Source organism: Homo sapiens, chromosome 8, assembly GCF_000001405.40.
Source record: "Homo sapiens chromosome 8, GRCh38.p14 Primary Assembly".
In the NCBI taxonomy this organism is placed as follows: Eukaryota; Metazoa; Chordata; class Mammalia; order Primates; family Hominidae; genus Homo; species Homo sapiens.
Genome location: NC_000008.11, coordinates 57,448,181 through 57,592,359, shown reverse-complemented (window position 1 = coordinate 57,592,359; position 144,179 = coordinate 57,448,181). Strand labels below are relative to the sequence as shown.

Here is a 144,179-nt window from a genome sequence, read left to right as displayed (position 1 = left end):
AATCTTGCTTGCCCATGGAAAAACATATTAGTTCACATATTTAGGAGCGGACACTAGCTATTTCACCCTTGGCTCATGAGGAGAGATTTCATTTTAATCCTCTTAAGTAAATGAGCTCTGATAAACAGATATGCTTTGTAAGATGTGTGCAGAAACCTTAAATTGAATGATCACTTTACATGAAAATTCATAAAGTGCTACAAACTGGAACCAGTATTTCATCTAACTCAATGTCATCATCAAAGTGTCTGCCAATGAATAAACTCTTATATAAGAGACGTGTGTGTATGGCCAACTTTATCTCTGGTAAGCGGGAGAGTTAAACTCAGCATCCATTCAAAAACCATGTTGTACATCTCTGTCATTCTTTCACAACAATTAGTAAAAGAAAGAAATGACCAGTCCAGGCAAAGAACCCAAAATATGTGTTATATTCCAGTGGAGAGAAACTTATTCTAAAATTCAGGGATTCTCATGGTGCTGTACTTTGTAAATAGTGAGAAAAAGACAGTACATCATGATTAATCCAATGCAGAACAGTAAGGGGTGTTTATGAATCAACACCCCAATCACTGCCCAGAAATTACATTATGGTGGGAGAAAAAAGTGAAATTCAATCATGATATCATAGCAGTGTCAGTGTGTGGGACAGCCTCATCAGCTCCTTCTGGCATTTCACCATCTTCAACTCAGGAAAGGTCACTGTCTCCCATGAGAGATCAGGCCAAGGGCCCCTTTCCGTCATCTGCTGTTCATTTGGCAGCTGCTGGGTGTGTCTTCTGAGGACCCATCACGAGGTCTCTGAATTATGAGGTGTGCTTATATTTGGCTCTGAAGCTTGCTGCTGGACAAGCTGATTTAATTCCTTCAGTGTCTTTCTCTGGCACAGAAAGAAATAAAAAAGACATAATTATATTCATTTAAGAAGTTCCTTTTTTTTAAATGTAGGCACAACACTAGTGGTTACTTCTCAGAGAAGTGGAGAAATAGAAATAGAAATGACTTACTTGTGTATTTGTGCTTGTTTGTAAATCATACAATTTTAATGAAAACATATACAATAAAGCTGCTTGTGTCGTCAGTGCATGGTTTGTGGCTAGAAAGTGGAGACCTCCCGGGCTCTGTCTTGGAAACCTTCAGCATCTCACTCTAACTGGAGAAAACCTACCCACGTGGTTCCTATAAAGCATGCTCTGAATGGAAATTTCCTCTGGGGTTTCTTAAACTAGCTCAGTCCATGACTTGCCAGACTCTCCCCTTTAAATCTTCCAACTTGAGCTGTGGCTGATTTGGGGTGGAAATACAGATGAAAACAGATTATACTTGGGGTGACCTTTTGTCAAGATCTCAAGGCAAGCTGAGTTCAGAAACTCACACACCCTTTTCACATTAAGAAAATTAACTTGGCAGAGGTATACGAGGCATCTCACAAATCCAGGAAGACAGAATTGGCGTTTTCAATGAATCACAGTCTGTGAATCAGCAGTCGACTGTGGCTACCTGTCAGCTCCAAATAGCAGAATTCTAATTTTGTAGCAGCTGGAGGTGCAATTTCAAAGTTCTCTTCTAATTACAGAATGCCCAGAGCTCTCAGGACGGAGTCACCTTTGGTGTCACACACTTAGGACATTTGTAGTTCAAGTTAAAACAGGGCCAGTGGTCAATAGCCCTTCAGAACCCTCAAAGCAAAGCAAACAATGCTGTGCTGCATTTATGCAGTTATAGATGAAGACACACACTGCATAAACCAAAAATTGCTAGACTGCAGTGTAAATGCACTAAAATATATGTTGGTCCTGATCAAAGCCACTGTCGATTAATTGGATATACCAATATTTCCCAGCCTACAAAACCAGTGGCAATCTTGCTTTACCTGGTGGAGATGATGGAGAGAAGTGGACACTGTATCATAGCAGAAAGAACATCTCCTTGACTTAACCACTGCACAGCTTTTGCCGTGTGCTCTGTAGTATGGCTCTCAGGGTAATGTGATTGTTTTCTGTCGCTTACTTCTATCACACTTTGGGTACCTCAAGAGGGGTTACTGACCTAATAACTGTTATAATAGTAGTATTTATTGAGTACAAGTATGTAACAAATGTATTTCATTTGACCCTCAATGTATTACCCTATTTTGCAATTGAAGCAATGGAGACTTAGAGAGGTTAAGTGACTTGCTCAAAGTAACATGGATCAGGTTATTAAACTTTAGCTTGCATCAGAGACCCCGGAAGGGCTTATTAAAATTCAGATCGCTGGGCCCCACCTCCAGAGTTTTAATTCAGAGATCTGGGCTGGGGCCTGAGAATTTGCATTTTTAACAAGTTCCCCTATAAGGCTGATCCTGGACCGGGATCACAGTTTGAGAACCCCTGGCCTAGATGACTAGGGGCAGACATGGTCCCCTGTCCTGAATCTGGGTGACTCTGAGGCCCATGCTTGTTCCAGAGCCCCAGACTCACCCATGGTCTCCATCTCTCTTCCAGAGCCTGAGCCCCCATTACATGAGAGGATTTCAAGAAATGTGAATTGACCTTCTGCCCCCACCTGTCTCCCAACCTGCAACATCCCCTGTTCTTTTTCTAATTTACTCCTTCAAGTGTCAAGTTTCAAATGTCACTTCCTCAGAAAGGCCTTTAATAAAATAATGTATAAGCGAGCATTCACTCAAGTTTATCTGTTAAATGTAAGTCTTCCTCTTCAAACCCCAAGGCCCATGAGTCTCTCATCTTTCCTGTTCTTCTCAGAACAGAATCATGTCCCAGCATGTAGCACAGTACTTGGCACTTAGGAGGTACTCAGAAACTATTAATCAGTAAGTTGAATGAGAGAAACTTCGAGAGATCTGGTCCTAGTTTTAGTATCTATGAGTTGTGTGGAATTGAGTCAATGCCTTGCTGTTCCCAAATCCTAAATCTCTCATTTAAAACATAGATAGCATTGTATGAGGATGTTTTTAAATAAGCTCATGAAGCGAAAGTGATGCTTTAGAAATGATCTCAGCTCCAAAACCGCTGGGAGCTTACAGTTGACACTCAGTAGTTGCTGGTTGAATTGAATTCGATTTGGCTCATTTAGGTAGAGTGATTTTACTCTATCCAAGATTCTTAACTTTAACAGGTATTCATTTGGGGACATCAAACATCTCTGTTGTTGGTTATGTCTTAGGGAGCTTAGAAGTGGTTCCACCATGTTCTGATTTCCTTTTTATCGCCAAGAATAAAACAATGCCAGTCACCTTTAAATGTGTTAGTATTACATGTCACGTGCCTTAAAGAATGATCTGACAGGTCTTCATTTGCCAACTGAATTCCTTCTCATTAAGCTTTGTTGTGGGTTAAAATGTGGCATTAGAGTGTCTTTCTAAGGCTTCCCATACCTATTAGCAATATGTGTAAGCAAGTAGCCTATTTATAAAAATCATCTTCTGAAAAATCTACACAAATACAGCAAGCAGAAGCAGGCAGAGAACAGAAAGATTCATTAAAATACAGTGGAGCTCTCTTTTTAACAGGAAAGGAACTCTTTCCTATTTTTAGTTTACAAACACTCCCCCCTCTAAATAGCTAGCATATGTCAAATTACATACGTGTCAAAGTACACAATTACCAACAATTCATTTTAAGTTCCTCCATATTTATAACCTATGCCATTGCTCATGTTATATTTTACCTACACGGAAGGACACAGTTGAAAGGAGAGAAACTTGGGATTCTCCCTTGGCAGAGTTTAAGCAACCCTCAATCTTAATGTCCTCCACTAAACAACTAGCTCAAATGGTGGAAACTCCATTTCTGTAAACATTTTTCCTAATGTGGTGATGGTGTTTACACAACTCAGGGCAGAATCTTTCAACTTTGCCTTTTCAGGGCAAACCCGTGCTTGAACAACAGCAGGTGGACTCTGGATAGCACACACCTCAATGCTGCCAAAGGGGAAAGAAGGTTTGTGTTTCCTGTTTGAGAATGTGGCCTTAGAGATGATGCTGGTGGAAAAGTCCTTTTTCTGGCTTTTCTTTTCCCTTAGAAGCCAAACCTCACAGGTGTGATGACAGGGCAAAGAAACAAATAGGCTAAGGCTAATGTGAATCCAGGCACCTGTCCAATACTTTGGCCCTGGAGAAAGAGAAATATTGAGAGATATACTCACAGACTAGGCATGGTATGCTCTTTTCTTGTGTCTGATTTACAAAGTCAGCTGTCAGGAGACTGAGCAGAGAGTGATTTATTGTAAGCCGTGATGACTGTCATATCTCTTTGTATTAGAACATGGGTAACTCCTAAACAATAAGTTGTTGTTGTTGGTTCTCAATCCAAGAAGAAATGTAGCTAATGTATTTGAAGAAAGACCATCTTGCAAGAGCAGTGTTCAAAAATCCATTTCAATCCATAAAGATAACAAGGTATTGAATTTCTAAATCACTCATGGCTGAGTAGCTTTAGCTAACTTTGCAGATGTTGTGAAAGAGCTCTCCAAGCATCTGGGAACTGAACTGTGCCTTCCATTTTCTGGAGGAATACAGGGAAACCAGGCAGGTTAATGCCTTTCCTGACGTCCCAGAGGAGGTCAGTGCCCGAGCCATGATTTACAGCTTGACTTCCTAATTTAGGGGAAATTCTTACAAAATCAGGCCATTCTTATGATATGGAAACCTTGGAGAACTTCAGGAACAGGTGTCCTGCAAGGCAACGAAGAGAGCTTGAAGTTAATACCAGGCTCATTAGTGATATTCTCAGTAAAGAAGGACGCTGAGCTTAGCTTTTCCCTGTTGCTGATGCAGAAAAAGAGTGGAAATGCAAACAGTGCCTGCCAACTGTTTCTTGCTGACTCAGGAAGTTCTTAGTTCAACCACTTTCAGTTGCCTTCTTTCAGATCCTTTGTGTTTTGAAACAAGACCTTCAGTGACACTGCTTACACCCCGGAGCAATTTGAGTGCTATCAAATATTCCATCTACAGAGAATGAAGGATGGGGCATCCACACTTGCCCTTCAGTCCCTTTGTCAATATTTGTGCCTCCCACTGCCGGAGGCTGCAATTCCATAGAAGGGGGCCATGGAATCTATTGGCAAGCACACTTTGGCCAGAGAATGCCAGTGCACAGGCCCCATTTGGAGCTGGTGAGGGGAGCAACATGCTGCTGTGGGGGGTCACAGACCAAAGTGGGGAGCCAGGCCTCAGGCTCTTGCCAGGTGGCCATGCACAGAGAGGCCTGTCTTTGTTGTCTGAGTCCCTAGTTCAGTGTGCCCTCCTTTCTGTTGTCCTTACTAACCTCTTCTCTCCTATTTTCTCTTCCTCATACGCCTTCCTCTCTTCACATTCCCTTTCTACTTCCCCTTCCACCCTGCCTTTAAGGCCACATTTTCCTGGTGGTCCTTTTCCAAGCTAACCTCATCCTGGCTCCCATATGAGCATGCTGCTGGGTGCTTCAGGATATCTCCATGTACTTTTCTCCTACATGGTGCTCTCGAGCAGAAACTTGCCTGTAAGATTGAAAATAAATATGAACACACAGGCTATGGAGAGAAAAAAGCTTTGAATATGTTTTTAAGTAACCTTAGTCAAATACGATTTATCAGATTTTATTTGGCAAGGAACAATTCACGAATCAGATAGCACTCAGAACTGGGAGAGGTTTGGAGAGCTCTGCCAAGCAGCATGAGCAGTGACCTTTTATAGGCTGCACACAGAAACAAAATAGAGAAATCACCTGGTTGGCTATAGCTGGACATTTGCCTTATTTGTGCATGGTGGGATGAATTTGCTGCCTGTGACTGGCGAAATCTGGCTATTTGTTACAAAAAATATACCACTAAGTTAGGTTTCTGTTAGCTTATGTACTAAGTTAGGTTGTAGTTTGTTAAGTAGGAACTCAAAGTATGAAGATAGTCTCAGGCTAATGGCCTCCTGCTTGTTTTTCTTTAAAAAATATAACATATATCTATGTGTTATCAGTGTTCATCTCTGGATATTCATTCTCCCTTTTATATAATTTTCTATTATATTCAATTAAAAATTTTAAAAAAGCAATGCACTCAGCCATTTCCTTGAAAAATCACAAGGTCAGGAGATCAAGACCATCCTGGCTAACACGGTGAAACCCTGTCTACTAAAAATACAAGAAAATTAGCTAGGCGTGGTGGCGGGCGCCTGTAGTCCCAGCTACTTGGGAGGCTGAGGCAGGAGAATGGCATGAACCTGGGAGGCAGAGCTTCCAGTGATCTGAGATCGTGCCACTGCACTCCATCCTGGGTGACAGAACGAGACTCCATCTAAAAAAAAAAAAAAAAAACCTACAGAAAGTAAACACCTAGCTCTTCCTGAAATTATTTTTACCAAAGTTTTTTGTTTCTTCAGCAAAAAAAGTAACATTTTATTTGAAGGCTATTTTCCATGTAAGGATTTTGCTAAAATGCAGTCTCCATCATTCCAATTATTTCTTGATAAATACTAAAAAGAAATATGTATATTGGGTAAATTTCAATTAAACCTAGTATTTAGTTTAGTAAATACTAAATGTGCCTGAGACATACCTGTTTTTTTAAAATAGAGACACTTCATACGGTATTATGTAGAGATTTGAGATACATACTCGGTGTGTTATTTTCCCCTGCCTTTTACTGCAAAAAATTTGAAAAATACAGAAAAAAATAGAAGTCTATGAAAATGACCATATACTAGCTACCCAGAAAATTCTAACTTATATTTTTCTTTATGACATATCTGTAAATTTATATATACCTCTATTTATCCGTCAATCCATCTTTTTTTTAAAAAAAAAAAGTACTATTTTTGAGCTCAAATAGCCCTTTCAGAGAGAAATGAAGCCTTAAGTAGCTAGCAAAATGCTTTGGTCAATATGCATACCAAGCAGGATAAGTTGGCTAGAAAACATTACTTGAATCTTTATTTATTTTATTTTATTTTTTTTTAGATGGAGTCTTGCTCTGTTGCTCAGGCTGGAGTGCAGTGGCACAATCTCGGCTCACTGCAACTTCCGCCTCCTGGGTTCACGTGATTTTCCTGCCACACCCTCCTGAGTAGCTGGGATTACAGGTGTCCGCCACCACATCCGGCTAATTTTTGTATTTTTAGTAGAGACAGGGGTTTCACCATGTTGGCCAGGATGGTCTCGATCTCCTGACCTCGTGATCCACCCACCTCGGCCTACCAAAGTGTTGGGATTACAGGCGTGAGCCACTGCGCCCAGCCTACTTGAACATCTTAATTCTATCTTTCCACTATTGAATTTGATTTTAACTGCCCAGTTTTTAATATCTCTTTTTCTCTTTGCCATAATGTGTTTTGTTTGTCCTATTCATCTTGTAATAAACACTTTCCTTTCTTTGAACAAAAAGAAATGATTTATGAAAATATATAATTTGTATAAATTATATTTTCACTTTGCTTTCTCTGATGAAAAATAAGTGGTTTCTGACAAAATACAGTTTTAATAAATATTAATAGACAATATTTTATATGTAATTTAAGAAGAAAAGTATCTTTTTATTAAAACATAGTCATTGCTATCTCCTCAGTACACATCAAGCATTTGCAATCTTTTTTTTGTGTACCAGAACCCTTTGTAAAATTGTACGCTTGAATTCTATGTAAGAACATGAGAATTTTAGGCCCAGCTTTTCCTCTGGTCTCTAGCTAACCCGTTCTCCATTCATTCATTCATTCATTCTTCTTCTTCTTTATTTATTTTATTTATTTTATTTTTTGAGATGGAGTTTCACCCTTGTTGCCCAGGCTGGAGTGCAATGGTGTGATCTTGGCTCACTGCAACCTCCACCTCCAGGATTCAAGCGATTCTCCTGCCTCAGCCTCCCAAGTAGCTAAGATTACAGGCATCTGCCACCACACCTGGCTAATTTTTCTATTTTTAGTAGAGACGGGGTTTCACCATGTTGGTCAGGCTGGTCTCAAACTCCTGACCTCAGGTGATCCACCCACCTTGGCCTCCCAAAGTGCTAGGATTACAGGTGTGAGCCACCAGCATTCTTCTTAAAAGTGGTTTGTATTATATCATTTTCAGCTTAAAACTCTCATCAGCATCCTCTCATAGCAATTAGAATAAAATCCTAATCCCTTATCATATCCATAGGTCCTCTGAGATCAGACCATGTTTTCTGCAGCCCGGCCTTGGTACTAGTCCTTTGCTCACTACACTTCACCTCACACTCTCCCTTGGTTTCAACAAACCAAATTTCAAAGACTCAAGTTTCAAAACTCAAATCTTGGTTCAGCCACAGGATTTTGCACACGTTGTTTGCACTGTCTGAACAATTATGTGCTTGACTTCTTCATGTCATTTACTTAAATGTTAACTCCTAGGAGAGGATTTTTCTCATCATCTCACCCAAAGCATTTCTCTATGCCTTTTCTTACCTTCATAATATATCCTTTGTGATAACTTGCATCTATTTTAATTATCTCTTTACTTATTTTTGTAAGTTTCCCCTGTGAAAAGGCAAAGCTTTTATTTGTTTTGTTTATTACAGTAATCCCCACCTTTAGAAGGATGTTTGGCACATACTGGCACACAGGGAATATTTGTTGAATAAATAACTTGGAATAGTCATTAACTTTTAGATTTGAGTTGTGCAGCTACTTTAAAACACTTGGTATATGTGTGTTGTTTTCCCAGACATCTCCAAATGCTAGTTTTCATTCAAGTGGCATGTTTTATAAAGCTCACATAGATCATCCTTGAAAATGCAGATTCCTTGAAATTTCGAGACAGCAGGATTAAGGAGGGATTCTTGAGTCTGAATTTTTAGCAAACTTCCCAAGTAATTCTTATGTGCAGGCAGTTTGTTGACTACAACCTGTTACAAATTCTTACTATGCGATTTTGAAAAATAAATAATAAGTGATCAATTGCTAGCACCACTTCTGGAAGAAAAGTCAGCACTTTGGACACCTTGAGATCTAACTGTGCCTACCAAGTAATTTTTGCCCTGAATGTAGAAAATGGAAGGAGCTACACAGAAAGTGTGCTTTCATGTTATCTACCTTGCGCATGATGACTCAACTCACTCTGAGTCCTCAGTGAAGTAAGATGAGTTGGAATCTTTATATTTTATCCCTTTCAATTCAGAAATAATACTGCTAGTAAAAAGAGAAAAACTCACTCCTGCAAGAACTAGTGTTATGTAATGATAAGTGTAGTCGGTTGTATTACATAAGAGTTTTTTTTTTATTATCCACACAGTCAAAAGGATGTAATGATCCACATTCTCCAAAAACTGTTCTCATGCACTAGAAATAATTTAAAGGTTCTAGTATCTGCATTATGAATACAATTGCTTGATTTTGTATGCAGATGAGTTTAACATAATAATACTCAATAAAATATATTATGTATTTTATACACACATAATACATAATAAATGTATGTTGGGTTGTACTAAAATCTGTTTCTACCCCCAGAACACTTATGATACCAAATGTGTGGGAATTTTGGGGTTTGGAGTGCAGTGGCGTGATCTCGGCTCACTAAAACCTCCACCTCCCGGGTTCAAGCCATTCTTGTGCCTCAGTCTTCTGAGTAGCTGGGATTACAAGCACCCACCACCATGCCCAGCTAATTTTTCTATTTTTTGTAGAGGCAGGGTTTCGCCATGTTGGCCAGGCTGGTCTCGAACTCCTGGCCTCAAGTGATCCACCCGCTTTGGCCTTTCAGAGTGCTGGAATTACTGGTGTGAGCCACCACACCCAGCACAGTGGGGTTTTTTTGCCCCCCTCACACCAACAACCAATTCTCTAACTGTCTGGACACCAACTGGTGTTCTACAATTTAATTCAATTCTGACACCACCTGGAGTTAGCATCAGAACCCAGAAAGCGAGAGCTGAGTCCCACAAGGCTGCCCCCACTTCAGATGCCAAGTGCAAGTCCCAGACCAAGATCAGATCAGCTGGACTGTTCGACCAGCTGTAAACTCAGGCGGTTCCCACAATTCCCTCCTCAGTTTTAATAATTAGCTATGATGGCTCACAGAACTCAGGGAAACACTTTACTTACATATATTAGCATATTGGAAAGGATGTTATGAAGGATACTGATGAACAGCTGGATGAAGAGTTTCACACAGTGAGTTCTGGGGTGTCTGTCTTGTGGTTAGGGTGCATCACCCTCTTGGCATGGTGGCAGCATTACCTGCCCGGAAACTCTCTGGACGTCATCATTAAGGGGTTTTATGGAGATTTCATCACATATGCATGGTTTATTATTAACTCAATCTCCATCCTCTCTCCCCTACCTAGAGTTTCGGGAGAGTGGGGCTGGAAGTTCTAGGTTTCTAACCAAGGTTTGGTCTTTCTAGTAACCAGCTTTCATTCTAAAGCTATCCAGAAGCCCACCAAGAGTCACTTCATTAAAACAAAGGATGCTCCTATCACCCAGGAAATTCCAAGGGATTTATGAGCTCTGTGTACGATTCCCCTGTCACCCCCATTGCTTAGGAAATTACAGGGTCTCTTTGTCAGGAAATGGGGACAAAGATTAAATAAATATTTATTATTATGCCACAGGTTGCCAGCAGACCATTCTAGATCCCAAAGCGAAGCAATATTGGATTAAGAATTAACAATTAGGCCAGGCATGGTGGCTCACACCTGTAATCCCAGCACTTTGGGAGGCCGAGGTGGGTGGATCACGAGGTTAGGAGTTTGAGACCAGTCTGGCCAACATAGTGAAACCCCGTCTCTACTAAAAATACAAAAAATTAGCTGGGTGTGGTGGTGTGTTCCTGTAATCCCAGCTACTTGGAAGGCTGAGGCAGGAGAATCATGTGAACCAGGGAGGCGGAGGTTGCAGTGGCACCATTGCACCCCAGCCCGGGCAACAGTGTGAGACTCCGTCCCAAAAAAAAAAAAAAAAAAAAAAAGAACCATTAACTCTAGACAAATCCTTAGAGCTAATTCTTGTCAGTCTAATTCTCTCATTTTACAGATGAGGAACTGAGACTAAGGATCATGTCGTGATTTTCCAAGGAAATGCCACAGAGAACTGGCCACATGCCTATAAGGAGGGAAGCACGGGCTTCAATACCCAAAGCCAGGTGCAGTCGATACGCGCTGATGCTGAGGCTTCAGGGTTTAAAGGGAGACTTCACATTGTAATTTGTCAAGCTGAGCTCTGGGCTGGCAAGTTGGCATTTCAATTTAACCCAAGGCCTTCTTGTTTCTCAAGCCTTAATATTGCTAGACTTTTTTTTTTTTTCAATGCTGTATAAATTGTTTTCTTTGGCTCTATCTCAAACCCAGTAGTTGAAAAAAAACATTTTCCCACTCATTTAATTAGAAAGGTCCAGAACATGTACCCAAAGAGATTGGATTTCACCTTAGGTTAAAATCTCACTGAATGCTGCTTGCCTTTTTAAACACGTGAGTAACTTAGCTCTTTATTAAACAGAAATAATTATACCAACTCCTTTCTTCTACTTCCCCATCCCACTCCCTTCCGCCTGACCTTAAAAGAATTTTACGTATAATAACCCAAGAAGATCTGTGTTTAAAGGAAAGCAACAAAACAAAACTTCACAAATTAAGCAGTGTGACAGTGGTGAGAATGTATAATAATTGCAGCAATATTATGGGTATTATCATTCTGACTTACTAAGTAACCAAGCGCTTACTTGGTGTGCTGGGAACATCCACCATGTCCCCCACACATGAGCTCATCCGATGACAGTTTGAGTCATAAAGTGTGGTTTTATTTTCTAGCCTGTTTGAGGATGTGAATATGTAATTCCAGTGCAAACACTCTCAACCTTGTACCTGTTTATTTTAGGAAATAGCATGGCAGGCTACAACTCAGAGTTAATTGCAACAAACAAATGACAGATTGTTCAAAAGTAGGATACATGCCAGAAATACAGATGACTAGGTCTTATGTGTCTCTATGTTAGATTTTCTATAGCCTTTGATTTTGCTTTCACCCTTTAACGATTTCTTTCACACATCACCAGATGCTGCTCTTACAGCTTCTAGTGAGAAGACAAAGTATATTTCAGCAGTGGAGGCTGTGAAGTTAGACACATCTGGGTTTCAATCTTGGCTTCATCAAGCCTCGGTTTTCACCCCTAGCAAGTTATTTAATTTTTCTAAATCTCAATTTCCTAATCCGTAAAACAATATTATGCATCTTATAAATTGCTATTAGGATTAAGTAAAATAAAGTATGGAAAGGACCTATCTTTGAACCTTGCAAGGAATAATCCTCAACAAAATTATAATATTTTGAAACTCTCTGAGGCAGTGACTTCTCTTGTTGTAACAACATCTGACGTCAAAGAACAAGTGGGTTTGTAATTACATCAATTCTCCTCTTTGGTCAATCAAAGTACTCAGTCATCAAAGCATTTATATTTCCATTAGGTGAAATCCACTGAGAAATGACTTTACAAGTCAGATTATCACCAACTGTAGAAATTTCTAAAATAATAAGCAACACTTGTGGCTTCAAAGAACTTATTTGACAAATAGCTAAGTTTTATCCTTTTATTGAAAATAGGCTTACCAAGCATTTTGGTGTTACAGGACATTTTATGGTTTCAAAATGGGCATTATATTTGGGATTTTTCTAGGTCATTGAGCAGTAAAAATTATCCATGATTTTCTGAAGACAACAGTCAAAATTTGGCTCACTCTGGGTGCTCTTTTCCAGACATCTTGGCAAACCTGAACTTTCTCTAGAGATTCTGGTTGGAGGGAAACATGAAAATGGCATTACTTCTATTGTAAAGGGCAATTGCTCTCCAGGCTTTTTTTGTGTGTAATGGAGACACAGTCAATATGAATAAGGGAAAATTGGTAAGGCAAACTTGGTGGTTCATTGCCAGTGGTATTCTGGAATGACAGTCTTAGGTTTGAATTTGTTTGTGAAAGTAGAGGAAGAGCACGTTGTTGAAGAAGGAAAGTGAAAGATACTTGGTTCAGAAAGCAAAACCTTAGCCTTAGGTGGCTTGCAGGTGGCCTGGGCTAGAAATGTGTGTAAACAAACTCAAAGAGGTTCTTGGATGCCTGTCCCAGAGGCTGGCCCTGCTTCACTCCCACCCGCCCTTCTTCTCTCAGGTCAGGTACCATCCCTTGGAGGCTTTTCCAGAATACCCGCCCCACTCCTCATAGCTGTGTGTTTGGTTGCTCTCATTACTTGTTATTACACTCCATTACTGTTGCACTTAATTGCATTTACTGTAGTAACTCGTTGACCTGTTGGCCTCTCTGCCAAGATTGTAAGGCAATGAAGAGTAAGAACAAGTACTCGGCATATTTCATGTTCAATAGAGGTAGAAGGGAGCGAGCTGAGGGCAAGGACAGGAGACAGGGAAGGAATAGAGGAAAATAAGGAAAAAGGGAGGTCTCAGGTAAGTGATGACTGATTTCCATGAAAGGCCAAATCTCCTGGTTTCCATTATATAAGGTCTCTACATGAATGAGACAGAGGCAGAGATGTGGAAAAGGAAGTGTCACACTTTCAGGTCACCTCTAATTGATCAGATGATTTCTTTCCCTCTAGTATCAAAATAAGAATTTTTTTTCAAATCAAGATATTTTTTTCAAAGAAAGCATGTATAATTTCACATTTTAAAAATGTGTTGCTATATCTACTCATTGCTAACACATAGAGGTCTGCTTGTATTTAATGAATCTTCTATTCTCCCCTGCCCCATTCAATGTATAGCTGTTCTGGTTTGTTTTTTATTTGCTATGCTCATTCAAGGAGATTAAAATACTTCAGTGTAAATACCCACTGGCTGTAAATATCCTGAAGCTTCTGTACTTGACTCAGGGAATGTCTGAAATTTATTTGTAAATGGGAGTTATGGAAGATCATATCAAGGGAGGCAAGCTACCAGAAAGGCTGCCTTCCCTCTGAAATGAGAGCTGGAGGTCCAGTCACCAGGATAGAAGCCACTGCAAGGTCCTGGGAGTGGGGTGGCACTTCTAGAAAATTTGATAAGTTTCATCACATGGGGCCGTTAGGATTTTCCCATTTTATTGCCCTTGACATATGTCACTTACAGGTGTCCCCTCCCCCCACTGCAGGACAATTGACCTGGCTCCACCTGCCTCCCATCTTACTGGCTCATATCTCACTACAGATCTCCATGCAAATGGGATACTTTCTGCCTCTGCACTAGTCAAAATTCTTGTCTGTTATTTAGAGAGACTGCACTTTCCACCTTGGACTTCTAATGCCTGCTGACATTCTGCTCTTCCTTCAAGGTGCAGATCAAATGCCCTTTCATGGAGCCTTCTGACTTGCCAGTCTGGAATTTGGCCCCATTTTCTGCAGAATGATTGTTACTCCCATTGGTTGTGTTGGCTCACAGGCCAGGCTTCTCATGAGGGAGAGCAGGTGTACCCCAAGGTGGATTTATTCAGTCTCTGCACAGGTTTAGGTTGTTTGAAAAGTCCCACAACTTGCTTGTGCTTACTCATCACACTTACCTGACTTAAATGAAAATAATGAATTTTCTCTTGTGCTCCAATAAAATGCGTTTGTATCTTCAGGGAAAGAAGTAATTTTTTTCCATTTCTTGATATTCATTGTAAAAGTACAATTGCCATAATAATATTACATAAAATTTAGAAAATAAGGAATAGAGAAATTACCCATAATACCATCACCCAAGCACAATCTTTGCTGTCTTTTCTCTTGCAATCATTCTCTAAATGTTCTTTTCCATGGTTATGTACATAGTGCACACACCATACTGGGGCCTGCATTTCTTTTTTTTTTTAACAGTATAATATGCAGTAGTTATCATTTTTGAAAAAATGAAACATATTTTTAAAATAAGACTTTTTATATGATATATTTTTACTAGTTCCTTAAAGTTGAGTGTAGTAGTATAACAATAAGATGTTTCTCCCGTTGTATCCTGGCCCGTGGAAATAAATCTGGCATGTCAGGCCATCGTAGAGTTTAGGACGAGCAGGTGCAGGGTGCCGGCTGCTGGCCGATGTATGCCTGGCTGCCCTACTTCTGGTTCTGAAAGGGCCACTGCTGCTCTCTAGGTCCCTAATCGACCTCTCCTGGAGAGTCTTCTCAATTTTTCTTTTTCAACACTAGCATCAGGAAGATCGTACTGGGATAGCTTTTTTCCTCCTATGTCTTACTCTGAAACTTTTCAAAAACACCTATCAATGTCAAAAGATTTTACAGTGAGCGCCATCACCTGATTCCTCCACTAACATCTCACTTCACGGGGTTTATCATACCTCTCTTCATGGTTTCGAGCCCTGTGATGATATTTCTCATGAAGGTGAATTTCCCCAGGGCCTCAGACTCGGTTTTCTGCCTGGACCCTTCCAGGATCCATTCCAGCAGGACTTGGGCCCTCAGGTTAGCCCGAGAGGACAATGTTGGAACTTAAAACACTTCTACTTCCTTTGATGCGTGTTGCCAAATTAGTGCTTCCAAAAAAGTGTGCATCATTTGTAATGCCACCAACAACATATGAGTGTTATATTAATTCCACTGAGTGTTATCTCTCAAGTTTGGAGAAGGAATTTAAATTGACAGCATTCTTAGATTGAACCACTGAGCCGAGATTGAGCTCTTGTTGCACTCTGACTTGTTATATAGCTCTTTGTGCACATATTTCATTTTTCTTTAAACCCTTGTGCTCCTTGAGGCAGAAGCATGTTAGCTGATAATCATTTTCTTCCACAGCCCCCAGCACAGAGCTTTGCACTTAGAAGGTGCTTCATAAATGTTTGCTGGAAAATAAAATAATAATCTGTATCTATAACTTTCGATAGGTCAGTAAATTAGCAAGGAAACAACTACTTTCAAGATGTTTAGAAGAATTAAAGCAAGGGGAAGGGCCTTATGTTGCATAGTTAGCTAAATTATATTGCCTGTGGTTTTGATTTCTTCTGAATTGAAAGGTCTACTGACAGTCCAGGTTTACTTTATGTGCACGACAAGACTAATAGGCACATTAATAATGTGCTTCACAGGTAAGTCTGGGATTCTATATATTCATGTTTATCTTGAGGGTATCAAGAAGATGACTCTGTATCTATCACAATGACTAGAACATCTTTACAGACACACTGTCACCTTGACAAAAGTGCTTTTAACAAAAATCTGGAATGAACATTTAAAAATACAGTTGTCTGGACTGGGCACGGTGGCTCATGCCTGTAATCCCAGCACTTTGGGAAGCCGAGATGGATGGATCACTTGAGGTCAGGAGTTCGAGACCAGCCTGGCCAACATGGTGAAACCCCATCTCTACTGAAAATACAAAAACTAGCCGGGCATGGTGGCACGCACTTTTATTCCCATCTACTTGGGAGGCTAAGGCAGGGGAATCGCTAGAACCTGGGAGGCAGAGGTTACAGTGAGCCGAGATTGAACCACTGCACTCCAGCTTGGGCGACAGAGTGAGACTCTGTCTCAAAATAAAATAAAATAAAATAAAATAAAATAAAATAAAACAAAATAAAACAAAATAAAAATATGGTTGTCAGTACAAAATCTTCAGGCAACTTGATTCTGGTTAGCAAGAGCAGCACACAAGGTCAGTCTAGAAAAGTTATGTACGTTCTGTGTGGTAGCCTTTGCAGTGAGATAATTGACCATTTTTCTGGTAATCAGTTCAATGTTTGGAAGACCTGTCTAAAGTCACTTCACATCTGCAGCTCAAGCGCGTTGCTTTCTCACGAAGCCCTCTATTTGTCCTTTGTCATGGTCACTGCCTGCATATTCTTTCACCAAATTGCTCCATCTCTGTTATTTTACATTGTATACACCAGTCACTTAATATGATTATCTATACTCTTCTAGATACCTGACTTTTTTTGTCCACAGTATCAGATGCTAGGCTAGACTTGGGGGACATAGCAGCAGGGTTCTGCCCTCACTGCACCTACCAGCCAACAAGAGGTTTGCCCGCCACACTGGACTAACGGTGCCACCTTATGGCCAACATGGGCCAGGCCTTGTGCTTTCGCATTACTGCTCAATTTTGCCTTCCACCTTGGCTTCCTTTTACCTGCTTTTCTTCCCTTATCACCTCAATACATTGTATCTTCCTGATTTCCTTTCCTCTTCTGTCCAGCCTCTTCCCAAACACCAAGCTGCTTGCATTGTCAATATCCTTACTTCCTTGTCTGTCCACCACATCTTCCCTGAAACTCCCACCACATCTTCCCTGAAACTCCCCAATCTTGGATTTACCTAATCATTGATTTTCTCCACTATTACCACCCTGGGCTTCTGAATGCCGCTGGAGGAGCACACGATGGCCATGACTGCAGGAACTCAGCGGGGCTCCTGGTTGAGCTCCACATTCCTTGCACGAGCTTCCCTGTGTCCCCACCAGCCACGTCCTCTGCAATTGCTACTGTCTAACTACTTTCAGAAGATGACCTTGTCCTTACTCACAGAGAAACAAGAACCCCCATTTCTCAATCTCCTGTCCTTCACATGGACAAAATCACCTATATTTGCATCTGTCCTTATCTTTTTCTTGATTCAGATTTGACTTATCTACTGTTCCTAACCTTGATGAAGTCCCTTCCAGCATGTTTTATTTTCTGTGTCCTCTCCATTTATCCTATAATGTGGTCATTTCTCTCATCATAAAGAGTTCCTTCCCTCAACCTGGACATCTCTCTGGCTACCCCTTTTTCTCTTACCTGTCACTTTCTTTTTAAAATTAAAATCATTTTTAATACTTCAAAATTTTTTCATAAAACATTTCACACATACTACAAGGTTTAAGAATAATGTAATAAGCAGTCATATTCTCAGAACTAGCCTAGAGGAACAGAAAAACACAGTGCACCTGAAGCTGTGTATTCTCCAGCCATAACTTTTCCTGTCCCCATCTGAGAATCAACGCCATCCTGAATTTTGTGCTTAAAATTTCCCTTTAGTATAAGAAGATCATGTACATGGCCTAGGGTTCCATTTCAATCTCTCAGTCTCTATTCTATAGGCCAATCAGTTTTGGGCCATCTGGACACCCTAAAGATGATCATACTTATCCATTATATCTTTGACTTTCTGCTTATTGGACTAGGGGAGTAGGAAGCAGCAAGGTTTATGGAGGCCTTAGTCAGACACATGTAGGAGATAAAGCCTACAATGACTTAGGGCTGGCTGCATTATAATATTTTGGAGATTTAGTGGTTCATGTTTACCAGAACACGTCTTTCCAAGTAAAAAGAAATATTATGTCTCACACTTCCAGCTTCAAAGAAGGAAACACAACTCCTAATAGGCTCCGTTGCATACATGCCATACCTAGGACTATTTCTCTGGACCATGCATCAAGTGCTACGAAAGGCTGCCAGCTTTACATGGGACTCACTGTAGGAGAGGTCTCTGTAATACACCTAGACTATGCAAGAGGCCCTGCTGCTTGGGCTATAGGACCTGGAAAACCGAGATGCTAGAGGTATATATGATAGGAAAAGATGGTTGTGGTGTTTATGGCAGACCCCAAAAGGAAAATAACAACATAGACCTCCTTGGCCTTGGTAACAAGGCCATGCCATTGCCATTTGCATCTGCAATTCAACTTTCAAAACACAACTACAGGCATGTCACTGGGCTCTGGTGGAGACAGAGCTTCTGATCATGGATTATCAAGTGACCATACAGCCAGAAATGTCCATCATAAGCTTGATCTGACACAAGTCGGAAAGACAGGTGAGCCACTTGTACTCCGTCATAAGGACAGAGTGCACAAGACCCCAGTGTGGTGCCGTCCCACAAAGAGATGAAAAACTATTTGGTAGCAAATAGACTACAGTGAACCCCACTCACTCTTCTTCTTAAAGGTATTCAAATATGTCATTTTTAGTAAGTTTCTTCATACATGCATGTATTTGCTGCTGAAAATTAAAATAGCACATCAAAATTTTCTTTTATTGCAATTCAAATTTTTGAAAACCATAAAACTTAGTTATCAAATTATTATGCTTTAGCCAAACTACCCAATGTTTCCTTTATAATCTTTCCCCTACAAGTTACCTTGCCTCACACTCTTTATATTGGGTATAAAGAGTTCAGCATTCCTTGCATGAGCTTCCCTGTGTCCCCACCAGCCATGTCCTCTACAATTACTACTGTCTCAATACCCTTTATGTTCTGTATATTTCATCTCACTGACTTCAGGTTTCTAAAACACATGGAAATACTTAAGATCTATTGGTGCTTCTTTGGGTCAAATAAAAAAGTACAACTAAAGTATATTTGAGTTATTCAAATACATTCAAACTACACAGATTCCTTAAAAATTACTGGTATCAAAGTAAGACGCTTCCTTACTTACAAAGAAGGAAAGAAGAAGAAAGAAAAACAAAAGCAGAACTCATCACGGGTTATCAAAATTATTGGTATACAGTTTATTCTAGCATGGAGTAGCTTTCTCAATCTGCTGCATAAAATCACCAGTAAGAAAGAAAAGTACAAGAATAAGGTTTATAGCTGAATCAGCTCTGTGTAATAATTCCCCATTCTAGCATTCCCAGAAGGATCCTGTCTACAATAAACGCAATAACTACAGCCACATTTGAATGGTTCATTTCTTGATTCATTCTGAACTCCTTTGAGCCGTGTCTCTTAGTTCTCTTTCAAGACAAACAAATCTGTTGAGTAAAAGGTATCTGAGTTTTGCCATCCTTTCGTTCCTCACAAATAAAATGTTCTTACTCCTCCCCTCCTGTAAGGCAAGCCACCTCTGATCTCCTGAAGATCTTTTCTCTTTGGTCCTGTTGCTGGGGTAGACCTTCCAGTAACTGGGAAAATAATTTGGTACTAGAGTTGAGAACCAATTTACTAAGATTCTTTATTAACGTTTCTGAGCAGATGGGATGAGAGGCCTCTGGATTCCCTGGGAATTTTCTTCAGTGGGCATCGGAGAAACCTCTGGGATCAAGGTTGAGTTAAGCTTTTATGATGGCTCCATTGATGGTCTGGTCAAAGCTCTAAGTTCCTCCAGGATATTTGGGTCCTGGAAGAAAGTGTTGCTGGACTCTCAAATGGCAACAAGGTAGCCTGAAAACAACTCTGTATCCCAGAACAAGCCTGAAAACCCAAACTGCAACAAATGGTGGTGAAAGAGCCAGCTCTACACCCATTCTTGAATGGGCAACAATTCATTTTTGACAGGATTAGGTACCTATTTTGGATATGTGTTTTCATTTCCTGTCCACAGAACCTCAGCCAGTCCCACTATCTGAGTGTCAAGTACTACAGCAGATGCTGGCAATACTAAAACTAACAGAGGATAGAGTTCTTTCTCCTGGATAGTTGTGGCAGACACTGGCTTGCTGCTTACTACTTCCATTTCATTTTCCTAGGCAGAAAGGAAGACCCCCTTTCCAGCTTTCTGGGATGTCTGGCTAGCACCTGTTGAGAGATTTGGTCAATGAAATCTGGACAGAAGGATGTCGAGGCTTGGCCATAGGTGCAGCTGTGAGGCCCTCATAGCCTCTCTTTCCTCTCTGTGGAAGTCAGGCAGCCCATATATCTAAAATGGCAGCATCATGAAGCAGAGGGAAGCTGAGTTTTTAACTCACCACTTGGACTCAAGCTGTTGTGGAGAACCATAGACCTTCACTGTGTTAAACCATTAAAATTTGGAAGTTACCTATTGCAGCCACCATCAATTATGTGAAGAGTATGATGTTCACTCTGGTAAGGGAAAGCAGATATGCAGGGAACAGTGTACTGTCATGTAACAGGTGCTGTGACAGAAATATCCACAGTGATATGGAAGCCAAAAGGTAGGAGGTGTGGGTTACTCTGTGAGTAGGAAGAGAAACATGGGAATATCTTTGCTGAGGAGGCACTGTTCATTTGAGACTTAAAAGATGAGAAGGCGGGTATTTTCCAGGTGGACAGCAGCAAGGGGGATGACATGCTGGCTGAGGAAAGGGTGCATGTGAAGACTGAAGGCCTCATTGCTGGTGTGTAAATGAAACTGAGCAGTCTGGAGACTGGAACTTAGTGGTAAGTGAGACTGGGGTGGGAGATGATGGAGACAAGGACCTGACTGTCAGATCATCTATGCCTAAAAATCTGGTAACAGTCAATGGCGAAACGGTGAAGAGTTTGAAGAGACATATGATAACATTTGAATTTTAGAAAAATCACTCATTTTTGAAGTGTAAGGTAGAGTGAAATTACTTTGGATCTAGGGAGACCAGTGTGAAAGAATGTGGAATCGTCTAGTCAGCAGGCGTTCAGAGCTTGAATGAAGTCAGTGGCAGTGGGGTGGAGAGGAGAGGAGGGAGCAGAGTCTGCAGAACATGAGGGCTGGGTAGATAGGAAAGAGTTTAGAATTATTCTTGGGCCCCAGGCATGGGTGAGTAGGTATATGGAGATTCAAATTAGAAATGTATAATGGAAAAAAAAATGACCAATTCATAATAGCCCCAAGGAATTAAAGCATATTTAGAAATAAATATACAGAACCCAAATAAAGAAAACAAATTACAAAGAGGCAAAAGAAGACTTGAACAAATAAACAGATCATACTGCTGAGTGGAAACAAACTTTATCATAAAGATAGTATTCTCCCTAAATCAATTTATAAGATTATTGCACATCTAATAGAAATACAGCAGGACAAGAAATTTTAAAACTATCCTAAATTTAATTTGTAACACAAATTAAGAAAATGTCAAAAAATGAAAAGGAGGATTTATACTCCTATATATTAAAAACCATCATAACATTATTTTAATTGAAATTCCATCATGCTGGTAAAATAGTTGGCACCAAGATTAATGCAACATGATAAAATACACCAAAATACACTCTAGTATTTAGAAAAATTGAGTGTGTAATTAAGATGATGTTTCACACAAAATAGTTCTTAAACAAATAGCTATTTGAAAACTAAATACATATAATTAATTGCTAATTTAATTTTAAATTTCAGGTGGAGTAAAATTTTTTTTATTATTATTATACTTTGTTTTAGCGTACATGTGCATAACGTGCAGGTTTGTTACATATGTATACATGTGCCATGTTGGTGTGCTGCACCCATTAACTGGTCATTTACATTAGGTGTATCTCCTAATGGTATCCCTCCCCCCTCCTGTGTCCAAGTGTTCTCATTGTTCAATTCCCACCTATGAGCGAGAACATGTGGTGTTTGGTTTTTTATCCCTGCTATAGTTTGCTGAGAATGATGGTTTCCAACTTCATCCATGGCCCTACAAAGGACATGAACTCATCCTTTTTTATGGCTGCATAGTATTCCATGGTGTATATGTGCCACAATTTCTTAATCTAGTCTATCATTGATGGACATTTGGGTTGGTTCCAAGTCTTTGCTATTGTGAATAATGCTGCAATAAACGTACATGTGCATGTGTCTTTATAGCAGCATGATTTATAATCCTTTGGGTATATACCCAGTAATGGGATGGCTGGGTCAAATGGTATTCCTAGTTCTAGATCCCAGAGGAATCTCCACACTGACTTCCACAATGGTTGAACCAGTTTACAGTCCCACCAACACTGTAAGTGTTCCTATTCCTCCACATCCTCTCCAGCACCTGTTGTTTCCTGACTTTTTAATGATCACCATTCTAACTGGTGTGAGATGGTATCTCACTGTGGTTTTGATTTGCATTTCTCTGATGGCCAGTGATGATGAGCATTTTTTCACTGTATTTTGGCTGCATAAATGTCTTCTTTTGAGAAGTGTCTGTTCATATCCTTTACCCATTTGTTTATGGGGTTGTTTGTTTTTTTCTTGTAAATTTGTTTGAGTTCTTTGTAGATTCTGGATATTAGCCCTCTGTCAGATGAGTAGATCGCAAAAATCTTCTCCAATTCTGTAGGTTGCCTGTTCACTCTGATGGTAGTTTCTTTTGCTGTGCAGAAGCTCTTTAGTTTAATTAGATCCCATTTGTCAATTTTGGCTTTTGTTGCCATTGCTTTTGGTGTTTTAGACATGAAGTCCTTGCCTGTGCCTATGTCCTGAGTGGTATTGCCTAGGTTTTCTTCTACGGTTTTTATGGTTTTAGGTCTAACATTTAAGTCTTTAATCCATCTTGAATTAATTTTTGTATAAGGTGTAAGGAAGGGATCCAACGTCAACTTTCTACATATGGCTAGCCAATTTTCCCAGCACCATTTGTTAAATAGGGACTCCTTTCCCGATTTCTTTTTTTGTCAGGTTTGTCAAAGCTCACATAGTTGTAGATGTGTGGTATTATTTCTGAGGGCTCTGTTCTGTTCCATTGGTCTATATCTCTGTTTTGGTACCAGTACCATGCTGTTTGGGTTACTGTAGCCTTGTAGTATAGTTTGAAGTCAGGTAGCGTGATGCCTCCAGGTTCGTTCTTTTGGCTTAGGATTGACTTGGCGATGCAGGCTCTTTTTTGGTTCCATATGAACTTGAAAGTAGTTTTTTCCAATTCTGTGAAGAAAGTCATTGGTAGCTTGATGGGGATGGCATTGAATCTATAAATTACCTTGGGCAGTAGGGCCATTTTCACAATATTGATTCTTCCTATCCATGAGCATGGAATGTTCTTCCATTTGTTTGTATCCTCTTTTATTTCATTGAGCAGTGGTTTGTAGTTCTCCTTGAAGAGGTCCTTCACATCCCTTGTAAGTTGGATTCCTAGATATTTTATTCTCTTTGAAGCAATTGTGAATGGGAGTTCACTCATGATTTGGCTCTCTGTTTGTCTGTTATTGGTGTATAAGAATGCTTGTGATTTTTTCACATTGATTTTGTATCCTGAGACTTTGCTGAAGTTGCTTATCAGCTTAAGGAGATTTTGGGCTGAGACAACGGGGTTTCTAGATATACAATCACGTCATCTGCAAACAGGGACAATTTGACTTCCTCTTTTCCTAATCGAATACCGTTTATTTCTTTCTCCTGTCTGATTGCCCTGGCCAGAACTTCCAACACTATGTTGAATAGGAGTGGTGAGAGAGGGCATCCCTGTCTTGTGCCAGTTTTCAAAGGGAATGCTTCCAGTTTTTTTCCATTCAGTATGATATCAGCTGTGAGTTTGTCATAGATAGCTCTTATTATTTTGAGATATGTCCCATCAATACCTAATTTATTGAGAGTTTTTAGCATGAAGGGCTGTTGAATTTTGTCAAAGTCCTTTTCTGCATCTATTGAGATAATCATGTGGTGTTTGTCTTTGGTTCTGTTTATATGCTGGATTACATTTATTGATTTGCGTATGTTGAACCAGCCTTGCATCCCAGGGGTGAAGCCCACTTGATCATGGTGGATAAGCTTTTTGATGTGCTACTGGATTTGGTTTGCCAGTATTTTATTGAGGATTTTTGCATCGATGTTCATCAGGGATATTGGTCTAAAATTCTCTTTTATTGTTGTGTCTCTGCCAGGCTTTGATATCAGGATGATACTGGCCTCATAAAATGAGTTAGGGAGGATTCTCTCTTTTTCTATTGATTGGAATAGTTTCAGAAGGAATGGTACCAGCTCCTCCTTGTACCTCTGGTAGAATTCGGCTGTGAATCCGTCTGGTCCTGGACTTTTTTTGGTTGGTAAGCTATTAATTATTGCCTCAATTTCAGAGCCTGTTATTGGTCTATTCAGAGATTCAACTTCTTCCTGGTTTAGTCTTGGGAGAATGTATGTGTCGAGGAATTTACCCATTTGAAAACCAAATACATATAATTAAATCCTAATTTAATTTTAAATTTCAGATAGAGTAAAAATTTAAAAAAAAAAAAATCATAGCCTTGAAGGTACAGTTAAGAAAGTTCTTTTGTTGAATAAGGAAAAATGCAAAATTATAAAATATTATTTACTGGATTACATTAAAATCAGTTTTTAAAATTAAAATAAAAGCCCATCAATTATATGTAAAGGAAACAACAAAAGGAGCATTTACAACACACATGTCAAGGAAATTTTAGTCTTAATATGTATAAAATCTCCCATCAATCAATAGGAAAAAATGAACACTACCAATAAGAACAATTATAAAAGAAAAAAAAAGAGAAAATTCACCAAGGAAGAAATTAAATAGCCTATGAGCATGAAAAAATTAATATCATTGGTGGAGAACACAAACTAAACAAAAAAATAAATGATGATGGATTAAGGAGGTGCTGAACATGTGGGGAAGTAGTCATTCTCATAGACTTGGGTAGAATGTAAGCTTTCTATGGGACAATTCCTTCCCTAGATGTTCCTGTCTTTCAGGCTCTGCCTTAGAGCAAGCTTCTCAGCCTGTGGGATAGCCGCCCTGCAGGCTGTAACCCTTTATAAGAAATAAAGTTTCCTTTCTAAATTTATGGATCTCATGATTTTCCAGTTGACACAGAAAATCTGCCTGAAAGCCTGAAATATTTAGTATCTGGCCCTTTATAGAAAAAGTATGTCAATCCCTGCCCTATGCAGACAAAAATACAGAAAGTCTACAAATAATATCTAAAATAAAAGGAATTATCTCTGGTATAGAAAATTTTAAATGATTTTTGTTTTTCTTTGTTATAGTTCTTGTATTATCCAAGGGAATATTTTCAAATTAATGAATTTTTAAATTAACAAATAAAAATTATATTTATTGTGTACAACTTGATGTTAAAAATTATGTATATATACGTGTGGAATAGCTAAATTGAGCTAATTAACATGCATTACCTCACATATTTATCCTTTTTTACACTATATCAGCATTAGCAATTTATTGTATGTTTATAAAAAGGAGAGACATACTTTAAAATATAAGTAATCATTTTCACTGGAGAGATAAAATTATGGTTAGTCTGCATGTCTTTTTTGACCTTTTTTCTGTATAGTTTTTATATTTTTAATACGATGACTATATGTTACTTACATAATCAGAAAATACTTTTACATGCATTTTAATCAAAGTCCTGAAATTTCTAATTTTTATTTTTCTGATTTCTTGGGGCATCTTTGTATTACATTTAACATCTTTTTACTTTTTCCTAATATGGGGCAAAACTTGCTGAAAGACTTTGACAATCAGAGTTTTTAATGTTACCTACTTTGAAGTTTAAGTCAAGTCACAAATTACAGCAGCCATCTGGTCTTAGTTATCTATAGTTTAAATCATGATATTTCAAAAGAAATAAATCCAGATATGCAAAATATACAAAAAGAAAGACCAGTTGTCAACTTTCCTTGTTTGCTGTGTTTTGCTTTTTTGGATCTGGATAAATTTACTCAAGTACTTTCAAACTCTCTGGAAAATGCCTATTCCTATATAACACACTCCTATTTTATAGATTATCAAATTTTAGAATTAGTTGAAAAGTGTCCTGTGTGATCTCACAAAGCTTTGCAATCATGATTTCAAAATTTAGTAAAAAAAAGCTCAAAACCAAAAATGCCAGCCCATCTTGAACATAGATGTGAAAGATAGCCTTCTATGAATGACTAGATAATTGATTTCAGCAATACATTAAAAGTTAGATAGTTTTGGAGATAGAACCAAACAAAACCCAAGGAACCACAGGAAGATGGAATGTCCACACCAAGGACATCTGTCCTCTCTGCAGTTACCGTCTCTGGGTGCAGAGCTCACTGTGTGGTTCTGTCTCTCAAAAGGACTGCGAACCACAGCCTGGGCCATCCCCCTCCCCTGGTTACACCCAGCTCAGCCAAATGCACTGCCATGCCCAGGCCTGGACACCTCTTTCTGAGACCTTCCCCAAACTTCAGAATTTGCATGTGTGGGTTTCATGATCAATGACTAGCTTGCGTTCCTGTTGTCTCTGGAACAGACTTCTATACGAAAGATCAAATGTCCCTTCCAGCTCATGTTCTCCCAGACAGAAACCAGCATGGATGCTTGCTCAGGAAGCAAGCTCACGTGCACCACCAGAAGGCCATCATCACAGTCGCATTTTTATCTACCTTTGCCTTGTTCCCTTGTAGTTCTTTGGTGGGGATATACCATAAGGCCTTAATTTCTAAACTATATTGATTTAGACACTACTCTTCAGAAAAAAAAAGTAAGAAACATATGCACATCTAATGTTTATATCAACTGACATGTATTTATTGGAGATCAAGGAGATCAGGTGAATGTGATTTTGGCATCAAATTTCCTCCAGTTTAAAACAGAGAGGGGTACCAGTAGATGCTGGGTTTAAAACAGAGAGAGGTACCAGTAGATGCTGGGCATGGATTTCAGCCACCATCAAGCAGTTTCTTCAGTACATCTGGCCTGGCATTTCTAATGCTACTGATATTTCTATCTCATCACTGCTATTTTCTTCTATGACCTAGTAATAGGCCAAGGACCAAAGATTCTTGGGGTCTAATTGGTCTTTAAATTGCTAGTCATTCTCTCCGGGACAGCAGGAAGAGCGCGCCCAGTTGGCAAAATCTTTAAGGAATCCTGGGAGTGAGGTGGCCAGGAGTCGTCATTCTCCAGGACTGGCATCCTGCCTTGCCGGGCTTCCTCCTGCTTCTTAGTCCCAGAATGCTGCACCCCGAAGGCCTCCCTGCTGGTTCTTGAACAAACTCTGGGGGCCTCTCAGCCCACAGATGAGGCCAGAGGGAGCAGGCCTCAAGAAAGAAACCCAGGCTCAGGCCATTTCCCCCAAACCCACATCTGAAAGTGGAGAATACATCATGAGAACCTACCTATCCCAAGCCTCTAGGCCAGTGAGAAAGTCCTGGCCTTGCTCAGTGCCCAGCCACTTTCTGCCTTTTTAAATCTTGGAGGAGCAGAGCTGTTTTCAACTCTCTGTGGCAATCTGGACTTCATCTGTTTGTCTAGAAGACAGGAGTGCTCTACATTGACAATTCTGAAGGAGACTATTTCAAAGACAAAGAAATGCAAAATACAAAGGGCTTAATTCCTTGCATACTTACATTCCCCCACTTATAAATCATCTTATGAATGCACTGAAAGCATGAGTCACAGAGGGAGAGATGCATGATCAAAGAGTTCATCCCTGCATTTCAAAATGAGGTCACCTCGAATTCTGTGTGAAGGTGAACGGGGATACTGGCAAGCTCAGTTAATAATTATTCAGATTCTAGTCATTAATCCAGTATGTCTTTGTCTTGCTGGATAGAGATAAACAGAAGAGCAAGAATTTCCAGATCAAACGAGTGTTCTCAGTAGGACTATTAATACTTTTCATTATACAAGCCATTCATTTAATGAAACTAATTTCAATTTCTTAAGCTGAAATACATACAATGCAATCTGAAGTATGACTTGTTTTTTACCTTCTGATGTAAGATGAGTTTGAAAAGCAAAATGTAGCAATTTGTTTTATGAAATCAGAGATCAAACAGGCTTTCTAAGGTTGCAGGGTGATAGAGGACTTTATCAGCAGTTCTATTTTTCTAACTCTTTCCTAGGTGTTTTGATATCCTTTTTGTCACCAGTCTGCCCTTATTTCTCAAACTTGTTTGAAATATTTGATTTTCACATGCCACTGCAGTAGCCTTCACTGGGAGAAAGGGACAGAGAGGGAGAGAAGAAAAAAAAAGAGGATGAGAAGGAAGAGGAGGCAGGGAGGAAAGGATGGGAAGGATGCCTGACATCTTTTTAAAGAGAATGACTATTCTTTTCAATGCTTCCCCTACTCTGTTAAGTGCAGGGTAATGTCAAAAAATAATAGGAATAGAAAAGATATTCTGCATTTGATCTATAAACAGATCTAACACAATCTCAGCTACCTCTAACTTACAGGTGATCTAAAAACAATATTTTAAATTGGCACCTTAGAAATACTGTGAAAAAGAAAAATTTCTTTATCTTTGGGAGTGGAAGAAATCTTGGCGTGCCCGCCTGCCCTTCCTTCCTTCCTTCCTTCCCTCCTTCCTTCCTTCCTTCCTTCCTTCCTTCCTTTTTTCTACCCTTTGTTTTCTGATTATAGTGCAATGTATTAGGAGAAAGACCTCACCTCTCTAAATATTCATTCTCCTATCAGTGAAATTGGACTGAATCCTGATTCCCCAGAACTGGGGTGGACCTGGGGTATACTCAAGACATTACTATAGGACCATGATGATTGCTTTCCCTTGTTATATCAAACATTTTTTCCATCACCTATAATCTTCTTCATATTCAATATTTTGGCCAGTCGTGGTGGCTCATGTCTGTAGTCCCAGCACTTTGGGAGGCCGAGGCAGGTAGATCACCTGAGGTCAGGAGCTTGAGAACAGCCTGGCCAACATGGTGAGACCCCACCTCTACTAAAAATACAAAAATTAGCTGGGCATGGTGGCACATGCCTGTAATCCCAGCTACTCAGGAGGCTGAGGTACAGGAATCGCTTGAACCCGGGAGGCAGAGTTGCAGTGAGCCAAGATCATGCCACTGAACTCCAGCCTGGGCCTCAGAGAGAGACTCTGTTTCAAAAAATGAATCTATATAAATAAAATATTCATCGAACTGAATCCCTGTATAAATAAGTAAATTAGAAATTATTAGTTCCTAAAATTTGATTGTCAATGTTCAAAGTACCTTCTTAAAATAAATTCTCTATAGATCCAAATAAAAATTAAGCAGTTATTTCTGGTCACTCTTTCTTTTTTTTCCCATTATTGTTTACATGAGCTTATAATGTTACAAATAATCATTATTATTCATAAATATGTCCTTTACTATCAGATCAAGTGGAAATAAGAAAAACTCTATTATATTAAACTCCTACAATTTTCTCTGAAATCTGTGAAGAAAATAAAAGAGATATGATCAATATCCAATGTCTCATAGTCTAAATATCTTCGAAGTCTAGAAATGCTATATTATGAGATGGCAACTAGAAAAAAATTACCTCTGATGTCTCTTATCAAAGTAAAATCCTTTTCAGTATAGGTTTTTTGAGAACTGATGTGTTTTAACTATTTTGAAATGCTTATTTTGCTGTTTAAAGCATATTAGTTCTTTCAAAATAGTAATGAAATATAGGAAGTGTTTACCAAACCTTTCAATTAAATACAGAGGAGCTCTCCTTTTGAAAACATTTCTTGTCAAGTTATATATTTTTACAACTAATGAATTCTTAGATTAAGATTTTCAAAAAATAGCTATGCCTCTTTTGATGAGTTTAATAACATCATGGAGCAATATCTTTCTTACTATTTAAAAAAAAAAATCTAAGATGGTAAAATAGCATGTTTTAATTTTTTTTCTTTAATGAAGGCCACAAAACTTGTAGATTATTGTTAACATTTGATTTCTAAAAGATATAGTATGTACAGTCATATTACCTATGTTTAGACTTTTAATTTAAAGAAGAGTTATTGAGGGGCTTCTTTTTTTATAACAAATCCACTGTGAGTCCATACAATGTTTCCTTGCTGTTTTCATTTAATCACAGATGCAGTGCACATCAAAATTTCCCAGTAAGTACTGACTTAGTAGATTTCCTGCCAGATACAGGTGTGTAGTCAATCTTGTGGATGAAAGCGTGTGCTAACTCAAAGAGCCAAGTAAGTGTACCTTCCAACCAAAGTGAGGGGCTTTTAATGAATTCATTCCTAGAACTGATGTCTCTGCTGCCCTCCACTGCCTGGGGGATCCCTGCCCTGTTGGAATCAATTGAATTGTCACACATCAGAGGGGAACCTATGGGGCCTAAAGGGCATCTTGGTCAGAGCTCCACCTATCAGCCTAAAATGAGACTTCTAGAGAAAACGCTTTTAACCATCCAAAAGTATACATTTAGAACGACTTTAGGGCACAGAGATGTTAAATGTTTTGATGGGTCGTGTGTACATTTTGGAAGCCCCTCCCCAATTGAACCACGGGCAGGATTAAAAATACCCTGAGCTCCTATTGTGTTTCTGGGCTCTGTGCTGAGAGACTGTGCTGCTCAAGGAAATTAAATTTTGAAAGTTTGACAGCTATAAGGCTAGCTGGAAAAATTTCAGACTGTGCTTCAATAAAGCAACAATGGGATCCATGGGATCATAGAGAAAGTCATCCTGACTACAGGAAAACTGGGGATGTACTGAGGGCCCTGGGCCTGGCCTGGGGCTGGTTCTGGAGGAGGGTGTGATGGATGAGTACCTCCAGGAACCGGCAGAGCCCCACAGATGGCACAGCATGGGGCCTGTTCAGACACTGGAGTGTGAGTCAGAGTAAGACAGAGATAAGACAGAGAAGGATGGATTGGAGCCACATTGCAGAAGCCCTTAATTTGTCATTCTGAGGAGTTTAACTTAGTGAAAAATGATAGGACACCTAGTTTACTCTGCAGAAAAGACAGAATAAAATAAGACAGAATGGAGTAAATAAAACTAATGCCTGAACCCTTTCGATGGGTCAGACTCTATGCAAGGCATCTCACATAGAGCATTTATTTTATCCTCACAAAAATCCAGTGACATAGGAACACATTTTATTGACAAGAATTCTGAGGCTCATATTCAATATCATATCTGGGGCAGAGACCGCTAGCTACATGTTCCCATATTTATCGCCAACCTTTTCTCCCTGCTCATCTCTGTGGCAGAGCCTTCAGAAACTAAAAATTCTCTGCCTCAGCCTCCCTTGCAGGCTAGAAGTGTCCCAGTGACATAATTCTAGCTGGTGAACTATCAGGGGAAGTCTGTTAGGAAGCTTTTTGAAAAGTTTAGAATTGCTTATTAAAAGACAATGAAGCCCGGGTCCCCGGCAATGCCCCCACTCTGTATTCCTACCTGCAATATGGAGGTAGTGATACCAGCTGGGAAAACCTCGGCATGCCACAGTAGCCCCTGACTGCACTGCCAGAAAGGTTGTCCCTGAGGTCATGGAGCAGAAGGAGTCACACATCAAACTAAGGTGTTGAACCTCAGAGACTTGAGTCCGTCTAAAGCCTACAGTGAGAAGCAAGGAGAAAGAGAAGGGAGGAGGGAGAAAGACTCACTGAGTCCTATGTTATGACACTTGCTCACCCAGCCCCCTCTCCACCACAGCAGGCTTCTTGCTGAACCAGTGTGTCAAGCACCAGAGCTGATGGTGAGCCACGGGTGTCCACAGGCAGACAGTGCCTGAAGCCAACACATGCTGCTCTGCTGCAGTGACGCCGTGGCCCCCCTCATCACAATATCACTCCCCAACCACCTGAAGAGCAGGCAAGCCTCACATATGCATGCCTTTGGCAGAAAACATGTGAGGCCATATGGGTGTCACCCTGGGGAGGCTGATGTAGAAGGGCATAGCTTTCAAACCACAGGTGACATCATCTGAACCTTGTGCATATTTAAGGTTTATGTGGCCTTTCTATTGCTATCTGTAGATATTAGTCTTCTTTGTTCTGTCTCAACACATAAATATCCCCTTTATCCTATATCTGATGTGTCTTATGGGTTACTAATTTATAATCTATACGTCTTATGATCTTCCTATGACTCACAAGCCATAAGTTGTATATACTTAATACAACTTATGAGTTACATCATCCATTTTCCTTTCTTGTCCTCTAGCAAAAAATTAAATATACACAAATAACACAGCACACATGCTTTAAAGATACCCCCAAAGAAGACACATTTCCATTAACCATGTAGCTAGAAGACTAAAGAGCAAATAAAAACCTGTAAGGATGGAGTGGCAAGACAGAGACTGTGTCTTCATGGAAGCACTGCAGTTGAGCCAGAGCCAGGAACTGCCCTCCCCAACACTTCTTGCAATGTGCAGAGCTTAAGCACCTATTGAGTAAACCATTATTCACTGAAATTTCTTTCATGTGTACCCAAATGCCTCCTGTCACCATTCATTCAACAAGAATTTATTGAGGACCAGTTGTATACCAGACGCTTACTTTAGGAACTAGAGATATAAGAGTAAAAGTAATCTCTGTTGCTGCGAGACTTACTTTCTAGTGAAAAGAGAAAGAATATTTCTTAAAATATTAACTTTTGAATTTCTGTACGTAGCCATGATGGGGTAACTGGTACTAAATTTGCCCTGCTCCTGTAGTCAACTAGAAAACTCAAGATTCTTGCAGAAGGCAGGCGAGGTGATAAGATATGGAGGGTGGGGAATGAAGAATTTGATTTTATATTGAGGTCAGGGAGTTTTCTAAACTGACTCAGCAGGGTTTTTGCTAAAACTGGGCCAAGTAGGCCACGAACAGAGTCCAAGGTCAGGGTTTTAAGGACTTAAAGGAGTTTCACTAAAGCTAGGTCAAGGAGAGCATCTTTGTTAACTCCCAGGGAAAGAATAACTATAGGATGACATAAGTTGAAAAATCACCAGAGCCCACACAGGGCTGGAAGATGCAGTTCCAGGCAACAAGAGAGGACTCCGTTGAATAGCCACAGCATTCAATAGAGACCCCAGGAGGGTCTTAGCAGTAAGCATCAACTAGTGCTAGACAAATCTGTTCTAAACTCACCCAAACAAAGTTAAAGTCAATTTTTAAAAATATCAAGCCATTTGGCATGTAAATAACTGCCTACGGGAACAAATTGCGACACTCATTAAAGGAAAACAATATAATCTTGACACTTAATGATTTAATATTTACAATATTCAGCAACCAATCAAATATTAGTGTATATGCAAAGATGCAGAAAAATGTGACCCATTATTATCTGAAAAAATGTGAATAGACATGGTTTAGAAATGTCCAGAAACGACAGAAGTGATTAAATTTGCAGATAGTTTAAAACAGTCGTTATAAATATGTTCAAGCATTTAAATGAAAACATGAGCACAATGAGAAAAGAAATAAAAAATATAAAAAGAATCAGATGGATCTTTTAAAGCCAAAAATTGTAGTGTCTAAATGTAAAAATTTATTAAATGGGTTGAACAAGATATTTGATAGAATGTTTAGTAAATTTATAGGCAATGAAACTTTCTTTTTCAGTAAAAACATTCTTTATTTGTAAGCAGACATTTCAAACTTTTTGATTACATACATCATGCAGAATGACTGACCTCACACATGGTTGTCTAACTGTTCATTGTGACATCTTTTTTGAGATGATTATAAATTTAAGAAGAATGACTGCAGTAGTAAAAATAATTCATGAAAATGACTCTCAATGAAGCAAAACACTACATAGCACACATGAAATACTGTTCATCCCTCCTGGATGTTTAATTCTCTCCTAATGTAAATATCTATTTTAGAAGACTATTATATACAAAAATGGCTGTTGTTTTTGTATGTGCATCTATAGGCACTCAACTGATAAAAACAAGAAATTTTCAAATAATTTTACAAGGATTGGTTATTTGCCCTGTTTTGTTAATCCAAAACAGGACAATACCCTTTGATTTAAAATGTTCATTTCTTTTAAGAAAGCATTTTCTTCAGAAGATGATTTTGACCCATGAAAAGGTTGTTTTACCCCTGGTAATCTTTTTGAAATGGGGCTGGCTGTTAAACATTATCCAAGTTCTTTTCAGTAAGTGAAAAGGAGTAGGGCTTATTTTGAGAAGAATTCTTCTAAATTATGGCACTGAGAAAACTTCTCTGCAGTGGTGGGCTCACCACTTTCATCCTGTGGTAGCTCTGGGAGCACTCCCAGTGTGAAAACCCTAGCACAGGTAAATTCACCTCTTTGAAATCAGTAATGACCCTGGAGAAAGGTGAATTCCAAATCTAGTAGCATATTCAAGTCATCTGGCAGAGAAGCAGGCATAAAAGACTTTTCTAGGTACTTGGGGTGCTGCTGTAACAAATATCTAAAAATAGAAAAGTGGCTCTGGAATTGGGCAGTAGGTAGCAGCTGGAAGAATTCTGGGGAGCATGCTAGAAAGAAGCTAAATTTAGGCAATGAAACATTTTGATCTGAAGAACAGAGAGAAAAAATCTGAACAAAGTTATATGTATCTCAATGATACGTGGACAATATCAGTCCATCAAATGTGCATATAATAGACTTCCAGAAATGGAAGGGAGCAAAAAAAAAATTTTAAAGAAATGTTGGAGGACGATTTTCCATATTTGGCTAAAAAGAGCAATCCACAAAAATAATAAACAATGTTAAATAGAGTAATTTAATAGAAAATAGAAAATTAAAGTACACCAAGGCACATCATAATCAATTTGCTTAAAATTAACTATAAAAAATAAAAAGCCAGAAAAAAGGACAATTTTGTATAGATATACAAAAATTAAAATTATCACTGACTTTTCAACAAAAGCAGTCCAATTCAGAATGTGATGAAACAGCTTTAAAACACTGAAAGATGGAGGGGTGGTGGTGGGGGGACATCCCTGTTATCCCAGGATTCCATATGCAGAGAAAACACTCTTCAAAAATATAGGTGAAGTAAATATATTTTTGACAAATAGAAACTGAAATAATTCATTGCTAGCATACTTGCTCTGCAGAAAATGTCAAAGGAAGCTCTTTTATTGAAGAAAAATAACACTAGATGGAAACTTAGATCTATACAAAGGAATAGACGTACAAGTGGTAAATGTGTGAGTAATTATTTTCTCTTCTTAAAGTTTCTTCAAAAGACGGTTGACTATTTGAAGTCAAAATAACAATATATTTTTAAGGTCTGTAATCTATGTATAAGTAGAATGTATGATAATTAAAACACAAAGGTTGCAAGGTTCTTCTGTTTTACACACAGTGGTATAATATTAATTTATAGTATACCATGGTAAGTCAAACATACATAGAGCAACCACAAAAAGAAAGTAAAACCAAAAGATATAAGAAATGTTCAATTAATCCGAAAAGAAGGTGGTATACACAATAAAGCTAGGAATTAACTCTTAATCAGTAAATTATTAGTCGCAGTGAGTAAGATATTTATTTATTTATTTAGTATCCCCGGAAATCCTGCTATAAATATTCTAAAAGAGCAGTAACACAGTGTAAGACACTTAATTGGTTCACCACATTACCTTCTTTAGGCAGATATTTCCTGGATTAAATAGTTAAGTACTTTTTAATATAGGGGCATGGAAATATGTTCACTCCAAGTATTGCTTTACATGCAGGGACAAGGAATTATGCTGCTTTTATTTTTCCCTGATTCAAATCCAACCCTCTGACAATTATATGTCCCAAACTTCCTACTACATCATGTTGTCATTTGATGGTGTTGTCATTGATTGGGTTTTTATTTTGGAATAAATTGCCTGAGAGAGAGTTTATTGACAGTAAGAAATTTATATCTGCTACTTCACTTTCAAATTACATGGATTTAGAAGCCAACCTTTATTTCCAACTTAACTGTTTCTTTGGTGTTCTGGAGAAGTGTGAGATTCACAGGTTAATCTTGTGATTAAGGTGACCCACGTGCTAAAATCACATTTCTCACTTATTTCACTTCTGTTTTAGGTACATCTAAAAAGTGTGGGACCACACTAATGACATCATGCAAAGGCAATGATGTGCACAGAATCTTAGACTCAAGTCTTGAGGATTTCTGACATTATACAACTTATCTTTATATTTCCTGTTTATAATTATCAGAGAGGAAGAATTATATTTTATTCATCTCTGTATTCATTGCATTTAGCACATACTTTTCCACTTTGGAGGAACTCAATGACTTCCATTTTAAATTTAATGTATAAAGAGGGATTAATTGGAATTTTAAATTAGGTGAACATTTTATCATCACTCAATGGTAACATTTTCCAGTCCAGCAAAAACTTCTAGTGCCAGAACTTTCCGTTAAGTACTAATACGAAGTGGCTGTTCTGACACTTAGAAGCGATAGAAGGCCTGTATTCATTAGGGATATTCACTTGACTACACACTCACTGTAACAGTCAGGAGGTGAGAATACACCTCATCATCATAAAAATGACCATACTATTTATAGCATCCATACAAATTCATAAAGTGCCATTTGCCTAGCAGTCTAGCTGTCTGGCTGGTCAATAACTTAAAAGTGTAATAACCTGGGAGAGGATGTGGCAGCAGGAAGAAACATGGAGCAAAGTTACCTGATTCCTGCGCTAATTTTTGTGTTTTAACCTGTTTTCCCTTGTGTTAAACAGTATTTTTCACTCATATCAAATCCAATTCAAAGGATACTTTCCAACCCTCCAAATTATGATGTTCACCTCTTTTCCCCGCAAGTGACTGCTAATTCAGAGAAAATTACTTGTCTTAAATTACGTCAGGTCATGTTTCCTCATTGCAGTATTTTGAGTCAGAAATTTGTTGGGTTTCAATTTACCCTGCAAAAAGCATCTGAATACACTTCACTGGTGCCAATTAGCTATTAGAACAGCTTTCTCTCTGCATTACCTGTTAACTGGATTAAAAAGAACAAAAATGCCATATATTGGCATAATTCCTTAAACCAACTTTGGTATTTTTGCTTCTGTATTAGAAGACCCTAACACAGCAGCAGACTTACACTCAAATGGCCATAAAAAGTAATGGAAACCTCTGGAAAAAATTATAATCATTAATAAATAAACACAGTCTCAGAAAAATGATGTTCTATGAATTCCACTAATAATGATCTTCTAAGGGAAGACTTCTCTGTCAGAAAGATCTGTGAAATTTAAGATTGATATGATGTCTTTACCAATGCCTGCACATGTAAAACAAAAATAGAAAACTATTTTCAGGATAAGGTTTAAGCTTAAGCATTTTGTTTTTAGCAAAGACACATTCTTACCAGAAAAAAAATCTATTCAGATAAGAAGAAAAATAGACTTCAAGATGAAATTTTTCAGTTATTTACTTGAGAACAGTATAATCTGGATGAATTATGCATTCTCTGCACTTTAATACATAATGTGTGTTCTGTTGTTTATTCCAGAGCAAGTGTTCATACTACAAGAAGTATGTCCCTAGAGTTGATGTAAAAGGTTCAGCAATGTCTCTTTCATTCTTAGAATATTATTAGAGTGCTGATTATTAACAGGAAATACTGAATTTAATTTGAACATACTATTCTTTTTAAGAGTGTTTCCCTGCCTTATGGAGAAAGCATGTTAGGAAAACAGGATTCTGTTTTCTATTTACTGTACCTTGTCCTCTTTCACTTGAAATAAGCAGAAGGAGGAGAATGGAAAGACACAGAGATCACAGAGTGCACATTTTTGAAAATAGCTCTGACTTGGTGTGGCTTATTTCAGAGCCTTCATTTCACCTGGAAAGCCTTCTTAGTATACTGCAAAAATATCAATCCTGGAAAAATCTCTAAACCTCAGGCAAAAATTTTTCCAAACTTCTGATTCACTCTGCTAATTCCTTTTATCTTTGGCCTTTGCCTATCCTTATAATTTCTAACAAAGTGAACCAATAGAAAGACAGAAGTTCGATTTCAGCATGGAAGCAGGCAGAAAATCAACAGCTACAGTAGCTGAGTGTCCAGGGACTGCTGTCTTTCAGAAAGACTTCTATTATAACATTTCCAGTTGTAGAGGAAAAGAAAAAGGTAACTATGAGGGAAAGGAGTTTCAGCCTCATAATTCTGGGATTGGGAAACTGTTTTTCTTTCACAGCTGAAATCCCCTACTCAGCAAGAAAATCCTGTGAGAGGAAAGTTTAATTCTTTAAGCCATTTGCTCCTCCTGCTCTCAATTATAGCAGCAAAAACAATATAATGGAGTTTTAAAATCCAGTTAGGTACATTTAAAATCAAAAATTAAGAAATGAATTATATTTTTGCCTTTAATATAATCCCAAAATCACTAAAATAAAAAAAACTTTTTTTTTTTTTAGTTTTCTTTATGCATTTTTCCAAAAATGCAGTTTAAAAGTTAATAAACTCAGCTACTTGGGAAGCTGTGGCAGGGGGATAACTTGAGTCCAGAAGTTCAAGCCCAACTTGGCAACACAGTGATATCCAGTCTCTATTTAAAAAAACAAAATAGTTCTAGATCCCTGAGGAATCGCCACACTGACTTCCACAATGGTTGAACTAGTTTACAGTCCCACCAACTGTGTAAAAGTGTTCCTATTTCTCCACATCCTCTCCAGCACCTGTTGTTTCCTGACTTTTTAATGATTGCCATTCTAACTGGTGTGAGATGGTATCTCATTGTGGTTTTGATTTGCATTTCTCTGATGGCCAGTGATGATGAGCATTTTACCATCCCATTACTGGGTATATACCCAAAGGACTATAAATCATGCTGCTATAAAGACACATGCACACGTATGTTTATTGTGGCATTATTCACAATAGCAAAGACTTGGAGCCAACCCAAATGTCCAACAATGATAGACTGGATTAAGGCAATGTGGCACATATACACCATGGAATACTATGCAGCCATAAAAAATGATGAGTTCATGTCCTTTGCAGGGACATGGATGAAATTGGAAATCATCATTCTCAGTAAACTATCGCAAGAACAAAAAACCAAACACCGCATATTCTCACTCATAGGTGGGAATTGAACAATGAGATCATATGGACACAGGAAGGGGAATATCACACTCTGGGGACTGTTGTGGGGTGGGGGGAGGGGGAGGGATAGCATTGGGAGATATACCTAATGCTAGATGACGAGTTAGTGGGTGCAGCGCACCAGCATGGCACATGTATACATATGTAACTAACCTGCACAATGTGCACATGTACCCTAAAACTTAAAGTATAATAAAATAAATAAATAAATAAAAAATTTAAAAAAAATAAAAAACAATTTTTAATTTCATAAACCCATAAAATTAAATCCATCATTTTTTAAAAAAAGATCCCCAGGTATTTTGGTGTGTAAATATATAATTATTTATATAAATAAAAATAGTTTTGCAATTTGTTCTTTTTCAAACTGAAATTGAAAGAAAACTTACACAAGGTAGCTCAGAAATAATTAGGGAAAGGTATTTTCATCTATGAGAGGAAATAGGAAGTGTTTTCTGTGACTTTGACACTTTAGCTATGTCCCTAAACCAAGACGGGTGAAAGCTCCAGCTAATTTTCAAGGATTTCTTCCAGTGCCCTGGCTTTATGATTCATGGCACTGAGTTTATTAAGTATTAACTGAATACAGACTAAACGTCTCATCATTGTGCTGGGTGCTGAATGGTTGCTGGCTTCAACTGTGGCTACACCATTTCCTAAATAGGTAACCATAGGAAAGTCCATTAACTTTCTTAAGCCCTAATGTCCTCCTCTGTAAAAAATAGGCTTGTTAAAATAAGTGTCTCCTTGAGAAGGTTGTCACTATAATGATGTACTGACGTCATGAAATAATGCATTCTCAGGGACATAAGAAGTGCTCACTAAACACTATTCATGAGTATGGCTTCACAAGTGTATACATACAAGTGTACTTATAGGTATTGTTAGTTAATGAATTAATGGATAGAACAAAGGAATGGAAAAAGGAGGAAACAAAATTAGCCAACTTTCTGTGAGCCCATAGAAGATTCCTCCCCACGTTGGCCACAGTTTATCTCAAGGCCTGGGCACAGGGAATAAAAGCTATCTGGTGTCAGATGCAGACAAAAGTAAGCACCTTTACATGTTCATCACAATCATAGAAATTATGAACAGTCCTTTCTTTCCAACTTTTGCAAATCTCCTCCTCTTCTGTTAGTTTTTGCTTATGCCACAGAAAACATATAAAAGAACTCATAACTCATTAACTAGCAACACCTACAAGTACACTTGTGTGTATGCACTTGTGAAGCCATACATGTCCTCAAGACATGATTAACCTAGGTACTGACAGTCTCGTTCAGTTATGAGGGTGAAGCTCAGGGTCACAGCAATGCAGATCACGTCTACACATTCTAAGGAGGCCCAGCCCCTGCTGCTGAAGAACCCATTGTTCTTTTCAACCAAGTTCCTGTGAGCTGTTTCACCGGTCTTCAAATATTTTATTATTCATTGTGGTAAGTTCCCTTACATATAAGGATCAAAGAAAAATGTCACTGCCTAACAAAAAATGGAATAATCATTTGAGAAGTTTTTTCCAAATGTATGCAGATTTGTATATGCATTTAAACTGACAACTACTAAGTACCCAGGATCTACCTGGAATTCTGGATTTGAACACAAAAGAAAACTTCCAAAATGCCATACTGCACCACCCTATAAGGGCCCGAGCCTGTTAGCAGTTTAATGATACCTGAGATCTTTAAAGAATCCATTATCAAGAAAACAATAGCATATTTCAACTCACTTTGATGATCTGCTGCTGTTTAGGTTCTATAATGTGTGTATCCAAGTGAGGGTGAGTCAGCAGCAGGAAGAAAGCTAATTAAACACTTTTCAGATTACATTATCGAAAATGAGGCTATCTGGTTGATTGTCGCAGTGGGCATTGCAGAGTGCTAAAGCTTCTCTGAAAACATAGTGCTGCCAGTGGGAAAAACATAGGATTAAAAATGCCACAGTTGACATCCAAACACCAGTTTTTCCATGTGACATCTGAGAAGAAAGTTTGTCACTTGACCTTAACATCATTTTAAAAAGAATAACCCATAGTTTTGAATAATCTATGGCATGAAAAATCAAGGTCAACTTTGAAAACGATGAGCAGCCCTTTTTCACATAAGACATTGTTTGTTGAAAGAGACTTGAACAGAACCTTCAAAACAGCAGAACGTTCCTTTTCCATGTGGATCCTGGGGTTAAAAATATTTTATGAACTCAAATTTTCAAGTTTACCCATGTCTTAGTCAAGGTCCTTAGTTGTAAGCAATAGAAATTGGCTGACTAATTAAGCAGGAAAACAAAATACCCAGGAGTTTATTAAAAGATATTGAATAGTGTACAGAATGGTTGGAAAGGCTGGAGAACATCTTTGAGGCTAAGCTAGAAAGAATATATTTAAATCCCTCAGTGCAGAACCGGCCTGTGAGGAAACTTTGCCTGCTGCAATTGCCACAATCCCATGATGTCACTTTGCACCTCTGACCTTGGAAAGCCAGTTCGCTGGCTGCAAAAGGATTCCTCAGGGCGTCACTTTCATCCCATTGTTTACCTTAAAACAGCAGTCTCTGGAAAGAACTGTGATTGGCAGATGATAACCCAGCTTACCATCTGCACAGGAGATGGGAATTATACATTTTTGGATTATACCTGGGGGGTGTGGTAAGTCTCTTTCTTCTAGAATTTTTCTAGAAATAGCCCAAAATATCCTGCTGACAGAGAATATAATCCTGTATTTTGAGCGATCATCTAATTTATTCAGCAGATCGAAACACTTTTGAGAGTGAAAAACAAGATGCTATCAAATAATTACTCCAGGAAAAGAGGTATAAACTGCATCACTTCAAGTAGAAATTATCACCTGGTTATAGTGACAAAGATTTCATGCCTGGGATACATTCTCAGTGCTGCCACAAGTTTTTTACCGTCTACCAGGTTGGCTGCACTGCTCCCAGGTACAAGGCCGCAGCTCTACAGGCATCTGCTAGAAGCTGGGCAAAAACACCAGGTGTAGGACCAGAAAGGGTCATACTGCCTCAGAGTCCTTCTGACATGATCCAGGTTCTCACTGGAGGAGAGTTGGTCCTGTGTTCCTCACCACGTTTATCTGCTAAGCTCTCCAAATTATGCACAGTGAAAGCATACTAACTTAAAATCAGTATATTTCAAGTGATCTTGCAAAGACATTGAAAACACTGCCACAGATGCCCAGATAAGTCTATTTTTTTCTGGTTTAAACTGGAAGGCTAATCCAATGGGGAACTCATGTGAAGGTGGAGGTAGAAATGTGTTTCTTTTAACCCTTCCCATTTCTAAATTAATTGGTTAGTTTCTATTGACATAAGTAAGTGGCTACAAATGGAACCGATTTTGGAGTAACTAACTGGTCAATAGGTGAGGCATTGCTGAGACCATGAATAGCAGGACTGGATGGGTGAGCGAGCAAGGTCACCATAAGAAGGGGTCAGAAAAGGCTGCAAAGTTCTCAGGTTAATGTGGATGATTTAAATGCTTAGTACAAAACCTATCTTTAAAAATTGATTTCCTGAACTTTACATACATTGATCTTATTTTCTTAGTTATTCTGCTTCAAAAATTAGTATGAAGACTTCCACAGAAACATTATTTTTTCTGTCAAATTTTACTACAGTCACATGTTGCTTAATGACAAGGATACATTCTGAGAAATGCATCATTAGACAATTTCCTTATTGTGCGAACATCATAGAGTATGCTTACATACACCTAAATGATCAGAACCTATATAACCTACTACAAACCTAGGCTATGTGGCTCCTGGGGTATAAACTTGTACAGCATGTTACTTTACTAAATACTGAGGCAATTGTAATACAATTGTTAAGTATTTGTGTATCTAAACATAGAAAAGGTAATGCTTTGCATTACTACATTGTGATGGCTACAATGTTGCTAGGCAATAGGAACTTTTCAGCTCTATTATAATTTTATGGGAACATGGTTTCATATGTAGTCCATTGTTGACTGAAATGTCTTTAGTGGCGCATGACTATTCCATTTTTATATTAAGAAACATTTATTGGTTACCTGCTCTTTCTGACAGTCATGGAGGTTAAAGTAATGAATATTACAGTGTTCTTGCTCCTGAGATGTTCTCTGTCTAATGGGACAATGGATATGTCAACAAGTGTGCTTCATGACCTTACAGGTGACTTGACTTTGAGCTGAGTATTATTCAAGCATACTCAAAATGACAAACTATTGGAGAAAAATCACATACACGTTGAACTACATAGACAAAGGATGGAAAACACTGCTACATTTAATCCTAATACCTGCAAATAAGAACTTAAAATAAAGAAATATAGAAAAACGACTAAATTTTTGGTTAGTTTTTAAAATAAAATAACTAAAAAACCCCCACCGCTTTTCTAAAACACAGATGTGGCCATTTCTGCAATAGATTTATGGTCCTTTTACGACCCATTAAAGTCACTGTATATGACTAATCACAGACCCAGAAGCCCAGGCAATGAGAGCCAAGAATTAGTCCTCCCCAGGGTCCGTTATTCTGCTCAACTGAACTGCTGTGAAAACAAGTTGCATTATCAGGGCTTTTTTTTTCAGCTGATTCTAAAAATAGTTTGAAGGCAGAAAGAAAAAGAAAGGTATTGAATGGTTAGATTTGAAAGCTTGACTGATAAAATGAAATTTTTTCTAAAAACCTTAAAATTAAGTATTATTATAGTTTCTCTTCAACTGTGAAGTATCTGACACTGCCCTAAGTGCCCACTTTTATGAAGGATAACTTTGTCCATTGACAGATGAGAAAACGAAGATCCGAAAGTATTCAGGGCTTTACCTAAGGTCACAGAATTTAGTAAAATAACTGGGCAACAGAGTAGAGACAATCAATCCTCAGATAACCCAGAGTAACTTTGAACTAAACAAAAATCAATGTTAAAATTTTTAAATAAGCACAATAATTGGCCAGTGGCCTCTAGCTTGCCTTTATGGAATAGGAGTGCCCATCCTGGTGTTTTTTGTTTTGTCTTGTTTTTGTTTTTGTTTGAGTATGGTGGTCTCAAATTTGTTTCTACACCTTGCCACACAATGATATTTAGACCTCACAGAGGATCCTCTAAAAAATAGTGATTTGTCCTAGAATATTCAAATCTTAGACAAGGTCACACAGAATCAGGCACAGCCCAGCTATACCACCTACTCATCCATTCAATAATATTTACTTAGAATTTGTGTGTCAGGTGCTGTTCCTGATAAAGGGAATGCATGACCATGTGAGTGATTTATAAGTGTAATTTTGTGACAATTCATAGATAGAAATTAACATTTAAGGAAATCAAGAAACTAAACACTGATCCTCTTCTCTTAGGACCGTAGAGATATTTAGCAAGGTATGGCAATATGCCTGCTTCTTATTTTAGGTATTGATTCACATATTCATCTAACAAATATTTACTCAACAACTGAGCCATGCCATGCATTGGCTAAACCAAGCATGCTGAGAAGTTGAAGGGCCTAAAAAATGATATGTGCAGTTCAGCTCTCACTCTTTATTTAAAGAACAAATCTTACACTTTCTGTTACATGCAAAATTAACTTTAAGATAACCATTCAAGGGTTACTTTGTGAGAATAAGAGGCAAAACAACTAGGGTGTCTACTTGGGGGGTGGAGTGGTAGAGTTGGTTACTGAGGTGAGATCAAGGAATGTATTGACTATGGATATCACAATTGTTGTTTTGCTTTGCTTGTGAAAGAAGAGGTTGAGAACTACCTTGAGATTACCTACTAATCTTTCATCAGAAATGGTCACCATGGTATTGGTATAGCAATAAAGTCAGCATTAACTACTTAATGTATAAGAGTCCTGGGTCTCTTTTCGGGGTTCAAAAGGCTGAATAGCAGCTTATCTCTGTTGTTGAAGGTCAACACAAACATGATTATGAAAGCCCCTAAACTTTCCCCAAAAGTAGAAACATATTACATTTACCAAAGCATTTAAAGCAAAGAAAAATGAGATCCTTTCCAGTCTGTTGCATACCCCTTCAAGAATAAAGGATTCTTGATGGCTTCCTTGCTATTGGACATGTGCCTCCCCTCTTGCTGCAGCTCCATCTTCAGGTCCATTTTGCTCATGCAAATGGAACACGCAAATGTGGACTAGCACCTCCTCTTTGCTGTGTAGTTTCAAGTCAATCCTCTCAGGCAGACCCTCTCACAAAATTGAGATGTGCTGACATTTAAAATGCCAGGCTGTGTTTATTGAGCAAGAGGGTTCATAAAAGTTTATTTTGTCATCACAATTTAAAAGACCAAACATCCCCTTGGCAGCATTGCTCGGATGTCTAAAGAGCCTCACAGAGAGTGTGAACTGATGAAAATTCCTGATGAAATGTTTATGGAAGCAGCAGGGCTGGTAAGGAGGCAAGTGCTCTAATCAAAATGACCACCCTGCCTGTGAAACATTCTACATTCAAGTTCCTTTCATAGGGCCAGGGCATAAAACCTGATCATAAAGTGCATAGCTAATGAAAGAAATATGCCTTTTAATAGGCACAGTTGACCCAGTAAACTGCATGGGGTTGGTTCATAATCTTTCATGGCCATTACATCTTGCATTCATTTCCTCTCTGTGGCTCTCATCGCTGCATGTTCTATGCCTTCATGATCCTGCTCAAATTCCTCTGTGAGTGGATTCCATCCCCACATAGACCTCACCTCCCTGTGAGCTTTTGGGAAAGAGTATTTGTACTTGCCCTGTGGCATCATGAACTACTCTTTATTGTGGTGTTCGCTCCCTTCAAATAGCCTTCACACTTCCTGAAAGCAGAAATCGTTGCTTAGAAAACTGTGAATTCTCTACTCTTATGTTCAATTCATATTAATTTACTGAATACAGGCAAATCATTTCTATGTTAATTGTTAAAAATTCATTAACAAATAAAATCATGAGGTGCCACCAATCCACACCTCCATGCTCATGGAACATGGCATGACCTGGGCAGGTAGGAACAAGGGTGGTGGCAGATCATGGTGACATGAAAGGGGAAAAAATGCAGGAAAGCATGGGTGGAAAACCCCAGATCCTTTGAAAACTATGGCCATTCTTATCATCAAAAGAGTTGAACACAAATAGTAAGTACTTGAATGTAACAGAGATGGGGCTGCTCACTTTATGTGAGACAACAGGACAGAGATCATTGGCTAAGAAATGGCTCTGGAGTGACTGCATTAGAAAAAGACTGAGTGTGAAAAGCTGGCACCTCACCAACATAGGACCACCAGTGTCCTCAGTGATCAAGGATGCTGGTCAAGACACAGTTCTCCTCGATGAGCTCTAATGCCAATCTTGATCTGCTAACAAGAGACACAATGGCCTTTCCTCTCCCATCATGGGCAAAGACAGACATTTTTCTGTACATTCTATGTGCAGACATCTTCTAGAATATGGGAGGCACAGAGAGTGAATAAGCCCAGGTTTTTCAAGTGGACTTCTGCAGGTGTTTTTTGGTTTTGTTTTGTTTTGTTTCAAATGCATTGTATCTTTTCGGTGAATTTTCCACAGAATTCAACCTGGCTGGGCTTTTTCTGGCCTTCTTTGGAACATGTTTGCCTCACAAACACTGCAAGTAAAGAGAAAACAATGCAGAAATAAGTTAACTATGGTAACTTAAGGTACATATTGAATACAATAAATGGATATGAATATTTACTATTCCAACTGACATTTTCTGTGAACCAGTCAGGGAATGACAAAGTGTGTTTGCATAAGATTTTGCAAGTTAATCAAATGCGTTCTTAACCAATCATAAAACATTTATTGGTACTGCTTTGTCCCTGCTTTATTTTGTGACTTTCAAGCTCTATTTCTAAGCTGTCTTCTTCCCTCCATCTGCACTGCCTCCATCTTTTATTTGGTCACAGTTTTGTGATGACCTCTGTTTCTTCTTGGCCCCCACAATTCTGTTCACACAGCACCCAGAGTGCATTTTTTAAACATACATTAAATCATGTCACTCTTTGTTAAAATCATTTCATGAATTTCCATTGCATTTAAAAAAAAATTCAAAGTCCATAGCACGGTGTACCATGTCATGTCAGTAAAATAAAACGGTAAACATTATTATTTAAGAAGTGTAGTTATTGTGGCAGTTGCGAGGATGGGTTGAGGAAGGAGGGGACCAGAGCAGGTTTTGAAATGAACTGATGAGCCCTGAGGAGGATGTGAACTGGAGCTAAAGCTATGCTGAAAGAACAAAATAGATAGGTTGCATTAGGAGTCAGAACTGGTAGACCAAGTGGGCAATGAAAATGATAAAATAGGAAAATTAGCGAATGACTTTTAGGGTTTTGATTTTAAATAATTTATTGATTGCAAAAGAAAATTCCTGAGAAGGAACACGTGGCACATAGCACAGAGGAAGAAAGAAGAGAAAAAGGAGAGTGAGAAGCATTGGAGGGACATGGAAGTTATTTATTAACAAACATTCAGGGAGCACTTGCTGTGCGCCAGGCACTTCTCCAAGGATTAACAAATGTTAACCCATTTAAAGCTCCTAACAGACTTCTAAGGCAGCTGCTATTACTACTAGCCGATTTACAGATGAGCAAAATGAAGCACAGAGATGATATGTAATTTCTCCAAGATCCTACAGCTTATAGCTGCTGGAGCGGAGATTGAGACCCGGTTGGGCTGGCTCCGGAGTTTATGTTGGAATCACTCTGTGGCATGGTCTCTCTGAGAGGTCCCCAGGTGGGAGAGGTTCAGGTTGTGCTCAAGGATAAGCAGATCCAGGTTACTACAGAGGCCTGGATAGGTGTGAGTCATGCCCAAGGTGAATGGTGCGAAAGCCCCGGAGTTCAGACTACAGTCCCCTTCCAGAGTCCTTTCTGATATACCATGCTGCTGCGTGGAATCAAAATACAAAAAAAAAAAAAAAAAGATAATATTTGTGAATGCCAGATATAATTTCAGAGTATTATAGATAATACAGGAAATATTCACAGTTGTTCGAGGAAAAAGATCAGCAATGAACTGGCAGAAAATCACTGAGATCTAGTTCTCTTCCACAGAGCACTGCAGCTTGTCCATTTAGGAAGTCGATGGATGTAGTAGCCACATGCCTCACACGATCACAGATAGGTTTTAGATTTCAGAATCAGGTACATTCAAAGTTTGCAGCCAATGGGGATCAGGATATGTGATTTTTATTTATTTATTTTTAATTGTGGCAAAATACATGAGATAAAATTTACCATCTTAACCATTTTTAAGTACATAGTTCAGTCAGTAAGTACATTCACATCGTGTACAGCCATCTCCACCCTCCAGCTCCAGAACTGGTCATCTTCCCAAACTGACTCTCTCTACCTCTTACCCCCTACCCCTCCATTACCTCTTCATCCCAAGTTTCTGGCAACCACTATTCTACTTTTCATCTCTAAAGATTGGGTGATTTTTCTATTTAATCTGGTATCTTCTCTGTGAGACTCACAGAGTGTAAGGTGCTGAACTTGAGGGTAGAACTGAACCCTTCCTAAGGAAAATAAAAATAAACTTCACTCCATAGCAAGACAAAACAAAACAGAAAACCCTTTATGGCTTCTTCCTGATGGTCTGTACCTCTCCCCCATCTACCCTTTGCCCACCCCAGTAATGGTCCTGGGGCAGAGACTATGACTAATGAGAGACTGTTCCAATATTAAACTCCCATATACTAAGGCATTGGGAAATAAAGAACTTTTTAATATGATTTCTCTATGAAAACCTTTCACTCATTTAATCCAAAGATGCCCTTATTAGTAATGGCTCTGAACTTAGAAACCTTTGAACTTCTCTAGGTATCAGGAAACTAAAGATCTTTAATTTAATAGGAGAAACCACCCCTTCTCTGTAACATTTCAGTGAGAGCAAATCTATGCTAGTCACATCAAAGAAAAGATGTGTGTTGGAGATGTGAATGTTCAAAATTTGCATACTTGATAATGAAATACGCTTAAAGAAAACAGAGAATATAGGCTTTGGAATGAGTCAGGTGTGAGTTGAAATCACAGGTCTGCCATTGAGCCATAGGGTGGAGTTGAGCAAGCAAGTTTATTCTTCTGAGCCTTAATTTTCTCATCTGAAAAATGGGAATAATAGACTGACCTCACAGGCCCAGGTAGAGAATAGATAGGATAGTGTGTAGAAATGCCTTGAAACTCAGTGGGCATTCTATAAGTGCCATTTTTCTATAAGTGCCATTTTCCCCCAGGTTGTATTTCTAGTATGACACATTTTTGCTGCAGATTTTTATTTATTTTCTGAGGTTACATAGAAATACCCCAAAATGAGATGATATCCTGTAATATAATTATTTTACAATGCTAACTGAATTAAGTCCAAAGAATCTTTTTTATTTTACTCTGAGATTTCATAAGAAAGAAACATATATATACACACATATATATGTATGTAATATTACCTCATATATAAGAACTTGCCACAAGGGAACAATGTTTGCCAAGCAACTTGTGGCAGTACACCTGCTCTAAGGACAGCATCTGTCATGTTGAAAGTGGTGACACCTCAAGAGGCAAGAAGGTCTTCAAAGCCCTGCTGGACTCTCAACACAGGCAGGTCTATGGGGCCAATGCCACATTCCAGATCCCCTATATGTTTTCCCTAATAAGCTGAAACTTCCTTTAGTATCAGAAAAGCATGTGAAAAACCCTTAACATTGTTTCAGGAAATAAATTAGAGTTTAAGGGATTATAGAGGAGACTCAAGTGTCTCTAATTTCCACCTGGTTTTAATTCCACATATTGAATTCATACCAACTCGAATTAATTTAACGAAGGTGTAAGTTCTGAACAAATATTAACCAGGCTGAGGCTCTCACATACCAAAGACACTGCTACAAACCACTCGTTTCCCATGGATTCTTGTTTCACCTGATGAACTCACCTAGGAATGGCAGACTCCTATGGTTGTTCTGGCTTAATGAGAGCAATGCAGCTCTTCTGTGGAAGAAATGCTGGCAATACAGTCAACAAGCTGCATTTTAGGAAAAATCCATATGGGGTCGAAAATGATTTAAAACAAAGAACAAGAAATAAAACACTAAAGTTATTTTAGTTTGACGTAATAATAAGTCTAATGTTTGGATGTTTTGTGGTTTTCATTTTCATGAACCAAGTCAGGCTCACAATGGCAAAAGGGCAATGAAACCAGCTCAGATGTCAGCATTAACCAAAGCCTCCCATTCCCAGGTGTGTGCAACAACCCCTGCTGGTCTGGATTCCTTTCCTGCTTCTTCACTTTCCAAGTTTCCCTTCTTTTAGTCTTAGAGATCTGACTTATTCTGCTGTTAGGAAACCATTTTTTAAAAAAATTTTGCAAAAGGGTTGCTAATGGTAGAATGATTTATCAATTTTCACAAATACAGTACCCTTTCTTCCTCAACTTGCCCCCGCCATACATCTGTAAGATGTTACGAAAGTAACAAGTAAAAAACTTTTAAAATTACCAAGTCTTTCAAATATATATGTGTGTGACAGTATGTGTGTTTGACTATATATACACACATGTGCCTATAGTACATGTATATATGCAAATATAAGTGTGTATATGTGTATACACATACATATATAATAATACACTATATATATATATATAAAATTCAATTTTGTATATATACAATCCTGGATTTCCTGGACTTTATTATTTTATGTACTTATGTTCATTAAGAAGTTAGTGTTCTCCCCATATCCCTTCTTCCTTTTTCCTCCCATGGTATCTGGGCTAAACTTACCCTACACTATCCACACACATCCCACACTTCCAGGTTTGAGGAGGAGGAAAGTTACCATGCTTTGACATTGTATTTAGTTATAATAACAGAATTCAGGCAGGCCAAAAACTGATCCCAAGAAAATTACCTTTTTTTAATCCTAGTTCTTCAGCAACCAGGTTGCTGTGTGTGATGGTGCCTTTCTGGCAATGGCACTGTTATAGTGGGTAGCTCTGCAGATGTGAGCAGGGCAGGAGAGCCCCCATCCCCCTCATTAGGAACGTCAGGATACCATCAGCTGATGGTCAAGTGGTTGTTAAGCTGTCTCGCTAAAATAATAATTGGTCACAGCTGCTGCCAGGGAAAGGCCATCTCCCAATAGATAGAAAACACCTAGAGCCAGTGGTAATCAACAGCTTCCTGATAAGATCTCAGGAGTTGGACAAGTGGGCTCAGGCATGCACACTAAAAGGCAAAATGGTGGAATTTAACTGCTCTATGAGCTTTCTCTAGGAACATTCAACTGGCAAGGGAAAAATGCCTCAAGTGAGCATGTGCACAACTTCGGTAAACATAATACACATGCAACACATGCATAATACGCATGCAACCACTCCCAAGTGCTGGCAGGCCACTGCTCATGTGGATGGCCCACCCCAAGGAAAAATCGAGGGAGGAGAGATACAAAACCCCAGAAGCATGCCAATGTATGAAAGCCCAACTCAAAGGTCAAACAGGGCACTTGAATCTCTCAAATCACCCACTTGGCCCTCTTTCAAGTGTACTTTACTTCCTTTCGTTCCTGCTCTAAAACTTTTTAATAAACTTTCACTGCTGCTCTAAAACCTGCCCCTGTCTCTCACTCTGCCTTATGTCCCTTGGACAAATTCTTTTCTTCAAGGAGGCAAGAATCAAGTTGTGCAGATCTGCTCAGATTCACCACTGCTAACAGCACCAGCTCATCTGAGTGACAACTGTGGAATGTTTTGGCTCACACTAATAAGCAAGTAAGACTGGGCTCCTGATCCCGCCATAACTTCTGGAAACAAGAATGAGAGCCACTCCTCTGTATGGAAAAGATCAGGATTGCAGTAGTTTCCAGTGCAGAATTTTTTCAAGGTTGATGATTTTCTTTTATTAAAATCTTTTTTGGAACTCATCCAATTCAACTGCATAAAGAATATCAGAGATGGCTGGTATGATTGGCTAAATGGAATATTCAGAAGGGTCTAGAGTAGAGCCCTGGGGAGGGTATTAGCATCACAACTGTCTTCGTAAAGTCTTCACAAGAACTACAAGGAGCTGGCCAAAACTCAAAGTGAATGCTCTGAATAACATCCTATTGTCTACTCTGAGGTTAAAGAGGGAACTTCATACAGAATTTGTTTATAAAAGAATATTTATTAATTTTTTTGAACTGAATGATCATTTCAAGACACTAGCACCAACTGTAAGGTAAATACGCATTTTAGGAAATTTTGTTTTTTTAATCCATCTGCCACAATCATTGGGGATATTGCATTTCTTTACTGAATTTGGATTTTTGAGAATACATAAATTTTATTTATTTTTTGTCAAAGAACTCATTTAATTTACATATTAAAAGCACAACTCATACTTAGGACCTGCAACATTTTCTTTCTGAGTGACGTTTGAAAGCAGAGATAAGCATCACTCTACACATCAATATCTTGTTATTTTCTTACCCAGTTTAAACTGAAAATGGTTAATCCACTCTTGAGGGAAACACACATTTCCTGCTGAGATCTTCCAAGTCTGATTTCCAAGGGAAATGCACACAACTCTTCTGATTCCCAGCCGATGGCCAGCGGTCCTGTTCTCTCCCAGTGTTGGCATGGTTGCCCACACTATTGTGCCTTCCCCACGTTACGGTGCCTCTCCCACCAATGTTGCTGCCTTGCCTGGCTTCACATCTTCCCAATAGCGCATAGCATTCCTGGGTGTCCTGATCTACACATAACTCCAGTGTATATGTCAGTCTATCAGTTAACAGCAGCTAAGTTAATAATTTTTTTCTTATTCTCATATTCAAGATTCTGTGATCAGATCACAGGTGACTCCTCTATCTGGACTGAGAATCAGTATTTAATCCTGATTTTATTACTTATTAACTCTGTAAACTTGCACATGCCTTAAACTCTCCAAGCCTCAGTTTTTGCATTTGTAAAATAAGCAAATTAGATTAGATTATATCTATTGTGGCACCCAGCTCTAAAATTTTATGTTTCTAATTATTTAATATCTGCAATGGGCATAGTAGCATTAACTATTATGTCATGCTCCCTCAGCTGGGTGGCCTAATTTTACCCCACACTTCTCATTAAGTCATCATCCTACAGTGTCACACTGGACTTTTCTTCCAATCATTTTCCTTTCTCTCTCAAAGGCTAATTTGACTGACTTTGCAAATCTGTCAATTTTCCTTAGTTTACTAACTTTATGGGATCCAAGTTACACTGTTAAAAGGTAAACTCAAACAAAAGACTAAACTTGCATAGCCAGAGAATTTTGAAAAACAAAAGTAATAAAGTAGATCAGCCCAAATAAATAATAGGGGGACAATTCAAAGCTATACAATTAAAGAAATTCAGAACTGATGCAGAAATATAATGTATGGGGCCAAAACAAGGCTGGAAAGAAGGCCAAGAACATATGGAAACTTATATTATAATATTGAAACTTCAAATAAGCAGGTAAACTATGGATCAACTGTCTACTCAATTAGAATGAATTAAAGTTGAAATACTTATACCTCATAGCAAGATAAATTCCAAATGGTACAAAGATGTAAATATTGTTAAAAGTCATAACCATCTTAGAGGATGTAAATATATTTTAAAATATAATACCAATAAGTATAATTTCTAAGCATTCCATGAAACTTAGAAACCATAAAAAAGTTAGACAAATTTGACTACAAAAATTTTAAAATATTTATGAGAAAACAAATTGAAAACAAAGTTAAAAAAAAAAACAAGGAAAAACAACTACATCACACATGACAAAGGCTAATTTTATTAACAAAGATCTCTTACAAATAAATGTGAGAAAACCTAACCCTCAGAAAAATGGGCAAAGATTGATCACAGGAAAAAATTATGTAGATGGCCAATAAACAGATGGGCACAGATAAGCCTGACTGATGCCTTTGGCCTCAATCAGCAACTCTATGTGTGGTGTGAGAGGGAGGAACAGGGACCCTCATTCCTAACGGCTTAAATTTTAACCTCCTGTCTTCAATTTTCAGCTGTTTGGCTTTGGACAGCCAGCTAACCAGTTCTGCGCCTTGGTTTGGAGAGAGTAATAATAGTATGTATATCCTATGATGGTTTGAGAATTAAATGAATCAATATTTGTTTGGGATTGAGTCAATATTTGTATGGGATTTATAGTATTCTAAATAACATAGAAGGTAATTTTTGGAGGACAATTTATAAATGTCAATATTATAAATATCCCTACTCTTTGGCAATTTTTCCACTTTCAGAAATTCATTCTACAGATTTACTCTGTAGAATCATACATACAAGGTTGTTGTATGTATGATTTTAAAAATAAAAATTAAGGAAAATATCAAAATGCTCATCAGTGAGGGACTGGCAAAAAATAAATTTTGGTTATGTTAAGGAAGGCTGCATAGTCTTTGAAAAGAATGAGACAGGTCTATATCTATTAAAACAATAAAATATCAGTTTATATTGTTTAGGGAAAAAGAAAGTTGCAGAATAAAAATGTGTTCTGTGTGTGTAAGAGAAAGAGAGTAGGCTATGGGGCGAATGTTTGTGTCTCCCCAAATTCATTTGTTGAAGCCCTAATCCCCAATGTGAGGATGCTTGGAGACAGAGCATTTGAGAGGTGATTAGATGATGAGGACAGAGCCCCCATCATGGGATTAATGCCCTTATAAGAAGAGATGACAGAGATGACCTCTCTGCCACATGAGGACACAGCTCTGCAAACCTGAAAGAGGGCCCTCCCTAGGAACTGAATTGACTGGCACCTTTATCTTAGTTTTCCCAGCCTTCAGAACTGTGAGGAAAAAATTGCTTTTAAGCCACTCGTAGTCCGTGATATCTTATTACAGCAGCCTGAGCTGACTAAGACGTGGTGTGTGTGTGTGTGCGTTGTGACATCAGAGAGGATCTTTACCAGCCCTGAGGGGATTTACCTCTGAGGCTGAAACTGGCAGGGAGGAAGCAGAAATGAGGGGGCTGGGGATGCAGAGAAGGTATAGCAGGCACGGAAGACTGATAGAACTAGCAAGGAAACACACATGCCACGCTGAATAGGCCCTTTCTCCTCCAGGAAGATTTCATTGACTACTATTTATTAATACTCGCAATAATTGCAAATCTTTCTATAGCGCTCACAACCTGCCTGGAATAAGTATTTCATATATATTAACTTGCTTGTCATACATCCCTATAAAGGAGATTCTTTGGTTACTCTTCTTTTACATATAAAGAAATCAAGGGAAAGAAAGATTAAGGAAGTTGCCCAAGTAACAGAGCAGGGAGGAGAAGTGCTGAGATTTCACTTGGGAGAGCTGGTGCCAGCATCTACAGGACAACCCCCACAAGATAAAGTGGCAGAGGACATGGGCCCAAATCTCACCTCAACTGAAGATTCATTTTGCAGCAGTCTGCATAACAATATACCAACCACAAGTGAAAATAAAATGATGTAAGGCTTGTGCTACTGGATTTTATTTCTTCATATTCAACACACATTGGTATTTTCCTAGGAAATTATTCTGGGAATTAAAATTTTTGGTTTCTGCCAGCCGCAGTGGCTCACACCTGTAATCCCAACACTTTGGGAGGCCGAGGCGGGCAGATCACCCGAGGTCAGGAGTTCGAGACCAGCCTGGCCAACATGGCAAAACCCTGTCTGTACTAAAAATACAAAAATCAGCCTGCCGTCGTGGTGGGCACATGTAATCCCAGCTACTCGGGAGGCTGAGGCAGGAGAATCACTTGAACCTGGGAGACGGAGGTTGCAGTGAGCCGAGATTGCACCACTGCATTCTAGCCTGGGGGATAGAATGAGACTATCTCCAAAAAAAAAAAAAAAATTATTGGTTTCATGCCCAATTTGATCCTTAGGAGAGTCTTTAATAAGCCAGAAGCCTCTTCTCCTTCTCCGGAATTGGTGTGGAGGGCCCACCAGGACTGGGTGTCTCTGTTGCTGGAGGTCCTGGGACAGTAACTTTCCATCAGACTTCTCTGCTCCAAGGCAGGCCCAGCTATCCCAGCAGGGCCAGGGCTCTGGCTCCAGAGGGCGGCGCTGCAAGAACCATGCACGACAGAGTCCCCGCATTTTCCCTGAGCCTCCCTGGGACCGCTGCTTTCAGAGCACACACCCTGACCTGGGCTGGCTTTCCTAAAGCTCATGCAGCTTCAGCCAAAAGCACTCCAACTAGAACACATCCTGAACAGTTCAGCACCTACTAGATTCTATCCGTAGTCTGGCATTTATCATTTTTTAAAGTAGTAATATCATAAATCAATCATTGACAATGACTGATAGTCCTCCTGGGTCCCAAGTTCCTACTCTTTATAGTAAATTAGAGGCTTATCGGGGCACCTTCATTTTTTTTTTTTCCAGATTCCTAATTTAATGCTGAGGCTATCATTACTTCACCTCCCTAAAGCAACCAACACTCAGAAGCAATTTAGATCCTGGGAAATCTTTATGTAGCTCAAGCAAGTCACAAAACAATGTTTTTCTAAATTTTTCGTCTTCAGTAGAAATTTCTAAACATATATTGATGAAAAAATAGGTGGTGGGAACTTTGAGGACTGATCCAAATGTCATACATTTCATATCAAGCCAGATCAGTAACAGTTGGTACCAAGATGCCAGTTTGATTGAGGACATAAGTTATATTCAGCCTATCATTTGGTTTCCAGGACTCCAGTCTCCGAGTTACTCTTATGCAGTTCAAAGAGAAAGTTGTTCAGAAGAGCTGTTATGGTGTTTAAAGAGACTCACTGTAAGGAAAGCCAGGAGATGGCTGGCCAGAATTATAAATGAAAAAAAAAAAATGGTAAATGTGACTTGGCAGGAAATGCCTGGAAAATGTGAAGTGAGGAGGGAGTGAGGAGGCAGTGTCAAAGCAAAGGCAGTATTTGTCAAAAGAAGTGAAAATTATGGCATTGCCAAGCTACTTCCAAACCAAATGGACAATGAGCAGAGAATAAAACTGGCTTCTGAGGGCTTTAAATAAATGTTCTGTTTTCACAACAGCCGCCTCTTCCAAACCATTGGCTATCTTTAGTTGGAGGATCACCTGCAGTCTTATTTGCACATCTGTATTATAATTTAGGTTTATGGTTTATATTCACAGATTCACTGCAACCTTCTATGTTTGCTATAAAAATGAACTGAAATGAGCCTGTATTTAACTATAAGAAAATGAAATTTTGAGGACATAAATAACAATAAAGAGCATATGACAGTGTCTGTATTTATAGCCAAACACTTTATTTTGGATGGGACAGGAGGAGGAGGAAAGGAAAATTTAGAAATATCAATAAAGCTTTTTCCTATGACATGTTTTTAAAATTGTAAAAAGCTATATTTATGTGCTTCTGGAGGTGTTATATAATTATATGGCTCTCCTAGCATTTTTGACCACAAAAAACCTAACTGTTGTCTGGGAGATCAGAAGGATAGAATCCACCCACCTCTGCAGTGTTAATTATCATCCAATATCACAGAGTTCTTCTTCCCCTGAAAGGTTTCCTTAGGTTCCCCACTGGCTACAAACCCAAGCCCAGCAGTTCACAGACCTCACCTAGCCCTTCATTCACTCAGCCTAGCTCTGCAGTTTTGCCTCAGCCTCTGGTCCTTCCAGCACATCCTGCTTGATCAAATCAAATCGTCTCCATCACCCGAGTGTGGCACGTGCAGATGCTGTTGTTCCCTGTGCCCACCTGGTAAATGCTCAAACAAAACATTTTCCTTCATTTTCCCATCGAGGAGTGAGCTCGCTCTTCTCCTTGCTCCCTGGGATATCCTTGCTCCCTGGGGCCTCTGTTCCTCACTCTGTTACACTCTTATGTTGTAATCATCCATGTATTTTTCCATCATCCCTATTAGACCCTGAGCTTCTCAAGTGCAGGTGCTACGTCTTATTTTGAGGATAATTCAAAATACCAGAGGGGCCCGGATGAGCTTGATTTGCTTGATTCCTAGCCGTGATCTAATGATGGTACTTTGCAGCATAGCAGAGTGATATTATCTCCACCCAATGAAAACATTCTTGATTTGACAACTTTGTCCAGTCCTCAGAGCAGGATTAGATTGAAGCCTGCTTTGAATTTGCACCACCAGAGTGATTTTTTAAAATGGTAATCCCCGTGCCAGCTGCCTGTGTATAATAACCTTCCCTGCCTTGCTAAACCTCCCCAGGAACCCCGAGCCCTTGGCTATACCTGAGGAAACTGCACCTCAGGGCAGGTCACTGAGCCATCTGACGGCTCCTGGGTGGAACACAGGGTGCCGAGGTGGGTGCTCAGTTGTGTTTGATGCCAAAACCAGAGCTCTCCCAAATGTTCTTGGAGATCGAGTCAAACTCCTCTGCTGGGTTTGTAAGGGACATTCATCACTGGCCCCAGCTTATTTCCCCAGCACAGTTTTGCATTCAGCCCTCTAAGCACCAGGTCTGGTTGGCCACCTTGAGCCAGCTTCCATTTCTGCTGTACATCAGGCTGCCCTCCTTCCCGGGACTGAGCACAGTTTTCTCCTAGACCAGAACACCCCCTCCCTGCCCGCTATCCTGAAAACCCAAAAAGTAGAGAAAACATATTGGATTTTCTCTGTCATATTGGATTTTTGTATGCATCAAGGTTGAAGATTTTCAATATTGGAAGTGTATAATTATCCAAAAAACCTTGAGTTTTTGGTGAATGTAGTTCATCAAACTGCATTATATATTAACAAAAGTGTTAGATGGATAAGTCTTCAACTTTGAAATAAGATTAAACAAGCTTTATCTCTGTGACAGAGAAATAGCATTACTTCATTTAATTCATGCAAAAAAAGTCATCATCTTGATATTTAACCAGTGACACAGCAAATATCATTGTCTGAAATATTAAGTAAGGTGATTGGATTATTTGTGGTCTCCTTATTTTATTGAATAGATTGTTAAAAGTTTTCTCAGGCAAAAAGAGCACAGAGACTTGCCAGTTAAAGGTGATGGTTATGGTACTAGTGTAGGTACCAAATGATGTTTTTGTATATGTAAGTTGTATATCTGGCCAGGTGTGGTGGCTCACCCCTGTAATCCCAGCACTTTGGGAGGCCGAGGCAGGCGGATCACAAGGTCAGGAGATCGAGACCATTCTGGCTAACACGGTGAAAACCCATCTCTATGAAAAAACACACAAAAAAATTAGCCAGGCGTGGTGGTGGCCACCTGTAGTCCCAGCTACTTGGGAGGCTGAGGCAGGAGAATGGCGTGAACCCAGGAGGCAGAGCTTGCAGTGAGCTGAGATCACGCCACTGTACTCCAGCCTGGGTGACAGAGCAAGACTCCGTCTCCAAAAAAATAATAATAATAAAACGTATATCTATCTATGCATGTAATTTTATACAAGGTAGTGATTTAAATAGTGAAAAGAATCTGACTTGTTAGTAAATACACTGCGACACTTCCTATTGAAATTCAGATGATGTAAAATTTTAGGTCATTTTGGTTTGGTGTTTTTAACTCCATAGCCAACTTCCCCCACTCAGTGTCACTATCTATTCAATGTAGAAACAAATATTATTTATAGGTAGTATTTTAAGTACAAATAGTATTTGTAGGTAGAGACAAATACTATTTAACTGATTGGGCCGGTCATCCTTATTTCTCCTGGATAAGACATGAGACATCCTTTATCCCACTGGTAATTTAAATGATCTCTCTCTTTCCACTAGGGAGCCATGGAATTCTATCCAGAGTGAAATACTGTCCTATCACTGCACGTGATTGCAGAAGGCAGAATTGATAGCGTTCACACTCATAACCAAAAATTTTCAAAGTTACATCTTCACCAAAACTTCAATTCTGGCTTTAACTTCTGACCTGCTTATATAATCTCTTGATACGATTTGTAGATTTCTTTCTAGTGGTTTGGGAAAGAGAAAGTAAATGCGTTCTTGGGTCCAGAGACAATATAACTCATTTTTTACAGGATTCTTACAAGAAGGATCTTAAAAATCTGTTATATTTGGAGATAGACCTAAACATTTAATATGACACTCTAAAATGCTTTACACTTTTTTTTCAGCATTTTCCACTTTTTTCTTCCCTTATGCAACCCTGTGAGGCAGGGCCAGGTGAATTAAGATAATTCAGCAGATTTTACAGATAATTAAGTAAGCTGGGAGAGGCTGATGCACCAGCCCCAGCTAGTGAGTGGTGGAGCTAGGAGGGAATTTAGATGTTTTGAGTCTTAGCCCTCAAACTCTGCCTGAACTGGGAGGTAGGTTGTGAGCTGCTTTATGTAGTGAATCTCTAAGCACACTAAGCTACTAGGCAGAGTCTCTAATTTCTCCTGCTAAGGTTTTCATGAGTCACATAAGTGTCAGATAACACAATTCTCCAAAGCAAGCAATACTAGATCAGTTGCCTCAATCTGCTGGGCTCAAGAGATGTTCTAAAAGGTCTCTGTCTCCTGGGACTGCTAGCCTTGGAAAAGAGGATGAGAAGCAAAGAAATGAAGAACAGAGGAGGAAAAGGCCTTGAAGACTAACTCCATCAGTCTTAGTTTTGCTGCAGCTGGCTCTAGTCGAACTAAATTATCACTGCTCACCTACCTCAAAGGAGCTAGAACAACAAATATTTAAATATTTACCAGAATCTACAAATTGCATCTATACAGGAATGCACTGTGACTAGGTGGCTTAATTTTAAAAGACCAGCAAAGCAGGCTGAGGACAATTTTGCCAACAGTACCACATCTATTGCCAGTAAAAAGGTTATAAAAATGAACAGGAAAAGTCGTATGTGTTCAATACAATATAAGCAAATTCAGGCAGCAAATTGATCCAATTATCCTGAGAACTGAAACTCAACCATCCTCCCCCGCTCCACCCCACATTCACTCAATAACTACCACCATCATTCTTACTTTGCCTCCAGACCCACCAAAGGAAAAATAAAATTACTTTTGACATAATGATCTTCGTAAGTAAAACATAAAACATTTGAAGGTCTGAATTATTTGGCACGCCTAACTTTTATTCCTATATTCTGATTTTGTTAGTCTCTCTAACATTTGTCAGAATTTTAGAGTTGACTGTATTGAGTTATAATAAAAACATTATATAAAACGTAAACCCAACACACACCCTTAGCAGCATTACCTCATTTAATTCATCTGCTTTCCTCCCTTATTGTTCTGACATGGCTGATTATGACAGACAGCTCCTTTTGGTGCATATCAGAGATGAATATGCAAAGAGGGCTGTAGCATTTACATATTTACCCATTTATGGCACATATTACCATACTTATGCTGCCAGTTAATGTCTGCAAGACAGGAATAAAAGAATTTTCAACTGTTTTACTGCCTGAAAATCACATTTGCCTCTGCAGGCTGCTACTTAAATCCTTTCAAGAGCTTCATGTTCTTATCCAGGCCCTTAAGCCCCAGGCCATGGGCTGCTGCCAACTCCCAATGCCTGAACACAAGGTCTATGACCCACTTAAGTTGAATTTCTATTCCAATCCTTTGCTTCCTCCACTCTACTTAGAGTTTGTTCAGATCCAGCAGCACCGGGCATTACCTCTCAAAACCCTGAGGGTCAATGACAGTGGGTGTCATTTATTTGTTTGGGGTTGGGGAAATAGAAGATGGAGAAGATGCTGAAAACTTAACAGTGTTGTAGTTTGAGGCATTTTAGCAAATGTCCTTAGGCAACATTAAGAAGAGGTGCGAGGTGGCTCACATCTGTAATCCAAGCATTTGGGGAGGCCCAGGTGGGTGGATCACCTGAGGTCAAGAGTTCAAGACCATCCCGTCCAACATGGTGAAACCCCATCTCTACTAAAAACACAAAAAATAAGCTGGGCATGGTGGCACATGCCTGCAATTCTAGCTACTTAGGAGGCTGAAGCAGGAGAATCACTTGAACCCGGGAGGCAGAGGTTGCAGCGAGCCGAGATTGCGCCATTGCACTCCAGCCTGGGCAACAAGACAATAAGAAGGAAACTCCATCTCAGAAAAAAAAAAGAAATTCCACCATTTGCAAATATGTATTATGATTTTGTTCCACGGTTAGGTGGGTAAGCTAGCACAGTAATGAGCACAGAGAAACTGCTCAAATATATGTAATTAAAAAGCAAGATTCAAAGATTTATAGATTCTGATTCACATACTGATCAACATCAATAACCAAACTAAGCAGAAAATTTCCAAGTCCTCCCCTCACTTATGGCCACATAGTCAAGTGAATAGTGACACATGAAAAGTCAAACCAAGTAACTGAGTAATTCAGGCCATAAGATCTTCTACTATAAGATTTGTGAACTTTGGTGCACAATTTTCAACATTATATTGCAGATATATATATATATATAATTATATATAATTATATAATATTGCAAATAGAAATATATATTTATATATAATATTGCAGATATAAATATATAAATATATTATATATATGCAATATAATATAATTATATAATATAATATAATATATATATAAAGATTTCTAAGTATTTCCAACCTTTTTATAAAAATATACAACACACACATTATTTGAGTAGCAATTCAGATTATATTTTATGAGAACACATTTACTTAAAATAGCAAAATAGGATAGTAATTACGCTTGCCTGATGTTTCTTATTAACTGCACGTGCAGTCAATATCTGTTCAGAGTCAGCTTCTAGAGATGCAAAAGGCCAAAGTAAACAAGGGCCACGGACAATGATGTGCCTTTCTTTATATCTGGAAACAGATCAGAGCAGGAGACCACAACAGAAAGCACAGTCTACTCTGCAGAGATCGTCTGGAAAAGACTCAGGCTCTCTGGGGCAGGGAGAGGCACTGCCATCAAGCCAAACAGAGCAGCAGAGGTGTACATAAGCTATTAAGGCTGACATGCTACTTTTTCCAGATATGGCCAGAAAATTGTTACAGTGTGGTGTTAGAGATGTTAATAATTCTCTCAATAACCAAGGAGAGAAGGTATATATCCCCATATGCCATATATCTATCTCATATAAATCTTATATATGGCATATATATGTCATATATGTGAGAGATTCTTGTTCTTGCCTATGTGAACCCCGAAGATTTGAGACAGGTCTCAGTTAATTTAGAAAGTTTATTTTGCCAAGGTTGAGGACCCATGCCCATGACACAACCTCAGGAGGTCTTGATGACACGTGCCTAAGGTTGTCAGAGCACAGCTTGCTTTTATATATTTTAGGGAGACATGAGACATCAATCAACATACGTAAAATGAACATTGGTTTGGTCCAAAATGGTGGGACAACTCGAAGCAAAAGCAGGACAACTTGAAGTAGGGGAGGGGGCTTCTAGGTCACAGGTAAGTGGGAGACAAATGGCTGCATTCTTTTGAGTTTCTGATCAACCTTTCCAAAGGAGGCAATCAGATGTGCATTTATTTCAGTGAGCAGAGGGATGACTTTGAATAGAATGGGAGGCAGGTTTGACCTAAGCAGTTCCCAGTTTAAATTTTCCCTTCAGCTTAGTGATTTGGGGGTCCCCAAGATTTATTTTCCTTTCACACCTATTGTATTAGTCAGCTCAGGCTTCATAACAAAATACCACAAACTGGGTGGTTTGCACAACAGAATTTATTCCTCAAAGTTCTGAAGGAACCAAGATTAGGGTGTTGGCAGGTTAGTTTCCCTTGCCTCTCTCTTTGGCTTATAGATGGGCATCTTCTCCTTGTGTTGCCTCATGGCTTTTGCCTGTGCTTGTGTCCCCCTGGTGTCTCTCTCTTCTTATAAGCACATCAGTCCTGTTGGATTAGGTCACACACTTAGGACTCCATTTAACCTAAATTGTCTCCTTAGAGGTCCTGTTCCTAAATGCAATCAAATTGTGATTTAAGGCTTCAGTGTGTGATTTTTTGCGGGGACACAAGTCAGTCCATAACACCTACTGTAGGACAAAGCTGAACTGATCTAAATTACACTCCTGAAGCTTCCTGTTTAGCATGTTTGAGTATGTTGAATTCACTTTTGAATATCTCCCTATATGAGTTTGGAGGTTGTGGCCAGCTGTGATATTATCAATACCTGGGATTTTTGAAATATTTTGTCACTTAAAAGGCACTTTTGCACATATAGGGTTTATTCAGCAGCTATTATGACCTTCACATAATAAAGAAACAGGCGGGTGGATTATCTGAGGTCAGGAGTTTAAGACCAGCCTGGCCAACATGGTGAAACCCCGTCTCTACTAAAAATACAAAAAATTAGCTGGGCATGGTGGCACACGTCCGTAATTCCAGCTACTTGGGAGGCTGAGGCAGGAAAATTGCTTGAACCTGGGAGGCAGAGGTTGCAGTGAGCCGAGATTGCACCACTGCACTCCAGCCTGGGTAACAGAGACTATGAAAAAAAAAAGAAGGAAAGAAAGAAAGAAAGAAAGAAGGGAGGGAAGGGAAGGGAGGGAAGGAGGGAGAGAGGGAGGGAGGAAGGAAGGAAGGAAGGAAGGAAGGAAGGAAGGAAGGAAGGAAGGAAGGAAGGAAGGAAGGAAGGTAGGAAGGAAGGAAGGAAGAAAGGAGAGAAAGAAAGAAAGAAAAGAAAGAAAGAAAAGAAAGAAAGAAAGGAAGGAAGGAAGGAAGGAAGGAAGGAGAGAAAGAAAGAAAGAAAAGAAAGAAAGAAAAGAAAGAAAGAAAGGAAGGAAGGAAGGAAGGAGAGAAAGAAAGAAAGAAAGAAAGAAAGAAAGAAAGAAAGAAAGAAAGAAAGAAAGAAAGAAAGAAAGAAGGAGAAAGAAAGATTGATTCAGTGAAACTGAAATGCTTGGTTCATATCTCCTAATTAGGGAGTGCCAGGCCTGGTGATTATTTAACTTAGTGCCACCTCTACATATGAAAGGTGCCTGGTTAAAGTGATGACTTTTCATCATGTGACTCAGAACAATGCCAGGCTTTTATTTTTTTTCTATCATCTAATTCAACAGGTTGGAGACTGCTTCTCCATGCATTGCTGGGCCCCTGAATTCAGGAGTGGGAACAGAGACAGGGAAGTACATTCAGGTGAGAAAGTGAAAGGCAGAGAAATGTTTCAATAATCATGCACCTACCATATGGCCATAGAGTCTGATATCCTCAGCAATGAGAGGTCCAGCAGCACCTTATTCTGAGCATCAGAAAGCACACACAGAGAACACGCAACCTTGAGCTAGCCAGCTCTCCTCTTGGGCCTCAGCCTTTGCATCTGTGAAATAGATTCCTTTCTTCTTTCCATTTGCCAGGGTCACAGTGAGGACTAAGCAATGCATAAAATCTGATACATGGGAAATGGTCTGATCTTGGCTCACTGCAACCTCTGCCTCCCGGGTTCAAGCAATTCCGCTGCCTCAGCTTCCCAAGTCGCTGGGATTACAGGCGCCTGCCGCCACGCCTGCCTAATTTTTATATTTTTAGTAGAGACGGGGTTTCACTATGCTGGCCAGGTTGGTCTCAAACTCCTGACCTCAGGTGATCCGCCCGCCTGGGCCTCCCAAAATGCTGGGATTACAGGCGTGTGCCACCGTGCCCAGCCTCCACCAGCCATTCTTTCTCTTTTCCACTTCTTCAATAAGTGTTCCCGACATGCTTCTGAAGAAAAACTACATTAAATTAATTCTGTACCCTTCAACCAAAAATAGTAAAAAATTTTAAGAATGTAAAGAACAAATCGCAATTGTGCAAAAAAAAAAAAAAAGAAAATGGGGAAATTCTCTGAAGGTAGCACCAGATATTTGTCTATTTTCCTTTGAGCTTAAAGAACTGCCTCTATTTTATCATTAGTGCATGGCTTGCTGGCTTGAATACACACAGAGAAATGTTCCCACTTTACTTATGAAGGGAGAGATGAGGAAATAGAAACATTAAGTAACTTCAAGGGGGATTGTAGACCTGTGCCAAGAGCGTAGGCCCTGGAATCAAACCATCTGGGTTCTACCCCTTGCTAGCTATGTGACCTTGGACTGTCTGTGTAGTCATTTCAATGTTCTCACCTTTAAAATAAAGATAATAATGAAAACAAATAAAAAAGCTGTTACAAGGATTAAAGAAGACATGTGCAGAGCCCATAACATATTATTGTCATTTATTTCAAAGAGCTAAGCAATAGCAGAACTGGCACTGGACCCTTTTCCCACTTTGCTGAGATGAACAATTATCATTGGTCGTATTATTGCTTGTCTATAGAAGATAAGGCCAAGAGGTTGCAAATAACTAGGGAATTTGGCCTATGAGTATGATTGCCCAGGGAGAGTTCCTTAATTTGAATGATACAGCAGTTGCATTCTTTGCAGAGTGAAGGGATGGAGGTGGTCAGATTTCCCAAGAAAGTTATAGGCATGAATCAGTCTCATCCTGGGTCTCTGTGTCTAATCCATGTGGTAAATCTCTGCTCTGTCCATAGGTTTGCTGACAGGTCAGCTCCCCTGCTCCAAAACTGCCTCTAACAAGTGCCATACTGCCCCCAAAATTCTATTATTGGAAATACAACCCTTTTAGATTCACATATATTTTAAGCATTTTTCTGAGCCCCTTTTCCAAAGATAAATATAGCCGTGAATGTTATAGCAAGACTTATTTAAAAGATCCTCAAAAAGCAACATTGTACTTCACATCTATGACACTTGCAAAACTTATTTAATAACTTATCATCACTCACATTTTCGTTCTGAATTTTTTGCTTAGCTTTTACCAAGTACCAATCTCTGGCTCTGTGTTTGAACATGACATGTCTTAATCCATATACTTTGTCCAAATCATTATTTACTCCAAAGCTCATTTCCTTTACACACAAAAAAAATTATCTCTAGGGCCAGGCAGGGTGGTTCACACCTATAATCCCAGCACTTTGGGAGGTCAAGGCAGGAGGATTGCTTGAGACCAAGAGTTTAAGACCAGTCTGGACAACATAGCAAGACTCTGTCTCTACAAATGATAATAATAATAGTAATCTCTAGTTGGCCCTGTCTCAAAGAGCCTTTCTCTGCCCTTGAATTATTGTGCATTTGAATTATCCAACACTAATTATACTATTTTACTTTCAATTTATGTGTGTGTGTGTGTGTGTGTGTGTGTGTTATCAGTTTTCCTAGCTAGATGTATTTCTCAAGGGCAGAAACAGCTGCTTTTTAGTTCCATGTGTAATGCCTAATATATTGCTCATGGTGTAAAACCTGAATGGCAGTACAAACTCAGCAGTGAAATGAATATATTCTTTTAATATTTAATATTTAAAAAACTAACATACTCTTCAGGCAGACTATACAAAAGGAAAGATGTTTATGCATTACAGTTGATATGAATACATGTTTTAGTATTTAAATTTAGATTCAATCTGTATTATTTATAAAAGTCTCCTCCCTGAACCTTAAAAAATGTTTTTGAAAAATAAATGTCCTTGTCAGTTAGCGGTCTACCTGAGGCATTACAGATAGTAGTTCAGAATTTGCTTTCAAATATGCCAGCAAAAAAGAAAAAGAAAAATTGAGGGAGGATTACTGAAGCTGTGTGCTGGGAACTTGGAGATACACTCTACTTTTCTATATGTTTGAAAATTTCCAATGTAAAAAGAGAAGAAAAAGAAAAAGAAAGAAAATCTCTGAGACAATAGTGCAACACTGTTTTAATTCACTGAGTATCTAAATGATGGTGGAGCAGGTGAACATGTTTCTACTTTTTCCAAAGCAGTAGTTGGAAGTAGACTGGCTTCACAGTACAATTGCAAAACTGGGACAAAACTGCATCCTGGGCTTTTAGCTTGGTTTATGGATTATTTTAAGAATTTCTCTCAGGACTGGTTTTATTGGCACAGAAGAGGATATTATTATATACAGGGAAAAGTCATCAGTGCAAACATCGGCAGAATCAGAACTTGAGTTGGAAAAAGCAATTTATTGTGATATATATATATATATATATATATATATATATATATATATCCAGAAAGCTCACATAGAGAACATGCAACCTTGAGCTAGACAACTCTCCCCTTGAGCCTCAGCCTTTGCGTCTGTGAAATTGATTCCTTTCTTCTTTCCATTTGCCAGGGTCACAGTGAGGACTAAGCAATGCATAAAATCTGATACATGGGAAATGGCGTGATCTTGACTCACTGCAACTTCTGCCTCCCGGGTTCAAGCAATATATATATATATTGCTCCATATATATATAATATATATATATATTGCTCCATATATATATAATATATATATATATTGCTCCATATATATATAATATATATATATATTGCTCCATATATATATAATATATATATATTGCTCCATATATATATAATATATATATATATTGCTCCATATATATATAATATATATATATATTGCTCCATATATATATAATATATATATATTGCTCCATATATATATAATATAATATATATATTGCTCCACATATATATAATATATATATATTGCTCCATATATATATAATATATATATATTGCTCCATATATATATAATATATATATATATTGCTCCATATATATATAATATATATATATTGCTCCATATATATATAATATAATATATATATTGCTCCACATATATATAATATATATATATTGCTCCATATATATATAATATATATATATTGCTCCATATATATATAATATATATATATATTGCTCCATATATATATAATATATATATATATTGCTCCATATATATATAATATATATATATATTGCTCCATATATATATAATATATATATATATTGCTCCATATATATATTATATATATATATTGCTCCATATATATATTATATATATATATTGCTCCATATATATATAATATATATATATTGCTCCATATATATATAATATATATATATTGCTCCATATATATAATATATATATTGCTCCATATATATATAATATATATATATTGCTCCATATATATATAATATATATATATTGCTCCATATATATATAATATATATATTGCTCCATATATATATAATATATATATTGCTCCATATATATATAATATATATATATATTGCTCCATATATATATATTATATATATATTGCTCCATATATATATAATATATATATATTGCTCCATATATATATAATATATATATATTGCTCCATATATATATAATATATATATATTGCTCCATATATATATAATATATATATATTGCTCCATATATATATAATATATATATATTGCTCCATATATATATATTATATATATATTGCTCCATATATATATATTATATATATATAGCTCCATATATATATAATATATATATATTGCTCCATATATATAATATATATATATTGCTCCATATATATATAATATATATATATTGCTCCATATATATATATTATATATATATTGCTCCATATATATATAATATATATATATTGCTCCATATATATATAATATATATATATTGCTCCATATATATAACATATATATATTGCTCCATATATATATAATATACATATATTGCTCCATATATATATTATATATATATATATGGAGAGAGAGAGAGAGAGACAGAGAGAGAGAGAGAGAGACTCACTCTACTGCCCAGGCAAGAGTGCAGTGTTGTGATCTCAGATCACTGCAACCTCTGCCTCCCAGGTTCAAGGGATTTTTGTGCCTCAGCCTCCCAAGTAGCTGGGATTACAGGCGTGCACCACCATACCTGGCTAATTTTTGTATTTTTAGTAGAGACGGGGTTTCACCATGTTGGCTAGGGTGGTCTCAAACTCCTGACCTCAAGTGATCCACCCACCTTGGCTTCCCAAAGTTCTAGAATTATAGGCATGAGTCACTGGGCCCAGCCTATTTTGTTTATATTTCATTTCCATTTATGTACATGAACAATATATCTTTTTTATATATAAAAACTAATTCTAATTAATGTAAAATATCTTCTTCTATCAGTATAACATAAATTCTAAATGGTTAAAAAGAACCGTAATAAATAAAATAGTGAACACTCAAAAATGTGTTGAGTGCTACTGTGTGCCACACATTCTGTAGGGGCTGTAGACACATTGAGAAAAGATCTTGCTCTCTGGGACCCTGCATTCCAGTGGGTTGGAGGCAGATTTTTAAAAATAACGATTATATGGTATTTGAGAAGTATGTTTGAGTTATGGAAAAAAAATATGAAGGTAAGGGAATTACCAGTGAAAGAGGCAGACGAGGGTGCCTTCCATTTCAAATATGGAAGTCAGGGCAAAGGCTTATAGGAGGTGGGAGATGAGCCTGAGGTGTACTTGGTTTGTGGGGAGGCTAGACATGACCTATAGTGACAGCACCTTCTATGTTTCAGGGGCAGTGTGGACACCCGAGTGGCTAGAGCTGAGTAAGAACAGAGGAGAGGCACAAGGCAGAATTCTCTTAATTTTGATGGATAAAGTCACAAAAATATATATCAATCACATCAAGCATAGAATGCTTGTTCAACATAGGTCTTTCAACAATGGAAAATGTTAATTCTAAAAATATATATCAGCTGAGTGTGGTGGTTCCTGCCCGTAATCCCAGCTACTAGGGAGGCTGAAGCTGGAGGATCCTTGAGACCAGGAGTTCCAGATCAGCCTGGGCAACATAGCAAGACCCTATCTCTTAGGAAAAATAAATTTAAAACATTAATTAATTAATTAAAAAACAGAATCCAAAGATTCTGATTTAATTAAGTTTATATATATGTAAATGTCGGTTCATTATCAACTGCAGCCAATGGGTCACTCTAGTGGGGGATGCTGATGATGGCGGAGGCTGGCATGTGCAGGGATGCCTGGGAGGAATTGCTGAACCTTCTGCTTAGTTTTGCTAGGAACTTTAGTTTTGCTCTCAAAAGTAAGTTTATTAAAAATATATATATAATCCTAGTTTTATATATTTACATATATGTAGGTATATGTATGTGTGTGTGTGTGTATATATATGTGTGTGTATATATATGTGTGTGTGTATGTATGTGTGTATATATATATATCTCATAATATCCAGGGAAAATTTTAGCACTTTGATAGTGCTAAAAATTCATGCAAGTGAAAAGGTTTTGAAGAATTCATATTATATACTTTTGTGGTAATGTTTTGGATTCTGTTTTAATTAAGTTTTTAGTCTTTTAATTGTTGTAATAATTACATATGTGAACAGAGACTGTTTGTTTAATCCTTGTTCTCTTTCTTTTTAAAACCTATTTTTTTCTTCATCTGCTAATTAGAATAACAATACCTGGCAGATATGTGTCATAGAATCTAGTGAGAATCTACACACACCGTGCTGTTGAATGGTTCTTTGACAACTAGAAAATGCAAGACTAAGGTTGTATTTTGTTAACAATAGTCACCTAATCCATTTGATGCTATATGCAAATACTATTTAAAATGTAGCTGAATATCCTTAGTAAATTACTGGCATGTTTGTACTCACAGACCTGTCTTCTCTAGGTCTGCCCTTAAAGACTGAAGATGTCATTGAATATGCACAGTCCACTTAGCATGACCACTCACCCCAGGTCGAGGTTCAAGATAATGACTCAGCCACCTTACACTTCCTCACACATACCTCATGTGCTATAAACTGCTGGCCAGGACCTCTGTAGAATGTAATCTTTAGGCTGGACAGCTGTACTTGAGAGGACTGTTGGAGGGAAGATGTGCCCTGAATTACTCAGCAACTCTAAGGTTTACCCCAAACCTATAAAACCCTGCTCATCAATGCCTAAGGGATGCTTTCAGATCATTTGTTGGGTTCCTGAATTACACGTGATTTTCAAATAACTGTTTTGACACACAAATTTTCCATTCACAAAATGATATTAAAATGTGTCGACAATTGAAATGAGACTCAATGATAAGGCTGTCTTTAGGATTTAAACGTAGCCCAGTGCTCCAAATGATCAGACAAGGCCCATTTGTTTGAACCATGTAGCGCTAGTTATATCTTTAATCATCACATCCATGCCATGAGGCACATCTCCAAGGTCACGATGTGGGCCAGAGTCACATAAGAATTGAGGTCATACAACAAAAGCTGGAGAAGATTGTCAAATCCTTGATGTATTTCTGTTATTACATGTAGCCTGGAAACAGTGAAAACTCTGTAATCATACTGCCAGGCAAGAACTGGTCCTAAGCAATGAATCTTTTCCTTCTTCATAAAATGGAGCCAGAAATCTTCTGGAAGAAGTAGGAAGGCAATCATATTTTCAATGCTGTTGAATAGAGGTTTCAGAAGGGATTCCTTCATTTCAGGAAAATGCCTTTAAAAGTGAACAACCCCGCACTCTGCATAAAATCTACCTGGTGGGGCTGGTTGGAGAGATGTTGGTCAAAGGATACAAAATTTCAGTTTAGGGGAGGAAGGAGTTCAAGAGATCTATTGTATAACATGGTGATGATAGTTTTGTTTTTGTTTTTATTTTTGAGACAGCGTATCGCTCTGTCTCCCAGGCTGGAGTGCAGCGGTGTGATCTCCACTCGCTGCAACCTCCGCTTCCTGGGCTCAAGCGATTCTCCCACCTCAGCCTCCCAAGTAGGTGGGACTACAGGCACGTATTCTTGAAAACTACTAAAAGATTAGACATGAAGTGTTCTCACCACCAAAAAATAAATATGTGAGGTAACACGTATGTTAATTAACTTGACTTTGGGAGAGCCCCTTCCTCTCCCAAAGTTTGACACTGTTAATTAGGACCAGACCGCAGAGCAGTTATGCCAAAGCTTTCGTCCTACCAGAACAGGATGCCAGCTCATGTTTTCAGAACCCCCACCTGTGGTCATTAACCATAGGAAGTCGCATGTAGCTTGTTACATGTTAAGTCATTCACAGTTGTTCACATTTTCTGGGCATTACTAGTCAGTCACACTAATCTGCCTCAGGAAAAGCATGAGTAACTTTCTCTGACCTCCTGTGGCATTTTCATTTCCTCTCTACCATGTGCAATGTCTGGTCTCATTGTGACTCCTCTCCATGTGTGACAGTGAATCTCAAGTGTGACCAAAACCCCTGCCTTCCAACACTTGACCAATCAATCATGCCTTACTGAAATGGAAAAAGTATTTCAGGTATTTCATTCCAATAATCCGCCTTTTCTATTTTTTAAACTGCTGAATAGATAGGAGAGGAATAGATATTTCCTAAAATAAGACCATACAGTTGACCCTTGAACAACATGAGTTTGAACTGTGCAGATCCACTTATACACAGATTTTCTTCAACCTCTGTCACACCTGAGACATCAATGTCAACTCTCCTCTTCCTCTTCCTCCTTAGCCTACTCTACATAAAGACCGTGAGGCTGAAGACCTTTATGATGACCCGCTTCCACCAAATGCATAGTAAACATACAGTATTTTTCCTTCCTTTTGGTTTTCCTAATAACCCTTTCTTTTCCCCAGCTTATTTTATTGTAAGGATACAGTATATAATACATACAATATACAAAATATCTGTTAAGTGGTAAGGCTTCCAGTCAACAGCAAGCTATTTAGTAGCAATGTTTTTGGAGAGTCAAAAGTTATACGTGGATTTTTGACTGCTAGAGGCAGAAGGTCAGCACACTTACAGCCCCTTCATTGTTCAAGGGTCAACTGTATCTATAATACATACATATATACACACACACACACATATACACATATATATACATATATATATATATAAACACACAGATACATGCATACACACACAGCTTAGTGTTATAGACTATTTCCTTGCTGTGGATATATAAATTTAATATATATTAAATTATATGTATAATCCCCATAACAAGGCAGTATTCTTGAATACCAGGATTATCTAAATTTCAAAACCTTCCCTTTTGCCAAGCAATGCTTAAAATTCTAAATATAGTTTTATCAGGAGTTAGGATGTATGGTTTAACCATCAGAGCAGCTTTCTCACAACTAGGCGGGAACAATGGCACTACCTTGCTATGAACCATGGAAGGCACTGTTATGGGTTGAATTGCATCCCCTCCAAATTCATATGTTGAAATTCTAACCTCCCAGTACCTCAGAATGTGACCTTATTTGAGATAGGGTCTTTACAGAGGTAATCAAATTAAAATGAGGTCATTAGGGTGGGCCCTGACTCAAAATAACTGGTGACCTTACAAGAAGGGAGTTGGAGGCACACACACCCACAAGGGGAACACAAAGACAGTGTCTACAAGCCAAAGAGCAAGGCTTAGAACAGCACCTCCCCTAAAATCCTGAGTTTGTTCAAAAACGACAAGCCCTACCAATACCTTCATTTTGAATGCCAGCCTCCAGAACTGGGAGACAATACATCTCTCTGGCTTAAGCCACCTGGTTTATAGTACGTTGTTAAGGCAGCCCTGGCAAACTAACATAGACACTTAGATTCATTCAACAAACCTGAATTAAAGAACCTATTATGCACAAAATCCAAGCTGGGCTCTGGGGTTAGAGATATAAATGTGTTTTCTACCCTCAAAGAACTTATACTTAGTGGAGAAGACACCAAGCAAACAATCTTATAAGTAATTGGGGTTATGTTTTCTTTCTGGCTACAAAGGAGAAGTATAAAAACCACTGTGATGGCATGAAGGGTTTTTTTCCCTTTCTTTTTTAAAACATCAGTCTTCTCAGAGAAAAATGTCATGCTTTTCCCACTTATATCTGCTGTGCCTTTGACCTGCACGGCACTCAGTACATCTGTGACCACGTGGGGCTCCTTAGGGCTCTGGGGCCAGGGAAAGCCCATTAAGCTGAGACTTGAAGGATGAGAATGATATCTAGATAAAGAGTGAGGAGAGTATTCTGAGAAAGGGATTATTTGTTCATACTCCTGCAGCTCTCCAAAGTTTGCCCAGGAAATTCAGCCCAAGTGCATGTGGCTAAGAATCAGAGCTGAGGTGCAAAGCCTCATCTTGCTCCTAGGCCATTGGCTTAGACCTTACTGTACACTGCATGCCAAGTTTATAGGATAGTGTCCTCAGGAGGAGATCTGAACGAGGGGAGCTGGCACACTGCACTTGTATCTTCATGAAGTAGTGCCTGGTGAGTTCAGCATCAGGGACAGGCAACTATAAAGCAGCCATTTATTAAGTGCAAATTACGTGCATGACACTCTGCTGAATGCTATTAGAAACATAAAGATAAATGAGATATTCTCTTCCCTCATTCAAAATCTGCTTGATTCTGACTAAGATGAGGATACTTCTTAGTCATTCATTTGGGGCTGATTCAACTCCTCACACTCCCAATGTGATCTTGTTTAGTGTAAGCATTACCTTGAGCTATGTGCATCATATATGATCACCCAGTGGCTATTTGAGCATCAGCTTTGGTAGTAAGACGCTCAGATGAGAAATTTCAACATAGTTGGTGGGCCTCAAACCTGGTGCAATCTCACTGAACCACATAAGCAACTGAAGTGGCTAGATGGGCCTCTATATTTTTGGTATAGTTAAGCATCCCTCATCATTCCAGGCTTGGAATTTATCTAGATGATCAGGATCACAGATAATAAGCTCTCCTTTCATAACCAAAGACATGATTTCAGCATTTAATTAGATACTACTCTAGTGGGTATTAAGTTACCAATAATAATGAATTAGAAATACATAAAATACAAAAAAATTTGTCTCTCTAGGATATGTACGCTAACAGTGATATTACAAGTAATTCAAAAATAAACCATGCAGAGGAAATATTTCTCAAGCTTCATCTAAATTAACATTTGTTTATAATGAGGAGAGAGCTTTCTCCACTTCCCCAGCTCAAAGTGAGCCCTAAGGACTTTCGATACATCCCCCGGTGATTTAATTAAAAGATAAATGGAAGCTAGGAAATAGAAAGAATAACACTTCGCTGGAAAGAAAATGCAGAAATGAGAAGGGAGGACAGTCAAGAAGCAGAGGACAGGAATATAGAGCAAAAGCTTCAGTAGAGAGGAATTAACTAATAGAAAGTAACATAAATACAGGACTGGAGAAACATCACTTAAGACCTACCCAGATGGATGACCAATGCATCTTGAAACAACTTCAAAAGATTAGGAAAAATTATTGCTTTTAAAACATCAAAATTATGTCAATCTTTTTCATCTTTAATGATGTAATATGCTTATTCAGTTTCTGTTACTTTGCTTTCTGTTTCCTTACCTGCTTTGCAGATAAAAGCCAGCCAATGCGTAAACTCTAACCTAAAGTGATTCTGTGACTTCGCATGCACATACCCACGGGCTGAGCTGGGTGTGAGGCCTCAGCATGCACTTGCTTTGAGATGGAGATATGAGGTGGAGACATGAGGTGGGGCAAGGCCCAGGATGGCAGCCCCTTCAGGGCTGGGCTCCCGCCTTTTTAGGCCATTTGCTAAGTTAAATGCCCCTCACACCTTGGGACCACCTTGATTTCTGTAATTCCTTCACCCTCCAGCAGAGATCATAGGGCTGCCCTTGAGAGTGAGGGACAATCTAAGGTGAAGCCAGACTGGGCCTTCTTGGAATGTGACAGGCCACCTTCCAGCCACACGCAAAGCTAAGGAAAATAATCAACATTTCTCCAGGTGCCAAATTAAATCCACTTTACATGTGAATGAATGAAAACATTAATGACTGTACATATTTCTCAGTTTTGTTCAGTTTATTGTAAGTGACCTTTGAGGTAACTTATGAACACTTTGAGGACATCATTATGCCCTGGAATTGTGCTTAAGTCACAAAGGGCAACATTTAGATGATGATATTTATATCTAAGTAGCTCACATTAAAATTGTACCAAGACCATGTCATAAACTTTAAATTATACGGGAGTTTGTCTATTCATTGAAATGAACTCTATGCAACTTATTAATTTTTCTGACATTATTCAACATCCCATTACTGGTACATTTATGACTATAATAATTATCAATGCAGCATTGTTCTAATTCTATAATGTTTCAACTAGATTTCACAAACTAGCCAACTCTGCTGGGAATATTCAGTATTGTAATATTGAACATAAATAATTGTAGAGTTGGGATATGCATTAAAGGAAATATGTAAAGGAAAACATCACTCGGGATTATAAATAAGTATACAAATACATAGAAAACAAACAAAATGCCTCTCTAATGTCTCACAATACAAAGTATTGCCACACTCTCAATCCATAATTCCTAAAAAAGAATTTATGCTAGAAAATAGCAAAGCAAACAAAAAATTTCCAGAATCATCTACATGATTGCCTTTAAACAAGATTAGCCTGGGAATTCCAGCATTCTTGTACCTCCTGACTGTCAGCTCCATCCCCTGGACTCTGATGCATCTGTCTGGGTTCCTCCTTCCCGAGCAGTGGCCTGGAAAACTTTCTAAGGCAGTAAGCCAAGGCAACTGTAGGGCTCATCTAATTTGCTTCCCATGTCTCAGGAATCAGTGTCCTTATCACCTGATGCAGAGTACCTTAAAAACTTATTGTTTCACATACATTTTGCTTGGTTATTTTGTTGTTTCAGGAGGAAGGGTAAATCCAGCCTCTGTTACCCTGTCTTGGCCAGAGGTGAAAGTCAGAGAAGAGATGAAAACATGTATGGAGAAAATATTTACAAGAGTATAAAGATATGTAATTTCATTTTGAAAACTGTTAATCTTTTACAGATAAAACAGGTTTTAAGGCTTTTAATCATTGTCATACTTCTAAGACCAGAGGCATCTTTTTCAGTTTTTTTCAATGTGTTTTTAGAGATGGGTCTTGCTCAGTCACCTAGGTTAGAGTGTTGTGGCTTGATCATACTTCGCTGCAGCCTAGAACCCTGGGCTCAAGCAATCCTCCCACCTTAGCCTACTGAGTAGCTGGGATCACAGGCACATACCACTACACCTTGCTGATTTTTGTATTTTTGTGGAGATAAGCTGTTGCTATGTTGCTCAAGCTGGTCTTGGATTACTGATCTGAAGTGATCCTCCCACCTTGGCCTCCCAAAGCTCTGGGATTACAGGCATGAGCCACCATGCTCAGCCAGTTTTTTTTCTTTCTTTGTGGAATGGAATGAAAGAGGAAATCAGATGCCCTGTAGAAAATCAGGACATTTGGCCTGAAAGACCAAATGATTGCTCACTATGACTGTCTACATGAAAACCCTAGTAATGAGACAGAAACATTTGAAAAATGTCAGTAATGAAATTGATGATACAGTAATGAAATTGAAAGATGCTGATCAACAAAAAATTTTATTCAATATATACTTTTTGTATTTTGCTTTAAATGAAGAATACATTTAGAAAAGCATCTAAGAAGGCCAATGCAACTCTTCTGGGAGCTCTGACATCTGCCCACAATTAAGAAGGATATGGACAATATGCCATGAGGACTGTAAAACTAAGTTTGCCTGGTTAATTTTATGACAACTTGACAGGGTCACAGGATGCCCAGATATGTGGTTAAACATTATCTCTGGGTGCATCTGTAAGGTTGCCTGTGGATGGGATTAGAGTGTGAATTGGTGAACTGAGGGAAGCAGATGGCTCTCCCTGGTGTGGGTGGGCATTCTCCAACCCATTGAGGGCCCAAATAGAAGAAAAAAGCAGACTAAGGTCGGATTTGTCCTCTGTCTGACAGCTTGAGCTGGGGCATTGGTCTTCTCTTCCCATGAAGCTCCTTATTCTCAGGTCTGAAGACCCAGAAATTTACAGAATTATAGGAATTTACAACTTTAATTTACAGTCAGCCCTTTAGCTCTCAGGCCTTTGCAATACACCACCAGCTTCCCTGTGTTTGCAGCTTGCAGATAGCAGATTGTGTCTTCTCTGCCTCTATAGTTGTGGAAATAAATACCTCATAAATCTCTCTCTCTCTCTTTCCATATATGGATGTATGTGTGTGTGTGTGTGTGTGTATTTCTACAGGTTCCATTTCTCTGGAGAAGCCTAAGTTAAAAATAAATACTAAAATGTCGATCCAAATAGTAGTCTCAAACAGGGTGAGGTCATTGAAAAAGATAAGGAGAAAAATTATTCTCAACACTTCTGCCCCTACTTTGCTATTTGGAGCAAAATGTATCAGGAAAATCTAGGCCCATCAACTTGGGGAGAGATGGAATGAAACCATAGTAGAAAAGCCTCATTCCCTCCAGAACACCAAGGGCTGCTCACAGGGGAGTCTGTTTTCTGTATTGCACCCCACGAAGTTATACAGGGCCACTTGTCATTTTTAAAGTTCTGTCTGCTCTGAAGCTGATGTGCAGGAGTGAATGGTTTTGTTAGTGAGCACATTAAGCCTTTCACTCATTCAGTAAATATTTATAGAGTGATGACTCAGTGCAACTGTGGGGTTCTCTACTCCTTATATCGAACACAGTTACTTGATGACTTTTTTTAAGAAACCTATTTCTTTGTGAAAAACAAAAATTAGCCCAGAAAAGAAGGCCTACTATTGGTGCTCATGAACTAATGAAAAGAAAAAAAAGTTAAAAACGTCTAAAAATGTGTTATGATAAGCCAGAAATTTATATTTTTGGATAAATTGAGGGAAGAATTCTAAACTGAATATTCCTCACATCTGTGGCATTAATCATCTACTTTTTATATAGATTTTTGTATCTGTTTCACTGGATATTTCTACCAGTACAAAATGTCTCCTCTGCTGAGACATCTGTAGTGAAGGCGAAATGAGTGAGGACATTTTATTCCCCAGGCTCCCTCCGAGGAAAAAATTCCTGTGTCGACCTAGAAGAAGGTCTTGGTGTGTCTCTGGAGTAGGATGGAAGAGGTAGGCCCATTCAGTTCAAAGGCCAAGACTTCAGAGGAGGGGAGAATTTCTCTTCATGAGACAAAGAAAGGCATTTTGTGGTTTTTCTCCTGAGTATGAAGATGGAGAGAAGAGAAAGAGGTAAGATAAGAGACAAAGAGTTGGCTGAGATGAATTGAGTGGCCAGTGAGGCATATCATGTTTTTATATTAATACTTAGCAATGTTAATGAGCTTCATTTCTATTATTTGGCATAAGCCATTTCTTAATTCCCACATGAAATCTTCAGGGCAGTCTACACTGCTCACAAATGGCTTATGTAAATGAATTCTTTCAGTCAAAGTTTGAGTTTCAATTTTAAAGTAGTGCAGCCCGAAGACAGTGTACACAGAAAAAACAGCTCAGGAGGCCAGGAAGGACATAAAAAGTAAACTTTTATTATTTGGAGAAATATAAAGGAAGGATTTTGTATTCCCATATGCTATGAGATTGACAGGGTTCTGAGGAAACTAATCTAGATTTCTGAATAATCAGAAAATTGCTTCAGAAAATTGCTCAGAAAATGCCAACCAGTATCAGAATTGCTTGTAAATAAATGTGATTCTAAAGAAAACTAGAACTCTGGAAAATATTTCTTTCATTTTTAACCGGATGTTCGAAAAGTGTTTATTTCCCATGAGTGCCAATAATGCCTTATACTTAAATTGTATTTTAGTTTCATTTTCTCAATAATAAAATGGGAAACAGACATGATTAAGAAATTCAAAATAGAAAAGGGTATAATAAAAAGTCACTACCTTTATTGAATCACCAAGACCTAAGCAAACACACCTAACAAATTTAAAATGTAAGCAAATGACTTTGTGGAAAAGTAATTTGTAATTTTTGAAAGATTATGGGAAAGAATCTCACAAACATTGAATCTGGAAAACAGAAGACCACAGATTGAAGTCTACCCTCCTCCAGGAAACTGTTAGAAAGTGTTAAAAGATCAATGATTTGAGAGGACATGAAGAAAACAATAATTACTAAGAATCTCTAAAAATGAACACTTTGGAAGAGGAAAGAGGATTAGCATTCTGGGACTCTTTTCTGACATTAATGTTTAAACAGAAAAATGAAAATCAGCCAAAAAAGATATATTTATTCACTTTATGTAATCATATTCTACCCTTAGATTGCAAAGGACTCAATTTTCTAATGGGAGATGAGGTCAGAGAACAAAGCTGAAATGTATACACATGGATCTCCTCCCACCTCTCCCCTTTCATGCAACTGCTCCTCAGTGTCCTGTCTGTCACTCTCACACCTGAAGTCCCAGATCTTCTGAAGCTCCTGCTGCTCTGAATGGATGACTATAATTCTTCTTGGAAAAGTCTCTCGTGGGTTTGGAAATGTTAGCTTCACAGAGAGGCCACGTATCGCTTCAGCCACTGCCTCTGTCAGAAGGGTCCTGCTGTGGACTGAGAAATCTTTTGATGCTCTTCAAGATTCTTTGTCTGCCCCAAAACAATCCACTTGGTCCTCACCTCCTGTCTTGCTTGCTACCCAGTGTGAGAGCACTTCGTCTGCCCTGAGGTCTGTCTGCCATGACTCCAGGCCTAGCCACCCACGAATGGCCAGTCTGCTGTATCCTGAAGCCCCCAGGTTGATTCCTCCCAGTCCACGACCACCTCTTGTACTCTGGCTGATTAGTTTAGGTGCTTCCCAGCATTGATCCAGGCCAGGTGTCCTGTGCTATGCCTCTTTTCACATAAACATATTGCTAGACCCATTTTGCCTAAGTCAAACACTCCCAATATCCTGGCCTTTGCCAGGAAACTGGGCTACTTAAATCCATCTACCTCCAGTCCTAATAGGAAACTATTTTATTTCCAACAAAAATAGGAAATGTAAATCATGTAGTATAATCACAGGTGGCAGTGAAAAATGGCTGTGACTTCAAGTCCCCTCTATTTTCCTGCATGGAACAAACTATATGGCAAATAATTTTCTAGAAATGCATCCCATACTCTTGAGGTTGAAAACTATTAGGCAAAATTTCAATATATGATTTGTGTTCTGTTAGAAAAAAAGGCAGATCATTTTCAGCTTCATTTTTGTGATGCTGCAGCTTAATGTAAATGCCCAAAGATCCTTTAGGATAAACACACATTTCTACTTAGAAGCCAACTGTATTTCACATTTATTTTTTTAGAAAGTGAGAAAAAAAGGAAAAACAAAGCACTCAAAATATTCATTCAGTTGACTATCTCAAATACCACCTCTACACCATTGTGTTTGAGTCAACACATTGTTCAGCATAGTAAGTTTAAATGCAGCATTCCCAAAATGGAATAAAATAAGGATGCTATTTTCATGGACTAATGTTAGGATACAGAACTATTTAACTTATCTTTTAAAAAATAATAGTATACAGGGCTGGGTGCGGTGGCTCACGCCTGTAATCCTGGCACTTTGGGAGGCTGAGATGGGTGGATTGCCTGAGCTCAGGAGTTCGAGACCAGCCTTGGCAACACGGTGGAACCCCATCTCTACTAAAATATAAAAAACTTAGCTGGGCATGGTGGCGTGTGCCTGTAATCCCAGCTACTTGGGAAGCTGAGGCAGGAGAATCATTTGAACCCGGGAGGTAGAGTTTGCAATGAGCTGAGATCACACCATTGTACTTCAGCCTGGGCGTCAAAGCAAGACTCTGTCTCAATAATAATAATAATAATAAATAATAGTATATAATACTGGAAACAAGTAAATCAGGTTTACTGTAGCTATGAATAAACACAAAACACCTATTAAATAAAATCCAAATAGGCTGTTACAGACATAGATGCCTTTTGTTCAAAACAAAAACTGAGCTTTAATTTCAAACATGTGTACACATAAAACACATGCATGTGCATGTATGTTCACACAAACATATTTAATGCCCCAATTTACTAGACTTGTGAGCTTGATTAGTAACATAGCATGACGATTCTCCCAAGTTCGCATACTTCGCTCATGAGCAGGGAGACATCATAATTGGCAGATGGAGTGAAAAGAAAGAGCCCTGATGACAGAACTGAAGAGCAAAATGTTCTACCATCTCCAGGTATCCCATCTCAGCACTTGGCTCTATTCAAATAAATATAAAAAGGTAAGCAAACTGTGTTTTTGTTTGTTTGTTTTTGAGACGGAGTCTTGCTCTTGTAGCTCAGGCTAGAGTGCAGTGGCACGATCTCGGCTCACTGCAACCTCTGCCTCCCGGATTTGAGCGATTCTCCTGCCTCAGCCTCCTGAGTAGCTGGGATTACAGGCGCCTGCCAACATGCCCGTCTAATTTTTGTGCTTTTAGTAGAGACGGGTTTTTGCCATTTAGCCCAGGCAAATTGTTTTAAAACTATGTGGCATTAGGCATTACCGCCAGCAAGGTTCTTACCTCTGGCTTCACTTTAGAATCAACTAGGATGCTTCGAAAAAATACCTGACTCAATATGATCAGTTAATTCAGACATGTTTTTAAGGTCAGCCTAGGGATCAGTATTTTTAAGTTTCCAAATGATTCTATGTAGTGATGGCTGAAAGCTACACTAAATTTATCAGGTATGTTTAATTTGCAAAGCAACAGCCAGGCTGTGCCTTCCTCATATCCTCCCACTCAATTAAGAATGTCAGAAAAATGCTTGTTTCATAAGCAATAACAAAACAAACAAAAGACCTATCCACAAGAGTTCAGCCATGTATACACATGTAATAAAATTACTTAGAGTTAAAAGTGGAGGGAGATTTAGAAACTATGTGCCCGCTCCTATAAGGTACAGATGAGAAAACTGAAGTTCTAAGCTGGAATGCCTCGGATCAGGTCCCACAACAAATGAGTGACAGAACCAGTGCCAGAAAAGAATTCCTAAGACCCAGTGCAAAGTCCCTACTGTCTTGGGACCTTTATCTTTCCAACAGATATTTACTATCTACCTGTATCATATGTCAGACTCTACCCTAGGCACCAGGGTTAGAAAAGTGAACCAACTATAGCACTTATCCTAAAGGATTTATTGGTAGTGGGGAAAACAGTTTGAAAAGAGATTTTTTTAAATTATCAGTGAAATAGTAGAGGAGATACCAAACATAAAACAGCTAACTTTAATTCATAGCTTTCTATGTTCCAGGCACTGTTCTAAGCAGCTTAGATGGATTCTCTCATTTAATCCTCACAATGATCTTTAGACCCATGTTTCTTAAGCTTTCACATGCATGAAAATCTCCTTGAGACTTGGCTAAAATGCAGGTTCTAATTCAGTAGTTCTGGCGTGAAGCCTGAGAGTCGACTTTTCTAAAAAGTTCCCAGTTGATGGTGATGCTGCTTCTTGACCTCTCCTTGAGTAGTTGGTTCAGGCACTGGTTCTCAAGCTTAGCTGCACGTTACATTCCCCTGCAGTTGGGGAGAGTGAAACACACTGGTTTCTGGACCCCATCCCAAAACAAGAAAATCCCAACCTTCAGAAGGAGAGCCCAGGCATCTGTATTCTTTAAAGTGATGATTTGCAAGGAAAGCCAGGAGTGGGAACCACTTCCTCTCACTCACCACTACCTTTCCCCATTCTATAGGTAAGAAAACTGAAGCTTCTTAAGGGTCAATAAATTGCCTGAGGTCACACAGGACTCGGAAGTGCTAGGCTTGGGATTCAAATCTAGACAATTGATTTGCTAGGCCCATGCGCTTAGCTACTGTACTAATGCTTTCCTTTTTATATTCTATGATACTAGAGCATTGGGTTTTGAAAAAGAAAATGCAGCATCATCACTTTTGACCAGTGTTGATTTGCTGTATTTTTATATTCGAGTAGCAAAACTAGTGAAGATTTTATTAGAATTGGGATTATAATAATGTATCATCTTCCTCAACCCCTGAAAAAATAAGAAAATGTTCCCATAACATGTATGTGGGTTTTCAGCCTCTCTGTGTGAGATGAGGCTGGGAGACACCTGAGGATGATGATGATTTGAGGAATAAAGGGAGGACTCGAGAAAGACCTTTTGAGCAATGTCCCCTTTTGCCTTAATCATTTTACAGAAAGCCACCGATTACTTTACTGGTCAATCATACTTTAAAACTAATTTTCTTATAAATTTACTGATTTATAGACAAATCATCATAAAAGACCACTAACGACAATTAAGTTGATCCAACTGTGAATAGCCATTACACACAGCATGTGAGACCTTCGACTTCAATAGCCTTTAAGCTTTTGTATTACAGCATCATAAAAAAAAATCAAATCACATATTTTTGTCCTAAGAAAAGCTAATATGTGTTGCTTACAGTAGTCTATTTTATCTCATGATGTGCTAAAACAGACATGTCTCTATCACAAAAGCCTAAAGAACTCTCTCTTCCAGATAAAATTTGATGTTCTTCAAGACTTTTAAAATCTGAAAGCCAAAGAATGTAAGGTTCTAATTTCAAAATGAGATAGGTCACTCCTAAAGTAAAAAAGGAAATAATTATCAATATTATAAAGACAATTTTTCTATTTTGTTAGCACCAGGGTCTTATCTATCAGCTTCCAGTGAGTACAGAATGAAAATTCAAGTGTCCTTCCCAGCCAGAATTCTTTTGAGACCTGATTTCCATGAAAGTCTAAAGCAGCTAACATTTCCAGTTGGCATAAAGAGAAACTTCTGGAATCCACAGTGGTATACCCCAAATTTAACTTGGCTCTGTGATTATCATCTGAATGATGAAATTCTGTTTTAGCTGTCAATATAATATTTTGAACCTAAAGAAAATTATACCTATATTTTTACCATCTTTCATTTATTCAGGCATGGAATGTCCAAAAATATTATTTTCACAGAGATACAATTTTCTATCTTCCCCCATGATTATTAGTTTGATGAAAACATTGTTGAAGAGCAATGGATTAAAAAATAGTGTCTTAGTTGCTCCTCCAAAATTCTTTTCTGTTCCACTTTTTAACTAGTTCAGATAAAATAAGTTGAAGACATTGATGTTTTGAGTTTTAGACAAAAATTCTTTCAGCAACAACAATGACTAAAGAAAGGGGTGATAATAGCAAATAAGCCAATTAGAGAAAGGGAAGATACACTCAAAAAAGACACACATGCATGCTGGAAATTCCTCTCCATGTGTCATCAGCTTCCTACAACCTTAGTGAATTTCTTTGACCGTCCAAAGACTATAGAAACTTCCTGTTCTGCCAGGATGGAGTAGCCCTCTTCCTCCCCTGTGCTCCCTCATACAACTAGAAAACCTAGATAACACAACAACAAGCCTTTTGAAGATGAAAAAAGAAGAAAGTAGGCTGCTTAGGGTCATCGGGACACAAATAATGACCTGGTATTGAATCTCCTGTCCTCCTTATCACCTCCCATATATCTCCAAGAGGGTGTTACAGAATTGCCAACCCAGAACTACCAGCAGCACACACAGAAAAGCACGATAAAAAGTAAAAAGCTCCAAGAAAACCTAACAACCAACAATCTTTGGCCATATGCATTGGGAAGGCCCAGCCCAGGCAACTCTGGGTGACAGCAGCCTGCCTGTCAAAACCGAGGAGGTGATTCCACCCTTTGAAACCAAGATAGAAGTGCCTTGCTCCCCAGGCCTGGGCACTCTGGGCCTATGGTGGGAGTGGCATTTCCTGTGATCTCTGAATTGTCTTCATGGCCTTTCTTCCCTTTCTTTGAAAAATAGTGCATGTTCATGGCCAAGTAGCTGTCTTGGTCCCATTCTGTAAAATCCAAGATGTTCCGTAGCTTTCTCATTTATCTCCTTTAGTTCCCATTAGCCTCCCATGCCCATCTTCTTTAGTTCAAACTGGCAGTGTTTCTGCTTGTCTAATTTCATAACCTCTTTATCAGGTAACAGTCTAGCCACACCCTTGGTGTAATCTCTTCAGAACACTTTCTCATTTTTACAATATGGGCAGACTGAGAATTTTACAGATCTTTAAGTTATGGTTCCTTTTTGTTTAACAAAGCCTTTTTCAATTCACCTCTCTCTTTTGGCATTTCACTATGAGCAGTCAAAAGGACCCAAACCACACCTTCAATACTTTGTTTAGAGATCTCCTCTGCTAAATGTTCAGTGTCATTACTTGCAAATTGTAGCTTCCACAAAACACTATAACACAATTCAGCCAAGTCCTTTGCCATTTTATAATAAGAATTCCATTTCCTCCAGTTTCCTATAACCTGTTTCTCATTTCCGTCTGAAGCATCTCCAGAATTGCTTTAACATACATATTTCTACCAACAGTCTGTTCATTATTATTTATGTATTATCTAAGATAGACGCTTTCTCTTCAGCTTTCTTCTTTTCTTTCTAAGCCCTTGCCAGAATTAACTTCAATTTCCATATTTCCACCAACTACCCTTCATGGCAATCTAGGCTTTTTTAAGCATGTACCTCAAAACTCTTCCAGCCTTTATCCATTACCCAGTTCCAAAGATTCTTCCACATTTTTAGGTATTTGGTACAGCAGCACCCAACTTCACAGAACCAAAATCTATGCTACTATGTTCAGGCTACCATAACAAAATGCTACAGATTGCATAGCTTAAACAACAGAAATTAATTATCTCACTGTTCTGGAAGCTGGATAGTCCAAGATCAAGGTTCAAATAGAATTTGGTTTCTGGTGAGTACTCTCTTCTTTGCTTGCAGACAGACACCTTTTTGCTGTTGCACATGGCCTGTCTCTGTATGCGCACAGAAGACAGTTCATGTGAGGATACAGTGAAAAGGTAGCCGTTTACAGCATACCCTGCCTGAACATTGATCTTGGACTCTCCAGCACTCAGAACAGTGAGAAAACTAATTTCTGCTTTGAGGTCATGTGGTCTGTGGTATTTTGTTATGGCAGCCCAAGCAGACTAATATACTCACCCTACTCCAGCCAAACACCAATGGAAACACACCCCTCTTCTTAGGAGTGCCTAGTGAGAAGCTGATCTTCCACACACATCCTCAATTCCACGGAAGGGGTGGTACATTCCAGTCCCCTCACTTGGTGGTATCAGTTAGGCTTAGGTGGGAGCTGATCTTCCATACCCAGGTGGTGATAATAGATGACAGCAATCTGATTTCCCAACTGGGGAAGTATCTCTGTAGGAGACCAGCAGCTCTTTTATCTCTCCCCCGGCAAAAGCCAACCATGTTCTGATTTTCCTACCAGGTTAGTGTCAGTGGGGTCCACCAGCAAGCTGAGACTCAGGAAGACTAAATCAGGTGGCTTAAGTGAGAGCTGGTCAGCACTACCTTTCCAAACTGCCCAACTTGTGTCCAGCAGGGCCTGTGGGGAGCTGGGCCTCACCCCAAACTGGCATTGCAGTAGAAGGAGGTTGTGGGGGGCAGGGCTAGTTGGCACTCTGCTGCTTTCCCCACTCCCCTCCACTGATGTCAGTGGGGCAAGGGGGGAAACTAAACTCTCACTCCACTTGTTGCAATTAGGCAATGTGTGAGCCCCGCTTTTGCTAGCGTGGTGTCAGCAGGGCCCAGCAGGAAGCTGAACATATACTCCTACTTTGCCTTTGGGCTTTAATTCAACTGCTTGCTGAAAAAGATTAAGTAGAATCCAGATTATCATAAAATAATATCCAGAATGCCTAGGATTCAATGGGAAATTACATCATAACAACAACCAGGATAATCACAGCCTGAATGAGAAAAGGCAATCAACAGACACTAACACTGAGATGAATCAGATATATGAATTACGTGGCAAGGTGTTTAAAGCAGTTGTCATAAAAATGCTTTGAAAAACAATTACATGCTCTTTTGAAATGAATAAAAATAGCAAACCTCTGTTAAAATATTAGAATTACAAAAAAGAACCAAATGGAAATTATAGAACTGAAAAAATTTAATAACCAAACTTTTTCAAAAATATTTCTAGATGAACTCATTAGTAGGGTGAATATAACAGAGAATAGAATTAGTAAATTTGAATATTGATCAGTAGACTGTACCCAATCTAAACAACAGAGAACACAGGCAATAAAAATAGTCTCAGGGACCAGTGGGACAATAATAAAAGAGTTATCATTGGTAATTTCAGAGTCCCATAAAAACAGGAGAAAGACATTCAGACTGAAAAAAATGTTTACAGAAGAATCGATACAAACTTCCCAAATTTGGTGAAAGATATTATATCTACACATTCAAGAAACAGAAAATTCCAAATAGGTTTAATCCAAAGAAATCCATACCAAGAAACATCATAATTAAACCTCTGTAAACTAATGACAAATTAAAAATTTTGAAATCAGCCAGAGAGAAACAACACGTCATTCATAGGACACCAATTCAAATGGCAGTGAATTTCTCATCAGAAACCACAGAGGCCAAAAGGAATTGGCACAGCAGTTTTCAAATACTGAAGTAAAGAACTGTCAGCTGCAAGTACTATATCTGGTGAAAATATCCCTCAGGAATGACAGAGAAATGAAAACATTCTCAGATGTAGAAAATCTAAGAGAATTCGTTGCTAGCAAATAACTGTAGATGAAGTTTTCCCTTGCCTTTCTCTGCTTTTTATGATTAACTTTATGCTTGCTATTGCCTTCTCTTCCAAATCGTCTCATTACTAAGAAGTCAGAAAGCTGCAAGGAGTTATGCAGGTCATTCTATATTTGTACAATAAACATCTGTTTAGCTTCCAGAATTACCATGGGACAAAAATGATGCCTAAGCAAAGTATTTGTTTGACTGCCATTTGGCTTTTTATACTTTGCTTTTGGAAGCACATTTGTAGCTATTGAAATCAAATCTTTGGTAGGTAGATTAGAAACTTTATAATCTAAAAGTTAATCTATAAAGAATGCTTAAGATTCTGAAACATACCACCTGTCTTTTGATTTTTGTTTTAACACCACTCTCATTATTATTTAAAAATAAAGACTTGGGCTTAGCAAAGAAAAGGTGCAGAGTAGCAACTTGGAGAGAGGGTGAGGTTCCCACACCTGTGGTTAGTGGTAACGATAGACAAATACTCAGATGAAAGTAACCTAAATCAGAACAAGATATGTATAGGCAAACCTAATCATGGATGAAAGAGAAGGCTTAGAAGAAAGAGGAAGGCTTAGAAGAAAGGTGTAGCCAAAGGCTGCTAGGGTCTGGCTTGGCCAGTAAGGTTGACATCACCTTGCCATCCTCACACATGGGAAAGCACACACCACATTTCCTGCCTGCCCCCAACCCCACACACAGAAACACACATGCACACAGAACCACACACACAGACACACAAGGCTTACCTTCATGATATCTGCCTAAAGGAAAGGTTCCTTTAGGAGATATATCCAAAGAGGAATGCTCATTTTATATCTATCTCCTCTGTGAAAAAAAAAATCTTATTCAGACCAAAAAGTATATTCCTCATATTCCTCTCAGCCCCATCCTGAAAAAAAATGTAAGTGGCTGATGCTGCCTGCAACCTAAGCTTCTCTAAATTCTGGTTTAAGAGCTTATGAGGCTGTCCATGTCCTTTGGGACTGTTGTTGCCCATCTCTTACTCTGTCTTCATCCAAGTATGACGATCGACTCGCCTTTGTCCTTAAAATGTTCATTATTTCTGATATGTTGTGGGGTTTAGATGAGAGCTGGCCCTTTTCTTGGGGTTATCTTTACCCTCTGTGGCATCATGACTTCAGGTACCAGGCTGGGATCTACCCTACGAAAAGCATCACAATCTGTTTATGGAAGGTTATGAAGGATTTGAGATGGAGAGCAGTGTAAACCAAACATAAAATCCTAAGCCCCCTCAACCAACTGAACGGACCCCTTCTGGGCCAAGGGAATCCTGAAACACTGAGTTCCAGCCATGATGGGAAGGGAAGTTTGACATGCCTCCTTATACCCTCTCCCTTTGGGGTTTAGGCTCAACTAACCATCACTAACATTAAAATAGAGATCATAAGACTGACAAAACACAAGGTTCTTTGTGGCAATAAGATATCAAATTTCAACGTGACTCTGGTATAGCATCACTTGCTCTCTGAAAGCTACTACATATGAGACTTCATCTACGAAATGAAGGCCTTGGCTTACACAACCCCCTTATCTTAGCTCAAGCTAGTGACTTCTTAAGTCTTTAGATAAAGCTTAACCCTTTCAACCAATTGCAAGTCAGAAAATCTTTGAATCTGCCTATGAACTGTAAGTGCCCCCTCAAGATATCCCACCTCTTTAGACTGAACCAGTGTACACATTCCAGGTATTGATTTATGTCTTTGGTTGTAACTCCTGCCTCCCTAAAATGTATAAAACCAAACTGTAACCTGAGCACTTTGGGCACACTTTCTCAAGACCTCTTGAGACTATATCCTGACAATGGTCACTCATATTGGCTCAGAATAAACTTCTTTAAATATTTTACAGATTTTGGCTTTTTCATCAACAGCAACATGACCAGAGAGGAATCATATGCTTCCTAGGCATGCAGCCACCTGAGCCATGTGAATTGTAACAGCAGACACCACAATAAGGCTCTGAAACCCAGTGGTTCTCAGTGTGTGGTTCCTGCTCCAGGATCTCTGGTGTCTTCTTGGGAACTTACTAGAAATGCAAATTCTCATACCACTTTCCAAATGCCTGAATAAGAAACCAGGCATGGGACCCAGTTTAATAAGCCCTCCAACTGTTTTTGTTTTTGTTTTTTTTTTGAGACAGAGTCTCGCTCTGTTGCCCAGGCTGAAGTACAGTGGCATGATCTCAGCTCACTGCAACCTCTGCCTCTCAGGTTCAAAAGATTCTCTTGCTTCAGCCTCCTGAGTAGCTGGAATTACAGGTGTGTGCCACCACGGCCGGCTAATTTTTGTATTTTTAGTAGAGATGGGGTTTCACCATGTTGACCAGGCTGGTCTCAAACTCCTGACCTCAAGGGATCCTCCTGCCTTGGCCTCCCAAAGTGCTGGGATTACAGGGGTGAGCCACCACACCCAGCCCTGACTGTTTCTGATCACCTGCAGTGGTTTCCCTAAGAACCACTGCCTAATGCATGTTTCCCCTATGCTTGTGGTGGGTCTTTACCATACAGACTCTCAGACCCCTTGGCAGAATCTCTTGATTTAGTAGTCCTGGGTAGGATATAAGAATGTGCATTTTTCACATGTGTCTTGGGTGATCTTTACCATTAGGCACAATTTGAGGACATTGCCCTTTCCCTTCCTTGAGAGCTGTGTGTATCTACATCACCCACTCAGTCATAGTTAACAAATATTTATCAGTTATTTTTATGTAGAATAAATGTTTTAAATCAAAGTGCTAAAGGTTGCTTTATTTTGTTACTAAATAATATTGGTCATCATTACTATGCTCTCATTTTTTTCTTCATTAGTTGTGAAGAAGGAAAGATTCTTGGTACCCACTTTCTCCAAGTTCTTATGGGTGAGAAGGAAGGCTATAGACAGCTCAAGCACGTGTCTCTTTGGAACATCAGCCTGATAGGACTTACAGCAAAAAGAAAAGCTGATTTTGTAAACATCCAGTTTTAAAGTTACATATATTTTTAAGCCTAGACCATTTTCACACATCAATTACAAAAAGATGATAGCATATACAATTACAGAAAGCTTACCTACCATTCTTGCATCAATTTGAGCCGAAATTATTTTCTAGCCAAAACAATTCAGTGTCTATCATCTAAACTCCTTCTGTTTCAGTATTAATGAAAATTCAGTAAATGTCTCAACTACAAAAAAGCTCATATCTCTTTCTTTGCTATACCATCTAAAGGTCCATATTCCAACTGCATCTCTGTTTCTACCAGATAGGTATAAATACAGAGAAAAAGTAATTTTCAGTATAGTATGCTAATGAATCCATGCCAGAAATCTAATTATCCTCTAGTGAACTAGTTTAAGTACTTTTCAAGAAGGATACAATGAAACTGAAATAAACATTTGTTGACCACATCCATCAACTTTGTTCATCTCTCTTAACATCAGCAATTACTTATTCTCCCTGAACCACATTATCATAATACTGACCTGGCTCTGCAAAGGGATGATTTATTTTGTATATTCTAATAGATGAGCCTGAAGCATGCAGGCACCTGACTAAATTTTGTGGTGATGTTTGCTGCATTTTGAGTTAGAAGACTTTCCCTAAGAGTAATCATTCTTGTGCAAACAGGGATAATCCCTGGGAGTCCTATGTAGGGGTCCTGTCAGGCAAGAAAGCAGCAAGCAGAAATCAGGCAACAAAGGATATTTGAGTTAATGTAAAACATATCAGAGACTCATCTGCATCTATAATGGCCTATAGAGAATGCCATGACTTGGGAGAAGGTAGATGGGCTGTCCCTCTCGTCAGTCCACCGACACTTCTGTAGCAATAAGCTGCCATCCACAATGTCTTTTTTCTATTAATGCTGACTGACATTGTTTTGATTTTAGACACGCTTCACCCAAGAGAAAATGCTTAGTGAGGGTTCACAAGCGGGACCAGCTACACAAATTGCAGGGCCCACAGCAAAATAAAATTGTGTGAGCCTTGTTCAAACATTAAGAATTTCAAGATGGCAGCAGTTGAGCATCAAAACAAGTACAAGTTCATTCTGAGGGCAGGGCCCTGGTGCCGGCCCAGGTCACAGGCCCAGGAAGCCAGTTTGGGTCACAGCATGTGTTACTAGAACACGACACTTCCAATGGATGACTGTATTGTCACAATAAGTCCCTGTCTTTTTGGATGCCTTTGAGCATAACCATATAAAATTAATTTATTAAGACTTAGATTGTTATATATTTTGTCACTTTCTACTACCAACAACAGGAAAAGGATTGGAAAGACAGCACAGACTATAACTGGCAGTTGGTATGACAGCCGATTAACTGATACTGAAGGCTTGGAGGAGCATATGTTATCAGAGATGGCTATGGCGTTTCTTGGAGAAAAACGGTACAAAAGTCAAATCTGGAACATGGTGTTTGTATCACACAATAATTGACCGTTCAGGAAATCACGTTATTCTCTTCTATTATTTGTTTCTATGTGTTTGTTTTTACTAGATAACTGTGGAAAAGTGACTTAATTTCAACTTTTTTAATACTCAATTTTTTTTTTTATTTTGTAAAGCTTACAACATACCAGGAAGTGGCAGTTACATAAAAAGCAAAAAAGGGGGGCCGGGCGTGGTGGCTCACGCCTGTAATCCCAGCACTTTGGGAGGCGAGGCAGGCAGATCACGAGGTCAGAAGATCAAGACCATCCTGGCTAACACGGTGAAACCCCATCTCTACTAAAAATACAAAAATTAGCCGGGCGTGGTGGCGAGCGCCTGTAGTCCTAGCTACTCGGGAGGTTGAGGCAGGAGAATGGTGTGAACCCGGGAGGTGGAGCTTGCAGTGAGCCGAGATCATGCCACTGCACTCCTGGGCAACAGAGTGAGACTCTGTCTCAAAAAAAAAAAAAAAAAAAAAAAAAGCAAAAAAGGCTTACAAACTAAAAATAGGAGAGATGCTCGTTACCCGATTTCTCCTAATTATTCTGTCTTGCCATTGGTATTATTAAGTTCATATTTTCATTATGAATATTTGTATTAGAGCTTTTTCTTTTGTGCTTCCAAAATATCATTTGCAAAAGGGGGAAGTATTCATCCACAATGTTTTCTAAGTTGTATCTTTCCTGTCAGTTTTCAAAGAATGATTTCAAGATTAACTTAACAGAACTACATGGTTGGAGAAACAGTTCAAACTTTTAATCTTACTGAGAATCAATTATTTTTAAAGACACCTTACATCTCTCTGTAAGTGATGGGGCATTTGGGCTTTCTGTGCCAAATATTTCCCCCCTTATCCTCTCCTGACCCAAAAGTTGTCCAGCCCTCTTGTTAGCAGGTGGTTTCTTGTAATATCCAGCTGTTGGAATAGATCCCTGATGGTATGAGAGCCCTTGCTAAATTTTTGGTTACTGAAAATGGTGTCCAGAGTGATCCTCAAATGTGAAGGTTGGTGTCACCACCTGGATTGTGTTTCCAGATGCTCCACTTGTCAGATGACCAAGGAAGAAGCTGGAGGAAGGGAAGAACACCCTGGCACCTGCAGGAAAGCTCTGTGGCTCTGTGATCTTCCTCTTTGCTTGAATAAATACATTTGATCAAGCCCTTTCTGAACATGTCTTCAAGGCAAAAATTTTCAAACATCATATTCTTTTATTCGTTTATTCATCAAACATTGAACATGCAAGTGTGCTCAAAGCACTCTGCATTCTGGGTAGAGAAATAAAAAAGTAAATACTCTACCCTGAAATAAATTCTTATGTACCACAAGATTAACCAATAAAAAGATGTACATGGGGTAAGAGCTATGGTCAACAAAACTCACTGTAAGTGAGAGCAGAAGGTATTAGGGAAATGTCCCAGCTGAGTCTGGAAGGACAAGTGGGAATTATGCAGGTGAAGGGGGCAGTTCCTGGTGGAAGAACTGAGCAGGACTGGGGAGTGGTGTGAGATGAAGCTTAGCAGGTAAAAAGAGCCCAGACCATGGGAGCCTTTAATGTCCTGGTAACATATTTTTATTTTATCCTGAAATAATGAGGTACAACTGAGGAATTTCAAGGAGTAACTGAGCATATGTCACAGGCATGATTACTTTTTGACAAAGTATAAGCCTAGCATATTCAGTGTCATCTAATTTGGAGTTAATTAAGAGGAAAGGAAGCACTCTAAGATGGTGGTTTCACAAATGTGTCTTCACATTGAAATCTCCTGGGAGAATTTCAAACTGATGTCTACATCCCATTCCCAGAGGCTGAGCCACACTGTATCCTGGTCTTTGGAATTGTAAGATACTCAAGTGATTTTACTGTACAAGCAGACTTGGCAACCATTGTCTAAAAAAATATGTAGAATTAGAAGAGAAAACGGGTGAGGAAGAACCATAGTAAAAGTGTTGGGTGAACAAGAGGAGCCTGCCAAGGAGAATAAGAGGAAACATTATGGTGGAAGAGAACTGGGGAAGTGTAGTTTCCTGGAAAGTGGAGAAGGGAGATGCTGGATGAAAGGGTAATCAAAATAAGAAGATGGACAAGTGATCACTGGATTTGGCATACAGAAGGAGTTGGAAGGCTTCACAAGGGCAGTTCCAAGCAGAGAAGGCAGACTGCAATGAGTTTTTGAGTGAATGAACAATGAGAAGGTTTTCAACAACTTGCTTACAAAGAAAAAATTTCCAGTAGTAGAGGAAAGATGGATCTTCTCTCCTTCAATATTACTAATATCCTTCAGGGTTAGCCATAACATATCTTCTCTATACTTAACCCTCTACCCAAATGACTCCCATCAACCGCTCTCTGAAAACTGTTAAATAAAATTTTCTTCTTGATAGCACCAATGTATGCTGACACATTTAAAAGTGGCCTCTACTATTAGAACTTCATTCTCAGCCTTGCCTTCCTGGTGGGAAATATAACTATTATGGTTGGAGAAGGTGGTTAGATTTTGGCACGTAGAAATGGAGATCAACTTGTGTGAGCTTTCATTTTTATATGAGTTTTCTGTTGCCTTGGAAACCATGGTCTTTGTGGAAAAAGCAATGTATTTTGTGGATAGATGATCAAGAATTCAGGTATGCTCTGTATAAACATTGTGCATCTGTGTGAAGAAGCATTGGCCATGCTTTGTTGGCAAGAGGGCCAGAATTTGGTTTTGGTATATGTCACATGTCTCCTAAAGCATATTTGCAAAATGTTTCTTGGGCAGAACAAATATTATAAGGAACATAACTTCATGAGTTTTTCTTTGAACACATGCCTCACAGAAAGTACAGCCAAAAGTGGAAAAGTGACCCAAAACTTAAGCCACATACTTGTCTTTCATTCATTATTTCTGAGTATTCTAAGATATGTGAATATTGCATTTGTTCCATCTTCATTACTATTAAACTTGCAGGTTCATGTCATAGAGTCACAGCTACCAGCCAATAGGAACCTGATGATTTTATCCCTAAGGGAAACAGAGCATTTAGGCGCCTTGAGGAAAGATGGAAAAATCATAAACCACAGTGGCTATTATGCACTTCAGAAATCAAAAGGCTTTTCCTGTAAATTGCTTTGAGGAATTTTGAAAAATAATCATTAAAAAACAGCAATCTTAAAGGCCCCAACCAGCAATAGGGTCAAGTTGGTCATAGACTTTAATTTACAACTTTCCCTTTTGAAGAAACGAATATTCTTCATAAATAAATTTAAGATGCTTTTTGGGACACTTCTCCAGCATTTGCACAATAAATATTTGTTAAGTGATCATTTTGTTCTTGGTCTAAAAATACAGGAATCATAAGACATCATTCTTTCTCTTGATAGGCTTACAGTCTAGTAGGGGACAGATATTTATAAGTTAGTAAATCTAGTTAAGTATAGATAGGCTACATAGTGGTTCATAGGCAACAGTGGTCAGTTCAACATGGGGAAATATAAAATAATAATTATGATAGGAAAAGCAATAAACTTAAAACAAGAGATGTTCCTTAAAGTGAATTTCTAAACTTGTAAAGTCTTCACCTGTGGGCAATGGACAAATGGACCAAGGATTTTTGCCTCAAACTGTACTACCAGCTATCCATCTCTCAGGCATTGAGCATTCTAAGAGCTTGGTACCTAATACCACTCAGACTATGATAGAACCATTTCATCATTAGGCCAGTCTTTTATTAACAGGCTCCCTGGTAGCCTGAAGTACTTAAAGTATTATACTTCTTTAAATGCCAGTGATCAAGGGCAGTTTCTTGGAACCGCCATTGTGAGGCCACCCAAATCCTTCTGTATGCCAAATCCAGTGGTCACCTGTTCATCTTCTTGTTTTGATTACCCTTTTATTCTGCATTCCTTCTTCTCCTCTTTCCAGGAAACTGTACTTCCCCAGATTTCTTCCACCATAAACTTTCCTCTTATTCTCCTTGGCTCCTCTTGTTCAGCCAACACTTTTACTATGGTTCTCTCCTCACCCATTTTCTCTTCTAATCCTACATACCTTTTTAGACAATGGTTGCCAAAGCTGCTTGCACAGTAAAATCACTTGAGAATCTTACAGTAATTCCAAAGCCCAGGACACACTGCAGCCCGGTCTCTGGGGATGGGGATGCAGAAGAGAAGCTTATTCAACTGATGGCATCTAACCAGTTAAAAGTATCTGGTGACAATTTGTATTATACATCCATCTCAGCTGTGTAAACTCCCTATGATCTCCTTTTTTTTCCCAAAATAAGTGAATTTCCTATTTTTTATTTGCTCTATTTGTTTTATACTCTTCTAAAGAATGATTATGCATATAAATTTTCTCAAGATTTGTCAAATAAGGAAGTATTTCCACTGGGAAAAATAACATATATAAGAAAAAGTCAGGTTACTACAAAGAAGTAGAAAGATTTTTTTAAAAAATCACTTCCACTTTATTGTCCTAACATCTTTCTCTTTTGGATAACTGCACATAAGGTCCTCTGTGTGCAGATACATTTGACTGTTGTTTTGTTTATTGTTTAATTTGTTTTGGTTTGTTTCTACTATCAAGGAACTTAAAATAAATCAAATTATAAATAGATAACTCCAGAAAGAAAGATAAGTAGCATATAGAATGTGGAAGTGGTGAGAAGACATGAGTCAGTCAAGAAAGCTCCTAGCTCCTTGGAGGAAAAGTATGTTGATTAGAATTCAAATAAAATAGAAGAGAAAGACTTCTGGTTTTAAAGTAACACAAAAGCACAGATTTTGCACCCTCCTGTCTTAGAATTATCTCAATGCAGTAAGTATACAGAACAGGATCTCCGACTTCAATAAAACTGGAGACATTTGTTACTTCAAACTATAATATGTAAAGCAAGTAAAGAAGTAGAAACTGAGTTAGCAGTGTGCAAAAAAAAAAAAAAGGAAATGTAAGTCTTGCAGAGAGGAAGACTGTTATAAAACAAATAATTAAACTCATGAAATTTGTTTAGTCTTGGGAATTGGAAGCACATATACCATGGAAGGTGGAGTGAAGCAAGGGCTGGAAACGGCAATTGGTTGAAATTCTATGTGAGGGTTGGTTTTTTTCCCACCCCAGTCTGCACAGTCAGCAAGGAGAACCAAGTGATACATGGACAGCGGGAGGAAAAAAATCAATAAAAAATTCAACAATATTTGATCCAAAGGTATTATAGCAGAAGAAAGAGAATACAGAACATTGGAAAGAAAATTTCCAGTGAAATAATTAAAGAAAATTACCAACATTGAAAGTATGACTGACTCATGAAATTTTAGAACACTGGGGATAAATAAAACTCTGAGTGTTGATAGAGAGAATAATAAATAAATACCACAAAATGAGCTTTGGAAATAAGAAAGACGTTCAACTTCTTAGTAGAATATTGGATGCTAGTAGATGATTGAGTCATATCATTAAATTCTTAGTGAAAATAATTTTCAAACTAAAATTGCTACTCACCTGTGAATGAAGCTGAGCTATCAGACCAGCAATGTGTAAAACATTGAACCTCTCATCCTCCTGTTCCTTTTCTCAGGAATCTACCAGGGCATATGCTCTCTCACTGACCTGATCAAATAAAAACAAGGTAAAATGAGAACAGCCTGGTGTTCAGGAGCTGAAGAATAAACACCGAGCAGAAAGCGAGGGGGCCCGCAGGGCACTGGAATGACAGACTCTAGCATCACTGTGCGGTGGCCCAGAGCACTGACACTCAGGCTTTCTGTGGAGAAGGAACCATTTTTGTTTTGTTTTATTTTCCATCCCACCAGAGGCAGATACTTTTGTAAGACAATAAAAATAAATTTTGAGAAAATCGTCTTGATTTAGGGTAATGAGACAATATCAATTGCTATAAAAATTTCTAAAACTTAATTTCTGTACTGATTTTATTATGGTTGGGGGCAAACAGTCCTCTCACTGGAACTGGCATGAACATATTACTGAAAATATGAAAGTCAGTGCCAGGAAACCCATAGGTAAAGCGATGCCACTGGGGATAGGATGGAGAGTAAGAAAGGGCTGGCAGGAATGAGGCAGGGGCCACATGTATTTTTCGTATATGACGTTTGTCCCATTAAATGTCAGCTATGAACATGTATTTTGCCAAAATTAAAATTAAAAAAGAAAAAGACTACAAATAGGAGGGAAATATGCTGGGGTAGTGGGAAATAGGTCAAGCTGCTTGAATGGCAAGGCAAGCTGCAGAAACTGATGAAAGTCAGAAAGAGCTACAACTTGGAGGAAGGCCTATGGGTAGTGGGTTGTGTGTGACTAGGGTTGAAAATCCAGGAAGATAAGAGAAAAAATTTAATCACTAATTTTTTCAACAAAGATTTAGGGAATGTCTACTACAGGCTAGGCACTAGGAAACAGAATGGGGGAAAATATTCTTGCTCTTTGGGATTTGTCTCTTTTGGAGATACTTCCATTTATGTCCATTGCTTTTTTGCTCATTTTTCCATCAGGTTACAATTTCATCAGGTTGTAATTCTGGAGATTACAACCCAGTTGTGGGAGTCTGACTATAAACAGGTAAGTAAGTAAATGATGTCTATGTTAAGTGCTACTAAAGGAAGATGGGGTAGAACCATGATTCTGTACGCAAGTGATGCTATAGCTTTGCACCCACAGCCAGAGAGTTTTACCTCTCTTTCTATGAAGCCTAAGAAGGAAAGAGGTTCCGGGAAGGTATAGGAAACATGTTTTTATGAAATGGGCATGCTTGGTTTAGTACTCCAGCTTCAGGACCTCAGCTGCAACTGATATCATAAATTGAAGTCAAGGGAGTCTTTAAAGTTTAGCCTCTTATAATCCAGCAGGACAGAGTTCCTGCGTCACACACACAAAATCAATATTTTCAGTGTAAAATCTGATGAGAATATCATCACTGAGAGTAGATGAGAAAGGAACTGAAGATGCCCCTAGATGGCAGGCTTGCCCAGGAAACCAAGGAAAAAAAGGTAGCCATGACGTCTGGAGGGGACTTTCGGAGCCAGATCACTGCTTTATCCCCCTTTCTCTTCCAGCAGTTTTGGAAAGGAAGAGATAGAGATTGTGCAGAAGAGAGAGGTAGAGATTATTTTTTGATCACTCAATTTGTGACAGCCACTGTCGGGCACTCTGCATAGATTTTCTCATTTAATCTCGCAGCCCTTTAGACTGGTATTATTTCCTTCAGTTCAGAAGTAAGTAAACTAACAATAAAATGGTAAGTGACTAGGTGAGGAAAAATATCCAACATCTGAAAACAAGAACTCAAACCCAGGTCTGTATGTATCTGGCATGGGAACGGAGGAGGTGAGACTTCCTTGATCAGGAAGGAGGCAGAGGCTCTGGGCTGAGGAGAAAGGTGAAGAACTTGAAGGGAGAAAGGTCATGAATCTCTGAAAGGTGCTCTGAGATCTGAACTCACTCATTATTTTTTCTCCATAAAGTCTTGTAACATGAGTTCTAGCAGGTTATATGACAGTGTTGGTGGATGAAGACGATAGAAGGGCAGGGATATTCATTTGCTGGGGCGCCATAGCAAAGTGCCACAGACTAAGTGGCTTAAAACTAGAGATTTATTTTATCATAGTTCTGGAGGTTAAACATCCAAGATGAAAGCATTGGCAAGGTTGTTTCTTTCTGAGGGCTTTCTCCTTGGCTTCTAGATGTCCATTTTCTCCCTGTGTCTTCACATGGTCTTCCCTCTGAAGGTCTATGTCTGTTTCTTGATCTCCCCTCCTTATAAGGGCACTAATCATATTGGATTAGGCCCCAACCTAATTACCTTATTAGAACTTAATTATCTCTTTAAAGACCTTATCTCCAAACACAGTCACATTCTGATATGCTGCGGTTTAGGACTTCAACATATAAATTTTGAGGGAGCACAATTCAGCCCATGATAAAGAAGCTTTCAAGGTGTAAACTTGAAAAATCACCAGATCTATCCATTTGGAAAGGAGACTTTATTCCTTATAAAGGCTGCCCATTCCACAGGCTGGGAAGTGCAGCCTCCAGCAGAGACTTTTATCTGGCACTTTAAAGGAGGAAGGAATTATTACTTTTTAATAATAATTATCCTAACAGGTGTGGGCCATTTGTCTTTTTTGAAAATACTTCTATTTATGTTCATTGCTTTATTGCTCATTTTCTGATCAAATTATTTCTTTTTCTTCTTTTTTTATTCTATTGAATCGAGAGTTCCTTATATGTTTTGGATATTAACCCATTATTAAAATGTGGTTTGTAAATATTTTCTCTCATTTCTTAAGTTGCACTTTCAGAAGGATTTTAATTGCATGTAGTCCCATTTGGCTATTTTTTTTTATTTTGATGCCTGTGCTTTTGATATCATATCCAAGAAATTATTGCCAACATCAGTTTCATAAGATTTTCCTCACGTTTTTTTTCTAGGAGTTTTATAGTTTCAGGTTTTGCATTTAAGCCTAGATTACATTTTTTGTTGATTAGTGTGTATGGTGTAAGACAATTTCCCAACACGATTTGTTTAGGAGACTATCCTTTCCTGTTTCCTTACTGTGTTTTCTTGGTATTCTCCCTTTTTTAATGCAGAAGATACAATTCTGTATTTATTTGAAAATAATGAACTTGGGAAAGCCAACTTAATAGCAAAATAGATCAGTTGCCTAAATACACAAAATAGGTATCATTTTCTATACATCAACAATAACCAATTTAAGAAGTCAACAGCAAAAAAATCCCATTTCAGTTCAGTTCAGAAGTACGTAACAACAAAAATTTATAAAGTTTTTAGAAGAAGACTAACAAGTGTTCAAATTGTATCTGAAGAAACCGTATTATTTAACTGAAAGAAAGAAAGGGAGACTTGAGTAGACGGAAAGCACACCATATTTCTGCAAAGGGAGATTCAATAGTGTAAAAGTTCTCAAATGAATTCATAACTTTCTTCATTCTCAATTAAAATCAAAGTAAGAGATTTCATAAAATTTGATATCTATATTCTAAACTTTAAGTGTAGAAAATATTCTTGGCATTTTTCTTAAATGTCACTTGATAGTATATGTGTGGGTTTATTTCTGGGCTTTCCATTCTGCTCCATTTGTCTGTATGTCTGTCTTTTTGCCAGTCTCATACTGTTTTAATCGCTGTAGCTTTATAATATATTTTAAAATGAAGACGTGTGATGTTCCAGCTTTGTTCTTCCATCTTGAGATTGTTTTGGCTCTTTGGAGTCCTTTGTAGTTCCATATGAATTTTAGGATTTTTTTTCTATTTCTGTGAAAAATGTCAATGGCATTTTGATAGGGATTGGATTGAATCTGTACACTGCTTTGGGTAGTGTAAAAATTTTAATATTAATTCTTCCAATCTATATGTATGGGATGTCTTTTCATTTATTTGTGTTTTCTTTTGTCAATGTTTTGTAGTTTTCTGTGTAGTAGTCTTTCACTTCCTTGGTTAAGTTTATTCCTAAATCTTTTATTCTTTTTGACATCTGCAAACAAAGATAATTGTAGTTTTTCCTTTCTGATTTGGATGTCTTTTATTTATTTATTTATTTTTTGCCTGGATGTTCTAACATTTCTAGTACTATGTTAATTTGAAGTGTCAAGAATGACTTTGTTTCAGACCTTAGAACTAAAGCTTTCAATTTTTCACCATTGAGTGTGATGTCAGCTGTGGGCTTTTCATATATGGCATTTATTATGTTGAGGTCTATTTCTTCTATTCCTAATTTGTTAAAAGTTTTTATCATGAAAGGGTGTTGAACTTTGTAAAATGCTTTTTCTGCATCTATTGAGATGATTGTGGTTTTCTTTAATCTTTCATTCTGTTAATGTGACATATCACATTAATTGATTTTTGTTTGTTGAACCATACTTGCATTATAGGGATATATTTCACTTGGTCATGGGGTATGATAATTTTAATGTGCTGTTGAATTTGGTTTGCAAGTATTTTATTAATTTAACTTTAAGTTCAGGGGTATATGTGCAGGTTTGTTATATAGGTAGACTTGTGTCATGGGGATTTGTTGTACAGATTATTTTATCACTTAGATGTTAAGCCTAGTACCCATTATTTATTTTTCCTCATCTTCTCCCTTCTCCCACCCTCCACCATCCTGTAGACCCCACTGGCTGTTGTTCCCCTCTATGCATCCATGTGTTCTAATCATTTAGATCCCACTTATAAGTGAGAACATGGGGTATATGGTTTTCTGTTCCTGTGTTTGTCTGCTAAGGATAATGGCCTTCAGATCCATCCATGTCCAACAAAAAAACATGATCTTATTACTTTTTGGCTGTGTAGTATTCCATGGTATATATGTCCCACTTTTTTTATTACTCATTATTTTTTATTATACTTTAAGTTCTGGGATACATGTACAGAATGTGCAGGTTTGTTACATAGGTATACATGTGCCATGGTGGTTTGTTGCACTCATCAACCAGTCATCTACATTAGGTATTTATCCTAATGCTATCCCTTTCCTTGCTCCCCACCCTCTGACAGGCCCTGGTGTGGGATGTTTCCCTCCCTGTGCCCATGTGTTCTCATTGTTCAACTCCCACTTATGAGTGAGAACATGCAGTGTTTGGTTTTCTCTTCCTGTGTTAGTTTGTTGAGAATGATGATTTCCAGCTTCATCCATGTCCATGCAAAGGACATGAACTCATTCTTTTATATGGCTGCATAGTATTCCATGGTGTATATGTGCCACATTTTCTTCATCCAGTCTAATATTGATGGGCATTTGGGTGGGTTCCAAGTCTTTGCTATGATGAATAGTGCTGCAATAAACATATGTGTGCATGTGTTCTTATAGTAGAATGATTTTTTATCCTTTGGGTATATACCCAGTAATATGATTGCTGGGTCAAATGGTATTTCTAGTTCTAGATCCTTGAGTAATCACCACACTGACTTCCACAATGGTTGAACTAATTTACATTCCCACCAACAGTATAAAAGTCTTCCTATTTCTTCACATCCTCTCCAGCATCTGTTGTTTCCTGACTTTTTAATGATTGCCATTCTAACTGGCATGAGATGGTACCTCATTGTGGTTTTGATTTGCCTTTCTGTAATGACGAGTGATGATGAGCTTTTTTTCATATGTTTCTTGGCTGCATAAATGTCTTCTTTTGAGAAATGTCTGTTCATATCCTTTGCGCATTTTGATGGGGTTGTTTTTTCTTGTAAAATTGTTTAAGTTCCTTGTAAATTCTGGATATTAACCCTGTGTCAGACGGATAGATTGCAAAAATTTTCTCCCATTCTGTAGGTTGCCTGTTCACTCTGATGATAGTTTCTTTTGCTGTGCAGAAGCTCTTTAGTTTAATTAGATCCAATTTGTCAATTTTGGCTTTTGTTGACATTGCTTTTGGTACTTTAGTCATGAAGTCTTTGCCCATGCCTATGTCTTGAACGGTATTGCCTAGGTTTTCTTTTAGGTTTTTATCGTTTTAGGTCTTACATTTAAATCTTTAATCCATCTTGAGTTAGTTTTTGTATAAGGTGTAAGAAAAGTGTCCAGTTTCAGTTTTGTGCATATGGCTAGCCAGTTTTCCTAACACCATTTATTAAATAGGGGATCTTTTCCCCATTGCTTGTTTTTGTCAGGTTTGTCAAAGATCAGATGGTTGTAGATGTGTGATGTTATTTCTGAGGACTCTGTTCTGTTCCATTGGTCTATATATATGTTTTAGTACCAGTACTATGCTGTTTTGGTTACTGTAGGCTTGTAGTATAGTTTAAAGTTGGGTAGCATGATGCTTCCAGCTTTATTCTTTTTGCTTCAGATTGTCTTGGCTATACAGGCTTTTTTAGTTCCATATGAAATTTAAAGTAGCTTTTTCCAATTCTGTGAAGAAAGTCAATGGTAGCTTGATGGGAAGAGCATTGAATCTATAAATTACTTTGGGCAATATGGCCACTTTCACGATATTGATTTTTCCTATCCATAAGCATGGAATGTTTTTCCATTTGATTGTGTCCTTTCATATTTCCTTGAACAGTGGTTTGTAGTTCTCCTTGAAGAGATCCTTCACATCCCTTGTAAGTTTTATTCCTAGGTATTTTATCCTCTTAGTAGCAATTGTAAATGGGAGTTTGCTCATGATTTGACTGTCTATTATTGGTGTATAGGAATGCTTGTGATTATTGCATATTGATTTTGTATCCTGAGACTTTGCTAAAGTTGCTTATCAGCTTAAGGAGTTTTCGAGCTGAGATGATGGGGTTTTCTAAATATACAATCATGTCATCTGCAAACAGAGGTATTTTGACTTCCTCTCTTCCTATTTGAATACCTTTATTTCTTTCTCTTGCCTGATTGCCCTGGCCAGAACTTCCAATACTATGTTGAATAGGAGTGGTGAGAGAGGGCATCCTTCTCTTTTGCCAGTTTTCAAGGTAATGTTTCTAGTTTTTGCCCATTCAGTATGATACGGGCTGTGGATTTGTCATAAATAGCTCTTATTATTTTGAGGTTCATTCTATCAATTTATTGAGTGTTTTTAGCATGAAGGGGTGTTGAATTTTATTGAAGGTCTTTTCTACACCTGTTGAGATAGATGATGTGGTTTTTGTCATTGGTTCTGTTTATGTGATGGATTACGTTCATTGATTTGTGTTTGTTGAACCAGCCTTGCATCCCAGGGATGAAGCAGACTTGATCATGGTAGATAAGCCTTTTAATGTGCTCCTGGATACAATTTGCCAGGATTTCATTGAGGATTTTCACATTGATGTTCACTAGGGATATTGGTCTGAAATTTTCTTTTTTTGTTGTGTCTCTGCCAGGTTTTCATATCAGGATGATGCTGGCCTCATAAAATGAGTTAGGGAGGAGTCCCTCTTTTTCTATCGTTGCAAGAGTTTTAGAAGGAATGGTACCAGCTCCTCTTTGTACCTATGGTAGAACTCGGCTGTGAGTCCATCTGGTCCTGGACTTTTTTTGTTGGTAGGCTATTAATTACTGCCTCAATTTTAGAACTTGTTGTTGGTCTATTTAGGGATTCAATTTCTTCCTGGCTTAGTCTTGCAAGGATGTCCGTGTCCAGGAATTTATCCATTTCTTCTAGATTTTCTAGTTTATTTGCATAGAGGTGTTATAGGTGTTTATAGTATTCTCTGATGGTAGTTTGTATTTCTGTGGGATCAGTGGTGATCTCCCCTTTATCATTTTTGTGTGTCTATTTGATTCTTCTCTTTTTTCTTCTTTATTATTCTGGCTATTAGTCTATCAATTTTGTTAATCTTTTCAAAATACCGGTTCCTGGATTCATCCTGGACTTGATGCTGTCATCATGATATTAGCTGGTTATTTTGCAGACTCTTTATGTGGTTGCTTTATACTGTCACTGTCTCTGTACTTCAGTGTGTTTTTGTAGTGGCTAATGGTCTTCCCTTTTCATATTTAGTGCTTCCTTCAGGAGCTCTTGGAAGGCAGGTCTGGTGGTATTTGCTTGTCTGAAAATAATCTTATTTCTCCTTCACTTATGAAACTTAGATTTACCAGATATAAAATTCTGGGTGGAATTTCTTTTTTTTTTTTAAAGAATGTTGAATATTGGCCCCCGATCTCCTCTGGCTTGTAGGGTTTCTGCTGAGAGGTCCACTGTTAGTCTGATGGGCTACATTTGTAGGTAACCTGACCTTTTTCTCTAGCTGCCTTTAACATTTTTAAAATTATTATTTTGACCTTAGAGAATCTGATGATTATGTGTCTTAGGGATGATCTTCTTGTGAAATATCTTACTTAAGTTCTCTGCATTTCTTGAATTTGAATGTTGGCCTCTCTAGCTAAGGTGGGGAAGTTCTCTTGGATGAGAGCCTGAAATATGTTCTCCAAATTAGACCCATTCTCCCCATCTCTTTCAGGGACACCAATGAGTCATAGATTTGGTCTCTCTACATAATCTCATAATTGTTTTGTTTGTTGTTTTTTATTCTTTTTTCTCTATTCTTGTCTGTCTTATTTCAGAAAGTCAGTCTTCAAGCTCTGAGATTCTTTCCTCTGCTTGTTCTATTCTGCTATTCACACTTGTGATTGCATTATGAAATTCTTGTTGTGTGTTTTTTAGCTCTACCAAGTTAATTTTTTTCTTTTCCATACAGGCTATGTCATCTGTCAGCTCCTGCATTGTTTTCTCATGATTCTTAGCTTCCTTAGATTGGGTTTCAATGTATTCCTGTAGTTAAATCATCTTTATTCCTATGTATATTCTGAATTCTCTTTCTGCCATTCCAGCCGTCTCAGCTTGGTTCAGAACCCTTCCTGGAGAGGTGCTGTTGTTGTTTAGAGGAAAGAAGGCACTCTTTTTTTTTTTTTTAAGTTTTCAGGGTTCTTGTGCTATTTCCTCCTTATCTTTGTGGGCTTATGTTACTTTAATCTTTGAGGTTGCTGACCTTTCAATGGGTTTATTTTTCTTGTATTCTATTTGGTGATCTCAAGGGTTTAATTGTGGTATTAGGTGGATTCAGTCAACTGATTTCATTTCTGGAAGACTTTAGGGGACCAATGCTCAGCTCCCCGCTCCTGAACTGCATGTTCTAACTCTGGGGCTTGTACTGGGCCCCAACTTTCTTCTCTGGTTCCTCAAATTTAGAAATCCACTCTGCTGTAGGGGGTGGGGTGCTCCCAGATTGCTGGTCACTAAACTCTGATGGATGGTCTCAGCCAAAGCATTTCATAGTGCAGTGACAGTGGGATCCATCCTTGTTCTGTTCAGGTCAGACCAGCCCCATTTGATGGGCAAGACTGTTCTGCAGAGTCCAGGACTTACAGCTCACCTAGGGCTAAAGTCTCCTATGGGAGCAAGTCAAAACTAGGGGGATGGCCATTCCTGGCTCTGGTCTGCTACAGATACTCCTGTACCAAACCCTCTGGGCTCCACATTATTTGACTTGCTGCCCCTACCACTTCTCTAAGCAGCTCTGTCAACTCAAGTGTCTGTGGTAGTTGAGGGGTCTAGCTGTTGGGATTCCAGAGGCCAATGGTGTGAGAGTGGGTTGCTCCTTTCCAGTTCTGCTTATTTGTCCTGGAGCCACTGGGGGCCAGGAATGAGTCCAGGTGCACAGTAGCCCCATGTGGGGTTCCCAGGTTCCTCCCCCTTCAGGCCAGCTTCTGTATCTTCCCTCTCTATATATTCTGTACCTTTCCTCTGAAGATCTGTTAGGGAGTGCACCAGTCAACTTGGTCCCTCGGTAGCATCTGTTTCACCTGTGTCTAGTTGGCCATGTTCAAACTTTCACCAAGTCTTATTTTCTGAGGATTCCTATATCTATGTTAATCAGGCATATTGGCCTGTAGTTTTCTTTTCTTGCATTGTATCTGTCTGGCTTTGGTATTAGGCTGATGATAGACTCATAAAATGAATTTGGAAGTGTTCCATCTTCTTCAGTTTTTTGGTAGAGTTTGAGGATTAACATTAATTCTCATTTAAGGGTTTAGTAGAATATACCAGAGGTGCCTTCTCATCCTGAGCTTTTCTTGTTGGGAGGGTTTTTATTACTGATCAGTCTCCTTACTAGTTATAGGTCTGTTCAGATTTTCTATTTCTTCATAATTCAGTTTTGGTATAGTGTATGTTTCTAGGGATTAATACTTTCTTCTAGATTATCTAATGTGTTGATGTGACTGTTTCAAAGCTGAAACTCTCTTTCATGTAGTTATGTGTAATACTGTGGTTATTCAGTGGACCTCAGTGGGGTGGGGGTGCATCTGAAAATGTGCATGTGTATGTGGGGGGATTTACTAGTTGTCCTGATCATGAGGGGATTTTATTGGCATTTGATAGGTAGAGGCCATGTATTGAAAGTGAAGATGAGGCCGGGTATGGTGGCTCACGCCTGTAATCCCAGCACTTTGGGAGGCCAAGGCAGGTGGATCATGAGGTCAAGAGATCAAGACTATCCTGGCCAACATGGTGAAACCCTGTCTCTACTAAAAATACAAAAATTATCTGGGCATGGTGGCACACACCTCTAGTCCCAGCTTAGTCCCAGCTGCTCAGGAGGCTGAGACAGGAGAATCACTTGAACCCGGGAGGTGCGGAGGTTGCAGTGAGCTGAGATTTCACCACTGCACTCCAGTCTGGTGACAGAGTAAGACTCCATCTCAAAAAAAAAAAAAAAAAAAAAAAGGTGAAGATGAGTTCCTTCCCCAAAATACCCAAGCATAACCTTTAATACTTACATGCCATAATCCTCAAACACAGAACACTCCAAGGTTGTAGATAAGCCAGAATTTAATGAGAGTAATGAGTACAGACAACAAGATACAACATAAAGGGCACAGGCAAATCCCTGATTTTGTCACTAACCAGGTGTGTGTATCTTAGACCAAATATCTTACATTAATCTCCATTTAATTGAATATAGCATGGATAGAAATACACAGCTAATAGAATCAAGCTGAAGAGTTAATAAGAGGGTGAATGTAAGTAAAACATATGGTAAGCAATTGAAATTGTGCATGCTATTCTCACTTTTTTTTTCTGACATAATTAGTTTTGAGTCATTTCTCCATAAACCTCTGCTCTTGTCCACTTCTCCAAGAACAGGGAAATGGCTGTCTTAAAAATCATATAGTATGTACTTGAGCACAAAAGGTATTTAGTCTGCTTGTTTCTTTCCACTCTGCTGGAAAACTAACAGTCACTTATTACTAATAAAAGTAGAAAGCTTTTGGATCAGGTTCACAATTAGTGTAGCAAAAAATGAAAATCCTAGTTATGATTTAGATAGGAAAATAAGTTCTCCAGCAGGAAGAGAGCTACATACTTGAGTTCCCAGAATGTAACACCATCAGATAAATAAGGCTCATAATGTTATTTCTGAATTATCAAAAATAATATCAAATTATATCCTGTATTCAATGTTTAACAGAAGCAAATAAGAATGTTGTGAAAAAATGTTAATGTTATCATTATTTTTTAATGAATTTTTACTAGCAAAAGCTTTAAGCACTAGCTACCCTAGAGATTCCCCTGTGTGAATTACCTCATCTCTTGACAGGAATACATTAAAGCAGCATTGTCTATATAGGCATACCTTGAATATATTGCAGGTTTAGAGGCAGACTATTGCAATAAAAGAAATATTGCAATAAAGCAAGTCCCAGAAAGTTTTTGGATTTTCAGTACGTTTAAAGTTGTTTATATTGTAGTCTATTAAGTGTGCTTCATGTCTTTAAAAGAGTGTACGCAGCTTAATTGAAAACACTTTATTGTTAAAAAATGCTAATGATTATGTGAGCCTTCAGCAAGTCATAATCTTTTTGCTGATGAAGGGTCTTACCTTTATGTGGATGGCGGCTGACTGATCAGAGTAGTGGTTGCTAAAGGTTGGGGTGGCAGTGGCAAATTCTTAAAATAAGACAACAATACAGTTTGCCACATGAATGAATTCTTCCTTTCATGAGAGATTTCTCTGTAGCATGCAGTGCTTTTTGATAGCATTTTATTCAAAAAACTTCAAAATTAGAGTCAATTCTCTCAAACCCTGCTGTTGCTTTATCTACTAAGTTTATCTAATATTTGAAAGGCTTTGTTATCATTTCAACAATATTCACATCTTCACCAGGAATAGATTTCTTCTCAAAAAAAAAAAAACCACTTCACATTTTTTACTCATCCACAAGAAGCAACTCCTCATCCATTAAATTTTTATCATGAAATTGCAGCAATTCAGTCACATCTTTAGGGTCCACTTTTAATTCCAGTTGTTTTGGTATGTCTACCACATATGCATTTACTTCCTCCACTGAAGTCTTAAATTTCTCAGTTATCCTTGAGGGTTGGAATAAACTTTCTTCAAACTCCTGTTAATGTTGATATTTTGACCTCCTCCCATGAATCACAAATATTTTAAATAATATCTAAAGTGGTGAATCTTTTCTCAAAGATTTTCAATTTACTTTCCTGAGATCTATCAGAGGAATCATTATCTATGCTGAACAGCCTTAAAAACATATTTCTTAAATAATTTTGAAAGCCAAAATTACTTTGTAATCCATGGGCTACTGGATGTTGTTAGCAGGCATGAAAAGAACATTAATCTATTTGTACACCTCCATTGGTGATTTTGGGTGACTAGATGTACTAACAATGAGCATTAATATTTTCAAAAAAAATCTTTTTTCTGAGCAGTAGGTCTCAACAGTGGGCTTAAAATATTTGCTAAGCCAGCCGGGTGGGGTGGCTCAGACCTGTAATCCCAGCACTTTGGGAGGCCGAGGTGGGCAGATCATGAGGTCAGGAGATCGAGATATCCTGGCTCACACAGTGAAACCCCATCTCCACTAAAAATACAAAAATATTATCCGGGCTTGGTGGTGGGGGCCTGTAGTCCCAGCTATTTGGGAGGCTGAGGCAGGAGAATGGTGTGAACCTGGGAAGTGGAGCTTGCAGTGAGCCAAGATCACGCCACTGCACTCCAACCTGGGCAACAGAGCAAGAGCCCGTCTCAAAAAAAAAAAAAAAATTGTTAAGCCATGCTATAAAGAGATGTGCTATAATGCAGGCCTTGTTCCATCTATAGAGCACAGACAAAGTAGATGTAGCACAATTCTTAAGGGTTCTAGGATTTTTGAAATGACAAATAAGCATTGGCTTTAACATAGAGTCACCAGCTGCATTAGGCCCTAACAAGAGCGTCAGCTTGTCTTTTGAAGGTTCGAAGCCAGGCATTGACTTCTCAGCTATGAAAGTCATCTTTCAATAGAAACCTGTTTTGCAGGCAACCTACGGAATGGGAGAAAATTTTTGCAAACTATGCATCTGACAAAGGTCTAACATTCAGCATCTATAAGGAACTTAAACGAATTTACAAGTAAAAAACAAACAGCCCCATTAAAAAGTGGGCAAAGGACATAAACACACACTTCAAAAGAATACATACATGTGGCCAATAAGCATATGAAGAAAAGCCCAATATCACTGATGATTAGAGAAATGCAAGTCAAAACCACAACGAGATACCATCTCACATTAGTCAGAATGGCCATTAATAAAAAGTCAAAAAATAACAGATACTGGCAAGGTTGTGGAGAAAAAGGAACACCTATACACTGTTGGTGAGAATGTAAACTAGTTCATTCATTGTGGAAAGTAGTGTGGTGATTCCTCAAAGAGCTAGAAACAGAACTGTCATTTGACCCAGCAATCCCATTACTGGGTATATACACAAAGGACTATAAATTGTTCTACCATAAAGACACATGCACACAAATGTTCATCGCAGGATTATTTGCAATAGCAAAGACTTGGAATCAACCTAAGTGTCCATCAATGACAGATTGGACAAATAAAATGTGGCACACATATGCCATGTAAATACTATGCAGCCATAAAAAACAGAGATCATATCATTTGTAGGAACATGGATGGAGCTGTGGCCATGATTAAACTATTACAAGAACAGAAAACCAAACACCACATGTTCTCACTTATAAGTGGGAGCTGAATGATGAGAACTCATGGGCACAAAGAAGGAAACAATAGACACTGAGGCCTACTTGAGGATGGAGGGTGGGGGAAGCAGAAGATCAGATAAAATAACTATTGAGTATTAGGCTTAGTACCTGGGTGATGAAATGATTTATACAACAACCCCCTGTGACGTGAGTTTACCTATATAACAAATCTGCATATGTATCCCTGAACCTAAAATAAAAGTTTTAAAAAGCTGTTTTGTCTGCATTGAAGACTTGTTGTTTACTGTAGCCACCGTCAATAGTGATCTTATTTAAATATTCTGGATAGCTTGCTACAGTTTCTACATCAGCACTTGCTGCCCTACCTAGGTCTTTTATGTTTGGAGATGGCTTTTTTTTTCTTAAATCGCATGAAGCAATCTTCGCTAACTTCAAACTCTTTTTCTGCAGCTTCCTAACCTCTCTCAGTCTTCATATAATTTAAGAGAATTAGGGTCTTTCTCTGGATTAAAATTTGGCTTAAAGGAATGCTGTGGCTAGTTTGATCTCTCCAGAGCAGTAAAACTTTCTCCATGTCAGCTATAAAGCTATTTCACTTTCTTATCATTTGTGTGCTCACTGGAGTAGCACATTTCATTTCCTTTAAGAACTCACCGTTTGCAATCACAACTTAGCTAACTGTTTGACACAAGTGGCCTTGCTTGTGGCCTATCTCAGTTTTAGTCATGCCTTCCTTACTAAGCCTAATCATTTCTAGCTTTTGATTTAAAGTGAGAGACATGCAACTTTTCCCTTCACTTGAACACTTACAGGTCACTGTAGAGTTACTAATTGACCTAATTTCAATGGTGTTGTGTTTCAGAGAATAGGGGGGCCAGGAAAGAGTGAGAAATAGAGATATGAAGGAATGGCTGGTCATTAGAGCACTAACACACACGACATTTGTTAAGTTCACAGTCTTACATGTACATGTACATCTACATGTATACAGGTTACATTGTATACATAGGTATACAACTGCAATGGTAACATCAAAGATCACTGGTCATATATCACCATAACAGATGTAATAACAATGAAAAAGTTTTAAATATTGCAATAATTACCAAAATAGGCACAAAGACACAAAGTCAGCACAAGCTGTTGAAAAATTAGTGTTGATAGACTTGCTCAATGAGTTGCCACAATTCTTCAATTTGTAAAAAACACAGTACCTGATAAGTGCAATAAAGCAAATCACAATAAAATGAGTTATATTTGTACAATTCTCTTTCCATTCAAATTGAAAAGAGCTAGCAATGTCAGAGAACTGTGCACTATGGTTAGTAGTTCTGTATGATGCATATACATGGTGAAGTTTAATAATACTGAGTAGCAAAAGCCCAAGGAATTATAAAGTTAAGTCCAATTAAACCAAGTACACAATTAATAAAGATGACTGCTTATCCTGAAGGAATAAATAAATTACAAATGTGAATAAAGAATCTGAACCTTGACCCCCTCCCTCCCTTAGAAGGAAAGATGAAATGTGAAAAAAAAAAAAAGATTTGAGCTGATGGTTTAAAATGATTAGCTAGCCCTCAAAGTTTAATGCAGAAAAATATGAAGGATTACTTTTTTAGATATCAAGAATATATTAAGAGTATTTTAAACAACTTTCTGACAAAATTAAATTTGTACTTAAACAAATTTTAGTACAGAACCAGATACACTCACTGGTAAAATTCACCAAACATTTAAAGAAGAATTGATACCAACCCTTCTCAAACTTTTCCAAAATGTAGAAAAGGGAAAAATTTCTAACTAATTTTATGAGGTCAACATTAGCCTGATACTAAATACAAAACAAATCACAAGAAGCCACAAAACTACAGACTAATCTTCCTTATGAATCTTGACATAAAAATCCACAATAAATTATGAGACCGAATCTAACAATACATTAAACACTATGACCAAGTGAGGTTTACCTAGAAATGCAAGGTAAGAATATCAATTAATGTAATATATCACATTAATAGAATAAGGGGAAAAGCCACATGACTATCTTGATTGATACAGAAAAAGCATTTGAGAAAATCTAACATTCTTTCATGATAAAAAGACATTTATGAAAAACCCACAGCTAACATCAATTTCAATGGTAAAAAAAATTGAAAGCTTTCTCCTTAAAATCAGGAGCAAGACAAGGATGCCTAGTTTAAGTACCAATATTCAACATCTTACTGAAAGTTCTACCCAAAGCAACTAGACAAGAAAAATAAATAAAAGTCATTCAAATTGTAAAAGAAGAAATGAAACTATCTCTATTCACATGACATGACTCTCAATATAGAAAATCCCCAAAAATTCACCAAACAAAAGATTCAAATGAATAAACAAATTCAGTAAAATAGCAGAATATAAGCTCAACACACAAAGATCTGTTGTATTTTTAAACAACAGCAATAAACATGATAAAGGAGAAATTAAGAAAATAATTTTATTTACAACAGCATTCGAAGGAATAAAATACTTAGGTGTGTGTTTAACTAAAAAGATTAAAGATTTGTACATTGAAAATTATGAAACATTGCTAAAAGAAATTAAATAAAACCTAAATAAATGGAAAGACACATATATTTATGAACTAGAAAATTTAATATTGTTAAGATGGCAATAATATCCACAATTTTAAAACGATGTAATACATTTCATATTATATTTTAATGGTCTTTTTGCAGATATGAAAAAAGGTGATCCTCAAATTCATATGGAATGTAAGGGGCCCAGAATAATAAAAATGATATTGAAAAAGAACAGCCAATTTGGAAGTCTCACACTTCTCATTTTCAATACTTACTATAAAGTTACAGCAATCAAGAGAATGTGGTACCAACATGAGAATAGTCATACAAATGAATGAAATGGAATTGAGAAGCCATAAAGAGATTCATACATCTATGGTCAATTTAATTTTGACAAGGGTGAAAAGACTCTTCAATAGGGGAAAGAATAATATCTTCAACACATGACACTAAAACAAACGGTCATTCTCATGTGAAATAATGAAGTTGGACTCACATACATCATATAAAAAAATTGACCAGAAATGGATCAGTGACATAAATATGAGAGCTAAAACTATAAATCTTGTAGAAGAATACAGAGCACATCTCTATGATCTTATTTTGACCACAAATTCTTACAAATGGCATAAAAAGCACAAGCAAGAAAATAATAAGTAAATAAATTGGGCTTCATCAAAATTAATACTTTCTTGCATCAAAGGACATTATTAAGAAGGTAAAAAGATAACATACAGAATGGAAAAAAATGTAAATCATATCTAATAAGAGCCTAATATCCAGAAAGGAACTTTTCAATTCAATAACAAAGTCTATCAAGCTCAATTTAAAAATGAACAAAGACTCAAATAGACATTTCTTCAAAGAAGATATATAAAAGGCCAACAAGTACATGAAAAAATGCTTAGCATCATTAGACTTTAGGAAAATATAAATCAAAATGACAATGAAATATCACTTCACATCCACTAGAATGGCCTTATTTTTACCAAAAAAAGTGAAAAATAACAAATATTGAAAATGTAGAAAAACTGGAATACTTGTACATCACTGGTGGAAATGTAAAATGGTTCAATTGCCATGGAAAATATTTTGGCCATTCCTCAAAAGGTTACACATTAAATTACCATATGACCTAGGTTTCCACTGCTAGGTGTATACCTAAAAGAAATGAAAACAGGCACTCAAACAAATACATGTACATGCATGTTCATAGAAGCACCATTTATCATAGTCCTAAATTAGAAGCAATACAAATGTCCATTAACTGATGAATAGGTAAATAAATTCTAATATGTATGTGTGTGTATATATATATATATATATATATATATATATATACACACACACACACACACACACAATAGTTCAATGGTTTGAGTGTTTTTGTCCTTACAAAATTCAGGTTGAAACCTAATTGCCTCTAAAATGCAGGTGAGGCCAATGTAATGATGTTAAAGGTGGAGGAGCCTTTAAGAGGTGATTAGGCCATGAAGGCTTTTCTTTTGTTAATGGGATTAAGGTCCTTATAAAAGAGCCTTCACACAGCTTTAAGCTAGCTTACAAGCCTGACTTTTCACCTTATTCCATGTGACGACACAGTAAGAAGGTACTTACCAGACCAAATGATGGCCCCTTTATCTTGGACTTCCCAACCTCTAGAATCGTGAGAAACACATTTCTGTTCTTTATAAGTTACCCATTCGGTGGTATTCTGTTAAAGCAGTGCAAACAAACTAAGGCAGAAATTGGTACCAGAGAAAAGGGGTATTTCTATAACAGATACTTAAAGATGCGGAAGTGGTTCTGAAACTGGGTAATGGGTAGAAGCTCAAACAGTTTTGAAGTGAATGATGGAAATAGCTTGTAATGCCATGAACAGAACATTGTTACATGTGTAAACATTAAAGGCCATTCTGATGAGGCCTTGTTCCACATGGAAATGTGGAACAAGGTATGGGAAACTAGAGGAAAGGCCAACCTTTTTACAAAGTGGCAAAGAACTTGGCTAAATTATGTTGTGTCCTAGAAAATTTATGGAAGGAAAATCTTACGAGGATGAACTAGTTTTGGCAGAAGAAATGTCTAAGCAGCAAAGCATTCAGGCTGTGATGTGGCTTCTTTTGATGGTTTGTGGTAAAATGCAAGAAGAAAGAAATAATTTAGAGACAGAATTTATAACTAAAAGGGAAGAAAAATGTAAAGCTGTGAAAAATTATCAGCCTAGCTGTGTAAACAATAAATATGTATAGGAGAGAAAGCCAAGAATGTGGCCATAAGGAGATTATTACAGATAGAAACAAGCCATGTGGCTATTCATTAAGAAAATGAGGCAATGACACTGAAGATGTTTCAAAGACCTTTGAGGCTGGCCCTTTGATCACAGGTCCAGACTGTCAGATCCTTGAGGACAGAAAATCTTAAAGAGGTGGGTGCAAGGTACGTATGAGAACACAGGGCTCTCTGCCTAGGGTCGCCTCAGGTCTCTGCTCCTCACATTCTAGAATAGTGTATCTTGGCCACCCAGCTGTGGCTCAAACAGGGCCAAGTTCACTGAATTTTGGGAGCATCCATGTGGTGTTAATTCTACAGCAGAGTACAAGAGCTATGAAGATATAGCTTCCTCCACCTAGATTTCCAAAGATGTTGCAGACAGCCTTGGAACCCAGGCAGAGACTTGTTGCAGAGGCAGAGTCACCACAGATAGCCTCATTAGGGCAATGCCCAGTGGAACTGTGGGGCTGGTGCCATCATAGCAAGTCCTCACTAGGGCAATGCCTAGTGGAACCATGAGAGTGGGGCTGCTCCTGAGACCCCAGAAATGTGGAGCCATCAGTATGCCACTCCAGTCTGGAAACACTACAGGCAAGCACCCTCAGTGTGTGAGAATTGAAGCATGGGCTGCACGCAGCAAAGCCATGGGAATGAGGATGCTTAAGGTCTTGGAAGCTGAACCCCTACTTCAGTGTGTCAGAAGGCAGGACATGGAAGTCAAGATTATTCTCAAAACTTAAGATTTAATGTTGTTTGCCTTGTTGGGTTTTAGACTTACTTGGTGCCTGTTACCTCCTTTCTTTTTTCCTTTTTCTCCCTTTTGGAATAGAAATGTCGATTCTATGCCTATTTCATTGATAAAGTATGCCACAGCTGATAGACAAAATGGATTCTTCATGGCTACTGAGGTGCTTAAAGTTAAAACATAACCAGATGGCCATGGCTGGGTAAGGGAGTGAACACATACTCTGTGTTCTCAGAAAGATATTTTAAAAGTGTCACAGGACCTCCCTTTTCACAATCAAGCAAAATAAGTTCCTTTTGTTGATGCCAAGATAAATGGTGCCTAAAAAAGCCATCCCCCACTGGCTGTTTGAAAGGAACATCTGACAGAGACTTCTGGAACAAGTCTGAATTCTTCATTTGCATAAGTGAACCTGATTGAAAACTGGGGTGAAAACTTATTCTATATAAGCCAGACCCTCCCTTTTCCCTTTGCAGATCTCATGATCTGTTGTTGACATCACCATTGTATTTTGAAAGCATATAATTTGTTTAATTTCAAAGCTTCCATGGGAGAATTTGCATCAGCATGAATTACATATTGAGTCTCACCCATATGATGTTTAGATAAGACTGTACTTAGACTTTAAAGTTTATGCTGAAACTCGTTAAGACTTTTGGTGCTATTAGGATGGAATGAATGTATTTTGCATGTGAAAAGACCATAAAAATTTTGGAGGACCAAGGGGTGAAATGCCAAGGTTTAAATATTTTTGTACCGTACAAGATTCATGTTAAAACATAATCCTCTCTAAAATACAAGTATTGCCATTGTTATAGTGTTAAGAGGTCAGGACTTTAAGACGTGATTAGGCCATAAGAGCTCCTCCCCCATTAATGGGATTGAAGTTCCTAAAGAAGCTTCATACAGCAGCATTTGACTAGCTTGCTAGCTTGTCCTTCCACCCTCTGCCATGTGAGAATACTTCCTAACCCATTCTATACGGCCAGCATTACCCTAATGCCAAAAGCAGACAAAGACGTTACGAGAAAAGAAAACTATAGACCAATATATCTCACGAATGAGGATATAAAAATATCAATGAGATATTAGCAAATCAAATCCAACTGCATAAAAAGTCTTATATGCCAAAACCAAATGAAATTTATCCCGGGTCTAAAAGACTGATTCAATATTAGAAAATCAATTAATGTAATCCATCACAACAATGACTAAAGAAGAAAAAAACACACGATCTTATTAATAGATCCAGGAACAACATTTGACAAAACCTAACATCTCTTTTTTGATTACAAACTCTCAGTAAACTAGAAATAGAAAATAACTTTCTCAACTTGATAAAGAATATCTACAAAAATCTTTCGGCTAACAAACTTAATGGTGAGACATTTGAAGTATTTCTACTCAGATCAGGGACAAAGCAAAGATATATTACTCATTACTGATTTTAAACAGTGTAGTAAAAGTCCTAGATAATGTAGTAATAAAAGAAAAGGAAATAAGTTATTCAGATTGGGAAGGAAGAAATAAAACTGCCTTTGTTCACAGATGATATGATAATCTATGTAGAAAATCCAAAAGAATTGACAAAAATCTCCTGGCATCAGTAAGCTAAGTTGCAGGATACAGATTAATATATAAAAGTTTATTGCTTTCCTATATACCAGTAATGGACAAGTAGACTTTGAAATTAAAAACACAGTATCATTTATATTAACACCCTCAAAATGATATACCTAAGTATAAACCTATAATATATAAGGTCTATATAAGAAAAACTATTAAATTCTGATAAAAAAATAAATTCTAAACTGAGAGAAATTTTATGTTCATGCATAGGAAAACTCAATAATGTCAAGATGTTATTTCTTCCCAACTTGATTATAGATTCATTCCAATCCCAACCAAAATCCCAGAACATTATTTTGTAGATATTGACAAACTGATTCTACAGTTTATGTGGAGAAGCAAAAGACTCAGAATAGCCAACAGAATATTGATGCAGAAGAACCAAGTTGAGAGATTGACACTACCTGATATGGTTTGGCTGTGTCCCCACCAAAATCTCATGTTGAATTGTAGCTCCCACAATTCCCACCTGTTGTGGGAAGGACCCAGTGGGAGGTAGTTGAATCATGGGGGGAGCTCTTTCCCATGCTGTTCTGGTGACAGTGAATTAGTCTTACAAGATCTGATAGTTTTATAAAAAGGAGTTCCCCTGCACAAGGTCTGTCTTCCCTGACACCATGTAAGATGTGATTTGCTCTTCCTTGCCTTCTGCCATGATTGTGAGGCCTCCCCAGCCATGTGAAACTGTGAGTCAATTGAATCTCTTTCCTTTATACTTACTCAGTCTCAAGTATGTCTTTATTAGCAGTGTGGAAACAGACTAATACACTACCCAATCTCAAGACTTAGTATAAAGCTATAGTAATCAAGTGAGCATAATATAGCTAAAAAATAGAAAAAAAGATCAATAGAGCTGAATAGAGTCCATAAGTGGATGCATACACATACAATCAACTGATCTTTGATAAAGGAGCCAAGGCAATATAGTGTCTCAAAGACAGTCTTTTCAACAAATACTGCTGGAACAACTGGACATCCACATGCAAAATAATAATACTAATGATAAATCTAGACGTCGACCTTATACCCTTACAAAATTTCACTCAAAATAGATTTTATTCCTAAATTTTAGGCACAAAACTATAACATTTCTACACTATAACATAGGAGAAAACCTAAATATCTTAGGTATAGCAATGACTCTTAGATATAATACCAAAGGCACTATTCACAAAAGAAATGATAATCTGAGCTTCATTAATATTTAAAACTTCTACTCTGAAAAAGACAATATCAAGAGAATGAGAAGACAAGCCACAGACCGGGAGAAAATATTTTTTGCAAGAGACGTATCAGGTAAGGAAGTGTTATCCCAAATATACAAAACTCTAAAGTCCCAAAACTCTAAAAACTCAACAATAAGTAAGCAGATTAGAAAGTGAGCCAAAAACCTTAACAGATACCCCACCAAAGATCTACAGATAGAAAACTAGCACATGAAAAAATGTCGTACATCTATCTCAGGGAAATGCAAATTAAAGTAAAAGTGAGATACTACTGACATCTATCAGAGGGCCAAAATTCATAACATAACATTGATAACACCAAATGATGGTGAGGATAGGGAACAACAGAAACTGTAATTTATTGCTGGTGGGAATGCAAAGTGGGTTCAGCCACTTTTTAGGACATTTTAGTGGTTTCTTACAAAACTAAACATATTCTTACCATACAATCTAGCAATCATGCTCCTTAATATTTACCCAAAGGAGTTGAATTATGTACACACACAAAAAAACTACACATGGATGTTGAAAGTAGGCCTATTTGTAATTGCTGAAACTTGGAATCAATCAAGATGTTCTTCAGCAGATGAATGGATAAATCAACTGGTATATCCAGACAATGGAATATTATTCAGCATTAAAAGAAATTAGTTATTAAGCCATGAAAATACATAAAAGAACCTTAAATGCATATTACTAAGTGAAAGAAGCCAATCTGAAAAGGCCACATACTATATGATCCCAACTATATGACTTTCAGGAAAAGGGAAAAGCCATGTAGACAGTTAAAAAAAAAAAAGTGTTGTCAGACTGGGGTGTGGAGGTGGGAGGAATGGATATGTAGAGGATTTTTAAGGCAGGGAAAATACTCTGTATGATGCTAATGATGGATATGTGTTGTTAAACATTTGTTCAACTCACAGAATGTACAACGGCAAGAGTGAACGCTAATGAAAAACTGTGGACTTTGGATGATTATGATGTACCACTGTAGTTTCATTACTTTTCAAAGATTTTCCACTCTGATGGGGTATGTTCCTAATCGGGAAGGCTATATGTGGGAGTTACGCAGGGCACATAAGGAAATCACTATATTTTCTCTCAGTTTTGCTCTGAACCTAAAAGTGCTCTAAAAAAGGTTGTGTGTGTGTGTGTGCTTCTATTTGCTCATTGTAACAAAGTAACATAATCCCACATATGCTAAGGAAATGCAGAAGGAAAGTTTCCTCACTTTAATAGTTTTAATTCAAGAATTCCAGACCTAAAAGCTCACTTCGAGAAAGAACTTCAGTGTCTGCATATTGGCCCACCCATTCCACATTCCAGTCCTGGCTGCTCCAGTCTTTCCATGTGAATCACTCAGACTCTGTTCTTGGACTCCAGCTGGGACTTGCTTCCCTGAGCCAGACCATTCCTTTAGAGTAGGTCTATTGGAAAGTTCTTTCATGTAATCAGCTAAGATAGGCATCCCTGAGTGACAAATATCAGAAATAATGAACTTAATCTCCAGATACGAGTGGGGTCAACCTTGTAACCCCCTGGGGTGGTACTGATGATACAGTTTGCAAGTATCGTTAACTGTGTCTGTTATTCAAAAGCAAGTTCACATTCAACAATAATCACTCTGACTTTATCAGAGTTCAACAGGTTGTATTATACATATTCAGGTCAACCAGTGATCAAATTCATTATTTGATAATTTATTTTTAACTTAAATTCTCAACAGTTGCTCTGAGGACTCTCACTTGGAAGCCAACTCCAGGCATCACCTCTGATCAAAGATGAGACTGGAAAAATAGAGGAATGAACCCTCACATTTGTAATGTGAACTATGAGTCAAGTGAACCAGCACACCAGAAACAACAGTAATGAAAAAATTACAAAACCTCCAGTGAACACACACACTTGCACCCACACAAAGATACAAACAAATGCATTCTACTAAGTGTAGTACACATGCTATTTCATATAATCCTTTCAACAATCTCATGATGTAGATACTAGAATACTCCCATTTTATAGGTAAGGGAATTGAAGTAGATAGACTTAGGAATCTACCCAAGGTCATACACCTAGTAAACAGTGAACTGTGCCACAGTTTAGAAGTAAGGATTTTCACTATTGTGATATTCTGCCAGGCCATGGAAAGGACAAAAATGAGGAGTTACAGACCCTAAATTCTAGTTTAGTTGCTGCTATTTGCTTTGTTTCCTTTGGACAAAATCACCTATTTGCTTCTTTGTGCCTCTCCTTCTCCCCTCCTTTCTCTCCTCCTCTGTCCCCTTCCCCTCTTCTCCCGGGCTCTTTCCCTTGTCCCCTCTCCTTCCACTACATTCTCCAGTTCCTCTCCTCAGCCTCCTCCTTCTCCTTCTCCCTCTTTTACTCTAAAACAATAGAATTGCATTAGACTATCTCTTTGGTCCAGCTTTAGCTGACATGTTCTGTGAATCCATGCTACAAATAAATACAAGAATATGTATGGGGCAGGTGTCCCTGAGAATATTCTTAGAAGTCTCCTTTCTTAGGGTGAAATTATGTATATAAACTGAATTCTAATGGTTTACTGTTTTTATGGAAAGAGGAATGCAAAATTGCAAGAACTTGTGCCATCTTTGACATTCCCTGATCTGTGATTCAATTACATTCCAATATGAGGGTAAAACAAGTAAGCAAATTGACTGAAAACAATATGCTGATGTTATTTTGGAAAGTAAATGTTTTAAATTCATCTCAAATAAGCTCTACTATTGATGGACGTTGTCAGTTTTCAGTTCCCATTGCATAGCTTCTTCTCAGGAACTATTACTGAATATTTTTGTCTCTTTTGCATGAGAAACAATTGTCCATCACACAAAATGAGCACCATCTGACTCAGTGCTATGGCAGAGTGGTTGAGTCTTCAGTTCTCTTTCATAACTAATAACCACCATTATCATTTAATACCTATAGGGACGAGCCTCAAAATAAACATTCCTCCAGATTTCTCCATGAGCTATAATTATATTTCAAAATGAAAAATCACATTTTCATTTTGCAATATAATTGCCTTTGCTAAGATGTGAATAAATGATCAAAACACAGCTGTTTCTAAAAGCATATAAATGTATTTTCATACTTTTCTGTAGCAGTACTCTTTTTTCCACCTAACACATTTTTCAGTCACATCTCTTTAGTGTCCACAATGCCTTCTCATTGACAGACACAAATTCCTCTGATTTGCAAAGAGAAAAGGCAAACTATTTACAAAGTTCCTTTGCAACAAATATTGCTATTAGTGTCTATCAAAAAAATCTGTGTACATAGTTAAAGCTGTAAAAGAATAAATTCCAAATCATATTTAAAAGCAAAGCACTAAATGAATTATCTGTAATTGTTGAATGAAGATGGACACTGAGGGAGGAATTGTGTATACCTAGCAAATGCAGAGAACCAAAAAGATAATTCCAAACTTTTTAAACACCACCTTCAAATTGTCATTGAAGCACTTCCAAGCTGCTTAATCATGCTGTGCCGTAGACAAAATCTAGCCAGAAATTACACACAGGTGCAAAAAAAAAGAGGTGAGAAGCTGAGTAATGGTGTGATTACAGAGCACTAGGAAGACATTATTTGTCTCCTCAAAATAACAGTATTATAAAAACACTGACCAGCTATTGCTTCTGCAATACAAAAGAGTTATTTAGGTATTTATTGAATAAGTGATTAGCCAAATGTCAAAAGCTCAGTTTCCTTGTTATCAAATGGAGTAAAAATTTCAATCCTATTAGATTACTTTGAAATTAAATTAGGTAATAAATGTTTTAAAGAATACTTTGTAAATTATAACATGTCACAACAAATGCAAGGTGATGGAATTGTTAAGATGTTAAATTATACATTTTATAATGCATGTTATATTAGATATAAAATGATTGGCCAACACTACACGGGATCCATCTCCTGCATACCCTGACCCAACAACGGATGAATAACGTACACTGACATAGATATTATGCTTGTCAGTCCAGCTGAGAACCTGGGCCACTTACAGACTCCCAGGAGAATGCTGTAAAGAGTTGCAACCACGGCCCCAACTAGCTGGCCTTCCCGGCATTTATTCAGCACACATTAAATAACAGAAGTCTCAAGTAAACACCACTAGAAGCAAATTACCATTGCCGATCCCCTGAGTAGAGAGCAATAATGCACCTGCAGATGGTCAAAGGTTAGTCATAGGTCCACATGAGTAAACAAGCTATTTAGATAGACTCCTCTACATTCCTTTGTTACTTACCCTTGCTATAGCTCAAAGAGGATTAGGCTGCCTTCAGCCATAACTCTATCCTAAGGCTTTTGCAAAAACCTTCTGTCCTTCCAGGAAGGTTTATTTTACAATTTTTCCCACCATGCTGACTGAACACCTCCATCTCCCCCTTTTCTGCTTTCCGCATCGGCCTTATTGATTGGAGAGCACAGATGTATGCAGTAACAGGTTTGTCAGGCATGGTGGTCATTGCTCTTATTCTGGCTTTGCATCCTAGAATTAGCAAATAATGTAAGACAATCATGAGTATAATTAGCTCTGGCTGACTACCACAGTTACTACTTGAGACTGTCATTACAGCAGCTACTACTGTTACTGCTTAAGACCGTAATTACAGAAGTTACTACTGTTACCACTTGAGACCATCATTACGACTGAATGAATGGACAAATGTAGAAATGAAAACCAAGGAAAAAAAAACTGTTTTAAGGGAAAGGTAACATGGGGAGAAGAGAGCTCCCTGCTTCTAGAGAGCAAAGGCAGCCCATAAGCTTCTATTGCCCTTTGTATTTATTGGGTAGAATGAACCAGCAGGAGGAGGTAACAATTGGTCAGTTGCTTAATTGATCACAGGTTCATATTATTACTGACAGGCTTTAATTATGCCTAATCATAAGAAACATTTGTGTAGCCTCCAACATCTCCTTTGTTTTTAAATTAATTGGGCAAGGCAATTGCAGACTGTGCAGCCCTTAATTGCCAGTTTGTGATCCAGCTTCATTTTTCTTAGCCCTTATTCAAAATGGTGTCACTCTGGTTTGAATGCTTCTTACATATTTCCCCTTTCCCTTTTACAACAAGATCCTTAATCCTAAGGGTTGCAGAAGGATGAAGGTCTGTCTACTGCAACTTCTTCATGCTGAATAGGGGTGATGATATTTCCACATAGCTATTAATGTCTCTTGTATTCAGGGTAGAGAGGAACTCAGAAAGCATTGGTCTCTTAAGCATTGATTATATGAGTTCCAGCAAAAGGTGAAACCCTGGCATTCCAGCAGTTGCTCAGCTTCCTGTGTGGTTTTCTTGATCTGTCCCCATGTTATGGGGGTTGATGTCAACATGACTCCAGTCTGTCCTCGTTCTGTCTTCACATTCAGATTCAACTGGCTCATGGCTCGTACTGGGGTAACAAGGCCTATATTTGGAATCCATGGGTCCCTCCAGTCTCCATGGTTGCAAACATCTTGAGGGCACCCACATGGCTTGTTCATCTCCTGCAAAAACACAAGCATACCCTCATCCCCACGTTAGTAAATCTACTGAAAAAAAGGAAAAGGCTCTTGCGGCTGTAGCCAGGAGGCATGCCATTGCTGAGCATTTGTTCTATGAGCTGTAACTCAGTTTCTGCCTCTTTGGTTAATTACCATGGGGTAAAACTTTCCACCAGTAATGAGAAACAGGCTCTTTCTGATTAACAGCAGACACAAAAAAAGCAAATCGAGGCTTATCCTTCTTGCAAACAATCCTCAAGATCTATTACCATGAGAGACCAATCTCTTGCTCCTGTATCTATAAGCCCACAAAACTTTTCTTCAATATACACTGCACAAGTGAGTCTATGAGATGCTATGGGTTGTGATGGATAAATCTCCTATTTGTACTTCCAAATCCCTGACCTCCTCACTACTTCTTATGTAGAAAAGGGTACAATTTACAGGGAACAAGCAATACTTGAGCAACATATTCTCCCGGTTCAAAAACCCAAAGATCTTGTGACATTACCACTACCCGAATTTCTACTTCCCAATCAAAATCAACAACTCCCGGGCCTGTATGTTAAGACAGCTTTTGCCCAAAATTAATCCCATGTATCCTGTTGGCAAAGGTCTCTAAATACCACTGTGAATCTTGGTGAGTTTTTTCTTCCAATTAACATAGCCTGTTCTCTAACTGGGAGATCTAATCCTGAGCTTCTAGGTATTCCTGGGAAGAGGGAATCAATATGCCTCCAGAAACCCATCCCTGAAATGGAGTTGTGGCCTGGACAGTGAATGCCCTCATAGTTTGAGGTGCTCAGGTCCAGGCCCCCTTCTCGTTTCCAGACAGGGGTGTGCCATTTTGATGATATTTTGAGTGGCATTGATTAGCTCAATGATTTCCTTTATTGCAACAAGGGCAAAGTCCTGGCATTTTTTCTGTTGAAAGAGGAACTGTGTTATAAGATCCCTTCTACCCAGAGGTCTGACAGCATTCAAACATCCACTTTTTCTACACTTATAACATTTTCCCACTTTAGGGCTTAACCCTTGGCTTCTTTTAGATCTGTCAGTTACCAAATTAGCCATTGCCTGAGTCAATACTGCAGAACATTGAAGCTCAGTTCCCACATCTTGACAAGCTTTGAAAAAACCTTCCAAGTTCTCTGTACATCTCACAGGTGCCAGTGCACGTTTACAATCCACGAAAGCCAAAGCTAAAGTTGGCCTTTCTGTAGCCAAAAAAGATGATACAAGCCAATTTTCATCCTCCCTCTCCTGTTCACCACCCTCAATAAGTGCTGTAGGTAGGGCAAAAAATTTTCATAAACCCTGAAATAAAAAAATGGTATGTACCAAACTCCAAACAAAAAAGAGAAAAGAAATAATCAAACCCTTCCTTGTGTTACCCTGATTCAAAAACTTCCCATTCTTTGTACCTCTAGGGCACTGACCATTATTTGTGCCTGACCTATGCTTCTTTAAGACAAAACATCACGCTCACACCACACGCACACCACAAAACAAAGAACGGATAAAAAGGGCACACACACACTTTTGCAGTTTACACCAAACCAAAATCAAAACCAAAATCAGAGTATCCAGAAATCCAAGCCAGGTCAAAACCAAAACCAAAGTATTAAGCAATCCAAGTCAAGTCAAAAACAAAAACCAAAGTGCCGGTACAGTCATACCATGGGTGATCAGGCCATGCTTACACTCAAATGGAGTGGGCAAGTTCCCAAGACCAGTCCTGTCAAGCAATTCAAACCAAGTCAAAATCAAAACCAAAACCAAAGTGCTGATAAAGGCACGCCATGGGTGATCAGGCCACACTTCCACTCAAATGGAGTGGGCAAGTTCCAAGACCAGTCCTGTCAAGCAATTCAAACCAAGTCAAAACTAAAACCAAAACCAAACCAAAGTGCTGATAAAGGCATGCTGTGGTTGATCAGGCCATGCTTCCACTCAGAGTAGGCAAGTTCTAAAGACTAGTCTTACCAAGTTTCAGATGTCCGGACTCCAAATACCAGTTCCTTCCCGGTGTTCAGCCACCGTGTTGAGACTCCATGGGGGCCTTCCACACACTGCTCTGGTGAGGCATCCCACTGGGGCAAATGCCTACCCAGAAGCGCTCTCAGGATCCACGTCGCTCAGGCTGGTCAGAGTCCCCTGCAGGGATGTTCCACAGGGCAGGCTTTAGCCGCCTAAGGAGCTGCCTCGACCATCTGCCAATCACCTCGCTTCCCGGTCAGGGAACCAAGAAATGTAGCAGGACGAGCCGCAGACAAAACTCCTCAGACACTGAGTTAAAGAAGGAAATGGTTTATTCAGCCAGGAGCATTGAGCAAGACTTCTGTCTCAAGAGCTGAGCTCCCTGAGTGAGCAATTCCTGTCCCTTTTAAGGGCTCACAACTCTAAGGGGGTCCACATGAGAGGGTCATGATCGATTGAGCAAGCAGGAGGTACGTGACAAGGGCTGCATGCACCAGTGGTCACAGTGAAACAGAACAGGCCAGGAAGTTTCACAATGTCTTTTCTATACAATATCTGGAATCTATAGATAACATAACCGGTTAGGTCAGGGGTCGATCTTTAACTACCAGGCTTAGGTCAGGCAGGCCCAGGCCTGGTTTTGGGTCTGGTTCCTAGGCACCGGGCTGCATGCCTTTTGTTTTGCTTTTCTTTTCTGAGTATAAAACAATATAAAACCATATGAGAGCATCTGTCTCTCTTCTCTCATTATGACTAAAGAATGGATGAACTTAGAAATGAAAACCAAGGAAAAAAGAAACCGTTTTAAAGAAAAGTTAACATGGGGAGAAGAAGAGAGCTCCCTGCTTCTAGAGAGCAAAGGCAGCCCCTGAGCTTCTACAGCCCTTTGTATTTATTAGGTAGAATGAGTAGGCAGGAGGAGGTAATGATTGGCCAGTTGCTTAATTGATCACAGGTTCATATTGTTACTGACAGGCTTCAATTATGCCTAATCATAAGGAACATTTGTGCAACCTCCAACAATTAGCAACATTTTTTCCAGTCAAAGAATGACCCCCCCCGCCAGGAGTAGGGATCTAACCAGGAGAGATGATCTTGCACACCCTTCCATATGGCTGTTTTTTGGGTGTGTAGATCTATAGTGTGAAGGGATTCTAAAATTTTAGTTTTAAGTTGCTTTACATCTGCTGTTAAATTGTCATGGAAGTTTTCCTAGAGGTGTTGTTTCACGTCATCCTGATTATGTATTGATTGATTCCATGGTAGAGAAGTGACACAGATATGTTTATGCTCCCAGTTGCAGTTTAATTGCTGTCAGAATGCCAGTGCATCTTGTCGCTCCCCAGCATATTCCAAAGCAGCCTCGAGAGCTTGCAGACGTGCAAGAATTTTTTGATCTATACCCTGCTATCTATCTACGGCATTTGTAGGTCCCTGCTTGTCCTGTAGGGTCAGTTCCTTCATCTCTGGTACCGGGTTGGGTCCCAGACACACCATGGTATGGTTTGATGTGTCATGCTGGAATCCAAAGAGGACCTAAGAGGGTGTGAACACATGCATGCCCTCTTTCCCATTTAGACACATTTTTGACCAGATTATCTACAAAGGCAGCTGTTTGTACTGACTCAGTAGTAGGTGCAACAGCAACACTAGCCGTTGTCAGGATGACTATGGCTGAGACTATAAAGGCCATAAGTGTAACTATGAATCTTTTATGTCTGACCTGGGACAGGGCACGTTCTTAGGTGGCAAGGGCAGAGGAACCTTGCCAATCACATGTCAAATTGACTGATAGGAATGCCTCAGATTTTCTCCTTAATACCATGACACTAGTAATATTTAGATCAGATATATTGTAATTAGTGATACATGAGGCAAACCAAGCCTGTCACTGCACCTGTGTCACAAAGGCAGAGTTTTGGGGTGAAATAGAAATATTGGTTCCCATAAGGAAAACATACGGATGGGTAGTGCAAATTAGGCACTGATCCGTGTGATTATGAATAATGGTTATAGTATAGTTGTTAGTGGAATTATGATATGTCCCATGCCACGTGTCAAGGGAGGTGCCAAGATGTCCTAGGCACCTAGGCATCTTCAAGTGGCATGGATTTTACTTTGGGTTTGGGATATCCCATCCCCCCATTGGCCCAAATCATAGGGGAACGGGATGTGGCTACAAAACTGTGATTGATGCCACGACGGATGAGGACATTAGTAAGGCTGCCCTGCAAATGGCCATGCAGGCTCTAGTCTAAGATGTTATAATTGTCTAACTGGAGGCTATGGGCTTGTCCCCTGTGACAGACCTCCCAGCTAACGTGAAACCTGTTACTTCCCAGGCTTTGTTCTTTGGCACAGGAATGATTGTTTGGGAAAGCGGCATTGATTGCATTACCTGGTTTGAGGCTACATGCAGCTAAGGCTGTTAAGTCATTTCCTTTGCCATGATGTAGCCATAATTGTGTTTGGGAAGATACACAGTAAGGGTTAGAACCTTTATAAATTACACACAGTGGGAGGATAGTGAATTGATATGCAGTGTTACCTGGCACGTTAATCCAATGTGTGCCATTAATGACAGACCCCACTGGGGGTAAATCTATCCCTCCCAGCCAAGCAGTTACATTATTATAGGCTGGGAAAGGGGTGTCTGCCCAGGTGACAGTGTGAAAGAAAGGCAGATCTAAGATATGAGCCCAGTAGAGTGTAGCAGGTACAGTTGCAGACAAAGCAAGAGCATAAAAAGGATCAATACCCTACATGGGTTGCAATGTACAACAGAAAGCATAGCAAAGAACAAATTATATGGAGTAAATGGTGTCTGTGTCCAGAGCAGGATTTGTTCAGCCTCCTGAGTTGACCTCTTCAGCATCCCCCAGGTAATGTCTGGGGCTTGTGTCATCCATGGAAGCCACATTGTCTGGGCCTGCAGGTCCTGTAGGGTCAGTTCCTTCATCTCTGGTACTGGGTTGGGTCCCAGCCATGCCATGGTATGGTTTGATGCATCATGCTGGAATCCAAAGAGGACCTAAGGGGGTGTAGGTTTTATGCCTTCAGAGGTTTTAGCAAAGTGCTTTTCTAAAGATGATTGAAATTTGTCATCTAAATTTAAAAAATTAAGGGTAAAAAAGGCTTGTGCCAATAGTGTTGCAGGGTCTTTACCCATACTCCCCCTTTTCTGGTTTTTGAGCATATTTTTAAGGGTGGAGTGGGCATGTTCTACTATGGCCTGTCCTTGGGGGTTATATAGGGTGCCTGTGGAATGTTGGATATGCTATGTGTGACAAAATTATTGAAATTGTGAGCTGGCATAAGCTGGATCATTATCAGTTTTAATTTTTGTGGCCCGCCCCATAAATGCAAAAGTTAAAAGATGTTTAATGACTTATCGGGTTGATTCTCCAGGCAAAGCATGGGCACTAATTAAGTGAGAATTGATATTAATGGATACATGTATATACCTAAGTTTTCTAAATTTAGGGATGTGTGTAACATCTGTTTGTCATAACTGATTAGGTTCTGGTCCTCTAGGGATAACACCTATGGAAGGAGGGGATGTGCCTGTGAGCTGGCAATCTGGGCATTGTAGGATAATTTGTTTAGCCAGTCTCTGGGTAAGTCGAAATTGTTTAGATAAGTTTCTGCAGTTTTGGTGGAAAAATTGATGCGATTGAGTGGCTTGGTCAAGCAGTGATGTCATAACCTGAAGGTCTGCTTGTTCATTGCCATAAGCCAATGGGCCAGGCAGAGAGCTGTGGGCTCCAGTGTGTGTGATAAAAATAGGATGTATATGTTGATCTAGCAATTACTGAAGTCGAAGAAAAAGAGCACACAGGGTGGACTCCAGAGTAGACTTAATTAAGGCTGTTTCAAGGTTCTGCAATAAATAAACAGAGTAAGCCAATTCAATCACAATATTTATGGGCAGAGTGAAAAAAGCTTCCAAGGCCAATATCAGGGCCCCAGTCTCAGCTCTCTGAGTGCTAGTAAACCCAGATCAAGTGATTGAATTATGTGGTCTCCAGCAGACTGCCCTTTTCCATGTTTACCAGAACCATCAGCAAACAGTGTTAAAGCATTAGGTATGGGGGAGTGAACTATTTTTTGTGGGCAAGATTATTGGAGTATGAGATAGGATAAGAAATGAAGGAGTTTATCAGCAGGGAGGACATGCTCTATTTGTCCTGTGTATCAGAGAAAGCTATTTGCAGATTGATAGATACTGGCAATACTGCTTCGAATTGCTTTTTACTTAAAGGAATCCTGATGACATCAGGGTCATAATCTATAAACTGATTGCATCGTTTGTGGCCTGAATAGATGACTTTAGTAATTAACTGAATATAGGGAGTTAGTGTTTTAGTCCCAGCATGTGAGCAAAAAGCCCATTCTAGGAAGCGTAGCCTGGGGGCCATGTGTCCTATTAATCCTGTAGGGGACTGTTTGGTGGGAAAAAAAAAAAAAAAAAACAATTGAATTGAATACCGTGGATCAATGCGATTTAGCTGCCTCTGAGAGATGGCTTGCTCTATTTCCTCAATTTCCTTTTTGCCACAGGGGTTAAATATCTGGGAGAATCCAGGGCTGTATTGCCCTTTAAGATAGAAAACAGATTTTACGGCTTATCAGTAGATATGCCTAAAGTGAGGCAGAGCCAAGTAATATCACCTAGTAATTTCTGATAATCATTTAAGGTGTGTAAGTTGCTAGTATTTAATTTAACCTTTTGAGGTCTTACTGACTGGGAAGTTAGTATGTACCCAAGATATCTCTAAGGAGAAGACATTTGTACTTTCTCAGGTACAATGATTAAACCTTTTAGCTGTGTATTCTTTATGACAGGGGTGTATAAATTTAAAAGTATTGGCTCTGTTGGGGCTACTAGTAGAATATCATCCATAAAATGAATAATCTTGCAATCAGGAAATTCTTTTCTACTGGGGAGCAAAGCTTGATTTACAAGATACTGACACATGGTAGGACTATTCAGCATGCCTTGAGGGAGCACTTTCCAATGAAATTGACAAGCTGGCTTTTCATTATTGATAGCTAGTATTGTAAAGGCAAAATTTTCTCTGTCTTCTTCTGCTAGGAGAATAGTATAAAACCAGTCTTTTAAGGCAGTAATGATTATAGGCCAATCTTGAGGAATTGCCACAATTATGGGCTTTCTGTAATTTCTCTCCTTTGAGAGGTTACTCTTTTACTTAAGTTGGATTTGGAGAGAGTCATGTTGGAGAGGGTAGGAGAGAGATAACAACAGTGGCCATTATCAGAGGTCTTTTAAATTCTTAAATTTTACTTAAATGGTGCAGATAATTATAATTTAGTATGTATCTTGTATACAAGGAAGACATGAAATTTTGCTGTGAGCCACTGAGGAGCTGGAGAGCTGAGCAGGTGGGTCCCAGGGTGGCAGCTGCTTTGCATTTGCTTAGGCGCTGCTGCTTTTTGTTGGTGCTGGCTTCTTTCTGTGCCACTCCCTCCCCCAACTGCTGGGTGGTTGCTGCCAGCTGGGTGGACCTTTTTGCCAGCACCTCCAGCCCCTCCCTAGCAGGCCAGCTCCAGCACCCTGGAACTGGCTCCCTGTTGCCCCTGCCACCACCATGAAGGCCAAGTTCCCAGGAGCATTTGCTGGCTCGGGGTTTGCAAGCTTCCCTGCTGCTGAGCTTTCCCTTTTGCTTACTGCTCACTTGACCACGTTGCTCAGGCCTCTAATGCTTTTTCTCATCGTTTTATAAGCATTAAAAGAAATGGGTTTGTATACTTGATTGTCCTGCCAATCTTGCATTACCAGGCAGGCTAAGAGCTCCCCTGTTGATGCCGCTTGCTTAAGACAAGGTTTTATAGCTGGAGCATGTTTCTTGTCTTTTTTCCTACTTATTGGATGAGGGGGCTCAGGCAAAACTTCTGTTTCCTCTTTGTTATTTTGGCCCAGTGATATCTGGGCTGAGGGAAGAGGAGGCAGTAAGGCAAGTGGTGGTTCCTCCTCCTTTCCCTTTTTAGGCTTTTCTGTGCATAATGGAGCCAGGGCCACCTTAATTAAAGCCCATAGTGTTAGAGCTGTTACTGGGACCTGTTGCCCTTGTGCATAATGTTGTGTAAGATTTCTCCCAACTTGTTCCCAGAGCTCTATGTCATCATTCCTTCTTTTGAGAACCATGGATTATGGTTTACAACAATTTGCAGTAGGTCCCTTAATTAAGCCTGCGAAACTGAGGCTCCACTAGCTTTAAGCAACTGTTTCAACACTTTTATATATTGTTTCCATTGAGCTGATAACTGTTGCCCCATGATGAAACCTCAGCCTGAACAATTCCCCCCAGACTTGGAGATCCTGAGTGGGCACCAATGACTTACTGATTACTCACTGACCACGCAGTCCTTTTCACCTCTGTTTTTGGGGGGGTCCGTCGTGCTTCCTTTGCTGTGTTCCTCACATGGGGCACTAGCTGCAGGGATCCGTCCCACAGACCCTGACCCAACAACAGATGAATAACGTACACTGACACAGATATTATGCTTGTCAGTCCAGCTGAGAGTCGGGCCACTTACAGACTACCAGGAGAGTACTGTAAAGAGCAGCAACCACGTCCCGACTCACTGGCCTTCCCGGCATTTATTCAGCACACATTAAATGACAAATATCTCAAGTAAACACCACTAGAAGGTAATTACCATTACGACACCCTGAGTAGAGAGCAATCATGCACCCAGGGATGGTCAAAGGTTAGTCTTAGGACCACATGAGTAAACAAGCTATTTAGATAGACTCCTCTACATTCTTATGTTAATTACCCTTGCTATAGCTCAAGGAGGATTAGGCTGCCTTCAGCCATAACTCTATCATGAGGCTTTTGCAAAAACCTTCTGGCCTTCCAAGGTTTATTTTACAATTTTTCCCACCATACTGACTGAACCCCTACAACTGCAAGGTAGTGTTATTATTTATATTTAAAACAAAGCAGGTGAACAAGCTGAAGATCCATGCACATCTCCCAACCCAAGTAAAAAGTGATTATTTCTGGAAAATGAACTTTTAGTGATCTGTCATTTCCCTTTCTGTCATTCCCTTTCACCCACAATGCTGGTGCCAGGAGTAGGCAAAGCCAGGTTGTGATTCATCTTAGAAAATTCTGAGTAAGGTTTCAACCAACCCCTTTCATGAAGATGCTTGTTTTCACTTCATATAATATGTGGCTGAGAGTGAACACAGAACTCAAATGTACAAATTCATAAATCTCATTTTGAGATGCACTTTCAGTTGAGGGACATTGAACAAGTAAGCTCATAAACATAAAAGTAAACAAGGGCAATAAATGTAAATATTTGTACACAATTATAAGTAATATAGAAGCTATCAAAATCCAAGTTCTTCTCCTGTCCATTAGCACACAGCCAGGCAACATTTCCCATCCTCCCTTGCAGTTAGCCAGTACATAGCCATGGGTTTGAATTCTAGCCAATGGGATATGAGAAGTGATGTGCATTATTTCCGAACCCACCATAAATACCTCTCATATGATATCCTCAGGGCTCTTTATTTCCCTGGAATGGAGAGGCACTCAGGGAAACCTTGGAATAAACTTTCTAAAGTTAACAGAGCTTCTGACAGCCTGGTTCCCTGAATGTCTGCATGGAGAAAGCTTGTCCTTCCAACCTGTCCATCTACCCAATGCTGTTATATGATAAAGAAATATCCTTCTATTGCATTTGAACCATTGTAGATTTTACAGCTTACTTGTTATGGCAAATAATCTATGGTAACTAATACAGATAGTCATCTAAAAGTTTCCAAATATATTTATGCCCATTTTCTAGATTACCATAAACATTAAAACACCAAGTTACAGAAATTCTCATTGAAAATGCAAAGATTTCAGTGTAAGAACTATTATATTTGTACACGTGCAAAGTCCTGTGTGATCTGGCCCAAGCAGGCTCATTTCTCCACATCTTCCCACCTCATCCACTCCAAACCACTGAAAACAAAAACTCTGCTTTCATAGAAATCCTGATACCCCTGCCTACAATGTTTTGTTTCCACCTCCACTGATTGCCCACAAAGGTTATAAGTTCCTGTGATCCTGTGCCTAGTCGAAGAAGATTTATGTGTCTTTCTTCTGCAAAATCATTTCTGTGGGCCAACACCAATAATTTACAGCCCCTTCTATCTTATTTCTAACACACATGCTTGGTTTAATGAAAGTAAATACCTTTTAAATATTAGATAGTTTTTTTAAAAAATTCATGTAATGGGTATAGGATAAACAATGAATAGACTTAACTGGTGATCATCCCCCCCATCATCTCTTGCTAGAAAGACTCCTTTATGTCTGGGTTGGCTTTTTCTCCTGATTTATGTGGCTGAGAGAGAACACAGTGATTATTGTTCCTCCTGGATTGAGGTCTACTGCACAAGGTCTCACCTCTTTTCTGGACAAGGAGTCTTGAGTTCTATCCTAAGATACATCTATAACATGAAATGCACCAGCTCAGCCTATTTCCAACCTGAAGCCATTCTACCATACCCTTCCCCATATTCACATTTCTGTCTTCAGAGCAAAGCCAGCTTCCCATAGGCTCCTCTTACCAAGGAGGCTACATCAGATGGAGATATATCAAGCTGAGCTGTGATTCATGGGGAGCTGTCATGTCAGAATGGGTCTTATTCATTTGCTCGTTTATCCTATAATGCCACCAAAAGAGAAGTTGTCCAGATCCTCTTGGCTCAATGACTTTATATTGCTTAGGTCGATAACTCTATTAAGTCACATCACTTTGGGGCAGGATTTTTCTGGACATTTAAAAGTTGCTTATTGATTCATAAGATGTTCTTGAATCAACAGTCATTATCTGAGTATTTACTTTCCTCTTAACTTTGTATTATAAATTTTTCAAAGTTGAAAATTTGAAAGAATAGTACAATAAACACCTATATACTTACTCCTGATTCAATAATTACTAACATTTTGCAATATTTCATGTACTTATCTATAGATATGTGTTTTTGTTATCTTTGCTAAATCATTTAAAAATGAATTGCAGCCCTATGACATTTCAGTCTTAATATATTAGCAATCATTTCCCCCAGTTGAGGACATTTTCCCGTATAATCTTAGTACCATTTCACATCTAAGTTAATTAATTATTTTCTAAAGGTGTCTAATATCTAGTCTATATTCCAATTTCCCTAATTATTCTGAAATAGTTCTTAGAGATTATTCTTAAAAATAGGAACCTTATACCTTACATTTAATTATTTTCTTTTAATTAAAAATCTCACGTACAGCCATTATGAAAAACTATATGAAGTTTCCTCAAAAAAATAAAACTGGAACTACAAAATGACACATCAGTCTCACTATGGGTATTATCCAAAGAAAATGAAATTCGTATGCAAAAGAGATTCTGCACTCCCATTTTTTTTGTGGCACTATTCACTATAGCCATGGTATGGAATCAACCTAAGTGTCCATCAAGAGATAAATGTATAAAGAAAATGTTTTATATATATATATATATATATATATATATATATATATATATACACAAAAACAGAATACTATTCAACCATAAGAAAGAATGAAATCCTGTCATTTGTGACAGCGTGAATGAACCTAGAGGACATTAGGCCAAGTGAAATCAGCCAGGCACAGAAAGACACATACCACATGGTCTCACTCAAATGTGGAATCCAAAAAGGTGATCCCATAGAAGTAGTGAGTAGAATAGTTATTACCAGAGGCTGGGAAATGTGGTGAGGTGGAGGCATAGGGAAAGACTGGTCAAAGCGTACAAAGTTAGAGTGACATATAAAGCTTAAGTTCTGGTGTCCTACTGCACAGTAGGGGGACTAGAGTTAACAATAATGTATTATATATATTTCAAAACAGCTAGAAGAGAGAATTTTATATGTTCTTACTATTAAGAAGTGATAAACATTTGAAGTGATGGATATGCAGATTATCCTGATCTGGTCATTGCACAATATACACATGTATTGAAACATCATATCATACCTGATAAATTATAAAATTATTACATGTCAATTTAAAAAATAATTGTTTCAAAAAACAAAACATCTCCTTTGTCTTTTCATGGTGAATATGAAGAGACTAGGTTCTCTGTCTTACAGAACATTCTAAGTTTTTCTAAATGTTTCTTCATAGTATACTTGAATTGTTTCTCTATATTTTATTTCCTGTAAGTTAGTCTTGGTAGAAATACGGCATAAATAATGTTGAGTATTTCACACTGAATCATGAAATATATACCTTCATGTTGACCCACTCTTCTTAAAGCTGAATTGGATCATTGTCCTAAACTGGTGCCCACCAGAGAGATTCACTGTAAAGGTCATCTTCTTTGTGATTATGTGGAAACTTCTGCTGGGAACCTTGCCAATATTCTGTTTAATAGCTATCACTAGTGATTTTAATACATTTTATTGATTCTTGCCTGAATTAGTCATTTAATTGATTGTTGCAAATGATGATTGTCTAAATATTTAATTTCATTCCTTCTGAATTAAAAAATCCTACATTTATTAGTTCATACACTCACACATAATTTTATATTAATAACAGCTTTTGTTTACCCCGAGGAATAAACCATTTTATATTTTAGCTTCTCTAAAATTGAAGTGCTTCTGACAATCAACTGAATAGTTACTGTCAGCTAAGTAGCAAATATAATGCACTTTAGTGCAAATATTCTACTGACACTTTCTGGTAATATCAATGAAAGAATAATATCAAAACATTTTAGATGCTAAGAAATATATCCAATTGAGATGAACAGACTCTGACCAAACATGATAAAGTATCACAATTTATTTATTAAAAGCAGCAGAATGTCAATGTACTTAGACAAAGGTTTGGATATATTAGTTATAGTGACACAAATGTCCACCGGCCTTTAATAAGCACAATGAATATAATAATAAATCCATTAGAAGATATAATATATCAGGTCTGGAGAGCCTCGACTCAGCTAAAAAATTTTGTTGAGAAGAAAAGAAAAAATATTTCATCCATTTCCACCTCCACAAAGGTGTCTTGCATTAATTGACCATAAAGACGACACCCTTGCTTGCATTAATTGACTGTAAAGCCAACACCTCTTTGTGAAATTTTTTTTCCCTGCAATATGTAACATAACCTCAACAGAGATGTACATGGTCAATGTAATCAAGCCCAAAGAGCAAAACTCTCAACATTTTTGTATTCATGTTGATGACATTTGTGAGTGCGCACTTGGAGACATCTTTTACTCTGTGAACTGCGTGCAGTTTTTGCCCATGCATGCCTGTAATGAGTAGGACTGGGAGGTAGGAACGGGCCAAAGGAGACGCAGACACAGTCCCTTTGGGCAGAGCCCCCTCCTCATGTTCTTGCTTCCTGATCCTGTCTGAACTTTCCTAGGCACTGGGCGCTCACTGACTTGCCAGGCAGTCCACTCAGTTTGTGAAATGCTCAAGATATAAGGGTGTGATCAAATGCAAAATTATCTGTCTGTAGCTTTTGCTGATTCATTCAATCCTACTCTCTGGAGCAATACAAGTTTAACACTTCCATTTTATTTCAGAATGAATTCATGCCCCTTCACTGCTCTGCATTCTCAATTTTAAGCTGTGCAAATAAACTTCCTCCCACCATTTTTTATGGAGCATCATTTCCAGATGTTTCTGTGGCTTTGGTGGTCCCCTCAGGCTCCACCCTAGTTGGCCAAGGTCCTACCAACAACACGATGCCAGAACTGTGCCCACCTGGCAGGAGACAGGTTGCAGGTAGACAACCCATGGCTCCTGTTCTGTGCCTGGCTTCCCTAGAGCACATTCAGCTGTGTTGTGTTTTGTCAATGATGGTAACAAAAATGACTGAGCACTTGCGATTGATCAGACTCTGTGTTTTGCTAACTCTGGCTCATTTAATTCCTAAAATACTGTGATAAAATCGTGTAATCATTTTCTATTGCTGCTGTAACAAATTGACACAAATTTATCAGCTTAAAACAATGCAAAAAATTGTTTTACTGTTCTGTAGGTTGGAAATCCTGCAGTTCTCTCAATAAGCAAAAATTAAGGTGTCAGAAGGGCCGTGTTCCTTTGTGGAGGATTTAGGGGAGAATCGGTTCTCTTGCTCCTTGAAACTGTTGGCAGAATTCACTTTCCTTATGTTGTAGGACTAAGATCCTGTGTCCTTGCCAGTGATCAGCTGAGGGCCATTCCCAGCTTCTGGAGGCAGCCTGCAACTCATGGCCTGTGGACCCCTGACATTATTTTCAAGGCCAACAGCAGTGGGTCCAGTCCTTCTCCCACTTGAGCTCTCTCTTGCCTGTTCTGTCCTGGCATTTCTCTGACTGACCCTTCTGCCTTTCTTCTTCCAATATTAAAGGTCCATATGTTTACATCAGCATCACCCAGACAACCCAGGATAATCTTCCCATTATAAGATCAGCTGATTAACAACTGCCTTTCCATCTGTAACCTTAACTCCCTTTGCCATGCAGTGTAGCACCATCACAGGCACAGCACTGGGGGTGGAGAATATGGGGGCCAAAATGCTGCATAAGTCAAGGAGGTAGTAAACCGTCAGAAGTATCTGGAAGGCATTCTAGAAATACCTTTCTTGGACATGGATTTCCCCAGATCAAGGCCCCATTTAAAAAACTCTAGTTAGATGACAAAATTGATGAACTCTTACAGACCTAAAGTTGTAAGAAAAATCTTATTTATTAAACCTCTATCTGAGTTTGTTAGTATGTTTGTCCAATTATGGAAGAATCAGGGGGTAACCCAGCTGGGCACATCTGGAGGCAACTGTTAAGATCCCTGATTATGACGTGAGCTGCCACTAATGTGACTCTTATGCCTGTCATGGAACAGAGCACACAGCAGGGACTCTCTCTCTTTGGCGGAGTTGATATTGCTGTATATTCCGGGTCCTCCAAATGAGAACAAAGCTGTTCCTTGAAAAAAGAAAGCACAATTCAGCCCCCTGGGGGCCTACTGGATGCCAGTACAAGCTCCCATTTCTCTGCTTCTCCAAGAGCATGATCCAATGCCTGCTGTGCTGTTGAGATAACAGGGTACACTTTCATGTGCTGGAAGTGGTGACACAGGCAGGCTTGGGGTAATCTTGGAAGTGGTCATGTATGTATTCCTAGTCACAAGACACAAGCAACAGGCCTTAAGAAATGAATTAGCTCTTAGAGCCCTTGTTCATTGTAGGTGGGAATGTAAAATGGTGCAGCTGCTATTGTAAACAGTATGAAGGTTTCTAAAATATTAAAAATTAAAAATAAAATTACCACCTGGCCTAGCAATCACACTTCTGGATACAGATCCCAAATAGTTGAAAACAGAGCCTCAGAAAGGTATTTGCACACCCATGTTCCCTGACCCATTATTCATATTAACCAAAAGGTAGAAGCAACCCAATGTCTATTAACAGATGAATGGATTTTTAAGATGTAGTATATACATACACTGGAATATTATTCAGCCTTTGAAAAGAAGGAATGCTGTCAAATGTTACAGCATAGGTGAAGGGCATTACACTAAGTGAAAAAGTCAATCACAAAAAGACAAAAGCTATATGATTTCACTTATATGAGGTATTTAAAGTAGTCAAACTCACAAAAAGAAAGAACAGTGGTAGACAAAACCTAGAAAGAAAGGGAACTGGGAAGTTGTTGTTTCAGTTTTGCAAGATGACAAAATTCTAGAGATCAGTTGCACAACAATGTGAATACAGTTAACCCTGCTGAACTATACACATAAAAACGGCTTAGATGATAAATTCTATGTTATACAATTTTATTATAATTTTGGAAAATGTAAGGAAAAAATGCATTAACTCTTAATTATGCACTATGCAAACTCATTTATGCATGGGGATTTGACATTAATCATTTGGTTGATCCTAGAAAAGGATGTAAACTGAATCCTCTTAAATAAGATCACTTTTATTGTCAAAATTTTAATATTCTTTGTGTAAAACTGATTTAAAAGATTTTATCTCTTCTTCTGGTTATTTTTCCCTTTATAAGGAAACATGTATTTTTACATTTATATCAATTACTATATCTATTTGTTAACATTTTCTTAAAAGTGTTTTCTCCAGATATTGGCTGTAAAAAAAGTTGTTAAAAAGAAGAAGAGGAAGAAGAAGAAAGAAGAAGAAGGAGGAAGAGGAGGTGGAGGAGGAGGAGAAAGAGGAAGAAGAAGAAGAAGAGGAGGTGGAGGAGGAGGAGGAGAAAGAGGAAGAAGAAGAAGGAGGAGGAGGAGCAGGAGGAGGAGGAGGAGGGGGAGGAGAAGGAGGAGGGGGAGGAGGAGGGGGAGGAGGGGGAGGAGGAGAAAGAGGAGGAGAAAGAGGAGGAGGAGGAGGCAGTGGCAGGAAGGCAAAAAGAGAAGGAAAGAAGAAAAGAAAAGGAAGGAAAGAAGAAAGAAAGAGAGAGAAAGAAAAGAAAGGAAAGAAGGAAGGAAAGAAAGAAAGAAGAAAGAAAGGAAGAGAAAAAGAAAGAAAGAAGAACGAATGAAAGAAAGAAAGAGAAAAGAAAGAAAGAGAAAGAAAGAAGAGAAATAAATCTCGGGCTGAGAAAATCTGCAAATAAGCGCATAATTAGCTCTGAGTATCTTGAGGATGAAGTCAAAGAGGGAAGCACACTGGTTATGATAGAGATAGGTGGCAGCCAAGGCCTACCCCTCACAAAACCCTGCCTTCAAGCATAAAACACTTGACAGCTGAAAAACCGAACTGCCAGTCTGGAAGACTCTGCAACTGACCTGTGCACTGGCAGGACAGATTGGAGCCATGGGAAGTTCTCAGGTTTGCAAGGAGAAGGAGCCTGGCCCTTCTGTTCCTGGGTGGGAACCTGGAATTCAAACTGTGAGA

The 144,179-nt window shown here is 38.5% G+C and overlaps 1 long non-coding RNA gene across 1 annotated transcript, besides 4 other annotated features; it reads right to left on the bottom strand.

The window, feature by feature from the left end:
- Positions 27,313–28,512: an enhancer, noted in NCBI's record as "CDK7 strongly-dependent group 2 enhancer chr8:58476407-58477606 (GRCh37/hg19 assembly coordinates)". NCBI's record gives its function as "activates an origin of replication core promoter dependent on BRD2, BRD4, P300/CBP, MED14 and CDK7 cofactors, with strong dependence on CDK7, by STARR-seq in HCT116 cells {active_cell/tissue: HCT116}" and the evidence as "EXISTENCE:reporter gene assay evidence [ECO:0000049][PMID:35650434]".
- Positions 40,695–129,657, bottom strand: LOC105375855 (uncharacterized). Its single transcript, XR_928920.3, has 3 exons — positions 129,283–129,657; positions 99,385–99,492; positions 40,695–46,891 (listed from the first exon to the last, which is right to left on the bottom strand). It is a non-coding gene; the product is annotated as an uncharacterized LOC105375855 (long non-coding RNA).
- Positions 122,984–123,627: an enhancer, noted in NCBI's record as "NANOG hESC enhancer chr8:58381292-58381935 (GRCh37/hg19 assembly coordinates)". NCBI's record gives its function as "activates a minimal SCP1, AML or CMV promoter by ChIP-STARR-seq in primed H9 embryonic stem cells {active_cell/tissue: H9 hESC(primed)}" and the evidence as "EXISTENCE:reporter gene assay evidence [ECO:0000049][PMID:30033119]".
- Positions 129,823–129,872: an enhancer, noted in NCBI's record as "active region_27404". NCBI's record gives its function as "activates an Ori minimal core promoter by ATAC-STARR-seq in GM12878 lymphoblastoid cells {active_cell/tissue: GM12878}" and the evidence as "EXISTENCE:reporter gene assay evidence [ECO:0000049][PMID:35858748]".
- Positions 135,700–136,278: an enhancer, noted in NCBI's record as "OCT4-NANOG hESC enhancer chr8:58368641-58369219 (GRCh37/hg19 assembly coordinates)". NCBI's record gives its function as "activates a minimal SCP1, AML or CMV promoter by ChIP-STARR-seq in primed H9 embryonic stem cells {active_cell/tissue: H9 hESC(primed)}" and the evidence as "EXISTENCE:reporter gene assay evidence [ECO:0000049][PMID:30033119]".